The following is a 134,832-nucleotide window of genomic DNA, read 5'->3' on the forward strand; positions in this document are numbered from 1 at the left end:
CAAGAAATACCTTTCTACTGAGTTGTAGTCGTATGCTGCATGTAAAAGTAAGCAGTTGTACTGTTTTTGACTAATTTCACAACCAGTGTTGGGGACAGTAATGCATTACAATATTATGTTACTGCCTAAAGAAGTAACTAAGTACGTTACTTAGTTACTTTTTATGGAAAGTAGTGTTACGTTACTTTTGTTACTTTTTCTCACTTTGACAAATGTAAATGCACTTTCACACCAAAAGTGAAATGAATATGCCACAGTCTGAAGGAAATGCAAATTCACACATGTACAGAAGAACGGAATACTGAATCCGTATTACTGAATGCATGTTCACATTTAGTCGACTACAATAACCATCATGTTTAGACAGCACACACAACTCCTCTGTTCTTACTGCCGATTTCCCTCAACAGGGAGACAGGAGAGCTGTCAGTCAATAAATGGGAAAACAAAGTAATTTGTGTGACTTATTTGAAAAAGTAAATCAGATATTTTGTTGTAAATTTAAAAGTAATGTGTTACTTTACTAGTTACTTGAAAAGGTGATCTGATCTGATTACGTAACTTGCTTTACTTGTAATGCGTTACCCCCAACACTGATTCACAACCACTTATGCAGTCTGAACAATAGAAATTGTGGGCTGTAATGATAGATTTATGTTCAGTTAAAAGAATTAAACTACAACCCCCTAAATTAAATGATAATTTAATTAATCTGATTAATATAACAAGATTAGATTTAAATAAATGATCACATCTATTAATATAATATTTTCAGTTTACGCACTACTACTCTGGCTGGCAACTGAAGGATGTAAGTGCATTAAATGATCATGATCATAAAAAATAAAATAAAAAAACGGACTTCCATTTTCCACTTGCTTCTTGTTGCCAACTCCAAAACAGAAGACAAGAAAAAAAAAAGAACTGACTGAACTAACTCTTAAATGTAGGTCATGTAAAGGCCTGTTGACAAGATATATAGGTGAAATGAAATGACATGAAACTATAGGTGACTTCGACTCCCGAGTTTAGAGGTACCGTGGACGATTTAGCGAGTGACTGGGCTCTGATCTTCAGGCCTGACCTCCGTGCAGATGATGGATGGGTAAGAGCCAGCACTGATAGCTGCATATCCATCAAACAAAGGCTCCCTTGATGAATGAATATGTCCTCTATCAAACGTGCATCACCTCATGAGCTGTCATTTGTGGTGAAATGCGTTCTTCCTTTTAGCATGAGATTAATGAACTCAGGAAATGATTTAGTCAGCAGCTCACAGAAGGTCAAAAGGAGGTGAGGGTAGGTAAGTTTGGGAGCTGATAGCTAACCGTAACTTGATCAGGAAGAGCGATCACTGTCAGGGCAACTGCCACTGCGTCTAAGTGAGATTTTACATTTGGACATATTGCTTATGTTCTGAAGTCATTCAACTGAAACCGAAAGGAAATACCAGTGGTAAGTGTTGAAGTGCACGTGGCTTGTTGCTAGACAGGTGTTGTGCATATTTTTGTAGTTCACTAATAACAGTCCAGCTCACTTCTTTTTCTCATTTAGTGTTAACCCTAGAATGCCAGAACCCTAAAGTCCTGCCATTTAGTCAACGGTCTGGCCTCTGAAGACTAGGCGAAGAAAAATGTCCTCGAGTTTCCACAGGGAAAAAAACATTCTTGAGGGTGGCCATACGATGACAGAATTTTCCGTTTAAATTAAAGCAAATGATCTACAGAAGGTGCAACTTGGACTGTCACACCTTCCTCTCGCAGTCTGAATGGGCATGATGCTTCTGTTGCTAGGATACAGACCTGGGCAGTATATTAAGGTATATCAAAAAAATTACGTCAGTAGTGCTGTTTATGTGTTATGCATTTGAAACATCAAGGGGTCTGGGAAGAGGAAATGATGAGCTAGAGATTAAAGGCTCGGGGTTTCAGGAACACAATCATTATGTCTGAACTGTGGTTGGATTGGGATAGATGTTTAGAGGTGACAGGAAACAAATTGATTTTTGCTTCATGGAGGGGAATAAAGTCCTGCTATATCTATGGCGTAAGTCATAGTTTCTAAGATTCTTTCATTTAAACCTTGTGTACTGTTGCATTTATGCACATTTGTTGAAATAAAACCAAGGATGCTTATTACTTTGATTTTATAATAAGAACAGTATTTCTTCTAAGACTCTATCAGACACAGCTTTCGTATTGTCAGCTACAGGTTTATGTTTATAGCCCATGGGGAGACAGTCTGGGGTCCCAGTAGTTTCTCTCCAGCCGTGTCTGCCAATACTAATGTCTGTTATATATTTTTGTCCCGTGCATGAAAACAAACCTGGAATGAAATTGGTCTGTCTATGGTACCTGTTTTTCTTGTATGTGTGTGTGTGTGTGTGTGTGTGTGTGTGTGTGTGTGAATTGGGGGGTGGAGAGGGAAAATAAGAGGTTGATTTCAGATTATGGTGGTAAACAGAATGAAAGGTCTTTGTGGCGTAGCAGCCATAAGCTCAAGGCTGGTAAACGGATGGTTGCTGGTTCAAGCCCTGAAAGGAATAAGCAATGAACTTTCACCAGCTGTGTCCTTGAGCAAGCTCTTTCAGGTATTATCTTCGGCCCTTTTTTGCCATTACGCTGTAGTACTTTAATCAAATCATACATTCTCATTGATATTCTTTGAAATAAAAGACAAGATGCTCAAGGAAAAAATGTTGTGCTGTTATATACTAATATGTCAGAAGTCTCAGGTCTCAGAATTACATCTTATGGACATTACATATTTTAACTTTCTTTATTGTGTTATATTGCTGTTTGAGCATAAAAATGTCTGCCGAGTTAAAAAGAGCAAAGTCCACTGCAAAGAGTTATTATCTATATTAATAAGCACTGTTCAATGAAACACCTTGACAGTAGTCTTTCAGTTGTATTCTAGGAACATACACGTCACAATATTCATCATTTAAATAATTGCTGTCCAAGGCATATGTAAAATAAAGGGGGTAAGGCCTGGTTGAGTGTGTTAGCTTTAGTAGTTTGTTCTCGTCATTCCCACCCTGAATCTAACACGGTTATGCTAAATGGGCGTGACATTTCTCAAACATGCTCGAAGCGGTTGACCAATCACTACACACTGATTCAGCCAACCTATCAGAGCACATTGTGCTTCTCAGAAGGAGGGGCTTCAGAGACAAGAACTAAACAGAGTGTTACTGACAGACTGGGAAGAGAGGTGCTGCAACAATGTAAAATAATGTTTTTTGTACATTCAAGCATGAAAACATATTCAAGTAGACCCCAAAAACAAAATCAAGACTTTGTAAAAGGGCATTATGGTCCTCTTTAACAGATAATATGTCACCATTGTGAAGAAATTAACTTTATATTCTGAATGTAGTGTTTACAGGACAAATACATACTCAAAATATGACCAAATTCACACTGGGACACATAAGGACAAGGATCAGTTTTTACATTATAAAATCAGATTTGTGTCCCTTTTTCTGTAGAACCAAATCCAAGGAATTTATAAACAAATCTAATGTGTGTTTCATATTCATCAGATGGTTTACAGAATCTGAGGTCCTGATCTGAAAAATCGAAAAGTGCACAATATGCACTCTTCAATACTGTTCAAAACCTCCGTTTTGCAGGCACAAAAACACTCAGTTTTCACAATGCCACTGTAAACATGTATGATGTATGCTATGAGAGATGTGCACACACGCACAGTAGACAATGGGTGAGCTACTCTGATACAGAAAAGTGCTTCTCTTGTCACACAGTTTGCCACAGCAATGGCTTCAAGAGGGATTTCAAAGGATTAGGCAACACAGAGCTGTCAACAAAAGAGTACAAAAGAGAGAGTATGAAGACAGAATAAAGAGAGAGTTGAGCTCTGCATGTCAACATACAGAAAAGAGAAACTGGGCTATATTTGCAGGGGAGAGATTACTGACTTACTGGATGCAAATAAGTTACTGGTGTCCATTTATTTTGGATTTGAAAAAGATTTATTCATAACCAACTGTCAGGGTTTAGTTGGTTAGTGCGACCCATTTAGCCCCTGCTGGTAGGTGTTGTAACGACACCATTTGGAAACAAAAAACTCATAGTATTGTAGATAAGGGGTATCTTTTTTCTTTTTTTAGAAAGTTTAATTAACTTGCAGCCTTCAATTTTATAATATAACCATATCACGATTATCCTGCAGTGCCATTCATTTTTATTTGTATTTTGCATTGGGAAACCCTTTTGTAGTTTTTTTTTATTTACAAGACAGCTTTTTGAATTGCATATTTTAGCTGCATCAAGCTGCATCAAGCTGCTATTGGGACGAATATTGGAAATTGAAAAAAAATCCAAACAGTTTTTTCAAGGTATTATAGACCTCCTTGACCCAACTGAATATCCAGTTTTTGGAATGAGCTTTGAAGGTGGAAGTACAACAATGTTGTTGTTTTTTCTTTGGATTTGCAGTGCTTAAAGGGGTGGTATAATGCCCTTTTTACAAGATGTAAAATAAGTATTTGATGTCCCCAGAGTGTCTATGTGAAGTTTTACCTCAAAATATTTTTACATAGCATGTTACTTTTATAAAGGTGAGAAAAAACGCACTGTTTTTGTCTGTCCCTTTAAATGCAAATGAGCTGCTGTTCCCTTTTAAGAAGAGGGTGGAGCTACAACAGCTCATGTCCTTTTACCTCACACAGACATGCACTGAACATTTCAAAAACTTTTAGCCTTTTATGTTCAAACCGGAGTCAGACAATGATGGAGAGACTCAAGAAGAAGTGACAACATGTAGAAGCAACAGAACATTTCTGAACGGTTAGTTGATGAATTTATGTAGCTTATGTGTAGTTATCTTCTAGTCATTGATTAGCATATTCTGTCATGATAATCTATAAATCGCGTTCCCCGGTAAATTTTAGGTTAGTGATGTCACCAACCCGGGAGGAATGTGGTGTAGTCCCTACCAGCCATTTGTTGTAGTCCTTAAAAAACGATTTATTTAAAAGAAAATTTCTCCCTTTGCTTTGAACTTTGAGCGTTGTAACTTTGCAGATGTTGTTTATGCTCAAACTGCAACATTACACACTAACTAAAGTTAAAAAAAGTGAAATTATAATCAACCACCCCTTTAACCAGAATGCAAGGTCAGAGAGTTCTATGAGTGCTCGGAGGAACTAACTACAGGCAAGTGTATAGTAGAGCATGACTGTATTAACCAATTGAGTGTCAACAGGTTTATGCAGAGATGCCCAATTATTTAAGCAATAAAACTGCATAAGAATGGCAATGATTTACGTACTCAAAACAATGTTGCTAGAACCATGCCACTCACAGGGAAGATCTGTTTATCTCCAGAGGACAGATGACTTCAACCAAAGCCAGAAAGAAGGGCTGAAACGACCTCATAAGTGCAGCAACATTGTACTTAACTTTATGCTCTTAGCAACTTCCTTCCTCTATAATTCAGTAGCCACCTCCACTTTTGTATTGCCTGATTGATCTTTTATTTTTATTTTATTTTTTCTTTAAATGACCCGGGTCAAGCAGTATAATGGACTGGCCTCCTACGCAGAGTAATTTTCCCTCATGTATGACCATCTGTCTATTTTTACTTCACCCATCGCTCCTGGTGTTTCATAATCTCATCGCTCAGACACCATTTCCTCTCAAACATCAGGGGCAACTGGACCAAAAGTTTCATTTTCTAGCCACAAACCAAGTCGAAAACGAAATGTGTTAATGCAGTCATTATTGGCACCATATGAGTCAAAGGCGAGATGGCAATTGGCTGTTAACCACACGTTAAATTCACTTCACTTAAGCACACAGCAACTCTTAACATATCAGATAGAATATTTCATATGCAGACTTAATCTTTGATATTTAAAAATAAATACCATGTTTGTGTTGAGAAATCGCTCTAACTGACACAGGGTCATTGAGAACTTGAGACAAGCACTTTGAAAGGAGAACAAAAGAAGATCATATCTAATTAACAAGATTATCTGCTTCAGGCTATTGACAGTTGTGCCTTTGGATGCTCAAGGTTCCTCATAAATATACATTTAGATATGTGTGTCAAGATCAAGATGTGTCTCGTGACATTGGAGATGGTGAGATCATCAAGATCCATTACAGCAGGAGCAGAAGAAACGGCTTAATTTGTATTTATGCATGCAAATAAATGCTTTGTTTATCAATCTCATAAGAAAAAAGCTCAAGAGGGTTAAACATTTATCCAGTGGACACTTCAAATAATTCTTTTGCATTCAAACACCTAATTAAACCATTAGAATAAACGTATAAGATAATGCGGTTTCAGTTGTTGCAGAACATAAAAAGGATCTTAAGATATATAGGAAACCTCTGAAAAGCCCCTGGTACATCTAGATGCATTTAAACTGTTGTGTGGGAGTAGTGTTAATTATATAGGAAGTATAATGGTCTAGGAATCGACTGCCCTGTTAGTTTCTCCAACAGTGCTGAGATGACCAAAGTGGAAGAATACAATTTAAAACTTCTAGGAAAATGGCAAGTGGAGACAAAGGGTTAGAGAAAATGAACATGTACAACCCCAAATCAAGAAAAGTTGGGGCAGTTTATACTAATGTTTTCACTGAACAACTTGATTCTGATTTTGAAAATATAAAAAACACATTTTGATTGCTGCTACATTCCAAAAAAGTTAAATAAAAGTGAAAAGTTTATAGATGATCAAAGCTAAACACTTTTGAAACAGTCAGTCCACAATAGGTAGGTGAATTGGTAATAGGTGAGGGTATTGTGATTGAGTGTTAAAGGAGCATCTCAGTCTTCGCAAGCAAAGATGGGTCATGGCTCACCACTTTGTGCGAAATATCATGAGAGAATTGCTAAACAATTCAAAAATCACATTTCTCAATGCAAGATTGCGTTGTATTTGCATTGCATTAGGTCTTTCACCTTCTAACTTACATAATATTGTGAAAAGAATCAGGGAATCCAGATAAATCCCAGTACACGTAGGGCAAGGCAGGAAACCTCTGTTGAATGTATGACCTTTCAGCCCTCAGACGGCATTGCATGAGAAACCCTAATGCTACTGTGTTAAACATAGCCACATGTGCTCGGGAGTACAGTGGAAAACCATTGTCACGTAACACAGTCTGCTGCTGCTGCATTAAGGAATGCCACTTGAATCTCTTTTATTCAAGGAGAAACCTATACATCTGTTCAATGCAAAGAGTTCACAGGGCCCAAGCTCATCTCAGATGGTCTAAAGACAGTGGAAATGTGTTGACGAAAGGGACCATCCAGTCTTTCATCAGCGACACGTGCAAAAGCAAACATCTGTCATGGTATGGGGGCGCATCATTGCAAATGGCATGGGTGACTTGTATGTGTGTGAAGGGGGGTTATTTTGATTAAAGATTATGAGCACATAGGATTTTTTTTTTTTTTTTATAAAATGTGCACGGATAAAAAAAATGATTTATAATAAATACTGCAATATTCTGTTAAAATTTTTAATTCTGATTTAATGGTGATTTTAATAATGTAATCATAATCACACACATAATATTATTTTTTCACATTATGAATGGGGCATTTTTACATGAAAATACTATAATATTTAAAGTTTAGGATGGGGGCTGTCCCTTGCATTAGGATGATCACATGTGGGGGTCTGTGGCATCTAAAAGATTGAAAACCCCTGGCAATAAGGTACATAAGCCACAGACACATCTGGCATATTGGGTTGCATTTAAACTCTTATGTGAGTGCAACTTTAATTAGACAGAAGGTATTGTTTCAAAGTGACAAACAGAGTGTTTAAATAAAGCTGTGTGAATGATGTTGGATTTATACACATAATACTGTAAGCCAATCAATAAAGAATGCAAGTAAAAAGAGGATTACATCAAAATAAGCTTATTTCCAAGCACTAGTTGAATGCTGAATCTTTAAGCCTTGCCAGAATTAAATGAGATGGCTTTTGTTTGTTGATATCATGTATTACAATGTGTATTCATTGTCACTTTTTTAAAGAGTTGGATCTTTATCAATACCTTGTAGTTTCTGCACATCTTCATCATGTCGTGAATTATTTATGCGCTTAACTTCGTGTCACTAATGCTGTCTTCGTGTCTTCATGTGCTATCGGAATCATTGTAAATACAAGTTTCTTAGTTGGAAATCGGACACCCTCTAAAGTTGTATTGACCGCTGGGAAGCCCGGGAATAATTTTGATACCCAAGTTCCCTAGTGGGCGTGCCATAAACTTTAAATATGGCGGAGGACAGAACGATTGCTGCTGTCACTGGTATTCTTTATTAGTTTTTTTCCAACAACAGCTACATCTCGTTGTTGTAGTTGTGCATATTTACATAATCATTTGAAGCATAATATATGTATTATCAGCCTGTTCTCACGTAAATGCGTCTCTATAGCACGCATTGTGTATTATCGTGCAATTTATACGCGAAAATGAGTTTTTACGTGCCTATGATACGCAGTTTTCGCGTGCATTTGATACGCAGTTCATTTGCGTGTAATACACACGCACCCCACACCACTAATTCTACCCAAACGTACACTCACCTAAAGAATTATTAGGAACACCATACTAATACTGTGTTTGACCCCCTTTCGCCTTCAGAACTGCCTTAATTCTACGTGGCATTAATTCAACAAGGTGCTGAAAGCATTCTTTAGAAATGTTGGCCCATATTGATAGGATAGCATCTTGCAGTTGATGGAGATTTGTGGGATGAACATCCAGGGCACAAAGCTCCCGTTCCACCACATCCCAAAGATGCTCTATTGGGTTGAGATCTGGTGACTGTGGTGGCCATTTTAGTACAGTGAACTCATTGTCATGTTCAAGAAACTAATTTGAAATGATTCGAGCTTTGTGACATGGTGCATTATCCTGCTGGAAGTAGCCATCAGAGGATGGGTACATGGTGGCCATAAAGGGATGGACATGGTCAGAAACAATGCTCAGGTAGGCCGTGGCATTTAAACGATGCCCAATTGGCACTAAGGGGCCTAAAGTGTGCCAAGAAAACATCCCCCACACCATTACACCACCACCACCAGCCTGCACAGTGGTAACAAGGCATGATGGATCCATGTTCTCATTCTGTTTACGCCAAATTCTGACTCTACCATCTGAATGTCTCAACAGAAATCGAGACTCATCAGACCAGGCAACATTTTTCCAGTCTTCAACTGTCCAATTTTGGTGAGCTCTTGAATTGTAGCCTCTTTTTCCTATTTGTAGAGGAGATGAGTGGTACCCGGTGGGGTCTTCTGCTGTTGTAGCCCATCCGCCTCAAGGTTGTGCGTGTTGTGGCTTCACAAATGCTTTGCTGCATACCTCGGTTGTAACGAGTGGTTATTTCAGTCAAAGTTGCTCTTCTATCAGCTTGAATCAGTCGGCCCATTCTCCTCTGACCTCTAGCATCAACAAGGCATTTTCGCCCACAGGACTGCTGCATACTGGATGTTTTTCCCTTTTCACACCATTCTTTGTAAACCCTAGAAATGGTTGTGCGTGAAAATCCCAGTAACTGAGCAGATTGTGAAATACTCAGACCGGCCCGTCTGGCACCAACAACCATGCCACGCTCAAAATTGCTTAAATCACCTTTCTTTCCCATTCTGACATTCAGTTTGGAGTTCAGGAGATTGTCTTGACCAGGACCACACCCCTAAATGCATTGAAGCAACTGCCATGTGATTGGTTGATTAGATAATTGCATTAATGAGAAATTTAACAGGTGTTCCTAATAATCCTTTAGGTGAGTGTATAATACACACGCACCCCACACCACTACTAAACCTACCCTAACCAACTCATGCGTATCCTATGCACGTAAAAACTCATTTTCGCGTATAAATTACACGATAAACACAATGTGTGCTATAGAGACGCATTTAGTGTGATCGGGTTGGTATAATATACAGCGGAAATAGCCTGTATTAGACTGAAATTCCAGAATTGTCAGCATGCTGACTATAGATAGCACAATGAATGTTTATATGGTTGTCAATGAATGGGGCACTAAATATCATTTTGGCTTTAATAAGATTTTCCAAATAAATAAGCGAGAACAAACCTGGTGTCCTCCATGATTGCTGACATTTCTGATAGCACATGAAGACATCTTTTCTTAAAAAGACTGGTCATTATAGAGGGGGTGATAGAAGCCGGGCTGTTTTAGTCAAAATAAATAAATAAATCTCTCCGTGCCAAGTCTCCAAGACATCTCCAGCTATGGTCTAATTACAGATTTCTGATGCTTTGTTTACTAGACTTTTGACATGGCTTTAAAAGTGTTCATTTTTTGAAAGCCAGGAAAAACATCTTTGGAGTCAGGGGGACCAAACAGCTTTAGAGTTTAATCTTACAAGTTGAAGGCTCTAAGCCTCATGTTTTGTGTAATTATTTTTTTTTCAGGGTTTTGAAAAAACACAGGCCTACATATATTGCAGCAAATCTTCTGTAAATCTGTTCTTGAAGCCGCCAGTGAACGTAATTGGGACATGACGCTTTCTGGTGTTGCTTTGCTGTTATACATTTAAATTAATATTGAACAGAAGAAAATGCATTATTCAAAGCATCAGTGTTCCCAGGGATGTGACTGTAGTTAAGTGCAGAAAAAATACAATATATTCATATCATGGCTTTTTCTGACATTAATCTATGGCTTTAATCTGTGCCTGAGTTTTCTCTTCTTCTCTAATATTAATGCAGTAAATTAATGAATGTATTTGTTTCTATTGTACTCAGACACACAAGTTGAGAGGTGTGTGTGGTTTATATCCTATTAATGAGTTGTTATCTTTTATGTCATCATTTTACCAGTTGTTATTCCATAACTTTTCAGCTCCAAAATGAGATGTTTGAACCACGAAGGGAATATTCTATTTTGTTTGATTGCAGTTTAACGGTCTCTGACTAATTTATCATGGAAGTATGCTAAGAAATCATACAATATAAATTAACAACCTGATATAGGTTAGAAAACATGAAGACCCCAGAGAGAAGTTGCCACATCATCCTAAACTTTCAAGTGCTCCCTGCGGGCACATGATAAATTGATTGCGCTGTTTGGATTACGTTGGCACACAGAGGCATAAAACTGTACCAGTCACATCATCCAACCATAAACAATAACATTCAATTTTCCTTTTCCTTTTTGGAATATTAATCAAGCCGTACTGTCGTCCTAAGGAAGCGGCTCTGTCAAAACAGATATCGCTCACTCTCTCATGAGCGCGTTTCTCAACAGGATGCGAATCTGCCGCAAAGTCCGCCAACAAAGCTCAAAGAGAGTTCAGCGGTAATCATACTATCTGAAGAAAATGTCAGGCCTGACATTATCTCAAGCATAACAGCCGAGAGACTCCCTGAGTTAAACAGCATTTTAAAACCAAGACAAGCACTGAGGTCATGGCAGACATCCGTATGACCTTCAAAACAGGCAGAAGGAAATTAAGCCCACTGCTCGTCTCTGCCTGGACTGCAGCCGCCGCTGGAGAAATTCACCGTGTTTGGGTTTGTGAGCTGATTCATTATGCGAGAACTCAAAGGCCGATGCATGTAAATGAGGAGTATGAGCAGATATTATTGTGCTTCTCTTTTGATGTTATGGAGGTAAAACATCGCAAACAGACTGGTGCTAAATGTTAGCTGTATAACTTGCTGTGGAACCATAAACAGGGCTCATCACTCCTCCACCCCAACTCCTCACTATTGAATTTTCCTATCCTATCCAGGGATGGCCCGAACCAGAGTTCACACCTATCTGGGTTCAGGCCAAATTCCAAGCTCGGAGCCCTCATCTCGGACAGCACGGCAAATACGCATATTCTGTAATCTGTACTATCCCTGGTTTCAGACAAGTCCCAGACTAAAATGCATTTTTCAGCTGTTTTAACTGAAAGCAGTTTGTTTTTGTTTTGTCTCAAGATGGACACCAGTAATGTTTTTTTTGGGGGCATGTTTATTAAAGGTACTTAAATGTCCTAATTGAACTTAAGCTAAATCCTGGCCTTATCTAAGCCCTGTCTGGGAAACCAGGCCTATATCTGATTAGAGCGAATTTTACAGTATATTATAAAAGCACTACAGATAAATGTAAATTAAATCGAATTTAATAAACAATGAACCATTTAAAAAGTCAAATGGACCTGCAACTTAAAAAATACATGTATTGCAAGAAAAATGACAAGTACTGTTGATGCCTGAGAAGCTGGTGTTTTAGGCCATTTGAAGCCACATCACTGCTTCATTCAAACACATGCTAATATGCAAAGACTGCAGTGGCGTGATGGAATCTTCCAAAATGAGGTGAGAAGGTCACCAGAGCAACATTTTTAGTGGTGCATGGTTGCCTGGTAGCGAACCGAACAGCATTATTACTAACATAAAAGCATAACATCACTGATTTGGTACACTCTGTGGGGCGTATTTAACAGTGTGGACACCTACCAACCTCACAAAAGGAAACACCAACCCCAGACTGAAAAAAACAGTCAGAATCCAGTCTGCTGCTGAGATCAAAGTGTCAAAGTAAACATCCAACTCTCAAACAAGCAGTAAACACTGAGAGAAACTCTCTAGGAGAGACAGACAGAGCAAGAACAATAGAGATTTACCCACAACTTAATTCATTAAACTGACTGGATAAATCATGGTTAAAAAGAATTAGCATTTTAAAGAGTCTGAAAAAAAGCAGCAAATGCAAACATTAATTAGAACATTAATTTAGTTTCTGTCTCTATGAAGCCCCTCCTTCCTAAAAGCACAATGAGCTCTGATTGGTCAGTTGGACAAATGTGTTGTGAATGGTCCAGAGCTTTGAGTGTTTCGTAAATGTCGTGCCCCCTTACCATAACCGTGAAGGCAAAAGTATTCTTCACTTTTCATACTTTCGGCTTAAGTTTTAACACACTAACACAACTCAACCAGGTGTCGCACCTTTTGATGAGTTTTTAAATGAGGAATACTGTGACGTGAACATCCCTGTGCTCCACACTCCAGTCCAGTAGGTGGCGAAAGAGAGAGAAGAGAGTATGTTCCAGGAAGAAAACTCAAGTCTACTATCGAAGCGTTTCAGGGAGTTCAGAAATTGATATAAATAACTACCTTTGTACTGTAGTGGACTTTGTGCTTTGTAACTTTGCAGACCTTTTTCATGCTCAATCAGCAACATTACACACAAAAGAAAGTTGAAAATGTAAAAAAGCATAACAGGTCCTCTTTAAAAGCATCTCAGTGGATAGTAGTTCTCATTCACAATCATTCAGTCAACATAATGTTACCCCATGTGTAGCATTGGGTGGGTACAGTGAAAAACTTGTGAAATAGCGTCAAATTTTACAGTCGAAGACTAATTCTGAACGAATTGTGACTGAGAATAGGAAATTACCTTTCATTTTTGAGGCATGTAAGAGGCTTAATCTGTGCCCAGGAAATTTGTTCCCTGGTTGCTGCAATAAATGGAGAGGGACAACACTTGACAAGAACAAGCCAATTCAAAACAAAGAGGCAAAGTGCCAAAATGTTTTTGCAATTCTAATACCATGAACATGGTGTTCAAACCATGGACAATAATCACAATTATCCACTTACAAATCCACTTGTGGCAATCTTACAGCAAGACACATAATAGGAGAATTACAGCCGTTGATACAAAGCTCACAAGCGCACCGCTTAGAGAACAATTTAAATTCATATTAACTCAAAACATGACAAGAAAGGTTTGATTTATTCCTATGGCGAATGTCAAAAAATCTACCAGCCACTTAGCATGCTCTCATTTAGATCATTTACTTCAAATTGCAAACGTGATGGGTTTTTGTTTCTCTTAATTGAAATGAAAATAGATCATTCTAAAACCAAAGACAAACAGGAAAGACAATTCTAACACTACATTAAAAGATATTAGTAGAAATGAGTTAGGCATACAAAAAACAAAACAAATTTAAACCAACACTTTTGGGGAATATGTAGGAACAATATCCTCTATATTTGAATAAAAGACAAGACAGTGTAAGTGATGAAATATTGTAAACTGTTTAATGATAGATAGATAGATAGATGAGAAATTGTTAATAACAATTAAAGAAATAGGTCTATACACAGACAAATGTACCGAACAGCCTCAAGAATGGTAGTTCTTCATTATTATTATTTTTTTTTTCAATTTAATCTTCAACCTTTTGCATTTGAATAGAAATAATTCAACTGTACACTAAGCCTGTAAACAAAATGGGCATAAAGCTCTCTGAGAGTATGGGAATATGGACCTTAGCTAAAAAACAAAAAAAAAACAATGATACACTTCATCCATGGTCATGAAATTTAAAGTTGAATATGAAAATTAAGTGGTTGAGTTGAATTGAATACATATAAGCAAAATTGTGTATTTTTTAGAGATCATTTGTGATTATTAAAGAGAGGGTGAAATTAAAGACAGATACTAAACATCTATAGTTCAAGTAAACAATTCACAGATTTACCTGAGTCTCTAATTTTATTTTTCTAAATTGCAATATGTAGTTAAATGCTGCGATTCATCAATGTTTCTGACTCTTGCTTAATTGAGTTTGTTTTTCTGCCAGAATAATATTGCTCTAATTGTATAATGAAAAGTAAAACCTGATTATAATTGGATATTTAAACTGATTTTGCCCTTCAGTGTAATTAGCTACTTAGCTTATAATGTAATTATCTATTTTTAAAAGGTGTCTTGACTTTAGCTTAACTAACTCAAACTATTTGTATCTTTTCAAGCAATGGTTTCAAAAAAAAGTTTCCAGGAAATTTGCAGGAACATTTGTTATATATACAAAATCACATTTAGAATGATTGTAGACACATCTTTACAAATGAGTCTCCTGTCTGCTAATTCAGTCTGTGTTCACGAGTCGTGCTGACAGCCGAACGTAATGGTGAGCTCAAGAGGAATGACTGCTGCTAAGACCTGCCTGTGAGAAGAATTCGTAAATAACACACCTCACATCCATGGACCTCAGGGGTGACTACAAGTGTCCAACTTGATTAGCTCATACTCTCAGAAGGGGTCCAATCTGTTCATATGTTCCTCCAGCATAAACAGCATTTTAACATATCAAATCGAATCTACTGCTATAATGCACAAGCAAAACAATTACTCTAGAAGGCCTGCTGGTTTGTAGCAATTAAATGAAGGTTAATTAAACACACAAACAAATAAACGAGAAGGAGCAAATAAAAAAGTTGAATTTGATGATATATGGTTAGGTTTATTAAGTTCAATTCACATTACACACGTAAAATCTGTTGCTCATGCTCTGACTTGATCTGTCCGTGTGAAATAAAGGAAATCGAAGAGAGTCTGTCTTAGACCTGAATGATTGTGTTAGTGGAGACTGCGGACAGATGGCTCGGGACCCGAGTGTATCCGCTGGAATAAGTTGGTTTGAAAACTTATCACACAAGCAGACCTGACACGTCAACACCCCATCTCTCATATGGGAATTGAAAAGAAAACTGAAAAGGCCAGTTGCATCCCCAAAAGATTTAAAAAACAACTAGACGGCAAGAGGATAAAAACGAGGAAAAGCACCAAGCTTTTCCAAATACATTGTACAGAATGTATTGTGTAAATGGAAATGGATTCCGGAACAACTACTACTGTGTGGAGACATGCAGCCACTAATAGTCAAGTCAAGTCAAGTCATCTTCATTTATATAGCGCTTTTAACAATGGAGATTGTTTCAAAGCAGCTTTACAGAGATAAACATACAATTTACGGTAACAGAGATTGTTTTGGCTTTATAGCGATTTTTGAATAATGTTATTTCCAGCTAAAGTTGGTTTTGATTGATTCACTTCCCGCAAAATTATCATTTGTTATTACATTAGGGGCCACTAAGACGACGGCGTTCTCTCTAAACAGACTTTAAACGCGAACCTGTGACCTGATGGCGTTCACATGCGCATTCAAAATTGATTCTATAGTTAAATTCGTTTGAATATGTGCGCGCAGGTTTGTAATTTCCCAACAAACCATGCCTAAACAAACTACTTGTCTTGCCTATAAATTTGATAGAGAATTTTATTTTATCACTTCGAGGTACGCGAACCGGATTTCAACAACGCTTTATCTGTAGAGTGGGAAAGGGATCCTCCATAGGGAGAGGATAGTTGACACTTCAGCACTGCATTGTCATCGGGTCCAGGCGAATTTCCTTCGTCAGATCTGGATACGGCCTGGATCCGGCAGGCTGCAGGAAAACCTCGGGATAAACAAAGACACTAAAGTTAGCGTAGATGCCATTCTTCTTATGATGTAACGAGTACATCTGGATTTAAGGGAAGTGTTCCCAGTTCCTAATCTAGACCTAATCTATGCAGCCTAACATTGAATTATCGAAGTCTATAATGTATTATGTATATGCTAGGTCAAAGAGATGTGTTTTTAGTCTAGCTTTGAACTGACAGAGTGTGTCTGCTTCCCGGACAATGGTAGGAAGACTATTCCAAAGTTTTGGTGCTAAATAAGAAAAGGATCTACCGCCAGCAGTCGATTTTCATATTCTAGGTATTATCAACTGGCCGGAATTTTGAGATCGCAATAGACGTGAAGGACTATAATGTTTTAAAAGCTCACTCAAGTACTGCGGAGCTAAGCCATTTAGTACTTTGTAAGTAATCAACAATATTTTAAAATTTATACGATGTTTAATAGGCAGCCAATGCAGTGTTGACAGAACCGGGCTAATATGGTCATATTTCCTGGTTCTGGTAAGAACTCGAGCTGCTGCGTTTTGAACTAGCTGTAGTTTATTTATTAAGCGTGCAGGGCAACCACCCAGTAGAGCATTACAATAATCTAGCCTTGATGTCATGAACGCATGAACTAATTGTTCTGCATTTGTTAATGAGAGCATATGGCGTAATATAGATATGTTTTTAAGATGGAAAAATGCGGTTTTACAGATACTAGACACGTGACTTTCAAATGAGAGATTGGTATCAAAGAGCACACCCAGGTTCCTAACCGACGACGAAGACTTAACAGAGCAGCCATCAAGTGTTAGACAGTATTCTAGGTTATTACGTGTGGAAGTTTTTTGTCCAATAATTAGAATCTCTGTTTTTTTTAGAATTTAGTAGTAGGAAATTACTAGTCATCCAATTTTTTTATATCGGCTATGCATTCCGTTAATTTTGTGAATTGGTAAGTTTCGTCGGGACGTGAAGAAATATACAGCTGAGTATCATCGGCATAACAGTGAAAACTAATTCCATGTTCCCTAATGATATCTCCTAATGGTAGCATGTACAGAGTGAACAGCAACGGTCCTAGTACTGAGCCTTGTGGTACGCCATACTGAACTTGTGATCGATAAGACATATCTTCATTTACTGCTACAAACTGATAACTGTCAGATAAGTATGATTTAAACCATGCTAGTGCAACTCCACTAATGCCAACATAATTTTCGAGTCTATTTAAAAGAATGTTGTGGTCAATAGTATCAAATGCAGCACTAAGATCAAGTAACACTACTAGAGAGATACAACCACGATCGGATGATAAGAGCAAATCATTTGTGACTCTGATGAGAGCGGTCTCGGTACTATGGTACGGTCTGAATCCTGACTGAAAATCCTCGCAGATATCATTTCTTTCTAGAAAGGAGCACAGTTGTGAGGATACTGCTTTTTCTAATATCTTTGATAGAAAAGGCAGATTCGAGATCGGCCTGTAATTGACTAATTTTGTATGATCAAGTTGCGTTTTTTTAACAAGCGGTTTTATCATAGCCAGCTTAAAGGTTTTTGGTACGTTTCCTAGAGACAAAGACGAATTAATGATAATAAGAAGAGAATCTATGACCTCTGGAAGCATCTCTTTCAGTAGCTTAGTCGGTATAGGGTCTAACATACATGTTGTCGATTTAGATGATTTAACGAGTTTAGAAAATTCGTCCTCTCCTATGGCAACAAATGAATCAAATTTATTTCCTCAGGGACACTACAATGCACTCCCTGATGCGATACTGTGGTAGACGGTTGCATAGTTATAATTTTGTCCCTGATATTATCAATCTTATAAGTAAAGAAGTACATAAAGTCATCACTGCTGTGTTGCTTGGACACTTCTGGGGTTGAAGCTTTCTTTTTCGTTAGTTTAGCTACTGTTTCAAATAAATACCTAGGATTATATTTATTTTCTTCTAATAGGGTTGAAAAATAAGCAGATCTAGCAGCTTTTAAAGCCTCTCTGTAAGCAATCGAGCTCTCTTTCCATGAAATCCGAAATACCTCTAGTTAAGTTTTCTTCCAGTTGCGCTCCATTTTTCTGGCTGCTCTCTTAAGGGCCTGGGTGTGCTCGTTGTACCACGGTGTTGGACTATTTTCTTTAATCTTCTTTAAGCGCAATGGAGCAACTGCGTCTAAAGTGCTGGAAAAGAGAGAGTTAAAAGTTTCTGTTGCAATTTCGAGTTCTTCTAAGCTATCTGGGATGCTGAGATGATGAAACTGATTAGGAAGATTATTGATAAAGCAATCTTTAGTGGCAGAAGTTATAGGTCTAACGTATTTATAACACGGAGTCGTCTTTGCAGCCTTGGCTAAATGTAATTTATATGAGACTAGATAATGATCTGACATGTCATCGCTCTGCTGCAGAATTTCAACGGCATCAATATCTATTCCATGTGATAATATTAGATCTAGAGTATGATTACGACAATGAGTAGGTCCCGACACGTGTTGTCTAACTCCAATTGAGTTTACAATATCTTTAAATGCCAATCCCAATGCATCTTTTTCATTATCTACATGTATATTAAAATCACCAACAATTAGTACTTTATCTGCAGCCAATACTAATTCTGATAGAAAGTCCGCAAATTCTTTGATAAAATCTTTATGGTGCCCTGGTGGCCTGTACACAGTAGCCAGCAGAATTCTCAAATGTGATTTATCGTTTACACTATATATTTTTACATTAAGAACCAACACTTCAAAAGAAGTATATTTAAAACTAGATTTCTTAGTGGTTTTGAAAATATTACTATAAATTACAGCAACACCTCCCCCTTTGCCTTTCAGACGAGGTTCATGTTTATAACTGTAATCTTGTGGGGTTGACTCATTTAAAGTAATATAATCGTTTGGTTTTAGCCAGGTTTCTGTCAAACACAGCACATCTATATTATAATCTGAAATCATATCATTAACTATGAGTGATTTTGGAGTAAGGGATCGAATGTTCAGCAACCCAAGCTTTATCATTTGCTCATCTGTATTATATCTGTTTTTTATTTGTTGAACATCAATAACATTTTTAACCCGACGTTTTTTGGATTTCCAAATTCGGGGAACAGACACAGTCTCTATATGATGATATCTAGGTGAAAGAGGCTCTATGTGATGGGATTTATCTGACCTTGGTGACGTGAGGCCGCTAGCAGACGGTCGGTTTAGCCAGTCTGTCTGCTTCCTGACCTGAGCCCCAGATTGTCATGTTTTAGCTCTAAGACTATGAGCCAAATTACTAGAGAGAAGAGCAGCACCAGCCCAGGAGGGATGAATACCATCTCTTTTCAACAGGTCAGGCTTGCCCCAAAAACTTTTCCAATTGTCTATGAATTCTACATTATTTTGCGGACACCTCTCAGACAGATCCGTGACTAGAACGATATCTGACAGTCACCCATCTACCCTGCTGCACGGGCTCTACTTCAGCCGGAACCGTATCATGTAAAGAGTTCACTATGCTAGGCGCATCCAAAACACTATCTAAAGATCTAGCATTCTTACCATCCTCAATTAAAGTTTGGATGCGTGTCTCTAGTTCTGAAATCTTCTCCGTCAGCCTGACTGTCTCCTTGCATTTATCACATATAAATCCTATATTGCCATCGGAGAAGGCTATACTAAACATATGACATGTGACACAGGTGACAATAACAGGACAAGACATTACTCACCGTGTTTGTTGACTGATTCTTACTTACCTGGACTTATGAACTCAAAGGCGCGGGCGAATTCGTACGAATTCATACGAATTGGCCATTGTATCTCACGACCAATTCGTACGAATTCGTACGAGTGATTAAAAGGTGGCTAATTCGTACTAATTCATACAACCTCACTCGTACAAATTCGTACAATTTGTCTAAACCCACGTGATGGGTAGGTTTAGGGGCGGGGTCAGGGGTAGGTCATTCGTACGAATTCACACGAATTTGGTAACTCGTAAAATATGTACGAATTAGCAAAAATCGTACGAAGTTGTATGCGTGAGGTCGTATGAATTAGTACGAATTAGCCACCTCGTAAAATTCGTACGAATTGCCGTGAGATCGGGCTGGAATTGGGCAACTCGTAAAATATGTACGATTTAGCAAAAAACTTATGAGTTCGTACGAGTGAGGTCATATGAATTTGTACGAATTAGCCACCTCGTACGAATTAGCCACCTCGTACGAACTGCCGTGAGATCGGGTTGAATAATCACACTCCCTATCGAGTCTGCTTGTGACACGCGGCATTAAAGGGTTAGTTCACCCAAAAATGAAAATGCTGTCAGTATTTACTCACCCTCATGTTGTTCCAACCCCGTAAGACCTTCGTTCATCTTCGGAACACGAATTAAGATATTTTTGATGAAATCTGAGAGCTGGATCACTCATCCATACTAGTCCATAGGCTTCTTCAGGGATTGAACTTGCCGGCCTCGAAAAGTTATTAAAGACATCGTTAAAATAGTCCAAGTGACTACAGTGGCTCAATCTTAAGTTTATCTAGCGACGAGAATACTTTTTGTGCGCAAAAACAAACAAAAATAACGACTTTATTTCAACTATTCATGTCCTTCTCTTTGGGACTCTAGTCAGTTAACGTAATGTGATTCCGTAGAGCTACGTCACACGTAGGCTCACTATTGGCCGACGCTGGTCATGTGGGTGATGCGTGTGACGTACAACAACAGAAGCTTACGCTATTACACTAGTGAACTGACTCGAGGCCCAAGGAGATGGACATGAATAGTTGAAATAAAGTCGTTATTTTTGTTTGTTTTTGCGCACAAAAAGTATTCTCGTCGCTTGATAAACTTAAGATTGAGCCACTGTAGTAACTTGGACTATTTTAACAATGTCTTTAATAATTTTTCGAGGCCGGCAAGTTCAATCCCTGAAGAAGCCTATGGAGGAGTGATCCAGCTCTCAGATTTCATCAAAAATATCTTAATTCGTGTTCCGAAGATGAACGAAGGTCTTACGGGGTTGGAACAACATGAGGGTGAGTAATTACTGACAGAATTTTCATTTTTGGGTGAACTAACCCTTTAAGAATGTAGAACTTGTAATTACAACGTGTAAACTCATAATTTTCTGAGAGCTATGACTTGTACCATGTGACCGCAGTATCACCTGACCACTGCAGATTTACTGTGTGTTCGACTTGAAGCGGCACTGCGCATACCGATCGGTGTATGACATCAAAGTACAGCTAGAGTGATTCGAAAGAATACAGAGCTTTATTTACCGTAATAACAATATGGCATGAACGCAGCATTATATCCACCTTTTTCCTGAACGCGGAATTATCCTTTACATTTCCGGGCTCCGGTGTTATTAGTTAAATTAGCGTATGTTCGTATTTTAGTGTATATTAGTGTATTAGTTTTGTTCTCAAAATGATAAGAGTGCACATACCTTTTATGGGGAGTATTTTAGCTTAAGTGCTGCAAGCTATGCTTGTTTAACAGATATATGGACATTCTTTTCAGATTTGCTTGTGTTCAAAACACAGCAAACAACAGCACAACTTAACCCTGCACTCATTTTAGTTTTTATTACTGTTCAAAAAGTTTCTGTTCAATCGATTCAGACGCTCTTTTACCTTATTTTAACAATGGGTTCCCTATGGAGACTGGAGCAGGACAGCATCCAAACAGAAGTTAGAATCCAACATGGCGGAGCTCATCGTTTACTCAGGAAAAGGGTGGACATGTAGAAAGAAATGGGAGAATTTTGACTAGTGGTCTTAAACTTTTGGTCCTCACTATATGTGATTTAAATTATATTCACACTGTATTCATAATGTGTAAAAATTACCATAAAAATGTACATAATCCTACTTGTATGTCACCAGTGTGCACAAAATGTCTTCACTGTTACACAGAAGCTTGTTAACACACGATTAATCTGAGTATCTCTTATCGACACTTCATAACAAACAAGATATATATCTATATATGTTATGAAGTGTCGATAAGAGATACTCTGATGTTACCAAAGCTTGTTAACACACGATTAATCTGAGTATCTCTTATCGACACTTCATAACAAACAAGATATATATATCTATATATGTTATGAAGTGTCGATAAGAGATACTCAGATTAATCGTGTGTTAACAAGCTTTGGTAACATCAGTGTCACACTCATTCAATATTTTCCTGTCATTGCTTTGAAAACACTCGCCCATCCTATCGTTTGTGTCTTGAACTATTGGGAAAAGCAAACCTGCCTGAATGTGTGTAAGGTTAACAGCCTAGAAAATGCTCAGATTTTAAGAGCTGTTTATGAGCACGCTGACACACCACTCACAACAAAAACTCGTCCAATAGTTTAGCTCCTGTCTCTCCACAGAAATGATGAGTTTATTCATGTGTAAACTAAATCATAAGGACAGAGGTTATGATGTGTTTCAGTGTTTTCAATGGAAATAAATCCATGTCCTGTATACACATTGGCATGTGTAAATATACCAAGATTGTTTTTCATATAGGTATAATGTTATATTTTAACTTTTTTTTTTTTTAATTTTAACCACCACAGGGTTCTTGACAGAGAACTCACAAGTCATGCAGATCTTTTAGTGATTGCTCATCATAGGGTTAACACTCGTGCAATATTTATATAAAAAATATAAATGAAAATGTCACTACTCATTTAACTCCTATCTTAAATTAAGAAAATATTGAAGCATCCCAAAACATCCAAAAGGCCTTATGTGTAGATGCCAGACTAATTTGGAATGAAGTCTTGAGGGAAGCCTCTGCAATAAGAATGAATCTCATTTAAATTGCAGGAATTATGCTATGAATGAGAAATACGTTATGCATTATATCAGAGAAACATCATTCTGTTGATTAGCTTGAGGAAGAATTTGGATGAATTCTGACTGCAGGTTCTTCAATTGACATCCAGTTTAAAACTCAGCATGGTGTCAGCGGCCTTGTGCAAGAAGCAGAAAATGTGTAAATCTTATGTCTTGGTTTTTTTGCAGTAAAGTTATAATGTTCTAAAAGATTAGTATTTTCTCTAACTTTCTATTCATCGAAGAGTCTTGACATTTTTTTAGCACTTTTTCTCCCAAAATATGAAGCCGCACAATTGTTTTCAATATTGATAATAAGAAATGTTTCTTGAGCAGCAAATCAGCATATTAGGATGATTTCTGAAGGATCGTGTGACACTGAAGACTGGAGTAATGATGCTGAAAATGCGGCGTTGCCATTACATTTTAAAATATATTAAAATATGACAGTTATTTTAACAATGTATCATAATATTGTTGTTTTTACTGTACTTTTGATCAAATAATTGCAGCCTTTGTGAGTATAAAAGACAAAACACCTTACCAACCACAAACTTTTGAATGGTAGAATAGTTTGCAAATGTAATTTTGACATCACACCTAAGGCTGAAATTATCTTAAAGTTTGAATGGAGTCAGTATGTTCAGGTTATACTGAGAAACTGCAGGGGCATCTCAAGCTGCATATAAAAAGCATAATTATTATGCAACCTTGCATCTGTTTAGATCAATGAAACCGATGACTTTCTTTCTGTGCCTTTGTCTGAGTGTGTACGCTAGGGATCATGTATAAAGATGCACTAATGGTCTTTACAAAACACTGAATGTGAATATAGACATACAATCCAATTGTCATTGTGTAATCCTCTTTATCACTGATTGTACAATTCATTTTAGTGATTTATAAAGCAGTCTCGGGCCTAGAATTATGAAAATGAGTGTTGTGCACCTCTTTACCCATGAATTACAATCTCACCTTTGCCATCGAGTCAAGTGCATTTTAAACAAAACTCTAAATTATTGTTTCACAAAATAGCACAAAAAGAAAGACAGATTCGTGGACACTACAATGATTAATGACATCAATGCACCTTCTGTGGAAGGCTTATTTTCAAATGGCAATACGAGGGAAACTTACTCTTTTATTTGTTTAAGATTTTTTTTTTTTTTTTTTAACAACGACAGGGAGCCCTTTAGTTTCAAAGAGGGCAACGTTTTTATTACATAAGACAATAAGAAGCACTTATTGCATTGTGCCAATTGCACACTGAGGCCTGAAGGCTGAAGACATATTGCCATTTTAAGCAATCTATAAATCTCACAAGCACTTTTAATTCTGCGGGAATTGAATCATTCGAAGGTAAACCAATAAATACACAGACTCATATTAATTTAGCTCATATTGCAGGAACATGATATCTACACCTGGCTTTAGCTGATATTCCCATCATTAATGCCACGTCTGACATCGCCGCATGCATCTATAAATTAAATGACTCCCAAAAAGGCACTTTTTACTTATTCATTCTCGTCTGATGAGCAGCATATGTCGGTTGAATAATAAGTCCTTTGGCTCTGTTTACTCAGCCCTTTGTTTACATACTGTAGCTGGGCATGGGGTGATAATTTCATTAACTGCTCAGGATATCATTGATCTCCTTCAGCTATTACGAATTCATTATTTTCGTTGGCATTCTCATAACATCTCGAGGCCGAGGGGCCTCCAATTAGAGGTAGAGGGATGTCTCATTTCGATGAATTTCACAAATGATCTTAAACCTGACACTGCTAATACAAGATTTTTCATTCATTCTGCATATTTCAAGTGGTTGATGGAATAGCAATGAGATTATGCTAACTATTTTTATAAGACTGCATCAGAGGCAAGGGATTCATCTGAATTAAAAAGCCTATACCTCATTTTAAACTGTCAGAGGTAGACTAACTAACATGGTAACACTTTACAATAAGGTTAATTTGGTTATAATTATGTGTTAACTAACATGAAATAACCATGAGCAATACATTTGTTACTGTATTTGTTAATTTTTGTTAATGTTAGTTAATACAAATAAAGCTGTTCATTATTTGTTCATGTTAGTTCACAGTATATGGAACTAATGTTAACCAAATTTTAATAATGTATTAGTAAATGTTGAAATTCACATTAACAAAGACTAATAAATGCTGTGTAACTGCAGTTCATTATTAGTTCAGGCTAACTAATTCAGTTAACTAACGTTAACTAATTAACCCTATTGTAAAGTGTTACCACTGACATGCTGGGTATAAAACAGACAAACTTAAATAGCAAAGAAAAGCTCAATCACAAAGGGGTATGCAATATGTTGAGCAAGAAATGACTAGTTGAACAAAAGTAGCACCTGCTCATTATCAGTTGAATTATTTATATTCGTATGTGTTTAACTTGCATGTGCCTACCATACATCGTTAAAAACTAAAATTGCATCACATGCATGATTCATGAGTTCTCAGTAGCGATCAATGTTTATTTTACCTGCATCTCATGCTAAAATCTTTTCAATATCGATTTAAAAATAGAGAAATACACAGAGTTACATGCACATACAATTAATGAAAGAGTATTTTGTATCAGATAAGTTATAAGATATTCAACTCGTTCACATAAACAGATGGTCCTGGCCTTAAAGCAGCAGTATAGGCATACAACAACAAGACTGGTCATATTTATTTGGGAGACCAAATGTGCCGCTAGGCCCGCTCAGGAAACATGAGGGGTTTGCTAATGCACATTAGGACAGGAGTGCAATCCGACACCTGTCAGTCAATATTCCCACCAATCACCTGGCCTACAGCTGCTCTCTCCACCCCCATTTTAGAGAATAAATTAAATTACGCTCTCTTCGGGTTATAGCCACATTGCCTGATCAGGAAAGAGACGTTTGCTTAATACAATTGCTAGAGTTTCATTAAATTAACCTTTCACAATCCATTACTCACCTACGGCAGTCATAAAATGATCCCATGTGTTTATTTTAGGGCTGTCCAACCATATGGAACCAAGTCAATCCTCATTTGCGGCATGATACGAAGGCATATGGTTGTCAGGAGCTTGTAAAAAAAAGTCTGTAATATTTTGAAGAGAATTGAGACACATTAGACTACAGTCAATATTGTATTAAAAGTTTCTTAATTTGCCTTCCCAGGCAAGAGTGCAAGGGGTGAACTTTTTCTTTTAATCTATAACTTTGTTTTTGGCTGCACCTGGTCTCTAGCTGATTAAAGTACCCTCTAAACCCCTCCTTCATTTATTCGTTCAGCCATATTTCATTTGCCAGTTTTCTGTCCCTTTCTAATTACCATAATGCCCTGTTGGCTCTATAGCTTCTGAGTGAATGGAATGCAATTATGCATTGGTCACCATGCTGAGATTCACGCAAACGTTTTTAGCAAGGCACTGGGCAACTTAAATGGCAGAGAGTTTAAGAAGTGAGAAACACTCGAAAATTGGCAAAGGCAAGACTCATGAGGATCCTTCAGAATATTCCTGGAATGAGATGAAGCATCTTTTCTACTTTGAAACAACGTTTTTGCTCCTGAGGGCAAGGCTGTCTGAGTTATTTGATGTTTTAAAACTCCACTACATAGTCGTCTAGAAATGTTTTCAGAGGTTTTACTAATGAAATTGGCCCATAGGTAGCCGTGGCTTTGTATGATTGCGGGTGGCAAAATATCCAGGAGGTTCAAAAAGGTTTTGGCCTCCACTCAGCTAAATGAAATTATACAATATAGATTTAGCCATTCAAACAGATGACAGATATTATGCCAAAGTTATATTGCGCCAATCACTTAATAAAACATATACTTTATGATCCTTTGTTTTTCTTTGGCGGTAGCTTGTCCTGAGGGAAATTCAGCTTTAATCAGTCACCAAGTTAATATCAAGTGACTGCAAAGGTCACTGGATGGTTTTGAGAAAGGATGACAGGAAAGCAATGAAAGATGACATCTCAGATTACCAGACCCGTAGCATCTAATTGGGGGGTGAACAGGATCCAAGCTGACATGATTTCATATGAGCATGGAGGCAGCAATGACAAGGTTGTTGTTAAGACCACCTGACAGTCAGCGTAAAGAAAGACAAAGGTACATTAACAAACATTTAGTTTTGTTGGTGCAGCACTAAAGCTTTTGTAAGAAAAACTTCCCCTGAATTCATCTTAGTGGAGAATAATTTACATATTCATTCAAATACAAAAAGTGGGAATAGATCAGCAGAACTACTGCTCCGTTATTTTTCAGGGATATTACCCTGCTGGATGGCCTATAAGTGTGCAGGAAAACACATAGCACTGCACAACATTTGAGAAGGACAATAATTATCCAAGTGGGTGGTGAAGGTCGCTCGGGAGAAAAATGGGAGTGGAAAAGTAAAATGGTAAGAGTCAAGGAGTGTCGAAAGATGATCGTTTTAAAATGTCAACGTTTCACTGGGTAGTCAACAATTTCAGATTGTTGTACTGTATTTTATAACCGAGTTGCATCCCTGTCTCATTAAATTGTCATCCTAAGGAGAGGTTACATCAGTATATTCAGAATATAGATAATAGGTTGCTCTGTCACTTCATCAATCTGAGTTACAAGATCTCAACAACGACAATAAGAAGAATATCAATCCATGCATTATTGCATGCTCAGGGGATATGTTTTGCATACAGATATCTGTATTAATAGACAGGATCCTGACAAATAAAGAGTCCCTTATGTCGATTTATCATTTAAATTGCATCTAGTCAGACAAACCTCAAGTTGTAAAACCACCTGGGAGAAGAAAAGCTGAAAAATCTCTGACATTACTGCCTGTCTTTAGTTGAATTTGCTGAAAATTGACAGATGCATATTAAGGGGAGCTGAATGAACCTTTTCCATTTGCTGGATGTACTGTAGTAGCTCAAACACATACAGTCAAATTGATGGAATCAAATCTAAGTCTGACACCTGTATGTACAAATAGGAATAGGCAGGTAATCTTCATTAATGGAAAAACACAGCACAGCATATATCAATATCTGCTGTCGCCTGCCTGAGATTAGATTTCTACATGCACGTCAAGTCTCAATCTAAATTCACTATTGGGAAACTTCAGCATCGAGGTTGGAAAACCAAACATGCGTGTTATTAGCAACGCATCGACTGTCTGCATGTATTTACTAACAGAATTAAAAAATTTCACAGTTGGCTGCTAACAATAATTACTGGTTGTAGAATAAAATTAATTTGAAATTTCAATGTTCTTCAGGGGTGAAAAAAAATGTATTATTTAAAAATCTGTATATGTGAACTAATGTATTAATAGAAGCTGGTCTCGTTAGTTCACAGTTATTGAACTCTTATTACAGGCCTGTCTGCAAAAAGTCCCCTCAATCATTTTCCATAGTGTCATTCCAGATTTAAATCATCAGGTCTCATTTTTCTTTGTCTGTGGGAGGATTTCAGGCTATTGTATGTGCAATTGTTTTAATAGTAAACACTCAGTTTCAGTCAATCTCATGTTAATCTTGAGTACATATAGAGTAGTATTGCATCCTTCATATCTCCAAAAAGTCTTTAGTTTTACTATATTTATAAAAGAAAGATAGGCTGTACCGAGTCTTTCCGGAAAAAAACGAGTGGGTGGAGGCGTGCCGTGTGGGCGGAGCTAAATAATCACGAGCGCGTGAAGCTTTTGCGTTGAGAGCGTCTGGAAGCTGTGACATCCCAAAACAAACCATGGCTAACAATCAGATTCAGCCATAGATTTTTGATCCCGAATCAGATCCCGAGGCTGAAATTGAAGACGAGCAGCAGCAGCAATGACTACAGCAGGACGTCTCTATGTGGTGTGTACTGGAACTGTATAACTTATATTTGCTTAGCGGTTTTTGTAAATGACTAATTTTCACTTTATGTCGTCGTATTTTTTTTTTCTTTAAAGGTGTACATGTGGGAAATGTAGTTTGATGCCGAATGAGGCGGGAGTTTTTTAAAAGTAGAAATGATTTGAACTTGAGCGCAGTGTTTTTAGAACACCATGTCATGCGCGAGTTATAACTTACAACATTTGTGTGTGTTTTACTCGTGGTTTATGAGGACATGATTTGGTTTTACAATAAACAAACAGACACCTACAGTGGCCAGCTAAACAACTGTATTTAAATACATTCTTGAACAAATCCTATGCAGCGCTGCCGATGATTTCCTGTTGAAGCGCGTTGATGTGCGCGGTCTCGCTCTCCTCTGGTCGACGTGTGCGCTTTTCCGAGAGAAATGCTCATATAAGGAGTTCCACTCTAGTCTACGTCATTAGATCCACGATCGAAAAAAAACAGCCGAAACTTGTACCAACCCGGAAGTAAGATTTTCGGCACAGGAATTCTCCGTTATTCGTCCAAAATATTTTTTTTTAAATATGTTTAGCATGAGAATCCATCTCTTTAACACTGTAAACAACTCTGAATACATGAAACACCATTGTACCCCTCCCCCCCTTAATATGCAGAGACAAGGTATAGCCATTTAGCAACCTTGTCCAGCCAGGCATAGCAACACTGGCTCAACCAATACAAGAAAATGATGGGCAAGAAAATCAGTTTGGTCAGGGGGATTGACAAGTAAACTATGTGTATGTAGGGGTGGGCATATGGCAAAAATATCATATCACGATTTTTTTCAGGAAAATCACGATTAACGATTTTATCACGATTCCTTTTCATGTTGGTTTTACTATTTTGCAAGTGACTGAGCATTACAGCCAAACTAATGTCCCTTTTTTAAAAAAAAAAGCCTTATAGGTAACAAAAGAAAAAAGAATGGCAGACATTTAGGCCAAAGTGGCGAAGATAAAAATCTTTATCATTATTTTCTTTGTTATTAAGAATTAGGATCAAAGATACACATTAAGCATACACAACTTAATATACAAATGAAATAAACAGTGCTTTATTTTTTCAGCTACAGTAGGGGTATTTAACAGTAGCATTGAAGAAAGTAATTAGGCTAAATGAACAAATACGAAAATAAAACACAACATAGACTTCACTGTATAAATTATACATTGATTATTATTAAAGCTACTACTAAAGTTCTCAGTCAAGAGCAGTGAGGGATTTCCTCTTTGTGTTTTGTTGTTTTATTAACATTAAAGGGATAGTTCTCCCATACATTTTAATTGTCATCATTTACTCTCTCAAGTTGTTTTAAACCCGAAAAAGTTTCTTTCTTCTGTTGAAAATAAAAGTTATTTGGAAGAATGTGGCTAACCAAACAGTTGCTACTCCAGTGACTTCCATAGTATTTTCCTACTATGGAAGTCAATGGGGACCAGCAACTGTTTGGTTAGCCACATTCTTCCAAATAACTTTTATTTTCAACAGAAGAAAGAAATTAATACAGGTTTGGAACAACATTAGAGTGAGTAAATAATGACAGAATTTTTATTTTTGGGTGAACTATCTCTTTAAGGACAAGAGGCAGCTTGTTTACTAACTGGCTACTGTCGCTTTAAGAACTGCACGCGACGCGTCTAATATACACGCATTTGACAAGCAGATTTTCTCTCATTTTTTTTCTGTTTGCTTTCACTTTAGACATAACCAACTTTGTTTATGTAAACCTTGTGTGTATTTGACAATATTAGCGCAATAAGACTCGAAAGATAACTTATAACGTAGTCCAGTAAACAGACGCTGTTAGACAGGCTTTTAGTGCCCGTGTGCTTCGGGTGTAACGTTATGCGCTCAGAAAGCACACGTCAGAACAGCGCATCAGCACGTGAATTACATGTTTAACCAGCAAGGCTTTAAAGCACATGCAAATAATAAACTTCTGTTAACTGCAGTGTCCCGTTCCTCTGCGTTAACATTTGTTGTATGTTGAGACGGAGCTCGGCGCCAGAACTGCAACTGATAAAATGCACGATACTACGATATTTTTTTTAAAAGCAGATCGTGGAGACATTTTAATCGTCCACGATCAAAAACCGTGATATCGCACACCCCTATGTGTATGTCATTTAATGCCACATATTGTCTGTGTTTGGGTTATTTGGGTTCCATTTATTTAGCTGTGTTTTGTCCCTGTATCATTGGTTGCCATGGTTTCTTATTGGTTGATTGATCAGTCCCACATGTACCTTGTTTTATCCCTCATTATCTTGTTTATTTATATTCCCCTGTTAAGTTCTGTTCTTGTCTGTTTTTGCACCCACGCATGCACATCAATTCTTGTACATCTATCTTTGTGAGGACATTCATTGACACAATGTAATCTCTTGCTTCTTACCCTTACCCTACCCATCACAACTAAGTGCCTAACCCAAACCCCCTAAACCTACCCTTATCCTAGTAATAACCTTATCCCTAAAACTAAGTCTTGACCCTCAAACAGGCCTTTAAAGGGGTCTCAGAAAGTGACGACCAGCCAAAATGTCCTCTCTCTACTTTCTTTGTCCTCAACCTTGATGGTCTAAAACTAAAACCAGTCCTCACAAAGATAGTTGTACAAGTACACACACACACACACAACACTTGTTAACATACGTATAACACTTGTACACACCTTAAAATACATTTGCATTAAAAAATACAATTGTCACTTGTCACATTAACTCAATGCTGAAAAATGGTCCAAATTAATTTCCAAAGTATAGATGCATCAACTGTATGATAAAATATATGCCCTGTCAAAACTTCAGAACAAGCGATTTAAATTGAAGGATTCCACTGCAGACGGTAAGATCCTCAAAGATAAAAGGTCACCATAAAAATAAAATCCCACATAGGATCTCATCAAAAATCTGCGCTGATGAAACGCAAAAGCAGCCTGCTATAACATTCTCCTAAAATCAATTATTTTTACCTCCAAGACAAATGCTCATATGATCATTACAGGCAGAGATTATGGATGGGTGCTGATGATTTTAAATCATTCTGAATAGAGGGGGAAAAATGTGCCACTTCTGGTTTTGTTAAGTGCTTCCGTTTCTACAGCCTACAAGAGTGCGAGGAATGATTGGAAACGAGAGAAAAAGAGAGAGAACGACTGTGAAAAGCAGCCAGCCTAGCGTGACCCCCCTCATTCTCTGCTACACATAATTAGACTCCTAATCAAATTTCACTCATACAGTGGAGGACAAGCTGACCAGGCCCTCGGCCTCCAACTGAAAGAGCCTTCTCAGTATTCAATGCACATAATGATCAGCCAGAAGTTGATATGGGCTGAAAGACTCACTTACAGCCTTATGCATAATTACTAAACAAGAAGAACTTGCCAGAGTCGCAACCACTCATTGCATTGCTCCTTAATGATCGGAGAAAATGGCCGAGAGACATGAGTGCACAAATACATTACAGTACTTTTTGGAATTTCTGCCTTCATAATTTGCCTTCCTTAAAGTGATTCACACATGTTAAGAGGAGAAACAGCAGGTATTCACATCTTATCGGCCGGGAGTAGAGTATTTTTATAATGAGACCCAATTAAAGGTTATGGCAACGCGGTTTTGGCGAGAACGAGTGGTCATGCCTCGTGGCACCTGCATAATTAGGAGAGAAATACCAGAGGAAAGTACTGCACGAAAAGCCTAGACTGTGATCGAGAACCGGGGAATATTGTGACATGTTCACGGTCTCGGGAATCTCTGTGGGAAGTCGTGCTCCCTGGGGATGCCGGTGACTGTTGGCAGTAGCCTTAGTCTCAGAGGAAGCACAATCCTATATTCAGGCACAAAGATTCAGTTTAATAGATGTCTCTCTGCCCATCTTTCTCACCAGTGGGCAGACTAAATGGTCCCCGTTCTCCAACACCTCCCCTCCATCTCAAATAAGGATTGAGGTCATTCTCAAGCCTCTCAAGGATGAGCTTAACTGCAGGATCAATAACTTTGCGAACTTTTCTTTGGCGCTCCGGTGGCCTTGGCGCTTCCGAAAGGGTCATCTGTGATTGTTTGGCTCTTTTATTGGTCGGTGACTGTGTAAATGCATGGAGAATGTGAATGGCTGTAAAAAAAAACACAGTTGCAATTCATTCATATTTCCGGCACTCTACAAGTCGTGCTTCAACCTATACAAGATCTCGAGATACAGACGCGATGGTCACAGGAGAGCGTTGTGCCTTTCAGAAGATAAATACATTGGTAAATGTGGTATTTGAATCTCTAACCTCCTAACGCTCAAAGACATACTGTCGATTCAATCATGACAAGCTGTAAAAATGATATCTCTTTTGCAACGTATATGCTCAAGAGCATGATATTGATTTTACTTTAGCCATTTTTGAAGCAGTGTAAAGCATACTCATATGATTCAACTCTGTTCCATAGTGCTTTGAAACATGAGAGTGGGGTTAAACATCCCACTCTGTTAAATTGTCCTCATCCTCATACACTTGCACTCAGATCTATGAGTGGGTGCACCGAATAAGGTTTATTGAAAGAGAAAAACATTGCTTTTCCTTAAACTGAGGAGTACGCTGGCTCTTGAAAATGCATGTCTTCATATCGTGATTTCGGTGAGAGCATGAGTTTAGCTGGGCTGTACATAAAGGCACTGTGAAGGCAAAATAATAAATTGCTTCATCCTTAATGACCCCCCCTCCCCCCAATTTGGCTCATCTCTAAATTTAAACAAAAAATGAGCAACAATCAGCAGTTGCCATTAGCTTGTAATCGGTCAGCACCGAGCAAACCCATTCTCAACCTAATGTAATAAACCTAATATAATCAACAGGTCATTTTATTCTTATAATAAATCAAAGTCTTTATTATTCCCAATTCATATTTTTGTCCAACCCACGGAGCTGTGGAAAAGCAAGGATTAAAAGCTCTTTATAGCCAAAACATGGGAATAAACGTATAGGGTGAAAATGAATGGGAAAAACATATTGTAATTTTGATTGCTTTCAAACATCCTGGGTGGGTATGAGCCTCTGGCATGCCCCTCAAAACTATTTTGTGTTGCAAGTTATTTCGAAGTAAATGTATGAACATGCTGAAAAGATTAATGAATCCAGCAGAAGATTATCTCTGAATATCAAGTTGCTAATCATTTAGCACAAGCTTTTCATCTGAAACGTTTTGCAGTACGATGGCATAGTCTTAGTTGGGTGATGTGAGCATCTCTGTGACCCTCTCTTATCTCATCCCTGGAAATGTTCCCTTTTCCTTAAAATAATTCAGTCTTATTTGGGATAAGGGTAACGTCAATTTTCACAAATCATAGTTTAATTGCATTTGTTCTACACTATTGTTTTATCATGACTAATGCTCTGCTTGCAGAAAATCAAATGCAAGTCCTCAAAAGTCACTGAACACAGTTAACAACATAGATATTAACATACATTTTAATTTGAGCCTTATCTTTTTTTTCAAATGATTTTGTTTCCCTTCATTGTAAATTAAAAGATTTTTCTCAAACATTATGAAACTAACATTGTTTCAGTCAGACTAAAAAAACATTAAAAAAAACAATGCAATCCCAAATGTATGTCCCATCAAAACTACAAAAGGACAAATGCCAAGGTAAGAAAAAAAAAGCAACACATGGGGTCAAGGAGTCGAATCTAAGATATAGGCTAGTGTAAGTGTAAAGGGAAAGTCATAGGAAAAAAAAAGCTCTGCTGGGACAAACCTGAAATTAAAAAATGGCTCTTCCATTAAACTCCTCTGAACACTAGGATGCATTACTGAAGAACAGATGAACAGATGAAGGACAGTTCACAAAGCCTCTTGTTTGATTGATGAGAGGACTTGAGTCTTGGTATTATTGCAGGACAAAGATTAGACCTTTGAAAAGCACATTTCTTTTTTATGTACAAGTGTACTTCAGTTGCAAACCATCTTCATCATATATAGGTAGAAGGAAATAAAACGCTGTTGACATAATGCTTCATTTGTATTTCTTGATTGGCTGATTATCGCCCATATAGCAACAATACACCAATTATGCATATGCTTGTTTAGATGGTTTTACAGCACAACAATTACATTTACAATCTATGGTTACATGTTATTTTCAGGTGTCTGTTATTAACTACTACATGTACTTACTATAGGGTAAGGGTTAGTAGCATGTAATTATGCATTATTTATAGTTATTACTACAGTAACTCATGTTCAAGTTCTCATGACATTCCAAACCTGTTTGACCTTCCTTCATCTGAATGACACAAAAGAAGATGCTTTGACAAACAATACAATTGTATGAAGGTAAAAGAGTAGCAATACTCGAGCACGTAGATGTGAATTTGAGAACTTGTACAATAAATATTCGTACTTGTATGGGAACATTTACACTCACAGCTCCAATGTGAAAACCTGTAAAATAAAAATCTGAAGTTGAATGTTGAAATTTGCACTCGCAGACAATAGTCACAAACCTGTATTCTGAATCTGAAGCTGCAGACAAGCAGTCACAAATGTGTAAAATGCCATTCACAGAAATACAATGACAGTCACAAACATGTAAAATATATTTGCACTTCTTCTAACATTCAAATTTCGCAGTACAACCTCAAATTGGCACTTGCAACTTCTCAAATCTGTCACTGCAAGTTTAAATTTCGCGCCTTGACTTTTGCTACTCTTTTCGCGATATATGAGGTGCAAAACTGATTTGTGCACTTGTAACTCAGTAGTTGCGAGAGAGAAAAGGGGGCGGGAGCGGGGGTGTTCAAAGGAGCCGTTTTATTGGTTGTCGCCTAGCCAATGAAATGGGACTTCTATTGTACGCGATGTCACGAAACCCGGCTCCTCGTGGATGTTCTGAAACGCTAACATAAAAGAAACGAATGATATTATCAAATTTAGTAAACACAATAATTCATACTAAAGCAGATGAGCACAGAATATGAACGCAACACGTTAAATTAAGACAGGTATTAAAAGACCAAACTCAGGAAACACCATAAATAAAGCATACAGAAAAGCAATTGAGCAGAATATGAACGCAACTCATTTAATTGTACGTTAAGCCTTTTCCTCTCATAGAAAACGCTTAATGGACCAACAGTTATAAAAAAAAAAAAAAAAAAACACAATTCGTTATACATTATTAATAAAACACAGGCAGCTGGTTTATTTGCACTGAACACAAATTTGCTTTCTTTCGTCATATTCTGTGTTCATCTGCTTTTCTGTAGTATACATTATTAGTATGGTGTTTACTAAGTTTGATGATTTCATTTATGTCTTTTAAATCAGTCTAATGCAAGCCATGTTAGCGTTTCAGAACATCCACGAGGAGGCGGGTTTCGTGACATCATCGCGTACAATAGAAGTCCCATTTCATTGGCTAGGTGCCAACGAATAAAACGGCTCCTTTAAACACCCCCGCTCCCTTTTCTCTCTCGCCACTACTGAGTTACAAGTGCACAAATCAGTTTTGCACCTCATATATCGCGAAAAGAGTGGCAAAAGTCAAGGCGCGAAATTTGAACTTGCAGTGACAGATTTGAGAAGTTGCAAGTGCAAATTTGAGGTTGTACTGCGAAATTTGAATGCTAGAAGTGCAAATATATTTTACATGTTTGTGACTGTCATTGTATTTCTGTGAATGGCATTTTACACATTTGTGACTGCTTGTCTGCAGCTTCAAATTCAGAATACAGGTTTGTGACTATTGTCTGCGAGTGCAAATCTCAGCGTTCAAGTTCAGATTTTTATTTTACAGGTTTTCACATCGAAGCTGTGAGTGTAAATGTTTGCGTACACGTACGAATATTTATTGTACAAGTTCTCAAATTCACATCTACGTACTCTCGAGTTTTGCTACTAATTTACCTTCATACAATTGGACCCTGTTGGCTTCATTGTATGTGGAAAAAAACAGACTTGTTTAGAACGACTTGAGGGTGAGTAAATAACAGTATTTCACTTTTTGGTGAGCTATTCTTTTTGCTACGGATCTCTTAACATTGCCACCTAAATCCGACTTTAATTTTTCATTCTTCCATTCTGTCCATTATCATTGGAGCTTCAGAGCTGCACTTTATGTTGGCAGTGATTAAAACCCTTTAGAGAGGGGCACCTAGCCAATGTGACTTGATGCCAATGCAGCACAGACCATCTAAGACGCTCTCAGAAAAAAACAAATCATGCACAAGCCAAAGCTCTCTTAACCAACGGTTCCTTTCAAACTGCTCAAATATATGTTTCATTTCAAAAGTTCTCTATTGCAAACCACACACACACACACGAGATGAGACCACTCAGAATCTTATACTTTCTGTGCTGAACAAGGATTCAGAGCTTGTTTTCCAAGGCTCCATAAAGCCGCTTACATTTTAACACCTCGGGGTAGCATTTTGCTCTCTCCAGTCTAAAAACGACACATTTTTAGAGGAAGTCTGGAACTTTCTTTCAGAGGCTAACACGTATTACACTGTATTCCGCAGGGAAGGATGATGCAAACATTCTGAAGCTGTTCCATGCTGCTTCTCTGTTCTTATCATAAGAGAAAAATGGTAAAGCTTTTCATGGTTGTATGACTGTAGTTAAATACAGCAGATAAGACACTGATGTCCATGTAATCTCTGCTCTGAAGGAGTCACAATAAATATAGAGGTTCAAAAGGGAGAGCATTTGATACTGAATAGCTCTTTCGAATACCACACACTCCAAGTGAAATGTAAACCACTGTTAAGCACAAAATACTGAACATTAGACCTCCTCGCTAGCTCTGCAGCTTTGCAGAAATCTTTAAATCAGGTCAGGAAAAACAATACGAATGTGCATTATTTTACATTACTCTAGCCTGGGAGGTAAATCATTTCTTGCCTGTTGTGCAGTTAGAAAAATAATGATTGTTGGAAAATTGCCTATTTGTTCTCTGCATTAGGACACAGATATGGGATCTTTGTTATTAACAACGAACGGGTCTCTGCATGTTTGCCAGAAATTTAGAAAAAGAAAATGTGTTTTACATGAAGCATGTCTTAACATAAGCACAGCAACTTATCTGACACTATTTACCTCCTAATTAAAACTGGATGGATGGATGGCGTTAATGCATTAAATACAAAGAAATATGTTAGCGCAAGCTTTTCGCTATCCTTTAAAAGCACAGACGCTTCCAGCCTACTTCATTTGACCCCTGACACTCTTTATCTCCTAATTAAAACTGTTTTTACAACATCAACTGTTACAGGTGCTATGGCTCACATGGATATAAAGTGTCTTCTGTATTTCAAGTTTTATGCAAGGTTGATATCAGCTCTTCCCTCTCAATTTAGATTGCACATAATTACTGAATAAACTCAGTAATAAACTCCCACATCAAGTTGTATGACGTCTTGACAACACAGCTTTAAGCGCACTGCAAAGACAAACAGGTATATGTCAGTCTGACCATGTGGGGATACGGTTAATTGCGAGACAGGTTGTGTGCATATGTTGGGTTGAGTATTCTCAAGTTGTCGCAGAGGTGTATTCGAGCAAGCAAAGTCAGATCAATGCTAACTCATTTAGGAGTTTAAGCTCTTATCAACATAATTTCTGCTTTAAAAAGAAAAGAAAAAAACGTCCATCACATCTGTTGTGTCTTAAATTGTTTGTAAGAGCCATTTTAGGTCCTACATGTACAGCAGAGAAACAGCAGATGGGCATTGCAACTCTATTTCTCTCTCTCTCCTTCTCTGTAAGGTAATTGCGTTATACTGACAGTAATTTAAAGGTGCTTTACTCTTAGTGACAGGAACATCAGAAAGAGCTGGCGGAGAGTGGTGGAAACCACTGAAAATAACTTTTCAAGTAAGATGCCCACACGGCACACTCAATACAGTGGTTGCATTGAATTACTTTTCAGTTCCTTTTAACAGGATAAAAATCAATGCAAGATAAATTTACACCAGAACACGAGGCTCGTAATTGTTTTCAGTGGGATTTTTTTATTCTGGAACTCACACATCAAGGTTTCTCTGCTGAGATTTGCAAGGTAAAATATGAACTTGTGAAATTTTGGGTAATCCATCATAACAAACTGTATATTTCTTTTTAAATCACAATGGTTGGTGTGCAAGGTCAATCACCATCATATTGCAATTTGCTTTGCCCCACAGAATTAAAAAACTACAGAGCTTTGATCATAAAAGACATTACTCCTCACTAATTATTTTTACTTATTACATATTAGGAGATACAGAGTGACAATTGATATATATGCATTTTAAGTACATAGTCTGCTATACTGTTATAAAGATCTCATTGATTTCCATGCAAGCAATCAGAATTACAGCTTTTGGACAAAATAAACATCTGCACACAAGAAATTGCATATTTTTGCTCAGTTTGGGCCTCTGAATAAAATTGAGGTGTTTATTTTCTCTGAGTACGGGTTCCACATTCTCACTATATCATACTAGTTGAGCCATAAAACCTGATGCATCAAATATGATTCTGTTTTTTTTTTTACCTTTATTTTACCAGGAAATCTCATTGAGATCAAACATCTCTTTTAAAAGAGAGACCTGGCCAAGGTAGCAGCTATACATAAACACAACATATTGAAATGCTACATACAAGGTAGTAGCCATACATAAACACAACATAGTAAAAAATGCTAGATTCTGTCACGAACCTGCTCAGAGACACGACGGTTAAAGCTCCAGTCCGTAACTTTTTCAAGTTAAAAATAATCCAAAAGAATTATATTAAAAAAAACTTATTCTGCCAGTGGTCAAAACTATCTGCTTGCCATAGCTAGATTCAAAACGGTTAGCTTGTAATAATGATTTTAATTCCAGTGGTACTGGTGGGTTTCCGCAGGAAATTCGAGCATGTCTTTGCGTCATGACGTCACACCCGTACACATAAAGAAGGAGTTTCGGCTAGCCGGCTATACTGCGCGTGACGAGATGTTTAGATGTATAGGCTTTTCTCGCAGCACTTTACATAATTAAACTTATGGCATCCAGAAAGATCCAAACAACAATCATCAGTGTCAACTGGAGATTCAGCAGTTATAAAACCCAAAAGACTTCGTACTTCGGATTTAAGGTGGCTAGAGAAAGAGAAAGAAACCGTCTCATGCGAACACAAGGATTTAAACATCGGCGGGGCTTTTGAAAAGTGCGTGAACTCCTTGTTTTGAAGTGGTTCAAAACGGAAGAAGAGACGGCCTTTTTCTGCTGAACAAGTAAGACATTTCAATAGTTCAATCGTGTAACAGTACGTTTTCTTAATTCAGACAGTTATGGAGTTTCCTTTGTTGTGCCTTTCTCGTTTTGCTATTATGGAGAATATGAATTCTGAACTACACAGGTAACCATAAAACACATTAAATTTAACATTAGTCACGCAATGCTGATGTTGTTAACATGAACAATTTGAGAACAAAGTAGGCTATAATTTGCACTGTTGCTGTAAATCGCGTTGATTAAATCTAACGAAGCTTATCATGTCGAATGCTTTTTCCCCCTTAGTTGGTCAGAACAAAAATGGATTTTACTTACTTGTTCAGAAGACATTTTCTTATGAAAATTCTTATGTTGGTCAAACTTTCAAAAAGTGAATCTGTGATTCTGTATGACAGTATCCACACAGCGCGGTGACTGACAGCAGCACTCGCCTCAAAGCACTGTGTTCATCCGCGCTGTTTCATGCCGATTTACAACCCACGTAAAGATAATAATTCCGCAAATCACTGCAGTTACAGATTTCGAACAGAGAGATGGCGACAAAGAGGAAAAGATACGGACTGCAGCTTTAAGATCCAAATGCAGCTTTAATAAGGACAATCCAGACACGTAATCCAATAAACAGCAGGTAGGCAGTCCAAACAGACAAAACAGGCAAAATGGGCAGGGGTCAGAGGCAGAAGAATAATCCAAGGAACAGGAAAGACACCCAAAAACCAGGAGACAGGACACCAGTGAGAAACGCTTGGGAATGCAGTGTAACAACATACAAAACTTCACAGTGAGTGAATGAGTGAACATGGTATAAATAGGCTGAGACTAACAGGGTAATGAGACACAGGTGAATGCAATCAGTGATGATGAGTCCGGGTAGTGAGTTATGGGAAATGTAGTTTGTGATGGAGTGGTAAAAGTCTGGTGTGGAGTGCCCTCTGGTGGCTCTCAAGGGCACTCCAGCTGGTGACCAGCTGGAGTGCCCTACACTCAGTGCTATACACATACATACATACACTCACCTAAAGGATTATTAGGAACACCTGTTCAATTTCTCATTAATACAATTATCTAATCAAGCAATCACATGGCAGTTGCTTCAATGCATTTAGGGGTGTGGTCCTGGTCAAGACAATCTCCTGAACTCCAAACTGAATGTCAGAATGGGAAAGAAAGGTGATTTAAGCAATTTTGAGCGTGGCATGGTTGTTGGTGCCAGACGGGCCGGTCTGAGTTTTTCACAATCTGCTCAGTTACTGGGATTTTCACGCACAACCATTTCTAGGGTTTACAAAGAATGGTGTGAAAAGGGAAAAACATCCAGTATGCGGCAGTCCTGTGGGCGAAAATGCCTTGTTGATGCTAGAGGTCAGAGGAGAATGGGCCGACTGATTCAAGCTGATAGAAGAGCAACTTTGACTGAAATAACCACTCGTTACAACCGAGGTATGCAGCAAAGCATTTGTGAAGCCACAACACGCAAAACCTTGAGGCAGATGGGCTACAACAGCAGAAGACCCCACCGGGTACCACTCATCTCCACTACAAATTGGAAAAAGAGGCTACAATTTGCAAGAGCTCACCAAAATTGGACAGTTGAAGACTGGAAAAATGTTGCCTGGTCTGACGAGTCTCGATTTCTGTTGAGACATTCAGATGGTAGAGTCAGAATTTGGCGTAAACAGAATGAGAACATGGATCCATCATGCCTTGTTACCACTGTGCAGGCTGGTGGTGGTGGTGTAATGGTGTGGGGGATGTTTTCTTGGCACACTTTAGGCCCCTTAGTGCCAATTGGGCATCGTTTAAATGCCACGGCCTACCTGAGCATTGTTTCTGACCATGTCCATCCCTTTATGGCCACCATGTACCCATCCTCTGATGGCTACTTCCAGCAGGATAATGCACCATGTCACAAAGCTCGAATCATTTCAAATCAGTTTCTTGAACATGACAATGAGTTCACTGTACTAAAATGGCCCCCACAGTCACCAGATCTCAACCCAATAGAGCATCTTTGGGATGTGGTGGAACGGGAGCTTCGTGCCCTGGATGTGCATCCCACAAATCTCCATCAACTGCAAGATGCTATCCTATCAATATGGGCCAACATTTCTAAAGAAGGCTTTCAGCACCTTGTTGAATCAATGTCACGTAGAATTAAGGCAGTTCTGAAGGCGAAAGGGGGTCAAACACAGTTTTAGTATGGTGTTCCTAATAATCCTTTAGGTGAGTGTACATACATACAATCATACAATAATCATTTAAACACAATGGCCTCTCAAGAAAAACAAGCACGTGTCTCCTTTACCACATTTTTTATGATGCTCTTAAATTGATCAATTGATATATGTGACCACCCAGAATATTTGGGTCTCGAAATATTTAAGTATTTGTATATATTTTATTTTGTATTTATATATGTCTATTTCAATTTATTTACAGTATACTTTAATTATATGAGTTTGCACTGAACAGTCCAGTTGCATTTTCTAAATTCTGAGTGACAGTTGGGAGTTGAGTGTTGCCATGACGACTGTGGCGCATCCTCAAACAACACAGAGAGGACCACTGGAATAAAACACAGTTTTGTCTCTCTTACTCTCATTTATCACTAAAGGTTAGTAAAAATGATCAAATTTAAGAAAACAATAGTTATTCAGATGCGTCTACTATATTAGTTCAATTGGGTGTTTGTTTCATGAATGATTTTGGTATAGTTATAATAGAAAAGTCTGTTAGTGTATCATCTGTGTGAAACAACTGTGAGAGAGTCTGAACTATTGTATTATTATTATTATAGTTGTTGTTTGATAGTGTGTATATTTGTTTACTTATTTATTGAGAGTTCATGGTATTGAAAACTATGATTAAATAAAACAACACAGAGAGGACCACTGGAATAAAACACAGTTTTGTCTCTCTTACTCTCATTTATCACTAAAGGGAGTACTACATATACACGTTTCTAGTTTAAGATCTTTTGCAAATTATTCCATGCCCAGGGTGCATAGTATGAAAATGCAGTTTTCCCCAGATCTGTCTGTCAAAACCCTGGGTACATTAAAAAGCAACCACTTGGAGGAAGGTAGCTGATAACTAGCAGAATTGAGACAGAGGAGGGTACAGAGGTAAGCTGGAATTTTACCTAGCACGGCTTTATATATAAAAATATACCAGTGCTGTTTTCTGCGGGTGGTCAGTGCTGTCCAACCCACCAGATCATAAAGAATGCAATGGTGAGTGAGGGACTTTGCATTTGTAATAAAGCGTAGAGACGCATGATATACTGAATCAAGGCTCCATAAGATGGAGGAGGCTGCGTGCATATATAATATGTCACCATAATCAATCACAGACAGAAAAGTAGCTTCCATAAGTTTTGGCATTGCAAGTAAAGCTAGATTTATTTCTAAAATAAAAGCCAATCTTCCCTTTGAGCTTCCTAACTAGATTAGCAATATGTACATTAAATAAAAGTTTGTCGTCCATCCATATACCCAAGTACTTGTATGTGGGTACCCTTTCAATGGATTTTCCATCAGACGTAAAAATGCTAAGATCATCTAGCAACTGTAGGCGAGCTTTTGAAAAGACCATGAACTTCATTTTCTGAGGATTTAAAACCAATTTTAAATTGAGCAGAGCAGTTTGTAATGACTGAAATGCAGTCTGAAGCTCTTTCTCTTCTTATTTGTCACCACCAGGGTGCGCAGTTAAAACGCACCACCAGCCTAATGTGTGTAATTGTGCTTGTTCTATCTGCCACCGTGGCAGCTGGCCCTTCACATATTGGTATTTGACAAGAGATGTTCTTGTTTAGAAGCAATACGCACTCTAGTGGAAGTCACATTTGATTAGTGCTTGAAGAACATGTGAAAAATAACAGCTGATGAGGTGTGACTCTTATTGGATGTTTGTTTGGATCTTGAGTGCTGAGCACAGACACACATGCAAGGTTCAAAATGGCATATATGTGAAAGCTCCAAATGAACTTGTCAACTCATTCTCCACATATGTGCATTTTTTTTTTTTGTGATATTGTTTGTAATATACAGTGTATATAATATTATAATATTTTATGGGTACTCAGTTCTAAAAACAGTATGAGTGTGTAAGGATGTCAATCCTGAAGCCAATTCTTTAGAGAACCCAAGTGATGTTTATTTACAAAACGTGATCAAACATAAAAAAAAGGCATGACCTCAAAACATGGGCATGGGCACTTACCGACAGTGGTACCACAAACAATAGTTGACCAGGACACATGGCAAACATGAGGGCTTAAATACAGAAGGACTATAGTATTATAGGACCCTATAGTCCCTCTGTAGAGAAGGGACACCTGTGAACAATGAAATAATGAACCAATGACAACATGACACATCAGACAAGGGAACACGTGGCAGGATCACATGGCTATAACAGGGATTAGGGATAGGGATATTTCCTTTTTTATGATTATATGACAACAGGAAACATGACAAACATGACCAAAACAGTAGGCTACGTGACAGAGTGAAAAGAGGACTTGAATGAAAAGAGATGTGAGTTCACTTTCAAAGAAAAAAAAATTAAACAACTAGTTGCAAAAATGAATTTGTGCTGCTCTAAATACAATATAAATTATCAGGAAATGATATAAAAGGATAAACAAAAAAAAACATGGAATTAAAATCACACATACAAAAGCAAGCATTTCAATTCATTAGGATATTTTTTTAAAGGCCAGGTAAAATTTGAACCAAACAGGTTTGTTTGCTCTCGCTTTGTTTGGGTAAATTATCAATGCATGAATGTGAATGAAAAGCAGAATAAACTGGGATTACAGACAGACAGAAGGGCTTTTCACACGGCGCTTAACCCCGCGTTATATCGTTCTAAACAAACCCCTTTTAACTCCGGGTAAAGGAGCGTTTCACACTTGCACCGCTTTTGTGCCAAAATTGCACAGTGTGAAACAATGCGGCGTTATAATGTTATAACTAGTTGCTTAGCAACTGACAACCAATCGCGTGCCATTTACTCGTGCGCTTTGGGCAGTCACGGAAACACACACAGTGTTTATAAACAGTCGTTTCTGAGTAAGATAGGATAAATGTCAAACAGTGATGGAACACGCGAGAGTACCGTTTCATTCTTACCTTTATAGTTAAAAAATTTCACTCAGAAAAAAATTACAGTCAGCGGTGTAATATGAGGGCATGCATGCCATGTAAACAGGTCATGTGCTGCGTTTGTCCAGTCAGTAACACTGACACCGCAAATATGCAAATAAGAACTAACAGTGGTGTGATGTAATGAAGTAGGCTAATAATCTTTAATAATGTTTTTGCGTGCATGTTCAAACAAGTGCTGGCACAACCGCGGTTGCGTCTGTTGCTGGAGCGGTGCGCTGGCATTAAACAGTATGAGAGCGGCCTCTAGAGGTGAAATAAAACCATCACCTCGTGGAGTTTGTTTTGACACGTGACAGAGGCCGCTCTCATACTGTATAATGCATACTGTATAATGTTCACTTTTATGCACTCGTTATCCATCGAAGTTTCATATTTAAACTGAATCCTCATGCAGCCTATACAGAAACATAACAAATCAGAAATGCATTAGATTTCATTTTTTTTATCACATATTTTAACACATATTTTGATTAAATAATCAAGTGTTAATCAAGTGTTCTAAAATAGAAGCAAATAACATGTGAAAGTATACATACAGTATAGCCTAATATAGGCCTACAAATGTTTCTAATGTTGATGCCTTTGTGTGTAAAGATGGCCATATAAGCATGACTGTTTGCATTTATTTGAAATGGTAACACTTTACAATAAGAGTCAATTTGTAACATAAGGTTAATAATACTGTTCATTGTTAATTTCAACATTTACTAATAAATTTTAACATTTTGAAGTTGTCTCTTACATTAGTTAATGCACTATGAATTAAAATGAATGATCAAGGTATAATTCATATATTATTTTTTATATATATATATATATATATATATATATATATATATATATATATATATATTTAAAACTTACAACAAACATTTTGCCATTTTTTTAACTCAAGGAAAATAAAATAGAAGAAACAGAGTTAAAACTGAACACAATTCTCAAATGCTCAAACTGTATATAATATTTTTTTATATTTTATAATATTTTTTTTGTATTTTGCATTTACTTGCACTTTTACTTTCAATACTTGAGTATGTTTAATATTAAGAAACAATACTTTTCATACTTAAGTACAATAAATATCAAATCCTTAAAAAAAATAGTCACGTAATATTCTAAACAATTAAACTTTAACTTCTACCAAAGTCTTTTTCAATCTGGTAAGATATCTATACTTTTACTCAAGTGTGGCTTTCAAGTACTTTATTAACCACTGGACTTTAAACCGGGGTTTAGGAATGTGCAGTGTGAAAAGCCCTAAAGATAACCCAGGATTCCATTTATCCAGGGTTTACAATGACCCAGGGTTATTTATTGGATGGATGGATGGATGGATATGGATATGCAGATATGCATAAAATGTAGTGATGCTATTATAATTAAATTGCTAGGGAATACCATTAGAAATGGAAAAGGTACCTATTTTAAGGTTGTCATGATCTGTCCACCTTAAGAAAGAGACCCATGGAAGGACAAACCAAAGTAAGAAGGCAGAAAAATAGAGCGAGAAAAGAGCACAAGGTTATTTCCTTCTTTTATCCACTATTTGACCATGTGACCTAGTAAATCCCAAGACATTTAGTTTGATCACCAGCAGGCCACAGTTTATTCCCAGTGCACTAAAGATGTTAAGACTGAGCAGACCACCAATGTACAAATATCTCATCCAGCAGACTTCGCTTTATTGTGTTTTCTGCTGTTTTACAAATTTAACAAAACAAACAAACAAAGGTTTTCAGATTATGGTATCTACGTAAAACTGTCATGATTATATTTGATGATGGCAACTTTGATAATTAGTCAAAAGCTTTTAAGAGATAAATCATAATTTTCCACAGCATCATCAGCTAACATTTCTGTCAATCTTATATTGATGGTCTGAGCACTTATGCATCAGTCCATCAGCTGTCATCTTTATATCAGTAAAGACATGAAAGTAAGATCTGTAATATGATTGGTCTGGCTTATATAAGAGCTGTTGTGTCATTAAATCCTTTATGTACAGCTGTTGTTTTGTAACTGACTCGATTGGGGTTTAAAACAGTGTAACATAGTGTCTATATTCATCAAATAATCCTGTTTCCACAAAAATATTAATCAGTATGACTGTTTTCAACATTGATAATAATACAAAATGTTACTTGAGCACCAACTCAGCAAATTAGAATGATTTCTGAAAGATCTCGTGACACTGACGACTGGCGTAATGGCTGCTAAATGTTCATCTTATGTTCTTAGATTTTTATTTTCATATATTTTTTTAATTGAGGATATTCACTGTGGTCTCTTTTGGAGCCCACTGTATATAATAGAATATAATGTAATAATATAATATAATATATATATATATATATATATCATATTACAGACCATCTGTGGGGGTGGTTGGCATTAGCAGAAAGGAAGCTAGGCATCCAAAGTCATACATACTTCACTTGAGCTGTAAGAGTTTCTGAGGAGTGTGTAATAAACAACACTGATTATCCACCAAGACCTCTTTTTTTTAATATGATTAAAGAAGAGACATATGCAAAAGAAAGAGAGACTCACGAGAGAAGCTGAGGTGAAGTGGTGCAGGAAGAATGTGAGAGAGCAGAAATGTAAATCTGACCTTTCTTCATTTTTCTATGCTGATCTGAGGTCAGTGCTTTATCTCTTGTAACATTTATCTGCATTCAGTAATGACCTTCCCATCGTGCTCGACTGGAATACTGATGGGACTTAAACTTCACTAGCTGTCAGAGGCCATTAATACTTGCACTTAACATGATGATGTCCTGCAGTCTTTAAAGTTGTAGGAATGATAATAAAAGTTCCTCTCAAAACAGGTGCTCTGTTCTAAAACCATTCTAAGTTTTCAGGCATCACAAGCGTAGCCTGTTTCAAAAGGTCGCTAGCAACATGATGCTACTTTCTAAGATGCATTATTTTGGCAAAATATCAAGATGGTGGTTATGATTCCCATATAAGTTCAATTCAATTCAAATTTATATGTATAGCGCTTTTCATATACATATACGTGCATTTGTTTTAATTCTTCTAAAGGCTTCTTTAAACACCAGAGTTAATGCTGCTCTGTGCCTGTTCAAAATTCTTTGTAAAGACATAATGCTGCATAAAAGCCAGACCAAATTATGCCTGACCCACTTCAGACCCTAGTATACAAAGTATACAGTTGAAATTGCTGTGTATGCCACCTCTAAGCAGCATTAAAAAGTGTGTAAAGACACCTAAATGCCAGCTCAGAAACACTTACACCAGTGTGAATTTGGCATTAGACTAGAAGAACTTGGGTTCAAAAAGTAGACCAGTTTACCCCACTCTCCTCTATATAACTAGACTAGGATTTATGAAAGGACACAACTTTATTTTTCCACCACCCCAATTTACCATTTCATTATAATTTATTTATTCTCTTGCTACTTTTTGATTGAAATGCTAATGATTGAGATAACAGATTAAATATAATTAATTTAGAAATGTATTGATACAGGAATTATAAATGGAATATTCCTTAATCTCAGCCAAAGTTAATTGATAGTTAATTGATGCAGAGCGAAAGGCTGAACCTAATCTAATTAAGCCTCATTAATACCAGTGCTTCAGATGATTCCACATCGGTATGCAAATTACACTGTGACCATGATGAACGTCTCTTAAATGACAGGTATGAAAAAAAAAGAAATTCAGATAAACAAATTTTCAAGGTCCCAAATATGTCCTGAAAGATAATAATTTCTGTCAATCAAAAGTTCAGCCAATCAATACAATGATCAGTGTAGTAATTATACGAAAAGCCCTCAGTCACCTCTCAAAAGAAATGTCACTTTGTTCTTTGTAGTCTATCAATCCTTTCACTCTTTCTCTCTCTCATGCAATTGCAGAACGTGTGGTTTTCCACATTGCCATGTTAGATCCGACAACTTCCATGACGGATGTGTCACCAGTCGGCTGCGTCACTTTCCCGAGGCTGGTTAAACTGTCAGTGATCCGCTCTGTCACAGCAAACTAATGGTGGTTGACAGACTCAACGAGGATGGATTTTGTTTTGTCTGGCTTTGCTTTACAATGACGGATGTCTGTCAGAGCAATCCCTGACTATCATCAGACTTCAGACTGACTCTGAACTTCAGAAGCAATGGATGATGTGAAATGAAGCCTGGATTTTAAGCCGCATAGTAAATTACAGCAGTTTTCACTTGAGCAATTTAGTGACAATGTATGAAAATATAATATGCTTCTTTTCTTTTCTTTCTTTATTTTTTCTTTAGAGCTGAGACAGAAAAATAACCAGGAATTATTAGAAATTTCATGACTTTGCTGTCAACTTTTGCTGCCAACTTTTCAGATGACCATGACTTTTCCAAGCCTGGAAATGTATCTATCAATCCCATTCATATCAATAGCAGATGCTCAGCTGGTTCAGGACAACACAGACACACACACACACTTTTTTTATATCTTTAAGTAGACTTTCTGTAGACATAATGGTTTTTATACTGTACAAACTGTATATTCTATCCCCTTACATTAACTAACCCTACTCCTAAACCATCACAGAAAACTTTCTGCATTTTTACATTTCAAAAAACATCACTTGGTATGTTTTATAAGCTTTTTCCCCAACCAAATGGCCCCAAAATGTCAAAACATTGGGGTAGTGTATCACAAACTCTTGTTATCATCTTCACCTTTTCTTATGCACTGTTCCTATGTGGCAGACTGCAAAACAAGTTATTTCTGGCCACAACCCCCTCTGAAGTGAACCTTTGTGGTGATTAACAGCATCTGGAAAATATTCATCAAATAACATTATAAAAAATGAATCAAACATGTTAAATATTTATCAATCCCTACAGAAAGTTGTTAACTAGAATGTTAGAAATTCAAATGTCTTCAATAGAATGGGAGCTGCCTCATTGGTGTGGTGAATGGTTATGGTGAAGAGCGAAAGGTTCCTTCCTGTGAACAGAAAACTTCAGGTTCTAATCTTCCTTGGAAAATTGCCTTTAACCACTGCTCATGTGCCCATCTGTCTGCTCCAGGGATGTCCTACTTTGGTCCCTTCTCTCTGTTTCTGTGTCAAGTGAGAGTCGGATGTACTCACTGTCCCTCTGTGTGTGTTTTTTTTAAAACACCTGAAATCCACTGCAATCTGCAGAATACGGCTGAAATACTGTCTTCTGGGATTAATCAACATATTTAGGGTACAACACTGTTTAGGTTAACCCCAAACAGAAAAAAATAAATAATGAATGACTGAAACATTGACTATTGATAACTTATCTGGATATTGGGGGATATGCATTCCTCATAATAGTGATTACAAGCTCAGTTGGGACTTTTTTAAATCAGCAATCTGAGTTTCTATGGAAACATGGATTTTTGGTTCCATCTTCCAAGCATACGATACAAATATTCCTATGCTGGTCTAGTTAATTAGACAGTCGAGACTAATTTACAGTTGAGGTGTGTGGCGGCCCCTTTCAGTCATTGTCCTCATGTGAATGTGAATTGACAGCTGAAGGAAGGTTGAAATGAAACACGCCTCACCGCCGCTGACGGTGCTGGAGATGAGAGGTGAGGAGCTCAGAGAAACACGCAGAGACACCAGAGCGCCATTCATTATTCCAGCAGCGCTTGTCCTAATGTTTCTTCTGCAAAACTTGAGGAGAGCAGACATTAGTCAGGCATAATCTCCATGAGAAGGCCTGATTCTCTCCCTGTAACTGACAGCCAGAGTGATTAAGAGTCTCTCTGACTCTTACTGAATATGTGGACACACTACATCCAACAATGAGAATGTCAGTAAAAGTGAAAAGGATCATGTCGTTCCAGCTGATAGCTTTGTGTGAGAACAGAGAAACTGACGTTTTTATTCAATGATAACCTTTTGTGTTTGTGAAAGTCATTGGTTCCCATGCATATTGTTATTAAACCAGTGTTGCTATTTTTAACTAAAACTACAACTATTAAACATAATTTTCATTAATTAAAATAAAGCTAAAATAATATAATATAATATATGCAGAATTAGAAAATAGAAATATTGGCAACTAACTGAAATAAAATAAGATTACGTTGAAGTACAGAAATTAATAAAATGACAAAAGCACATGACAAAATCACTGCAACATAAAATAATTTAAAAACCTAAAATATAAAAAGCTAATTCAAAAAGTTAATAAATATGAATACGACGGATGGAGAATGTGATCTGTGTCATTTGTCATTTTTGAAGCTTGACAATATGAAATTAATGAACAAATGAGGGCGAGTCAATACACCAAAACTCATTTTAAGGTGAACTGCTGTTTAAGATGTTTCAGTCCGAAGTGGATAAATCAAGACTGTGAGAAGAAAGCAGTTTTCTGAGCTTAGATTCAGTCATTATTAAAAAGCAACAAACACCAAAGACGTTGAGCTTGGTCCCAGAGACCTCTCAAACTAGAGTCCCTCCACATGGTCCACGCACACTGTGTCATAAACCTCAAAACATTTGATTTTACATCAGAGTAATCCAGAGCTCATTCCCATTTCCACAACCCCCTTGGAGCAGTTCACAGTCCGAGAAGCATCTGTTGAGTTAGCCCAAAAAAACTCTCACAGCCGCCAACAAAGATGGAGGGTGTGCTTTAGGGCCTATTGCCATGCCAACCAGGGCTTTCCAAGGATAAGCTTAGCATCTGGACTGGTCTGTGATCAGTCTTAAGCTTATATTGCTCTGAAGCCAACAATTCCCTCTGCTAAACTACCAAAAGTATTGAAGAACAAAACCTCATTCACCAAGGAACGGTGTAATTAGACTAGGCTAAATAAAGCACAGCTATTATAAGAATGGGGTGATGAATCACTCCAGAAAATAATTGTTCGGATAAATGTTTGTAATTGATATAAAACAAGTACATCTTTATGGATCCAATGCCTATAGAGGCCATATTTAAAATGACAATTCTATATGCTATGCTCTCTGTATTTTCATAAACCATTGCCTCTCAACGAAAAGTGTAGCATAGTCTGACATATGCCTGCCCACTCTTGCCTTGCATGTCTTCTTGCTTGCTTCAATTGTCAGAGCAGACAGAACAAAAACCAGTAGCCGTCAGTTTATGACACAATGCAAAGAAAACACGAAAGAGGAGGAGGATGAGAGGGAGCAGAAAAGAAGTACGACTGCCAGCGAAGAGCAGGGTATATGTGCAGCCTTAATGGGAGAGTCAGGCTAGTCAGCCGTGTCACATCAGAGAGAGATGAAGAACCAGAAGAGAACGTCACCTATGTTCTGTAAGCTGGAAAAGAGACAGCTGATTTTGAATGACAACTTTTCTGTCGCACAAAGACAAGTGAGAGTCGACGAGCACGCATCCAACTGTGAGTGTCCATATCAGGACGTCCGGTTCTGCAAACTGAGAGGTCACATCAAAGAAGACACTGAGAAAAGCAAGTTGTAGCATTAGGACTGATATTGCATGATTTTTAGGCATTTGAAATACGGTTTAAGGGTACTTTCACATCTGTAGTTCGGTTCATTTAGTCCGGAACAAGGGCGAAAAATTATACTTGGTAGCATACTTTTGGTTCCTTTTCACACCACACTGATTGCTCTGGTCCGAATCGGTTGATGAGTTGATGAAACGAACCAAAATGCAGTCATGTGACAACATCCACATCACTTGTTGGCCAGATGTGTCTTGAACGTATTTCCATAACTGCACTTCGATTGGTCAGGATTAACGTGCGGGAAAATTCCACAGATCTATGTAACCCCATTTCCCTGAACTGTTTGCTAAACAAAGCGAAGATATCGCTGTTCTTCGAGTTTTTGAAAGTTGGGACCTAATATGGTCATCAGAGCAAATTTCAATGAGGCTCCGCACCTCCTCACAACTCCCAAGTTTGTCCGTGCAAACTGTCAACAAACAATAGTCCTCATCCCATAATGCACAGCGCAGCTGACTACGGCAGCTGGTTTAGTCCAAAAATGCGCAGTTCTTTGGCAGCTGGGTCTGTTCGAGGTCGGATCACGTTCTCACCACTAACGAACCGCTCCACAGGTCGTTTGAAAGTGGAACGAGCGCTTGTTTGGTTCGCTTTTGGTGCGCACCCGAGTGTGATAGCTGCATTCACACAAGCCCAAACGAACCGCACCAAGGGGGACAACAAACTCTAGTGCGATTCAACCGGACTAAATGAGGCAGGTGTGAAAGCTTACACTTTAAACAAGCAACCAATACTGTTTTATATTTGTATGTTTATACTATACTGTGGTAACACTTTACAATAAGGTGAAATGGTGAAGGTGAAACAAATAAATGATCATTAATGTAATATTGTTTAAAGGTTTGGGGTCAGTACAATTTGTTCTTTACTCTATTTATCAAATAATCCTGAAAAAATATCATTTTCCACAAAAATTAAACAATTTTCAACATTGTTAATAAATCTATTGAGCACCAGCATATAATTCACATTGAACAATAGCAAAAGGCAATAACAAATTACATTTTAAAATATTTTACAATAAAAAACAATGCAAAACAAAACGTTTCAAAAAAATTAATGTTGTAGCATTTTGTGTATTATATTTACCTTACTGCCAAGATGTTAATCCACGTCATTCCATGTTGACAAAATAAGTTTTAATGCCCGTAACAGTTCTGGAGGGAAAAATGTTGCATATAAATTGCATCATAAACATGAACGAGTGCTCTATGGCATTGCGGCCATAGATGAACAAAAAAAGTTGTTTACACATGCAACATACAATCTCAGAAATGTATTGTCCCCACATGATCAGAGTCATCATATAACATCTGGAAAGTGTACTGCATAGATTAACTTTGACTATAGAGTAAGTTTTGTTTTGCCCCCTCAGAGAAAACGTCCCTGATTTTGTGTCTTTGAATCAACAGAGATGCAGAGACAGTTTTGCCAAACAACAGAGATGCAGAGACAGTTCATTCAAAAATGGTTGCATCTGAACTAGGATGGTTAAATACAGCAGCACATGCCATTATTTCATGAATCATTAAAGCATCATTAACTTGGATTTCTGTTTATGACACTGTTTCCTAGATAATTCTGCTCTCCGGAGGAGACAAGTACAGGTAATGTCCTACTGGTCTCCATGATATTAGTTTTTGCTATTTTAATGAGTTCTGCGCAGATCACATTTCTGAGCCAGTGATATCAATGTATGTCACAATCATTTAAATCAAACATGCCACAAAGTCAGCATTTCATTATAGAGAATATGCAGATGGAAAATCCACATAGACACATGAATGAATGGCCGGGCCAAAAGTAATCAGCAAATGTCTGTGCATGTCTGTGAGCGCGTGTGTGTACATCTGTGACACGATGACTTCTCCCGCTCATTCTTCCACAGAACATTTAATTATCTTTCATAAATCAGTTCTCCTTCTTATATTCGTAGAGGACATCATCTGTGATGAGACTGTTTCAATGTTCCAGCATCTCTGATTCCTGGCTGAATAGTTGAGGTAAACAACAAAAAGAAAAACTGAACTCATAGCTGAACTTTTGTGTGTGTTCATTATCCGTGTTAACAACTCGGTAACATCATATGTTAAAATCTCCAAAGCTTTACTGAGTTGCAGACTAACAGGATTTTGTAGAATCACAGGCGCTTGTTATTAATCTTTCTCTCCCCCTCTCTTTTTCTCTCTCATGGCTGGTTAATGGCCCTTGTCCTCTGTTTGATTAGTTCATCTCTTTGGCCTTTAAATAATAATTCACCCAGTTCAGGCTTTGGCAGGCTATTCAAGCTGCATATATGCATGTAACGTACGGAATATGTATGGAATAGTTCACTGAGAAAATAAAATTCTGTTATCATCTACTCACCAAATCTTCCCTTTCCTGTATGATTTTTATTGGTATTATTTTCTGGAGCTCAAAAGTAGATGTTAGGCAGAATGCATGAGCCGTTTTTTTTTTTTGCCCCATGTAATGAAAGTGAATGTTAACAAGGAGCTTTCAGGCTCAAAAAAGGACAAATAGCAACATAAAAGTAGTTCATACATCTCTTGTGCTTAATAGAAAGCATGCACTGACCAATTCGGAACATTTCCATTTAGTCAATAATTATTTTCATGTTATGGCTGAAAACTGATAAATAAAGCACACTAAAAACTAAAGCAACTCTTAAAGATAAAGCACTCTTCACAAAGTATAGTGTTCTTAAATCTTTGCTATAATCTATTGCTATCTCTTTAGTGTTAGATAATGATCCACAAACTATATTTGCAGTTCTTGCGTATATAAACATGATACATCAATGTAACGCATTGATGGGACAATAACAATAAATGACAGCAAATCGGATTTTCACATGCACATTCAATTTGCATGAATTAGATTTTGAAAGTGCAAGAGAAATATAACAGTAAACAACAGTTAACCGTTTCTTTAAAACAACAATATAACATACAGTATGGCTTAAGAGAAAATACAGCCGATGAGTCATAATGGACTTTTGTGTTATTTTATGGCCATCATTCACTTTCATTGTATGGAAAAGAGCAGCATGAACATCCTGCCTAACCTCTCCTTTTGTGGTCTGTATTCAGTATTCCGTTAAAGCACTGACAATGTTTACACATTCATATGAGGAAACGGGATGCATGAATGTAATTATATTCTGAAAGCCTTGGCGAGCGTTTGGGCATCAGTGTGCCAGACACTGTACCAAAGAGCAAATGCTGGGATCGTTGGCATCATATTACATGTGATTCTGTGTCAAAAGAACAACATGCTCGTTGCTCCTAATAACATTTTCCTAATAGAGTGAGGTACACCTCACATTTTAAAAATGCAAAAATCATAATGCATAATAAATGAAAGTGTTTCATCTTTATAGTTAGCTAATTAGGACGCATTACTCAAAGTAATGGAACCACAGATGGAATAATATCTGCTGTTGAAAAATGTATGTAGGAGAAGGTGTGGTTTGATGATAATTCATGTTAGAGTAACAAACCTTGAAACGTCAAGGAAGTGGAGTCTCAAAGAAACCATCATGACCCTTTTATATCCCTCAGACTTGTGTCATTGCAGACAAAGGAGCTGCATCACAGGGTGGATCTTTTGAATAACACTGTTCACAAATCAATTTCAATTTCATCCCCAGCTTGACGAGGTGAGAAGCATATCGATCATGTTAGACAAACATGATTCTTTCAGCGCCAGAGACACACACACACACACACAGTTACACACTGCACCATTAAGATACAAATGTCTGCTCTGCAGAGAACTGAGAAAATTATGCTGATACAAATGTAACTCCCAGCCTTTAAGTGAGTCCAGACTCAGCACACAAGTGTTTGCATGCAGTGCCATCTAATGTTCATTGCTCAGAATGCAGTTTAAAGATGCAGATATATTGGGGACTGTCAGTCTGTCGTCACAGAAACAAACAATTAGCCAAAAGGTAAATTGAAATCAATAAAGATTCACACAGACCTACGGCACTAGACACCTTGACTTGTTCTGCAGCCCAAATATCTGTGGGGTAGGACATGGCCTAGTGAGCATTAAGGAATTAAACAAAAATGAGTAAAACAAGAAAACAGAGCATAAACTAAGATTATTAAAAGCTGAATATTAATCACTATTGGAAACACTGAAATTATTGTAACTTACTTTGAAACTAAGTATCTCGGTGAAAGCTCAGCCAGGATAATGCCACCAAAGCTCAAGAGTTAGAAATGGCCAAAACTTTTCAAGGTATTTGGTAAATCTATCAACTACTTTATACCAATGGTCTCAACAGTCTATTTAGGTTTATGGTGGGAAGAGCGGCCCAGGAGCGGATTGCATAAAATGCTTAGACTAATCTTACGTTTTAGTCTTCTAATTTTTTTCTTCAAGTCTGGTCATAACTCTTTTTAAAGTCAGCTACATTAAAAGCTATAGGTTCGCCTAGTTTGAATCTGAAAAATAAGATTGATTAATTAGCAAGCGAGCCGTTGTTTAAAGTGGACAGTATAGCCGATTGCGTCACCGGGGCGCGACGAAAGTTGTCCCAATGCAAAGGTCCTTCAAAATGTGGCCTGCAAATGCGTTCTTTTCCCATGAATGCGGGATACATCCATAGACAGTAAAAGAAATGGACAGAGCGATCTCATTGGAACTCAGTTGAGACAGTTGAAGCCCACTTTTAGCGATTTTTGAGCACTTCCGTTCCTGACGCGCAGACTCAAACCGACTCAAACTAAGCTTGATGACGTGAGCAACCTGTCTGACAGACGTTAATCTTCTAGTAGCTGTGCGTGAAAATTGCCAACGTTAATCTTGCAGAGACGGGGAACTTGAGCAAAGAGTCCTTTATCGTGAGTGAGCAGGAGTAAGTATTCCGTTGCTTTTATGGACTCATTATCTATGGGCTTCTCCCTTGACGGGACGTCCCCCCGATTGCCTGCGAGCTTCTCCTCCTGTCTGTACGGTAATTTCGCGACAGAGAGTCGAGTGGTTATGACGCAATCGTTAGCCTATTTTTACTAAAACTGTTTCTACGGGGCCATAATGTAACATAGAAGGTAATGGAGCCATTTATACATTGTCGTGTTTCTTTAGAAATAAATAATGGACAAATGGAGTCTTTAAACGCCTCAGATGTAAAGTTATTCGCTGTCAAAGTGACGCCAAAATGAATGGTAGTCAATGGAAATGCTAACGCAAGTGAAGTTCTGCTACAAGATGGCGGTACCCGGCCGGCTTCAACTTCCGGTCGATGGATTACCCCCTTGGATACATCAGAAGGATCCTTCGCAGCCTTGCCTACCCCAGAATTCATTGCGAAATTGCCAGATTACACTTTTAAATGTATAGCCTAAGTATTGGGTTTCAATTTAATCGACTAATCTAATGTATCTAATGATAAAAATTTAATAAATACAAGGTTCAAATGTTGACTTGTTACCAGTATGTGATTTTACATAGGCTATTTATACTCTTTAGACTTTATTCTGTACAACATAAATTGACCATGGTGAACATATATATATAAAAGTTTTATATATAAAGTTCAGTACAAATGTTACTGTCGCTCGTCACAACGGCTGTCACAGTTGCTAGGCGACAAAACCAGACCGTCCCATTGAACACCTCCCGGGACGCAGCTAGCAACAATTCGTTAATGTGACAATACATTTTTGGAAGTTTCATTTTCCATAACCAGTGGTGGAATGACATACATTTACTCTGGATTAAATACTTTTTAAGTAGGCCTACTTTAGATTGTTATTCAACTCCACTTCATCTCAGAGGCAAATATTGTACTTTTTTATGACACATTTTTATATTAGATATTATGCATTATGCTGCCCTCCAGAGTTTAGCTCATAGAATGGTTTTTCATGTTAAAATGGTTTGATTGTTGAGTATGTGAGTTAATTTCATTTAGGCTATTCTTCCCTCTTTCTGTGAACATCTCACAGCCCTGCAAACCTGTTAGTGGACAGTGGAAATATGCACTGATCCCAGATGATGTCCCACTGTGACTGGCAGAGGCCTTACCAGGGTCTCTATTGTGCAGCCCATCCAGATCCAGCAGCAGCACCAGAATCTCCCGCTCAGCTCAATACAAGTCTACAGAAAAATGTTTTCTTCCAATCTGTTTTATGTATACTGTTAATTTAACAATTGTTGTTTTTCTTATCTTAAACGTAACTTATCTTGTAGTTGTAAAAAATACTGTAAGTACAAATGTATAGAACAATTTATTTTGTATCATGTACAAATTAATTGACATGAGATAATCTGTCCATTCTCTCCGTGCTCACCTCTGTTTCTCATGTCCTCCTTGTCCTTCATGTCTTCTCTTGGCTGCTGGTTCCTCGTTCTATTCTTCGTGGCCCGGAAAAGAAGGACGGTACACTGAAAAAAAAAGTGTGTTGGATTTACATGATTTGATAGTGTACATCGGTCCCACATGAACCAATTAAGTTACACAAACATAATTTATTCATGTAACTTCAACATCATGGAATTAAGTCATTTTAAGTTAACCAATTAAGTGGTTTCAAAGTGAATTTTAAAATGCTCCCTGATTGGGTGATTCAGGTATTCAAATTCTTATTCATTTATCCAATGAAGATTTAATGTATTTTAGCGTCACACAACTCACTTTCTAGTATATAGCAAGCATTTAGCTACTTATAGTACTTATTAGCATCCTGAATGCTAAGGTGTACATGCACCTTCAGCAACAGCAGTTGCTATAAGAATAGTTGAATCGGTCCACAGCCTAACCAAATGCTCCACTCTTCTCCACAATGGTAACCCACTGTAATTTAAATGGTTCTAATAATTCCAATGTAATTGAACATTAAACACAATTACACACTAACTTTTTCTCATTTTCTCAAAAAAATATAAAATAACACTTCATTTCAACATTTATTCTCTCGTAATTCAGACATATGCAAAGCATGCTGGGAATTAACATGCACCGCCCAGTTTCAGTTAATGCAACACAAATCATTCATGTAATCCAACACAAATGGATTAAGTAAACTTAAATTGTACATATATTTAAGCAGATTGGACACAATCAAATTAAGTTTGGACAAAATGTAAAGCAATTGTGTTGCTTAAGCTAATTTTAATTAAGCAATTTGAACAAGCAGCAAAAATCATTTTTTTCAGTGTAGGTCTGTGCAACAAAAGTATCCCAAAAAGCCCATCGGCTTTTCTCCATCAGGCGGCCGAATTCTCCACTGGATTTGAGCGTCTGAGGGATGTTTTTGGGGGCGTTGGAGCTCCGAAATCGTACTTACGGGGGTGGAAATCAACCCGCGGAAAAAAAATGTTTGTCCGCGGCAACAAATAAAAAGTAGTCAAATTCGGCGGGAAAACCTCGGACTTGGCAACAGCACAGCAACACTGACGGTAAGGGACACAGGTCCTACAGTCTTAAGCTTAGCGGTAATCTTTATGCAACTGGCCCCAGATCAATATTAAAGGAATAGTTCACCCAAAAATGAAAATGTTGTCATCACTGACTCACCCTCAAGTTATGATACTTTAAAATATCGTCTTTTGTGTTCAACAGGAGAAAGAAACTCAGAGGTTTGGAACAACATGAGGGTGAGTAAATTATGACAACATTTTCATTTTTGAGTGAACTATCTATCCATTTAACTCAAATTCGAAATAATTTGATAATTCCAAAAGAATCTATCCCACAGAATCATTCTAGAATCGACATTGTTTCGATTCTACACGACCTTTATCGCTGAAAATTGTCAAGACAAATGTAACGTAGAGTTTCACAATTTAATTAATAAAATAGCTTTGTTAATGAATGATTTAAAAACAGCCTAACACCTAATGAGAAAAATAAACACCTTAGAGTAACCTACCTCTAATGAGAAATGTAAACATGCTTATGTGGTGATGCGATCAACCATTAAGTGATTAGGGGCGGATATGGTACGTTCGGTGGATATAAAAGGAGATGAGACTAGGCTTATTTGAGATGAGCAAAATCTGCGCAGAACCGATCACCGGTGACCAGCGCGAGATGCATGCCGGTTAGCGGTTAGAAATGTGCTAGTGCGGTCCGCCTTGCTCTGCTGTTATGCTGACGTATGTCAAGGGAGCTCTCCATCGACTGCGCTGATCAAAAGCACGATGGGAAACGCATCACAGCTTAATTCTCATTGGTTTAAAGAACCATGATGTATTGTTCTCTTTTAAAATTTTTGATTTTAAAACTCTGATATCATGTTTTATGTGTAGCCTACAAATGTTATGTGTGAATAAACTTTTTGACAGTGCGATTTGAGTTATGTGATGTCATTTTTATTAAAACAGTAGGCCTATATATAAAAAGTTAAACACGTCTGTATTAAAGAAAAATGATTGATAAACACGTATTTGGAATGTAATTAAATAACAAGTACTTTGGGTGTCTTCGTTATATTTATTTTCATATAAAAGCAACAGAACTTAAATTACATCCAGTTTATAGCAACAGTGTGTACGAGCGTGAATCCCGCGATATCAGTCTTAATCTCACAGGTGTCAGATCCACTGCGAGAAGAGAGATCTGTCCGTCTTGCCTGCACTTTTTTCACTCCTCCCTTCACTTCAGCTCTCGCATACATTTCAGGCGAGGCAAGCGAAATGGACACAGCGACCCCGTTGATTTCAACGGAGAGAGTTGAAGCCCAACATGGGAACTCACTTTCTGATAGCCAAGCGTTCTGCGCAGGCTCAAACTGAGCTTGACGACGTAGTTGTCACGTGAGCAACCGTTCTGACCTTCTAGTAGCTGTGCCGGGACAAATCTGAATTGAAATCTGAAACAAATCTGTTGTTGAAATATTTTGTCCCGTTGCTTTTATGAACTCTATATCTATGGGCTTCTCCCTTGACTTTATGCCTCCATGTCCACCCGATTGCCTCATAGACAGTAAACGATTGCCGACGAGCTTCTACTTCTGTCTGTACGGTAATTTCTCTACTGTGCGACAGAGCGTCCCGTGGTTATGACGCAATCGTTAGCCTATTTTTACAAGAATGGCTTCTACGGGGCCATAACGTAAGATACAAAGTAATGGAGCCTTTTATACATTGTCGTGTTTCTTTAGAAATAAATAATGGAAAAATGGAGTCTTTGGACGCCTCAGATGTAAAGTTATTCGCTGTCAAAGTGACGCCAAAATGAATGGGAGTCAATGGGATGCTAACAGCAGGTGATAGCCAGCTACAATGGCGGCCCCCGGAGGCAGCTTCAACTTACGGCTGATGGATTACCCCATAGACATAATAAATACATAGACGCCCTATTGGCCGCTTTGGAACGTTGCTGCGATACGTCCAAGGTCCGCCATTTTGCGGAGGGCAAGACTGCGCTGTGAACAAATGTAAGTAAACGGGGGAGCTGCGTTTTTTCTGGATAAAAACAAACTGTTTTTACATTTATCAACCGATTTCAGTGGTTCCAAAAAGTTCCATCTCTAGTTATTTAAAATCTCGATAGTTAGACTTGTAAAATATATTTTTTAATAAAGAATGGTCAATATAAGCTCAGGCTTGTCATGTATCTGGCTTTTTATTCTTGGATAAGAATGGTGAAGACCCCCATACTGAGATATAATTTAAGTTTTATTATTGTGGAAAAAGCATTTTCTGTGATTGACCAGATTTTAGCAATAACAAAGATAACTGATGGATCCTTTATAATAATACGTTATGGTACAACTACAGTGCAATGCAAAATATAACATAAAGTGAGAAGTAATAGTAAATAGTTTAGTCAATAAAATAAACAAATAGTATACAGCAAATAAAATAGTAATGATTAGTATAATTATGTATTATCATAAGTACAATAATACAATCAAAAAAATATTGATAATAGCATAGTTTATTAATAATACTATAATAATAGCAATAGAATAAGAAATATCAATTACAGAATATACACAATAAAAAATAAGTTAAATAGTGACTTTAATATTTAACTCTTTTTGTTAAATTTCAGTTTTATTGATCAGTATAACAGAAGTAGCTTCAGTCAAACATACAGCAGGATACAACGTTAAAATAGCCTAAATATAAAGTTATGAAACTTCACTTTGCCCTCAGCCAAAACGATTTACCAGGGAACCATTTATAGATTAATGAGACCAAAGATCGCCCGTTAGATATACACAAGACGAATTATATCTCATGTTTAACCACTAGACTACAGACATCCGAGTCAGCGGCAAAACTTCAGAAGCACTGGCCGAGGTACGGCTGTTCCAGGCGGGGTAGACGAGCGCTGAGCGTATCTTACAACTCCGAAAACGTCAGATCAAATTTTGAAATAGGCGCTATCTTTATAAACAAACCACATATTTGAGCTTTAAACAACTACATTCTCGACTGAAAAACTATTTAAACTACATTTCGTGACACAATAACAGTACACTGTAAATGATTTCTGTTGTTTTCACAGGATTATACTGTTTTTCTCAACAGTTTCTTACTGTATAACCTATGTACAGTAAGTTACAGTAGATTTAGATGTTGTCACAGTATTATGTTGTATTTTCAACAGTTATGTACTGTGCACACAGTTGACAGTATGTTACTGTTGATTTTCAATGCATTCTGGGAAATTATCAGTTACTGTAAATCTAAATACAGCAGTGCAAATTGACCGCGAAAAAACCCACACAAAATTCCGCAGGAAAAATTGGTATAGCAACGTTATTTTTAGGCTACATAAAACATTTTCAGGATGGGGTGACCATGACAGTATTCATTTCTGTCAGTGGGGGGTGCATGAGAGCGCATTTGAGTTTGAACGAGTTTTTCTTCTGTGACTGTCATGTCAGTGCATCGATCGTGTCTGTTTCTGCCGACCTGAGGAACTTCGTCATCTGGTAAGTAATAAATCTTATTATTTGTATGCATACATGGATTCTAGCTAATTATTAACTTTACAGTTATTAGCTGACCACGTATACGGTCAGAATGATCTAAACATTTTGTTATTTACCATTTTAAGTCGGTGGAAGCGCCTGCGGGTAACGTAGCCTACATTTTCATAGGGTTGGGAATTGAAAATCGAGAAATGTATCCTGAAATCGGATACCCAAGGTTAGGATTCGGATTATTGTTATAAAAATTAACATTACTATTCCTCTTATCGATTTATTCGCGCTTATTTTCGTGTAAATCACTATTTTCTTTTACTCGTCTGTGAGGACCTGACGATCAGCCAGTAAACCTTGTGCAGTTGCGCGCTCATATTTACCTCAGTCTATCTGATGGAAGGGCTCAAAAGTGTGCATTTTTGTCCAAAGACAAAGCTAGGTATGTCATTTACAGTATTGTCAGCTATAATATCGTAATTGTTGTTTTAACTATGTGCAAACTGACTACTCATTTGAAGAAAAAAAAACGACGCCTTGAGAGTCAAGCAGTTCACTTCAAAATGAAAATTCTGTCATCATATACTCACCCTCAAGTTGTTTCAAACCTGTATACATTTCTTTCTTCTGCTGAACACAAAGGGAGATATTTTCATAACCAAACAGTTAACTGGATACATTGACTTCCATCGTAGGATAAAGAAAATACTAAGTCAATGGGCCCAGTTAACTGTTTGGTTACTGACATTCTTAAAAATATCTTCCTTTGTGTTCAGCAGAAGAAAGAAATGTATACAGGTTTGAAACAACTGGAGGGTGAGTATATGATGACAGAATTTTCACTTTGAAGTGAACTATCCATTTAAACTGCGCGATGAAGCCTATTAGAATGCAGTTAGAATGACTATATTTAAAGAAATGGTCCGTAAGAGTTGTTGTTTTTTATTCAGTTGGAAAATATTTTTTTATTTATTTACAGGTTTCAGGATAAATCCTGAAAATTCAAAATGCACATCACAGTTCCAGGGGAGCAGAAAGAGTGGGAAGGTTGTTCGGAGGAAGAACATGTCTTTGAATTCACACATCTTTCATCAGGGACTTTGCAGAATATGACTGGCAAAATCATTAAGGTAAGATATATTAGGGATGTGCAGCGGAGCCCATATCGGTAGAAATTATTTGTGTCTGAATCTGTATTTAGAAAAATCCAAAAAGGGCGGAAATGACTTAAACCATACATTTTCTATTCGATTCAAATAGATTCTTGGGGTCACGATTTGATTCAAAAATCAATTCTCTTTTGAATCAAATTAAAATTTGATATATGCATAGATTTATATTTGATCATAGATTTTAAATATATTCTATGCATATATCAAATTTAAATTTGATTCAAAATCAAACAGCAGCTACTGTTATTCCCAATCGAGTGGGAGTTATTTAGTTTAAATTATACACACCTCATATCTGCGTTAATTTAATCTAGCCCGCTGCCGCTCAGCGTTCATACACGCATCTTTTTCGTAATTCAAATTAGTGAGCATCAAGTCAACAGACATATCTATGAAAGGAACTGACTATCATCAGGATCTGGGTTGCGTTTACCAAAAGCATCGTAAGCCTAAATTGATTGTAGACCATTGGTGGTAATTGTTCTATAATTAATTTAAGGTTACAATGCTTTGGGGAAACGCAGCCCTCATCAGTGGCCGATTGTTTGGAGTCAGAGATATAGAATAAGGCCCATTGCATTCTCAATATTTATTACTTTAGCCTCTGATACAGGACATGTTCATGCTCTTTTATAGGCGGTATTTGTTCGTTGCCACAGAAAACCGTTTGCGTGTCCATGTTGAACGTGTTTCTTGTATGTAAAAACTAAAGTAGCCTACCTGTACATGGAAAGATCGCAAGAAAAGCCTGAAGTGTGCTCGACTAACTAAACATTATTTAAGACTATTTTCTATTTGTTAAGATATTGATATGAACTTCTGTAGTCAAGTATAAGCTTCATTCATAATGCTTCCTCTGTTTCAAGCTTGTGCACTCTCTAAACTGTCCTTCTTTGAAACAACATCATCACATTATTAAACATTTAGATCGATTTTTGAAATGTGTGAATCGGTTTGAATCCGCAGAAGATGGAATCGTAATTCATATGTGAATCGATTTTTCCCCCACCCCTAATATAGTCGATATATGTATATCCATGTATGCCACACAACATGCAAGCAGTATATCCACCTTATTTTTCAACTTCAAAAGTGAAGTAAGCTATTTTCTGTGAATGTGCGAGACTTCCGGTTCATTAGCCGCTATAAGGAAATAAGAGATGAATAACAAATGCTGTAAATGATAAAAATATTTGTGCCTCAAACTAGTGTTTACAATTATGACAAATTCAATACATTAAAATAATAGGGTAAGGAATAGCAGTTTGCAATATCAAGAAGCATAACAAGCTTTTGTGTACAGTTAGAAATAACTAAGCGTATGAAACCGGCCCACTCTTCTGTGAAAAATAAGTGGATACCATAGGCAAAAAAAATCCCCTTAAAAGGTGTTGATAATGTGATTTAGTTTTTTTTATTTATTAGTTGAATGTTTAGCCTCTGATTGATTTGTGCTTATCATTTCTTGCAGGATTATCAGAAGTGCTGTCGCTGCTCTTCCACTTTTTTCCGCACCTGGCCTTCATCCTCACCTGTTCTGCTTTCAAGTTTCTATTTTACCTCTTCAGGATAATTTTTGCATGAATTGAAATATATGAATTGTTCACTGATTTTAATTATTAATGATAAATTGTTCTTTAGTCTTTTTTTAAAACAGATTTTTATTGTTGTATTATATTACATTATTATTACTAATGTATTGTTTGAATATACACAATAAACCTGGTTGTGCAGTTAAATCTTCAATTGTTCTTTTTTCTATTTCCCAGTAACAGTTAAAATAATATTTCTACGGATTTTCTACATATTCTACAGTTTACACAGTAGCACTATAAAAGAAATAAAATAACATTTCATAACTGTATAATACTATACAGTATTATTAAAAATTAACGGTGTAATACTGTAGTTCAACATGATAAAAAAATTACGGTAAAATAATGTATTTAATTTTACAGTATGCTTAACACTACTGTAGTTAGTGTTACAGTAATTTTACTGTTGAATGAAATACAGCAACTACTGGATAATTGTTGCCAGTAAGTTACTGTTAATTTGACAAGAAATTTTTTACAGTGTAGTATTTTTAAATGTATCCTCTGAACGTTACTATTACTAATTAAATCATGACCAAATACAACCAAAAACAAACGTTCAGTCTTGCTTGCGAAAGGTAATTCCTCGAAAGCTGTTTTCAATTGTGTGGCGATGTGTACAGCCCCAAACAGCGCACAAAACAGGCATTTTTCTCAATTCCCGGTATGAGAGCATATAGACAGTATAAGAAATGGACAGAGCCATCTCATTGGAACTCAGTTGAGACAGTTGAAGCCCATTTTTAGCGATTTTTGAGCACTTCCGTTCCTGACGCGCAGACTCAAACCGACTCAAACTAAGCTTGATGACGTGAGCAACCTGTCTGACAGATGTGAATCTTCTAGTAGCTGTGCGTGAAAATTGCCAACGTCAATCTTGCAGAGACGGGGAACTTGAGCAAAGAGTCCTTTATCGTGAGTGAGCAGGAGTAAGTATTCCGTTGCTTTTATGGACTCATTATCTATGGGCTTCTCCCTTGACGGGACATCCCCCCGATTGCCTGCGAGCTTCTCCTCCTGTCTGTACGGTAATTTCTGTACAGCGCGACAGAGAGTCAAGTGGTTATGACGCAATCGTTAGCCTATTTTTACTAAAACTGTTTCTACGGGGCCATAATGTAACATAGAAGGTAATGGAGCCCTTTATACATTGTCGTGTTTCTTTAGAAATAAATAATGGACAAATGGAGTCTTTAAACGCCTCAGATGTAAAGTTATTCGCTGTCAAAGTGACGCCAAAATGAATGGGAGTCAATGGAAATGCTAACGCAAGTGAAGTTCTGCTACAAGATGGCGGTAGCCGGCCGGCTTCAACTTCCGGTTGATGGATTACCCCCTTGTATGAGAGGTATGGGAAAGTTGCCATCCCCAACATGGCGGCGCCGTTGACGTACGCTCCAGCGACCAATAGGGCGTCTATGTATTTATTATGTCTATGGATTACCCCCTAGCTTGGAGGCAAGGCGCATCTCAAACAAGCCTAATGACTAAGCGCGTCATTCTGACGTCATTTCTGACGCGCCGTGTTTATGTCAAGGAGGTAAGAGCTACTGGTGGCAGTCTCATTATGAACGTTTTGTTTTAGGAAGGGTAATTTAAGTCACATATATTAGTTATTCACATTAAATGACACATGCATGTTTAATGTTTGAAATATGAGATATAGCCTAAATCAATAGGTATACTTATTATTGGCTCATGAATGAAAACAAAGATTTTGAACTGACACGTTAATCACCAAAACAATTCAAAAATCAGTTTGCTTATTGTTATTTATTTTTAAAATATTATTTTGAATATTCAATCCCATGAGTGAAAAGACTAGTTACATTTATCAAAATAAAATCAGTTCAACAATGTCTGCAAATTTGTATTTTTTAACATAAGGAGATATGGTACAGTCATATGGTAAAGAAAAAAAGAGATTAATGAAATCATTAATCAAACAGAGATTGCAGGGAGAATCTCTAAAACGATTCTTAGTGGAAATAGTCTAAAAGGATATCAGGACACATCATAGAAATGAGTAAAACCATCAGAGAAGCACACAGACTCGGAGCCCTGGACACCTGCACTTGGAAAACTGGGAGCTGCTCACCTATGAAGAGTCAATGTAAAGTATAGCGTGTGATTTGTGATAAATTGCAAACATGAACTGTCAGATATGCATGAACAATATAAATGAGTCCCTTTTTTAATTCCATAAATCACCTTTGTTACTGTCAGACATCATAAATGGACCCATGGATATGGAAGTGCTGTCATGGAAGTCCACAGATCTGCCCTCTCTCACACCTTGTTCAGAGTCACAGTGCTAAAAGTAACAAAGACCGGACATTTAGGCGGTATGTCAATTTATGTCATCAAATAATTATCTTCTTAGTCACAAACATCAACAACAGAAGACAACCACAAGTATCCATTATGTGTGTAATGTATGAACTGTTAATTCGTTTTAAGGGACTGTGCTGACTGTGTTGTTCTGATTTGTGATCACCAGGGGGCACAAAGCCAGAGAATTTGGTGCTCCACAACATTTAGGTATGCACGCTCTCGCATACATATGGCACATGTGTGATGTTTCTCTTGACGCACACACAAGCTGTATAGAACTAAAATGTTGTCCTTCTTCTGGGCGGGCAAAAACTAAACATGTCAATATCAAATCAGGCACACCTTAAAGTCCCCCTGTAGTCAATAATTGTATCCCCTAAAACTTCAAACATCGTTTTTGAGACTGTCTTTGGTTCACTGCCGTTTTAAGGAGAAAATACTCAGCAATGGTGTATCATAAAAGTGGTTTATTTAGTTTAAAAACGGTATAAATGTATGAGGTGGCAAGGTGGGGCCTTTTATCCCAAACAGGGTTAAAGGCTCACCAGCATGGGGAAAATACTTTAGCTATGTTTTATATATATATATATATATATATATATATATATATATATATATATATATATATATATATATATATATATATATATATATATATATATGTGTATAATGTCTAAGTTAATACTTGTTCAAAACAAATATTTTAGCAAAGTTTGTAGCCTACTATCTATTTGTTTATTTTTTTATAAATAAAAGATTTAATTTTTGTTCAATAAATATACTGTCATTAAAATATGTTAATATAAAATATATATTTTAAAAATAAAGAAACCAATCGAATCAAATGCGCCTTTTACCTCGGTGTGCCTTTAACCCTGCTGTACCCTACTATGGAAAATACTGTGCCTTTTCAACAACTTCATATGTGAGACATTATGTTGCTACAGGATTTGTAAACTCACCACTGAGCAGTGATTGTCTGTCTGAAGGCAAAGGTGAATAGCGCAGTGCAGGTAAACCTTGGTGAAGTATGTCGTGAACATAAACATGCTGAAGGAGAAACGGCTGGATGTGGAAACACCATTCTGCAGAAGCTCCACTATGTCATTTGGACTGGGACACCTAGGCATATTGAAAATGATAATGATCAACAAATTGAAAAAAAAGAAAGAAAGAAAATGGAATTGATGGAATAGGGATGCACCGATGTATCGGAAAGTCGCTAAAAAAAGCGACAAAGGCGCTAAGTTGGCAACACTGCACACACACACGCACACAAGCTCTTGAAGCTCCGCCCTCTGTGCCGGGAGCAGCACCTCATTTGCATTTAAAGGGACACAAAACGACTCGTTTTTACTGACCCTCAAAAAGGGACGATTTTAACTTGCTGTAAAAAATTATCTGTGGGGTATTTTCAGCTAAAACTTCACATACACACTCTGGGGACAACAGAGACTTATTTTACATATTGTAAAAAGGGGCATTATACCACCCCTTTAAAACAGTCGATGATCAGAGACGATACATGGCAATCAAAAGGGCAATCAACTCATACTACTGTGTGTGAAGAAAATGTTAATGCAACAATAACACATTAACAGTTTAAAAATAGTGACTTTTTGACTTCAAGCAGGCTCTATTTGACCCTATGCACCTAGGATGGCTTGAGGAGGAGTAAACTATGGGATCATTTTCATTTTTTAATTGAACTATTCTTTTAAAGCTGAGGAGGTCTAAGGCCTCCGAAGGACTGGACTAGGAAGGACGAATTCAATTATTCATATATGTGTGTGTGTGTGTGTGTGTGTGTGTGTGTGTGTGTGTGTGTGTGTGTGTGTGTGTGTGTGTGTGTGTGTGTGTGTGTGTGTGTGTGTGTGTGTGTGTGTGTGTGTGTGTGTGTGTGTGTGTGTGTGTGTGTGCGTGTGTGTGTGTGTGTGTGTATTTGGCAATTGATTGATTGATTAACTGAGTGTGCTCCTCTTGTGTAAATTTAGGTTAATTATCTGAACGTGCTCCTCCCGAACTTTGTTAATAAAACAACATTATGTGCAACTGAGTTGTATACAAACATTGTGAGAGGGTTCCCTGTATTGTTTACAGCATTAATTGGGAGATATATTTCCTAAAGAGTCAAATATTGGTATAGATATGGCCAGATATCATTCTGAATAATCGGTATTTGTGGAAAAATGTTGTATCGGTGCTCTATCTCTACTTGGTACATTTCCTTCTGCTGTGCAGTAAAAAAAAATTTATCTAAAGCAAATTCAAAATTATCAATCCAAAATTATAATTTTTTATGGACAAAATAAGTTCTTAATGAAAATTAATTAATGTATTAATTCATAAAGAGTTGCATCTCATTCATCAGGTTTGTGCCTGATGAAGACCTGACTGGTCGAAACTTGCAAGGTTTTATTAATAAACTTTGTGGAGCTGTAATTTTGGTGTGCAGATAGCTATCCCTTTTTGTCAAAAGAATTAATGTCCAGTAAATAAAAGATTTCAAAATATATCCCAAATGCACCAAGATCAAAGTATTTATTTAACCCTTTAACTGCCTGCTCGATCAAATGGTTGAGCACATTTTGAGTCACTATATTTTATTGAGTACTATTCCTTTGAGTACCTAACTCAAACTGATTGAGCCATCTCTACCATCTGTTTGAGGTATGTTATGCCAAAAATATCCACTAGATGTCACAGTGTCAATCAACAGCACTTGTCACAACACTTCTTCGAACATGGATGTCAGAAACAAATAAATCACTCCTGCCATGTGAACTGTTTTTGGTGAAATTTTGCAAGGTAAGCTTTTTTTTTGACATATTACACTGTAAGTGTAATACAAAATGATGTTACTTGGTGCCATGAAAAAGTATGTTTTTAAAAAAAAAATCAAAAACATGCTCAAACGGTTGATTTGGCACATAACGGTTAACTGTGGACATGGACATTACAATGCACTATTAAAACTTGGTTGTAATTCAAGAATGCTTTGGAATATAGACCTAAGTTTGGTCTTGTTTTAAAGAAAACACTCAGCAGATTATTGCTGAAGTAAAAGCACTTTTAAGTATGAAAAAGTTATGGAAATTTACATTAAATCAAATATACTGTACTTAATATTTTTTATTTTATATAAAATATATATTTTACAAAATATTTTTTACTATAAAATTACTATAAAATCAAAGCCATATTATCTAACCAAGTTGTGTTCCACATTTGAAGTTGATCTCACAAAAATTGAAGATTTTGTTTAGGCGTAATACCAAAAAATAGCCCCAGGCTGACATACATTCCATTGAATTTAATTGTATGCATTCTGCCGTAACAAATTAATACATTTCTGTCCAAATATCACTTCTATCACAAAATATGGAACCTTGAGACTCAGACCTTTCTGACAATATGTGTTTTGTCAAGATTAGAAAAAATTTTGATCATAAATTATGATGGGCAAAGAAAAAAACAAACATTTTTGGTAAAAATGTCCTGTGTTAAAATGAAAACCTGAAATATTTAATGACATTCAATAAATAAAGAAGATTCAATATACAAAAATATTTAATTTTGATTATGTTTTTAAATAAATTAGTATTTCTGATTTTCATATGTGTATGAATTCCGGTACTTTTTTTTTTTTTTTTTTACCTTTAAGTGACATATCAACCATTTGGTAGAGGTTGATATTTAAAAAATTATGGGATGTGTTGAAAAAAAAAATACATTGAGTGTGGTTACTAGTAGCGACATAACGAGATAAGAAATGCAAAAAAAAAAAAAAATCCATCACTTTTTTCTTGGTGAGGACTTTAAAGGTTAAAAAATGATATTAAAATAACACATGGCTTACATGTCAACGATGAGGTCCCAGCGGACAGAGTAATGAGGATCATTCACAGGTGTAGCCCAACATTTGTCAATCACTGAGGCAAACTGACGGCTGTCAACTCCATCAACACGAACTTCCACAAAAATACGGCTGTCCAGCTCCGCGTTCACACTATCAGTGAAGGGATGGGTGAATTCAGCATCCTGATAGGGAATCATCCTGACCCGATATGTCCCTTGACCAGCAGGAAGGATCCTGTGCACAATGCTGTTCAAAATTAAATAAACAAATCATTTTAAAGCAATTGAGAGACTCTTGGTTTTATGTATGTATTTATAATTTATGTATTCTTATGTGAGTCCCACCTCTCCAGACGGTTGAAGTCCATGGAGAGGGATTGGGTTTGTTGTGAGTACACACAGCTGAAGTGGATCCTCAGATTTTTTCCCCTCCTGATGATATGCCCAGATCCAGAATCCCCCAAAATAAAGTTATCATAGATGAAGTGGGTGCCATTGGCCTGTTGGGACATTTTGTTTGAATTTTGTACTTTAAATAATAGCTAAGAATTATATTCATATACAAAAATTTGATTTGTTGTTCTTTTGATCATTTGAGCATGTATGCAATGATTCCTACCACAAGACTTGTCCCACAGATGTGGTCATTGTTGTCAAAATAGAACTCCACTCTGCCATTCCGGACTGTTCCTCTGCACTTGGGGTCATTGAGGTGTAAGATGTCAGAAGGAAAACCAGCCTCAAAAAGCTGACAGCGAGACAGAGACATGGAGCCAGAGCTGCTTTCACAGGTTTCAGAGAAATCTGAGAGAGAGAATAGTCAAGAGAATGTCAACAGTGATAAAAAAACAAAAATATAATCAATGATGAACATAGACAGCCTGCCCCCAACCACCAAAAAAAAAAAACACTGTTTGGATTTATGAGTGAAAATGACTGTTGGGAATTTCATTTTCACACATGATTTGGCACCTCTGAGTCCAGACCTTAAATTAATTGAAAGTCTTTGGGATGTGCTGGAGTAGATTTTCAATACAAGATCTTTACCAAAAATTAATGCACCCCCTGATGGAAACAACATTTCCATCAGGAAACAACATTTCCATCAAGACGTGCATCAACTTTTGGTAAATATCTTGTATTGACAATGCAAAAATCAAGTACTCTGTAAAGTCTCCTCCACCACATCCCAAAGACTTTCAATGAACTCAGAGGAGCCATAATGATTATTCATGCTCCCTCCCAATCATTCTTTCACAATTTGAGCCTGATGCATCTTGACATTGTCATCCTGGAATATGACCATGATGTGTCTTCCTACATGGTTGTTTAAGAAATGAAAAGCTACACACTCCATTAATTAGGGTTAAAAGAACTGTTGCCAAACATATAACATGTTAGAAACATAAAAATCACTGCAATAATGATCCAATCATTGACTCTTAAGCCTCTGCCTATTTAAAGGGATAGTTCACCCCAAAATGAAAATTCAATCTGTAATTACTCACCCTCATGTTGTTCCAACCCCGTAAGCCTTTGTTCATCTTCGGAAAACAAAATAAGATTTTTTTATTAAATCTGAGAGCTGGATCACTCCTCCATAGGCTACAGTGGCTCAATCTTAAGTTTATCAAGTGACGAGAATACTTTTTGTGCGCAAAAAAAAATAAAAAAAATAACGACTTTATTCAACTATTCATTTCCTTCTCTATGGGCCGTGAGATTTCATGTAGTGAAACTGCGCAAAGCTTCTGTGTTGTACGTCACGATTGGCCGACGCTGGTCATGTGTGTGATGCGTGTGACGTACAACCTAGAAGCTTTGCGCAGTTTCACTACGTGAAATCTCACGGCCCACAGAGAAGGAAATGAATAGTTGAATAAAGTCGTTATTTATGTTTGTTTTTTGCGCACAAAAAGTATTCTCGACGCTTGATAAACTTAAGATTGAGCCACTGTAGTCACTTTGACTATTTCAACGATGTCTTTAATAACTTTTGGGCCGGTCAGTTTCGATCTCTTAAGAAGCCTAGGAGGAGTGATCCAGCTCTCAGATTTAATCAAAAATATCTTAATTTGTGTTCCGAAGATGAACGAAAGTCTTACGGGGTTGGAACAACATGAGGGTGAGTAATTACTGACAGAATTATCATTTTGGGGTGAACAAACCCTTTAAATCCAAACAGCGACATATTTTTTTATTTTTTGGCTGGGCAGTGTATATTTGAAATGAGTCCAACCAAAGGATCCACGCTGAGAACTGTGATGGTTGTCCTTGCAGAAACAGCCATAAACACCATGTTCCTCTTCGCAGCGTTCATCCTCAGTGCAGCTGAGCTCAGAACAGCGGTCTCCTTCACCTTAGAGGAGAACCACAGGATTAATGACAATAGCTGGGTTTAAGCTGGTTTTAGTAATATTAATGACATGACCCCATATTTAGACATTAGTTTCACAATCCCTTACAGCTGGAATAAATGCAAACTGGGTATTTCAATTATATTAATTTGATCATTAATTTAAGTCCTTGGTTAATGATGGGATTAGCAAGGAATTAAATTAATTAACTTTTGTGATTTTTTAAAATTATTAGTATTTCACTTAATTTTATTTCAAGTAATGAAAATGTTTTTGATGGTTTGAGTTTGAGTTTTCGATAATAACCCTGATATACTTGTGTTTGTGACGTGATACAAGGAAAATGTACATACTGATGTCAATAAATTACAAAAAAGTAAAAAACAAAAACAAAAACAAAAAAAACATAAAAGAACACATTTAAAGAATATAAACTTTGAGTCAACCTGCAAAAGTGGCATGACAAACTTTAATCTCTAATGAAAATACTTTACCACTGGTTTCTGTGACTGGTACTGTCAATGTTGTTGTGTGCATTGTTGTCGGGTTTGTGACTTCTGAAATGGGAAGTATTTATACATTAATGTTAATAATTTTCAGAATTATTAATAAATTATATATTAAAAAGAACACAATGTGTTTACCTGCACAGTAAGCTGCACAGTATATTGGCCTGACAAACTCATACACATAATAGTTTCCTGGACAAGCTTTGACTTGTATGGGATGAGACTTGTAACCACAGCAGTCGTTCCATGTGGAACTGCAGACTTTCCTGGTGACCACTCCATCTTCTAGCTGTGGGTGAGGGCCGTTGAGCCACAGTGGGTGATAAGTGCCACACATGCCATAACCAACACATGACTCTGGCATCTGGGCACTCTGACCATTGTAGAGCAACCTGTACCAACCATTCCAGTTGACATTATAATCACATCTGGAACTGGAGAGATCACCAGTCGAAGTGTTATCTGCTCTCCAAGGCTCATCCAGACTGTTATAACTGTAGCAGGGGTCAACACTAGGTGGACTGGCGACAACAACTGTTGAAGAAAATTAAAGAGAGAACTTAGTTATTTGATTTCTACTCAAGTTGCTAATTGCAATATTTTCTCTAGCAGTGATGTTTTATATTGTTTTTTTTAAACACCACTTTGTACACAAGAAATGTTACATGCCTATGAAAAAACAACTGCATGTGCATAAGAAAACTAGATCATATACATAAACTGAACACAATAATATGTGAGCACAGTATTTGTTTGGTTTTAATTTGTTTAAGTTTTAATGTGCACTAATGTTTATGTGCGAAAGCGGAATTTTACGTGTGCGCTTTATGTCACTTTAGTGGCTCCATAATTTTAAATGTAACTTCACAAACAACTTGATAACAACATACACTTCATAAACAACAATAAGTATTGGTCAAAATTGTTTCGGATATTTTATACTTAGTTTCATGAATTGTTGGGTTTTTCATAATTTATTTTATAATTTATCATTTTTATAATAACCTATAATAGCCTTTTTTTATTTATTGGCAAGTTCCTGAAGTTCCATATTGTGACCTGGGTGTGAAACACAAAAACAAATCCTTTCCATGGTGAATGGCTGTACCTGCACAATAAGCAGGGGCTGGGATCAATGGCTTTGGCCTTGTAAATTTGTAGACATAGTAATTTCCAGGACAGGCTTTGACTTGGATTGGGTCAGATCTGTAGTAACTGCACTGGTCATTAACAGAGCCGTAGACGTCACGAGTAACAACTCCATCTTCCAGCTGAGGATGAGAGCCATCAAGCCACAGAGAACTATAACCTCCACATGACATATAACTGAAACACCACTCAGGCATCTGAGCACTCGATCCATTAATGAAGAGCCGATACCAGCCATGCCATTCAATACGAGTGTCATCATATCCATATATATGATTATTAACAGCAAAGAAATCATCTGGGCTTCTATTTTGTTCATCAAGAATGGTGTAGTCATAGCATGGGTCATCATCTGTGTTGGTTGCAGTTGCTGAGATCAAACAAAAGAAACAATGACAAAATCAATGAGGGGTTTGACGTTCTGGAGCAGTCAAAGCCAGACTAAATCCATACATATTCCAAATATTCCAGATTCCAGATACCAAGTCCATGCATATTCCATATGACTGTTACATGCATAAAACACTTGTGACTCTTTGGGCATTCTAATATTGACGCTTAAAGGGTACCATGTGCGTCGGCATGTTGACGCATGGTCAAAAGTGTCAGTTAGATGACGCCTTGGGATGAGAATGTGTTGCCTTTAGCGTCAATATGAGACGCAGAACCCAAGGCGTCATACAGGTGACGCTCGTCTAAATCCGACACACATGGCATCCTTTAGCGTCAATATGAGACGCAGATCCCAAGGCGTCATAACCGCACCCTACCCCAGAACAAAACCTACCCATAACAGTGCGTGTTATATTGACGCTAAAGGATGCCATGTGCGTAAGATTTCAATGAAATGTCATATGGCGTCACCTATATGACGCCAAAGGATGAGAATGTGTTGGTTTTTAGCGACACCAGTGGTTGTTAATTAAACTGCTGCTCAAGGACCGGATTTACTCACGTCGAAGATCTTTTTCGTTCTCCCCTTAAAAGTAAAAAGTGGAAATAGGCTACCTTTGCAGCGAACATCCAGACACTGTCCATGCTGCTGAGAGCGACGGTGCAAATGTGCTGCACGGTTTCTACTTAATAACAAAATAAACACAACAAAAATCACAGCGTGGAGAAAGCGGCAGTTAAGAAATCATCTAATCATATTGTGGATATGTTTGCATCAGCTCTGCGATTCACCCGGCATCATGTCAACATGAGGTAATTAAAACATGAGATAGTTTGATTATAAAGTATATTTGAGACTACGGACTAAAGATCTGGCTATAGTGAGACTATAGTTTGAAATAATCCATTTTCTTTGCATGACATGTTGACAGTACAGAATGGCTCTTTTGGCATGAAATATTGTATGAGCAGTTATTTCATGTCATTGAGCGGAAGAGAGGTTCTCTGGAGCGCGCGTAACCGTCACATCCTTTGGAGTTCCTTTACATAAAAATCAGTCTACAGGTTTTCATACAACCTAGAGGTATCGTTTTTTAAAAGTATTGTTACAAGCTGTTCACACATTGGCAATACAAAAGCGATTATTTTTTTACAGATGGCCTCTTGAAAGTTAATTTGACTGTCCGTCAACCTACACAAAGTCATGTCGAATGCAGAAACTGGTGCTGGAGTTGTAATGGAAGCTGTCGGTGATATAGTGCTGACATCTGAAAGGAAGAAATTTGAAGACATGATTTAAAGAATAAAGAAATAATTTAAAGACTAGAAAAAATGGGGTAAAACAGTGTACCTATACAGTAACTTGCACACCAAGATTGTTTTACAAATTCATACACATAGTAATTTCCTGGACAGGCTTTGACCCTGATGGGTAAAGAAATGTGATCACAGCAGCCTGACTCAACCCCACAGACCTCCCTGGTCACCACTCCATCCTCTATCTGTGGGTGAGGACCATTGAGCCACAGACTGCGGACTGTGTTACAGCTGTATGCTCTAACACAGCTCTCTGGCATTCGGATGTTCATTCCATTGTAGAAAAGCCGGTACCAGCCTTTCCAGGAGAAAGAGTCATCACAAATGTATAATCCACTTTCATTAGTGGCTCTCCAGGGACGATCCAGAGATTCATAGTTGGAACAAGGATCATTGCTGATGCTGTCGAAAGCAACTGTTAAGGATGAAAAAAGAAATCTTAATTCTTCATCAAAACTGAATCGAGCACGGTGACAGCTATATGTGCATTGTTTCATCACCGGATGCACTAAAGAAATGATGATGCATGGTGCAGCACTATTTCAGCACATTTAGCGCATGGTTAAATTGGATTTCATGTGCTTGTATAAGAAACATGGGTTTTACATTGAAATACCACATGCTAAAATGATGCGAATGTTAGTGAAGTTTTTCGGAGTAACTGTGACATTATTGTAAGCCTGTCTTAAATGCAAAATGATGTAGCGTTACTACTTTTAGCATGTCAAGTCTAAATGGCTAAAAATAGGCACATTTCTTAATAATGTTAAAAGGATATAATAGAAACTAATATCAACTTTCGAAACAGAGAGAATAAATATGTCAGATACACAAAAGTCCAACCCAGGCTCATTTGGAAAAACATGCCCTTTGTTGACATTTCTGCAAAATTATATTACCTTGGCAATTTTGGCTTGAAGTGGGTTACTCATATATGGGGACTATCGGGTATATAGTTAACCGAGACTGTGAAATGACGGCTATTGCTTGCTGGGTAGCAGGGACGTGCACAGGAATTTTGTGGGGCAGTTGCTCCAACCTGAAAAAAGGGCACTACCCCCAAAACTCACGGGCTATATGAAGGAATATATTCAGTTGAATTTTGCCCATTCAAATTGCCTTATCTGATCGTGTTTATGTCCAAACGCAATGCCTCATATTATGGTCTTATTATTATTTATAAAGATTGCAAACGTCAAAGATGACAGGTTTATGATATACAACTTTGTAAACAGTATACAAAATGTATTAACAATATGTTAAATGTCACCAAAATACAAATGAGAAAAAGAGTTCCTCATATTATTGTTTATTTTTTTTTTATTTTTTTTTTTATTTTTATTTTTTTATAAATAATCTGGATTGAATTGACAGATGGGGGAAAATTCACTTCTAATAAAAATAAAAAAAACGCTTAGATTTCGGAAAAAATACAATCCTTTTTAACCTTTTGGCTTCCCATACATTCAATTGTGCTCTTTACTCATCTGGGCAACTACGCATGATTTGTAGTATGATTGTGTAAAGGGAACAGGAATTCCGGTAAGGAACAGAATCGACTGCTACACCCAGTGCCGATCCTGACCTCCCCCTGGGGCCCTAAGCAAAATTCTGCTAAGGGGCCTCTACCTGACCTGTGATGTCATGAGCTATGTAAACCATTTGCCATTGCCACACAGTCACACCTGACACTTCAGCGCTCCCATACAATCCTCCCTCCTTTAAACAAAACAGTCAAATAATAAGTACAACAATATAGAACAGAATGAGGTTCAAACACACAATATTTATTGAATAGAGTATTTTCTATAGAATGTTAAGATAATAAGTGAATATTATTAAGTAAGTGAATATTAACGTAAACATAAATAAGAAGAAAATAATAAATTATAACCCTGAGCTTTGGCTTTTGGGATTAACTTTGGTTCTTTCTACAGCCTGGGCATTTTCGACATCAGTATGATTTTTTTATTTTTTATTATGCATGTTGAAGCAATTCTTGATTTATGGTTATTATTTACTGAGGGATGTGCATCCATATTGACCAGTATGTCCAGCTAATCAACATTTTTAATTCAATATAGCCTATAAATCAATAGTCAATCAATGTCAAATTGTCAATAGATTGCTTTCTATCTTGCATAATTAGTGCAGTTGTTTAGAGTTTTTAACTACACTGAGACTAGATAATCAGTGTCTTGTTTTAAAAGTATAATGTGTACTTTGATTGGGAGTGGCATCATTCACGTGCATGTATTGTACAGTATGTCTGGTCTCCACATATTTCTGCTTGAAAAATGCGAGTTTCATTTCGGCAACGCGCATATGAACGCACGATAACACACGCGACGCGGTTATGTTTTCCGAGCTGCAGTAAACAAACACCGTTGCACTTTGTCGTTTATCAAAATCAAACGTAATAAATAATTGTATTTTACTCTCACTTTTGTCAGCCACAAAGTGATGCAAGAGATGCACTGCCTGCCCAGTTAGCAAGACCGAAAAACATCAAACTTTGCTGACATCAAACTTAGAGAGGAGAGAACACAAGTTTACCTGATTGTTGTTCCCGCAATTCACTCTCATGGTTTTTTTCTTCTTCCTCTTTTCGTGACCAGAAGGATAGTTTCGCTTCATTTTGTCGTGGATGTTGTAGCTACACATTTGACGGCGCGCTATGACTATGACACGAGATGGAGGCGTGGCCTTAAGTAATTTGCGTGGCCCTACGCCGGTCGCGTGCAGTCTATGGTCGCGTGCAGCGTTTGCCCTTCATACTGACTTTCACTTTCGGTGACCGAATGGAAGTGAATGAGGCTTTGCGATTTTTAAAAAAAAATCTAGGCCTACGTGAAATTCTGCATCCATTGTACGATTTTTTTTTTTCTCGGAAGGGCAACTTGAGTGAGAAGGGCAACTTGAGTGAGAAGGGCATATGGGCAGTTGCCCAGGCAACCTGAGCAACCCCCCTGTGCACGTCCCTGCTGGGTAGCCACAGCCCCTGTCACAATCATTGGTCGGTCGGATTGGCATCTGTCCCGTTATAGTGCCCCTGCAAAACCCTACCCTAAACCTAATCGATAGTGTTAACAATAGCAAACTTGAGATAAAAACGCATTTGCTGAAGCAACCGTGCCATTTTTGCTTGCTTGTCCAAGTCTTTGAGCTCTTTTAATGTGACTTGTGTTTCAAGGGACTCTTACCCGAGCGCTCTGCATCACAAATGCAACCCTGTTCTATGTGAGCTACCGTACAAGATCACTATGTAAAAGCCATACATTTGGAGCTGGCTATGTGATGCAAATGTCAAACTGTAGCTATTAGTGTACGATATGGTAAAAGTTTTTTGAAGTGCAAGGAACCACACGAAAATAAGTATTTAATCAATAATCTGTAGTCTGAAATGGAATAAAAGCCTATACTGTTTGTTTCAGCTGGAACCTGCAGTGAATTAAATTGCATAGGTACTGAATGTTTTTGGATTGTTGAGTGCAAAAATGTAGACAGAGGCGCCTTTTTCTAATGACCCTGGGTTGGAAGTCTTTAACAGAGCAGAATGTGAATGTGTAATGCCACACCTGCGCAGTATGAAGGCCTGTGGACTGACTCATCAGGTCTGACAAGTTTATAGACATAATAATCTCCTGCACAGGCTTTAATTTGGATGGGGGTGGATCTGAATTCATCACACTGACCCATTAGATGATATCCCAAGATTTCACGGGTCACCACCCCGTCTTCAAGTTGTGGATGAGAACCATTGAGATACAGTCCAGTACCACCACCACATCTTCTGTCCCTCACACACCACTCAGACATCTGAGCATTTTCTCCATTCAAATACAGCCGATACCAGCCATTCCATTCAACAAGGGTGTCATCATCATGGTTGTCTTGATCACCACGTATGTCTCTCCATAAGTTATCCAGCGCTGTATATTCAAAGCATGGATCAGTGCCCAAAGTTGTGGCTTCTAAGAGAATAGTGTCAAAAGAGACAAAAGATGACAGTTAATAGAGAGGCACAAATATAACAAACTGTATAAATAAAATTGCTTTTCTGAACTGACACTTTGTTTGCAGTGTTTTTTGTTTTGTTTTTTTACCAATGAATGAAGGACTTCTGAACTATTTCTATTTGATATTTCCAAAATTACTAAGTATCTTGACTTCGACAAGAACGTTTGGTCCAGGTGCCTCAATACAACCACTGACGGATTTTGTTGATTCGAGTGTTGAGTGCATTAAAAGTATTGCAGATTAAAAACATCCACAAAACTATAAATGAATGTTTAAAAAAAGACTACAAAAATGATTATACAGTAGGTTACTTTTGAAGCATTTTGTCAGTCCAGAACATCTTGACTAGTTATAGTAATTCTTTTTTGAAATAATATATTTTAAAGGATTGGAAGGGAAATAATTGAAGGGTTTTAGTTCATGACAAACCACCCAATTAGAAGAATGATTACCTGATGTTTGTCCATCGATCCTTTCAACTGTTAAATACAAAAAGATTTCAGTCAGTTCTATTGACTTTCAGTCACACATCTTGCCAGTGTGTCATTCTTAAATCACAGATTATTGGCCACAGGTTGGCAATTTTATAGGTGTAAAACTCACCATTATTCAGCAGCTGTAGTGTCATGCACAATGAGATTAGAAACCTCATTGTTGGTTGCTACTTCACTTTAAATTATTCAAAGTAACAGAATTCGCTGAACAAATCAATGAAATGTAGTATTCAAGGACCCATAGACAAAAAAGGGGAAAAAATAGTGCAAAATAATTGTTGTGTAATAATCTAAATCAAAAGCAACTGACTGAAAGATAAGAGCAGAGTCAGATGAGATGAACTTTACCTGAGCTGAAATGTGGCATTAGAAGTTGTCTCTTCAACAGTTCAAACGGAATACAATAATGTTGAACTGCAAGTTTCCGATTCTTATAATTCTTAAATGGTAGGCGGACCTAGGAGTTATTTCACAGTTAAACCAGTTTTTCATTACATACTGTCGTGTGAGGAGATCTATGGTATGTCTGTTATGATGTGCCTTTAGTTGACTTTTTAAAGTAAAAAAAAACATCCCTCATAGAAACATTTTTATTTTATTTTTTTTGCCGTTGACATTTTGTATGCCAAAGCACACTTTTGCTGCCTTACATTTACATTTATTCATTGAACTTACCCAGATTCACTATGGTAAGCCTATTATAAGTGTTTATATTTTAGAAATGAGGGGATGGTTTTTGCGGGAAATTGCGCATCACTCGCCTGTACGTGTCTCGTCATATCCATAAATAGAGAAAAGTTGCTACAGCTTTTACATGTATGGTGTGGGAGTGGCATAGCTTGATCACAACTCAAAGGAGTCTTCTGGCAAAAAGAGAACGCGACAGATCTGGTAGTAAAACAAGAATCAACATTAGCTTGGCTTTTCGGAGATGGCAAGAACTTTTAAAGCGATTTGAAATGTTGTAAAAGCGACGCGGAGATGGTGTTTTTATTTCTCAACATGTGAGTAAGGGATTATATTGACCAGATCAATTGCCATATGTAGCTATCTGAGTTCACTGTAAAGCATTGTGTATTGTGAAGGGTCATTTGATTATGGTTGCAGCAGTGGGATAACCATATTCATCCGCACATCACACAGAGCGAAGCACAACCAAAACGATTTTCTTCAGCAAAGTGCATGTTCGTTTTTTTAACCGCTAGACTAGAGGGACAAAAGTTACAGTGTACCTTTAATAAATAATTGTGCAAAATGATTTATTATTTATGCTGTATGATGCATTAAAAATGTATCAATTTGATTGATGTGGTGAAATCATGTTTGTATCAGTGAAGAATGAAGAGAAATTAGTCAAACTCCAAGTTATTTACAGAAGTAACATATATGCAAGAAAAGAACATTATGTTTCTGTTATTGACTGCTGCAGAGAAAAATGCTGCAAAACAGCTTGTGACGTTTAAAATGTCTGTATAAATATTCCGTTGTTGATTGACATCAACCTAAACTTTAAAACAAGATGCAAACATGAGGATCCCATATGCTTAAAGACTGTATGTCAAATGTGTACACACACACACACAATGGGTTTCCATGATTTATGAGTACTTTTCAAAGAATCTCTGTAAAGCTGCTTTGAAACAATCTGAATATACCGGTAACTCCCAAAGAGTTGCCACAGTTATGGATGCTATTCCATCTGTCATACTCATGCTTTTCAAAAATAATGCTCCCTCTTTGGGTTCGCTATATTTGCCTATCAACACTGAACCTATCAACACTCATATTGGTGAGATATGTTTCACTGAAAAAAAAGGAAGGAATTATAAAGAAAGGGTTCTATTCCTTGAGAACATTATTTCTGCCCCTCCTGCAATCTCATATTGGAATGGACTTTTTGATCATTTAAATTGGCAAAAAAATATGGATGCGTTGATACAACAAAGGTTTCTCCTCATAAACAAAGTAAAAGAAATATCCTTTAAATTAATTCATAATATTTACCCAGTTAAAAATTTCCTTAGGAAAAAATTCAGATCTGATTTTGACACTACTTGCTCTTTCTGTCAGAATGACACTGAAACTCTTCTTCACTTGTTTTGGTCACGCAATTTTACTCGGCAACTTTGGAAAGATGTTAGTGGGTTTATCTCAAGCATTATCTTGCAGAATTTCTCCATGAATCTCAAAACTGTTATTTTTGGATTTTTTTTTTAAAGCTGATTCAAATGCCTGCTTTATAATAAATCTAATTATTTTCCTATGTAGATTTTATATTCACAAATGTAAGTTTTCAAATTGTAAACCATTTTTTTTGGTGTTCTTACATGAGATAAAACATTACTTGATTACAATTTCATCCTCTCTTAACCCAAAAGCACTCAGAACATGCAAAATTTGCAAGACCTACAAACTTTTTACTTTATTAAATGTTTAGATTTCTTTTCATTTAAGTAATGCCCTCTTTTTTCTTTTTCTTTTTTTCTCTTTTTTCCCCATTCTTGTTTACATCACTGTAAAAAAAATTTGTTTTGTTTTCTGCTATGCTGTTGTTGTGTTATTATTATGTTGTTTCACACTGTAAACTGAATGTTTAAATAAAGCACACATTTTTTTTAATCTGTATTGTAAAAGTGCTATATAAATAAATATAACTTGACATAATGATTTTTATACTGTACAAACTGTATATTATATCCCCCTAATCCACCCCTAAACCTATCCATCACAGAAAACTTTCTGTTTTACATTTTCAAAAAACATTATTCTATATGATGTTTTAGCTGTTTACCTCATGGGGACCAAAAAATGTCATAACGTATGGCTTTACCTGGACTGACCACCCCCACCACACACACACACACACACACACACACACACACAGTAAATTACAAATATGTAACTAAAACCAAAGAGCAAAATACATGGACAGTTTATCACATTGTTATATACTTTATTCAAACAATAGCAATTAGACTCAATTTATAAAATGATTTGATTTATAAAATGATTATTCTGTCAGATTAAAAGTCTTATCAGCAGTGTCTCATTAATTGAAAAAGAGATTTAGACTAGACTAGTATAGATTAGATAAAATTATGATGATTCTTAGTGGAAATATTCTAGAAGAATATCAGGACACTCATCAGAGAAATAAGTGATATAGTCAGAGAACCACACAGCCATGGAGCCTTGGACACTTGCACTTGGCGTGGCACCTGTGTATCTGTGAACAGAGAATATACACAGCAGTCAGTTGATTGGGCAAGCAGTGGTTCAATAGTGCTGATGTTTCAGTTAACAGCACTGAGAGATGTTTTACTGTTTGTATCATTCCTCTGCATCCACTGTGTTCCAGACCAGTGCAGAACTACAACACACTTGCTCATTTGATATTCAAATATGAACAAAATTTTTTTTTTCTTGTTTTATAAGTCACCTTTGTTACTGTCAGACCACATCAATGGACCCATAGATATGGAAGCACTGTCATGGAAGTCCACAGATCTGCCCTCTCTATGGTGGTGTTCAGAGTCACAGTGCTAAAATACAGATGAAAATACAACCAAGTTGTGTCAACCAAGGGGTCAAGGTTTTGCTGGTTAGCATGGCCCCATAAGGCCCTCTACTGGTAGATGGTGTAACTACTGTATTCAATTGGCATTTTTCTCCATTGACTGGAGCTCAAATGTCTGCTTTTCTGTGTATTGACCTTTTACTTAAAGAAACTTGATAGATGTACAAATACCAACAACTATATCCATGTTCATAAGAAACATCTAAAAATACTTATGAATTTATAAACTCACCACTGAGCAGTGATTGTCTGTCTGAAGGCAAAGGTGAATAGCGCAGTGCAGGTAAACCTTTGTGGAGTTTGCAGTGAAGATAAACATCTCAAAGGAGAAACGACTGGATGTGGAAACACCATTCTGCAGCAAGTCCACTGTATTGTCATCTGGATTGGGACACCTGAGCATTTTGGGACAGTAGAATAACGATATTAAAAAGATAATAAAAAAAATGGCTAGGTTTGATAAGGTTTGGAATGACTAGAGGGTAAGTAAATAATAAAAATGTCATTGGTTTTGATCCCAAGTATTTTTAAGAGTAATGAATGTCATTTTTTTCTGGCAAAATACAAAGTGCTAAGGAAGATAAACGATCAAACAAACAAACTGACTTACATGCCAACGATGAGGTCCCAGCGGACAGAGTAATGAGGATCATTCACAGGTGTAGCCCAACATGTGTCAATCACTGAGGCAAACTGACGGCTGTCAACTCCATCAACACGAACTTCCACAAAAATACGGCTGTCCAGCTCCGCGTTCACACTACCAGTGAAGGGATGGGTGAATTCAGCATCCTGATAGGGAATCATCCTGACCTGATATGTCCCTTGACCAGCAGGAAGGATCCTGTGCACAATGCTGTTGGAATAATTTTACAAGAGATGTGTCAACTACAAATAAGAATATTTTAAATAGTTAGTCAGTAAGTTGGCTGAATTTAGTGCATACCTCTCCAGAGGGTTGATGTCCATGGAGAGTGTTTGGGTTTGTAAGTACACACAGCTGAAAGAAAGCTTCAGAATTCTCTTCCTGCTGATGAGATGTCCAACTGTGTCTGGCTCTCCCACAATAAAGTTCTCATAGATGAAGTGGGTGCCATTGGCCTGTAGGCACATATTATTTGAACATTTGTACATTAAAGGACTTTTTAAAGAATTATAAAAGAATTGCAAAAAGGATTTGTTGTTCTTTTGATCATTTGAGCATGTATGCAATACCACAAGACTTGTCCCACAGATGTGGTCATTGTTGTCAAAATAGAACTCCACTCTGCCATTCCGGACTGTTCCTCTGCACTTGGGGTCATTGAGGTGTAAGATGTCAGAAGGAAAACCAGCCTCAAAAAGCTGACAGCGAGACAGAGACATGGAGCCAGAGCTGCGTTCACAGGTTTCAGAGAAATCTGAGAGAGAAAAATATTCAAGAGAATGTCAACAATGATAAAAAACAAAAATGTGATCAATGATGAACGTATATTTGAAATGCTGAATGAGTCCAACCAAAGGATCCACGCTGAGAACTGTGATGGTTGTCCTTGCAGAAACAGCCATAAACACCATGTTTCTCTTCACAGCGTTCATCCTCAGTGCAGCTGAGCTCAGAACAGCGGTCTGACAAACAGAGGAGAACCACAAGATGTATGACAATAACTGGGACATATATAAAACACATTTTGATTACATAACATCTTCCTTTATTAAAAATAGTAATATTTGCAATAAAACATTCAACATTCATTTTTTTTTTTTACTGGTCTAACTGTAAAGATAAAACACACACACACACACAGACCTAGAATTAGATGAAAAAAAAAAGGAAATCAAATCACTGATATCAGTTCACATGACATCATCTTTGCATTCATTGTTTCTTTTCCCAAAATGTTCCAAATATACCTGAGGGAAGGCTTGATCCGGTGGTGGTCATGTGTGTGGTGCTCTCTTCTGTAAAAGGAAGACAAAGCAATGCCTTTAGTGCACAATAGTGACCATCCACTTGTTCAGCAGCCTTAGTTCTCAAAGTACTTTTCCTATTAATTATATCCATTGAAAATGGTTTTGAAAAAGATCTCCAATAGACCAAGATCTTCCAGAAAATACCGGAGGGAAGGTATGTGGAAGATCTGGATGTGGTCATGTGTGTGGTGCTCTCTTCTGTGCAGAGAATTTTTTTTTTTATCTTTGTCATATTACATATTTGTCAGGTATGGGTGTGATGAAAGTAGCAAGGACTCGGGTGCAGAGTTGATGGGCTTATTAATGATAATAAAATCAAACAAAACAGACAACAAAAACTGTGTTTTAGTGTAAAACACAAGCTGTGTGCTACTCAGCACAAGACAAAACGTGACATGAAAGCACGCGGCCGATGTAAACACGAACTGCGTGCTACACAGGAAATGACATAACACACGCAAACAGAGCGGCCCGATCGAACTCGAAACCGCACGCTCTTGTGACAAGACAGAGCGCATGAGAACGAGCGAAAGCTCATCCTGTGCGCTCACACAACAGAATACAAACATGCGGAGCATGAATGTCCGAATCCCGAAACAGAACCGAAACCAAACTTGACTGACGTGCCGGGGTCCAAACACCACGCCCCGCACATGTAACAAGGCATACAGACAAGAGAGCGCACGGCTCGGACAAGGACAAGAGAAAACAGGAGTGTCAGTAGCCTGGTTAAAATCAGACCATTCTCAGTTTTAACTGAGTTCTGGCAAAGCGTCATAGACAAATCATTTCCAGAGGGGCGTCACCAACGGACGTCGCGGATAGACCTAAACCCAATCAGAGCGATGAAGGAGATGACGTATGCAGAGCGGCGGAGAAACAAAGTGTTGTTCTTTGCTTGGTTTTTAACAAAAAGGAAACGTTCAAATCGCTTAAAACAGACGCGATAGCTGATTCGAACGAGTGATGTTCGACGGCGGCATCCATCTTTGTAATGTAGGCTACAAAATCTGCTTCAAAATCCCAGCGCTGTCGTCATCGTGTAAAGCCCGCCCCAACCTTTCTGATTGGTGCCTCAATTTCGACGGATTGGAAATGGGCTTGAATGAGCTCTTTGACAGACTAACTTTCAGAGCAAATCTCATTTTGGCTTTCCCAGGCTTTTCCCAGGCTAGAGTGTCAGGGCTCTGTCACAAAATTATGTTTTACAAGACAAAGTTCGGGAGGAGCACGTTCAAATAATAAATCCAATTAACTTGTCATCAACAATCATCATGAATATCCCATCAGCATGAGAGGAAGCATATAGGCACTCAGTCGACTCACCTATATTCCTTGAAAGTTTTTCAGCATCCCTCCACCCCCCCGACACCTCACTCTCGACTTGTTCCTTCCACAGCCAGGAATACGGGGAAGTCAAAATACCGAACCCGGAGCCCTCTCCTCAGAGAGCACGCCAAATATGCATACCATTTATTCTATCTGACTTATTTGTAAGTGTGAACTCGTGAAACCAAGAAATAAAGACAGAAGTGACAGAACCCTGACAGTATTTTTACCAGCTCTGAAATGCCTATTAAAAAGTGATCATCCACTGTTTCAGTGGCCTTGGTCCTTAAAGTGTACCATTAACTATTAAATGTTTCTAAAAAAAAAAAAATCCATAATGACAAAAACAACACTAGCAGAAAACTAATTGTATAGATTATAAAAATAAATGCAAAGATAAAGCAAATCAGAAAAGTTAATATGAGCGATATCACAGATGTGCACTGACCATAGCAGCCCCGACGTCCACCTCTGACTGTACACTCCATAGTCGATTGGCAAGATGAAGCAGAGCAGCGCATATCATTTGGAGCAAAACACTCACAGAGTTGAGAACATTCTAGATCCCAGAATTTCTCGCCCACCTATGAAATCATACCACACAAGTTCGAACTTTACATTTCTAGACCAGACGACATGAGTATGTTTGAGGAGTTGTTTGTCTCTTTGTCAAAAAAAGAGTTTCAATCCTCACATTAAAGTAGAATCCGTCATGAAGGCAGCCACATTGCTCCACCGGTACACAGCGTCCTCCACTCCTCACCAATCCATCATCACAGAAGCATCCCTCTGAGCATGTGTGCTCACAACTAGCATCAATGCTGCTGGCGCAAGTGTGACCACAGTCTGTGCCACACAACTCATAGTGGCTGTTCTCTGAGCAGGTCATGGCTGGTAATGTAACAAACAAAATAATTAGATGTCAAGCATGTCATATAAATGTTTACCATTTGTTCACAATAGAAACTAATGACACACTAAAGGAAATAACCTAAAATGATATCACTCACCACAGGATGTACTCTCTCTCCAGGGGTAGATTACAGCATTGTTAGATTGACAGGCACTCACATAGGTTTGGATCGAGCGACATAGGACATCATTCCGGTTACCAGAAAGGCACACATCAAACACACAGTCATTAAAGTAGGCTTCAGGATCTACATACACATGGCAGAAGCTAAATGGGCCCTCACTGGACCTGATGATGTCGCACAGGGAACGGGAAGTTGTCTCATCCTGACACAAAGGGCAATTGTTTCCACACCCATCATTGCATGGCAGCTCATCCTCAACCTTCCAACTTGCCCCAAACTGGTCTGCTGAGCGTACCAGAGCCCCAGAAGGCATCATGAAGTCATCGTTCATCTGGCCGTTGAAGTTGCCACAGAGGCCACACGTAACCCCACTGTACTCTGCTGGTACAATGAGGTTCACTGCCCAGGAGCCATAACTCACGCTGAAACCAAAGTCAGTTGATACAAATGTGTACTGTGCACTGGAATAGACTGACACCCGACCAGAGTCAAGCAGTATGGGAAGGTTTCTGGTCTCTCCATCAACCTGTTTGAAAAGAGAATAAAACCAATAGCTTATTTAAAAGCCAAGCAGGCAATATTGCTTATAACTAAATACATTAAGGCTAGAATAGAAGCGCACTTCTGGGTGTGTTCTAGATATAATACAAGGCAGAGGAAAGTCTTTTGTGTTTTAAGAAAATCTCTGTTGTGAATCATTGCAATTATGTTTTTATCTATCACCAATAAATAAAGGAAAATTACAGTGAGTGATGCTTGATTACCTCAACGGTAGAATGGCCGTTCATGTCCTGTGACATGTGCACAAGATGCCCAGACACGTTGACAAAAACTTCAACAGTAATTGCCACCCGGAGTCCATGCCAAGCCTCGTTCCTTGCATCCACCTGGAAATGCGGAAGCCCAATAGTGTCATTACATACTGTTGCTAGCACATAGCGGCATGTGCCCTGGAAGTCAAAGACGGATCCATCAAATGACATGTAGTGGGGGTCACCCGAAGCAGAGCAACGAGCATGTGGATGAGGATGGCAGCCATACTCGCCATCCAACACATGGCAGACCTCTTCTTCGCTGCAAGACGATGGTGTGCAATGAACATTTCCAGTGATTCCATCACAAACACACAAGAACTGGCACTCTTCACCATGCCAGAACCTCTCTCCAGCCTGCCGATAACGCCCAGAGTAGTGGCAACCACAACCCGTGGGGGGCACACAGCGATCTCCATTTAACACATTTCCATCATTACACTGGCATCCTTCCTGACACTGCAAGGCACACTGAAATGGAAATGAGAGGCTGGGGCAGGAAGCAGGACAGGACGTGCCACACACTTCATAATGGGTATTTGCCGGACAGGTGGATTCTGAAATTACAAAAGCATAAAAACAATGACAGAAGCATATTGGAGCTTAATGAGAGTTTAAGGTGAATGAATGAATGAATGAGGCATTTATATAGCGCTTTCATATGTAGGTGAGCAGATGCTTACCGCAGTGGATGAAACTTCTCCACTCTTCAACTGCAATGCCATTCTGTTGGCAAAGCAGCGTGTAACCTCGCAGGGCCTCACATAGGGCCTTTCTGGAACCTTGAGTCTGCTCCAGCAATTTAATGCAATCTGCTATCCGCTGCTGAGGATCTAGTGTTCTGCTGCACTCAGCAAATGGTCCATCGTCCATAGCCATGATACCACATTGTTCATTGAACTGGCTACTGTTCTGATAATGTCCTGGTTCCCAGATGTCAGGTGGGTCCTCACAGTGGGCTGATAGGGATCCATCACGCCAGCTGTCCGCAAACAGCTGCGTGTCATTCAAAAGGACAGCGTCTGGAGTGTAAAACTCATCAGCAATGTCTCCATTCAAGTTCCCACACAGACCCCCAAGTGTACCGTTGTATGTGCTTGGTGCTGTGACTCGGACAATGTGTGGCCAGTCGGCTCTCACGGTCACCCCAAAGTTTGTTTCCAAAACAAAACCCCTCACACTACTGTGATAGATGCGGATTTGACCAGAGCCAACAGTGACAGGCAGACCAACCATCTGTCCATCCACCTGAAGAGAATGATACACAGATAAACTTTTCCATTTAGCATATGAATTTGAAAAATAATGCAATTATGCTCTTTTACTAAATAAAAGTTTAGTGACTTGATATTTTTGCCTAACCTTTACATTGCTGCCCTCTCCCATTTCAATGGCGACCTGGATTCCTTCTGTCTCAAACTTCAGGAACCTGGCAAAGTCATGAAGGCCCCTGGGTACTTTCTCCACTGTCAATACAAAGTGTGGTAGGGGGGATGGCCCCATCACTCTAACAAGGGTCAATCCGCAAGCTCCGTGGTATCTGAAACTTTGTCCATCAAAGGTATGATATGACCCTAGGTTTTCAACCGAACAGGTAGCATAACCGATGGGTCTGCAGCCTCTCACACCATCATGGACTCCACACATCTCTGCTGGACCACACTGTTGACGATGACAGATCATTGACATGCTGCTGCATACACACCGTCTCCCACAGTCACCGTCCAACACCACTGACTGTCCTTCAGTGTAATAGAAGCCCTCGAAGGTGCAGCCACAGTTTGCTTCAGGCACACACTCTCCAGCACTGAGAATGTATCCAGGATCACATATACAGCTCTCCTGATTGGGCAAGGGACAGTTCAGTGGGGCAGATGGATTACTGCACGTTGCAGGGCAGCCTGTTCCTTGAGGCTCAAAATGACTGTGTTGAGGGCATTGAATCTCTGGGAATGGCGGAAGAAAATAAAGAATACTAATCAGTCCCTGTAATCTTTTAGTTAGACAAATCATTCATCTCAACAAGATACCTACCACAAAAGCCCTGCTGTCTCCACTGCCCAAGGTGTACACCCTGCTGTTGACACTGAGTAGCATACACATTGAGAGCCTGACACAGAATGGGCTGGTACCCTCCTCCCAAGCAAACATCATAGACACAGTTCTCTATAAAGGTCTGTGGCACATGCACAGGGTGGCAAGAGGCGAATGGGCCGGCAACATCTCCTAAGATTCCACAGTGGTTGGTGTCACTGTAAACACTAATTTCATCAGTGGTACAAACAGCACAAGCCAGACCCGTGCACCTGACATTATGGCATTCAGGATCTATGTCACTTTGCACTATCCAACTGTTGGCAAAGTCCACATCTGAGCTCAAGATCTCCCCACTGGGTGAACGGAAGTCATCTTCAGGCCGCAGATTAAAGTTTCCACACAGACCGCAGGTGGCGTTAAGGTAGTCATAAGGTACAGAGATGCTGACGTAGCTGTATGCATCATATGTAACAACCAGACCAAAGTCTGTGCTAATGGTCAAAGAAAAACCTGACTGATAGACCTGAATGGAGCCATTGCGGAGGGCAAAGGGGGTTGCTGCAAAGCTTCCATTAACCTGGACAATGTTGGAAAAAAAAGGAAATTAGGAATTTGTACAGAAGGCTGCATTCAAATGAGAATTAAAGCAGAATTGTCATACTAACCCTTGCGTCATTATAGTGATCTTTGACCAGTTCAATTACTTCGTCATAGACAAACACTCTGACCATCCGTGTCCATGACACATGTGTGCTGCCCCGATGCTCATTTTTGCCTTCAATGCGATAGTATGGCAAACCGTTGCCACAAGCCTAAATAATTCAAGGATTAATGAGTTGTTTCATACCTTTTATACTATAAACAGAAAGCCATATAGAGAAAGACTAACCTCAGACAGAACATAAGTGCAGGTCCCTTGGAAGTGAAAAACTTGATAATCAAAGGTATAGTAGTGAGGGTCACCGGAGATGGTACAAGTTTGCCGTTGAATGTTCTGGCAAGAGTATTGGAAGGCAGCTGGACGGCAGGCTTGGGAATAAGTGCAGGGCTCATGGCTACACTGGAGGCCGCTGCTGGTACAGGTGCATCTCTGCTGACAGGTGGCATCACTCCAGAAAGAGTCCCCAAGTTGCACTGGAATACCTACAGCATAACAGTTTTACATGGCTATTAACTCAAAATTACTGGATGTTTAGGGAATAAATATCTAAAAACATTTCTAAGACTTCTTGATTCACCAGTAATGTACAATACTGTTTAAATTGGCAACTGAATGCCAAATGATTTATTCAGTCTAGGATCACATCAATGGGAGAAAAAAAAAAAAAAATACCATTAAATTGACAACCCCGTGATCCATGATCTGTTCTGAATGCCCATCTGCCTGACACATTGACATTACTGCTGTATGTTAAGTATGTGATGTTACTGGAGAATGATCCAGGAAATGAGAAATGGTATCTGGAGTTGATGGTGTCATAACCAGCCTGTGAAAAATTAGGACAAGGCTTTCAGCATCTTATTTATATAGTCTCATAGATCTATATTTTTTTTATTTCCCATGTTGTGCACACCTGTACATATCGTTGAGTTGGCGCAATTGTTCCATAATTAATTAAAACAAATGAGAAATGGCCATCTGAAATCAAAACCACTTGAAAAGATGTTTCCTGAAAAAAGACAACAATAAAAATAAAGTGCTGACCAACGAAAGTTTTCTGAATGTCACAAAAAATTTACCCAGTAATGTGTAGCAACTTTGCTTCATGATGTTCAATCATTTTATTACATTTTTCATTCAACAAGAACAGAAAGAATTTATAAAATTGGTTTCTTACTGTTCCTAATAGAGGGAAATATGCAACTCTGTCCCATGTTGCAACAAAGACCCACGTAGCAGAAAAGCTCAGGTCAGGGATGTATTGGTTAATGTCCTGTGTGGCCTCTGTAAGGACACTGCCAGAGGTGTACTGACGATACGAAATTACACCATTACCACGATTATCAATATCTGTCCAGAATGGAGCGATGATGTCTCTTCCACCATAACTTGGAAACTGGTATGGAGTCCAGCTGCTAAATGGCCCATCAAAAGTCAGGTGTCCATTGTTGTTGACCTGAAAGAGATAAAGATTTCTTATCATACACCCTTTCTGGTAACACTTTAGAATACTGTTCCTTCATTAATGAATAACAACACAGGAACAAATAAGTAACACACTATTAGTAACTACTAACTAACAAGAAACTCTAAGTAACAAATTAGTAAGTAATAGCGCTCAGTTGAACTATAGTAACTATGGCCCAGGCAAAGTAGCGTTTTTCGACAGACTAATTGTAAAATAATTTTTTGCAGCTTAGATCATTTCGAGGTGTCCAGAACAACATACTAAAAGTCCTAAGAAATCCTAGTTGAGGAAATATGTTAAATTCTCATCAATCCGAGATGTATGCCAATAAGGCCAGGCAACAATACACCCTAATGAGGCTATTTTTTTCCTTTACTCCTATCAAAATGAAACTTTACACAATGAAAGTACCCATGAAAAGTAAATATTTTTGTATTACAAGTTTCTTTGAAAATGAATTTTAATATGCAAATGAGCTATACACTAATCGAATATGCCCAAAATACACCCAAATAGTTTTTTTTCCCCTTTACTCCTACCACAATAAAACTTTACAAAGTAAAAGTATACATGAAAAGTAACGTTTTTTGTATTACAAGTTTCTTTTGAAATAAATCTGAATATGCACATGAGCTCCACACTTATTGAATATGTCCTAATGTGCAGTGGCAGAAACACCATTCATATGTATGACAAATCAGCCCAATCTTCATCCAATCATCCTACTGCCAATGGGTGATGGCAATGCTGCTTTTAGACTGGCCTCTAACCTGAAAACTGCCTGGCTTGGTAGTACCTGCCAGGGGTATAACCCCCGCCGGTATAGTCTTCAGGGGTCACGGAGGCACCCCTTTATGTTGGTCGCTGGTCTCATATGAGACATCCGTGAAGGACTGCATAGCATTGTTGATGTTTGTTTGCACATGCTGGCAATGAGAGGACCCACACCAAACATTGAGCCTCTGTAAATCCTTTTCCTCTTGTTAAGCCTCCATGTGTTTTTACACTTCTCATGAGCATGCTCAATAATGAGATCAGTGGACAGTCCAGCTTAAAACCTGTTGCTCCGCCTCACTACGTAAAATCCCTCCTCAAATTTCTTGTGGACATCTGGATGTGTTTAAGGTAGGGCTGTCATCATTTGCAGGTATACATAGGCTGACTTTGCATATAGTCTGTGTCCAGAAGCGGCAAAGTAGGGTAGCATATCATGAACACACTGAAGGTGCAATCTCCAGTTGCCTGTCCTCTCAGCTTTGATAAAGTTTCTCAGAATATCAATCATGTCCATGTACTGCAGCCAAAGCTGTGCTGTCCTCATATGTATTGTTTCCTTCTTGTTGTTGAGTGCACTCTGGACACTCTCCAAAACTTCAGCAGAACAAAGTTCTTCCATCGGCATATTAGAGGACATGACTTGGTCATATAGCTCACTTGCAATACTCAAGTCAGTTGTGACTGTTTCTTGGGTATCGGGAAATGGAAGCTTTAGCGTTAAGTTCTGCCAGGAAGACTTAATTGCTACATCACTTATTACCTTCTCATCTATCCAATCATGTCTAGTACTTGCGGTATAAAAGACCAGTACTTGCACATGTTTGAGTTCGCAGATGCTGACGCTTTCATTCACCTCCATCCTCCCCACCACCACCAAGATGGTTCCTTCCCCTCCATCCTCCCCACCACCACCAGGATGGTCCCTTCCTATACAGGGTTCTACGCTAAGGTTTTTCCCAAGGAGCACATGTGCTCCTAAATGAAAAAATGTAGGAGCACACAAAGAAATTTTGGAGCGCAGTGAAAAACAGTAACAAGTAATAACAAACTATTTATTATATATACACTATGTGTGTGCTCCTTCTCTTTGTGTTCAACTATAGTGTGAAACCGTCGATTTGATGCAGAAGTATAAATCACACTTTACAATCACTTTAGTAAAACAGAACAAGGGGAACGTGTTGCTCTCAGGAGGAGGCTAGGAGCACATTGGCACACCTGTGCAGTGGACATCTGCATCTTTCCACTGCAGAGGCTCTTTCCACAACATGGAGGAGAAACTAGTTTAGAGTGGCCTTAGTCTGGCACACATCTCGCATTGATGAGAATTTAACATATTTCCTCAACTAGGATTTTTTAGGACTTTTATGTTGTTGTGGACACCTTATAGAAATTATCTATGCTGAAAAAAATTATTTTACAATTAGTTCTATTTTTAGCTCCAAAATGAGTTACTTTTCCTGGACTACTACCTCACTGAGGAATACTAAGAACTACTATATACAGGTTCATAATTAATATTAATAATGCATAAAGTATAATATAAGGTAATGGTAAACCATTAGCAATTAATCAAGTGTTACTACATCCTTCTAAAGGAACTACGCATAATTTGGATCAGTGTTACCAAGTGAAAAGCTTGATAACTACCTAATATCGACTGAAGTCATTGTAAGCTTTTGGATAGTAATGACTCAAGTGTTACTACATCTTTCTAAAGGAACCACTAATTATTTGGATCAGTGTTACCAAATCTAAAGTGGTACCAAAAGGGATAATACATACAATTAAATAAATAAATAAAATTGAGTTTTCAGAAGTCATTAGTAACAGAAAGAAAAAATGCAATGAATGGTTATTTCCTCACAGGTGACCTCCATATTGAGACCATAATCACAAATGAAAAAAGCTGGCATATTACACTGACTTACATATATTCGGCTATATGTTTGTCCAAAAAATATGAACTGTTGCAGAAGGTAGATCACAGATGAACTCCCATCATCAGAGCGATCATTCTCTGTGTCACCAGCTCCAAATGGATAAAACACAGCTGTGGGAATTTATGGGGGGGTATCAAAACTGATATCAGTTCAAATGACTTCACCTTTGCATTAACTGTCTTTTTTCTACAAATTCTTTCAAAAATACCTGGGGGAATGCTTGAGCTGGTGGTGGTTATGTATGTGGTGCTCTGTTCTGTAGAGAGAAAAAGATTTTTTACCACATTAAATGCCAACTCTGACATCTCTATAGAGCACAACAATGAATGTCATTTGCACCCTCTCTCCCCAAAATATTTTTCTATTTAATTTATCCATAAGGATTTGAAAGAGTTCTTCAATAAAGAGTTCTGAACAAAGTCAAACTCCTCGGAGACAAATCACAACATTACAAACTTTGACTGAAAAAAGGTATGTGAGAATCTGGGAAAGACGAGAGCACAAGAATGTGCACTATACAGTACATCTTTCATGATGAAATTTACTACAGTCCCATAAAGCATTGCAAATGACAATTATATAACTATTTAAGTAACATCAGCGGTTATAAGTATAAAAACAATGAATTTTAAATAGATTGAAAATTAATAATATACACAAATATATAAAAAGTTGGAAAAAGCAAGTACTCGATTTCACAATGGATTTTTCTTTTAAGGATTATGGGCAGTGTAGTTCTTTATCTGGAATTAACACTAAATAGGAATTGACAATCTAGCAACTTATGGCTTTATAAGTAGCATTTACTCTACCACTGATTGAAAAAAAAACCCCTCAAAAGCTCATGGTGTACCTGTCTTGAAAGATTTATACAGATTTTTTTTAATAATAAATCAAAAATCAAGCTCCAAATGGATCAAATAGACCTGTGAGAATGAGTAAAAAAAACTCAAATATCATCACTGATATCACATATTACATAACTTATTTTAATATTTGTGTATTATTTTTTTCTAAATTGTTACAAAATTACCTGAGGGAAGACTTGACCTGGTGGTGGTCATATGTGTGGTGCTCTCTTCTGTAAAGAGGAGTTTCCATGAAAAAGATGGTGATCATCTACCCAAAAGCAAATGCTGATGTAATTAACAAAAGTTAATATAAACGATATCACAGATGTGCACTGACCATAGCAGCCCCGACGTCCACCTCTGACTGTACACTCCATAGTCGGTTGGCAAGATGAAGCAGAGCAGCGCATATCATTTGGAGCAAAACACTCACAGAGTTGAGAACATTCTAGATCCCAGAACTGCTCGCCAACCTATGCAATCATACCACAAAAGGTCGAACGTTACATTTCCAGAACAGAGGACATGAGTATGTTTGAGGAGTTGTTTGTCTCTTTCTCAAAAGAGAGTTTCAATCCTCACATTAAAGTAGAATCCATCATGAAGGCAGCCACATTGCTCCACTGGTACACAGCGTCCTCCACTCCTCACCAATCCATCATCACAGAAGCATCCCTCTGAGCATGTGTGCTCACAACTAGCATCAATGCTGCTGGCGCAAGTGTGACCACAGTCTGTGCCACACAACTCATAGTGGCTGTTCTCTGAGCAGGTCATGGCTGGTAATGTAACAAACAAAATAATTAGATGTCAAGCATGTCATATAAATGTTTACCATTTGTTCACAATAGAAACTAATGACACACTAAAGGAAATAACCTAAAATGATATCACTCACCACAGGATGTACTCTCTCTCCAGGGGTAGATTACAGCATTGTTAGATTGACAGGCACTCACATAGGTTTGGATCGAGCGACATAGGACATCATTCCGGTTACCAGAAAGGCACACATCAAACACACAGTCATTAAAGTAGGCTTCAGGATCTACATACACATGGCAGAAGCTAAATGGGCCCTCACTGGACCTGATGATGTCGCACAGGGAACGGGAAGTTGTCTCATCCTGACACAAAGGGCAATTGTTTCCACACCCATCATTGCATGGCAGCTCATCCTCAACCTTCCAACTTGCCCCAAACTGGTCTGCTGAGCGTACCAGAGCCCCAGAAGGCATCATGAAGTCATCGTTCATCTGGCCGTTGAAATTGCCACAGAGGCCACACGTAACCCCACTGTACTCTGCTGGTACAATGATGTTCACTGCCCAGGAGCCATAACTCACGCTGAAACCAATGTCAGTTGATACAAATGTGTACTGTGCACTGGAATAGACTGACACCCGACCAGAGTCAAGCAGTATGGGAAGGTTTCTGGTCTCTCCATCAACCTGTTTGAAAAGAGAATAAAACCAATAGCTTATTTAAAAGCAAAGGGAATATTGCTTATAACTAAATACTAAATACATTAAGGCTAGAATAGGAACGCACTTCTGGGTGTGTTCTAGATATAATACAAGGCAGAAGAAAGTCTTTTGTGTTTTAAGAAAATCTCTTGTGGATCATTGCAATTATGTTTTTATCTATCACCAATAAATAAAGGAAAATTACAGTGAGTGATGCTTGATTACCTCAACGGTAGAATGACCGTTCATGTCCTGTGACATGTGCACAAGATGCCCAGACGCATTGACAAAAACTTCAACAGTAATTGCCACCCGGAGTCCATGCCACGCCTCGTTCCTTGCATCCACCTGGAAATGCGGAAGCCCAATAGTGTCATTACATACTGTTGCTAGCACATAGCGGCATGTGCCCTGGAAGTCAAAGACGGATCCATCAAATGATATGTAGTGGGGGTCACCCGAAGCAGAGCAACGAGCATGTGGATGAGGATGGCAGCCATACTCGCCATCCAACACATGGCAGACCTCTTCTTCGCTGCAAGACGATGGTGTGCAATGAACGTTTCCAGTGATTCCATCACAAACACACAAGAACTGACACTCTTCACCATGCCAGAACCTCTCTCCAGCCTGCCGATAACGCCCAGAGTAGTGGCAACCACAACCCGTGGGGGGCACACAGCGATCTCCATTTAACACATTTCCATCATTACACTGGCATCCTTCCTGACACTGCAAGGCACACTGAAATGGAAATGAGAGGCTGGGGCAGGAAGCAGGACAGGACGTGCCACACACTTCATAATGGGTATTTGCCGGACAGGTGGATTCTGAAATTACAAAAGCATAAAAACAATGACAGAAGCATATTGGAGCTTAATGAGAGTTTAAGGTGAATGAATGAATGAATGAGGCATTTATATAGCGCTTTCATATGTAGGTGAGCAGATGCTTACCGCAGTGGATGAAACTTCTCCACTCTTCAACTGCAATGCCATTCTGTTGGCAAAGCAGCGTGTAACCTCGCAGGGCCTCACATAGGGCCTTTCTGGAACCTTGAGTCTGCTCCAGCAATTTAATGCAATCTGCTATCCGCTGCTGAGGATCTAGTGTTCTGCTGCACTCAGCAAATGGTCCATCGTCCATAGCCATGATACCACATTGTTCATTGAACTGGCTACTGTTCTGATAATGTCCTGGTTCCCAGATGTCAGGTGGGTCCTCACAGTGGGCTGATAGGGATCCATCACGCCAGCTGTCCGCAAACAGCTGCGTGTCATTCAAAAGGACAGCGTCTGGAGTGTAAAACTCATCAGCAATGTCTCCATTCAAGTTCCCACACAGACCCCCAAGTGTACCGTTGTATGTGCTTGGTGCTGTGACTCGGACAATGTGTGGCCAGTCGGCTCTCACGGTCACCCCAAAGTTTGTTTCCAAAACAAAACCCCTCACACTACTGTGATAGATGCGGATTTGACCAGAGCCAACAGTGACAGGCAGACCAACCATCTGTCCATCCACCTGAAGAGAATGATACACAGATAAACTTTTCCATTTAGCATATGAATTTGAAAAATAATGCAATTATGCTCTTTTACTAAATAAAAGTTTAGTGACTTGATATTTTTGCCTAACCTTTACATTGCTGCCCTCTCCCATTTCAATGGCGACCTGGATTCCTTCTGTCTCAAACTTCAGGAACCTGGCAAAGTCATGAAGGCCCCTGGGTACTTTCTCCACTGTCAATACAAAGTGTGGTAGGGGGGATGGCCCCATCACTCTAACAAGGGTCAATCCGCAAGCTCCGTGGTATCTGAAACTTTGTCCATCAAAGGTATGATATGACCCTAGGTTTTCAACCGAACAGGTAGCATAACCGATGGGTCTGCAGCCTCTCACACCATCATGGACTCCACACATCTCTGCTGGACCACACTGTTGACGATGACAGATCATTGACATGCTGCTGCATACACACCGTCTCCCACAGTCACCGTCCAACACCACTGACTGTCCTTCAGTGTAATAGAAGCCCTCGAAGGTGCAGCCACAGTTTGCTTCAGGCACACACTCTCCAGCACTGAGAATGTATCCAGGATCACATATACAGCTCTCCTGATTGGGCAAGGGACAGTTCAGTGGGGCAGATGGATTACTGCACGTTGCAGGGCAGCCTGTTCCTTGAGGCTCAAAATGACTGTGTTGAGGGCATTGAATCTCTGGGAATGGCAGAAGAAAATAAAGATTACTAATCAGTCCCTGTAATCTTTTAGTTAGACAAATCATTCATCTCAACAAGATGCCTACCACAAAAGCCCTGCTGTCTCCACTGCCCAAGGTGTACACCCTGCTGTTGACACTGAGTAGCATACACATTGAGAGCCTGGCACAGAATGGGCTGGTACCCTCCTCCCAAGCAAACATCATAGACACAGTTCTCTATAAAGGTCTGTGGCACATGCACAGGGTGGCAAGAGGCGAATGGGCCGGCAACATCTCCTAAGATTCCACAGTGGTTGGTGTCACTGTAAACACTAATTTCATCAGTGGTACAAACAGCACAAGCCAGACCCGTGCACCTGACATTATGGCATTCAGGATCTATGTCACTTTGCACTATCCAACTGTTGGCAAAGTCCACATCTGAGCTCAAGATCTCCCCACTGGGTGAACGGAAGTCATCTTCAGGGCGCAGATTAAAGTTTCCACACAGACCGCAGGTGGCGTTAAGGTAGTCATAAGGTACAGAGATGCTGACGTAGCTGTATGCATCATATGTAACAACCAGACCAAAGTCTGTGCTAATGGTCAAAGAAAAACCTGACTGATAGACCTGAATGGAGCCATTGCGGAGGGCAAAGGGGGTTGCTGCAAAGCTTCCATTAACCTGGACAATGTTGGAAAAAAAAGGAAATTAGGAATTAGTACAGAAGGCTGCATTCAAATGAGAATTAAAGCAGAATTGTCATACTAACCCTTGCGTCATTATAGTGATCTTTGACCAGTTCAATTACTTCGTCATAGACAAACACTCTGACCATCCGTGTCCATGACACATGTGTGCTGCCCCGATGCTCATTTTTGCCCTCAATGCGATAGTATGGCAAACCGTTGCCACAAGCCTAAGTAATTCAAGGATTACTGAGTTGTTTCATACCTTTTATACTATAAACAGAAAGCCATATAGAGAAAGACTAACCTCAGACAGAACATAAGTGCAGGTCCCTTGGAAGTGAAAAACTTGATAATCAAAGGTATAGTAGTGAGGGTCACCAGAGATGGTACAGGTTTGCCGTTGAATGTTCTGGCAAGAGAATTGGAAGGCAGCTGGACGGCAGGCTTGGGAATAACTGCAGGGCTCATGGCTACACTGGAGGCCTCTGCTGGTACAGGTGCATCTCTGCTGACAGGTGGCATCACTCCAGAAAGAGTCCCCAAGTTGCACTGGAATCCCTACAATAGTTTCACACAAAACTTCTTTTTCTCACAAGATTTTTTTTTTTTTTTTTACAAATAAGCCACACTGTAATGGAAAGTGGCCACTGCAATGGTCACAGCAAATAGAAAGTAATTTAATTAAAGAGAAATAATGACATTACCATTAAATTGACAACCCCGTAGTCCATTATCTGTTCTGAATGCCCATCTGCCTGACACATTGACATTACTGCTGTATGTTAAGCTTGTGATGTTACTCTGTAGCGATCCAGTAATTGAGAAATGGTATCTAGAGCTGATGGTGTCATAACCAGCCTATAATAATTAATCAAAAGAAAAAATTATCAAACAAAATCTTTTTAAGTTAGTCAACTGGAATAATTTCAACTTGTTATGTTATGCACACCTGTACATATCGTTGAGTTGGCACAATTGTTCCATAATTCATCAAAACAAATGATAAATGACCACCTGAAATTAAAACCACTTGGAAAGATGTTTCCTGAAAATGACAAATTGAAAAAATCACATTTTGGCCAACATTTGTTTTCCAAATGTAACAAAAACAGTAATCATACAATGCACAATTCATTTTGATTTCTCAAATATGCTATAAAAAAGAACAAGAAGATTTTACAAAACCAGATTGGGTTACTTACGGTTCCAGAATATGGGTAATATGCTACTCTGTCCCACGTTGCAACAAAGACCCACGTAGCAGAAAAGCTCAGGTCAGGGAAGTATTGGTTAATGTCCTGTGTGGCGTCTGTAAGGACACTTCCAGAGGTGTACTGATTATACGAAATGACACCATTGCCACGATTATCAATGTCTGTCCAGAATGGAGCAATGATGTCTCTCCCACCATAACCTGGGAATTGGTATGGAATGTAGCTGTACCACGGCCAATCAAATGTCAAGTATCCATTGTTGTTGATCTGAAATAAGGATAATGTTTCCATGGACACAATACTTTTACCATGCTTATCCAGACAAGCAGAAACAGAGCCATCATTTACTACAAACTATAATTTTTTCTTTTATTAAGTTATACATGTAAAGTAAGAGTTAGAAATAGACTAAAATGAGAGTGTTAAAGTTTGCAATATTGATGAGTAAGCGGAAGAGAAGGGAAAGAAATGCTGCGTCATGGCATTGATGCTCTGGGAATGGCTTCAGCGTGCGCTGGTGTCTGAAGCATGTGTGAAATCAGGTGAGGTGACTAAGAGTATAGCGTATGGCATCCCCCTTGTTGAAAACATTTTCAAAAAGCATCCTCTCTGTAACCCCCCACCCCACTATCCCCATAAGATTAACAGTGTTGTGTATTACGTAACATTTATGTTAATTACATTTTAAAATTCATTATAGAAAAATTAACGAACTATAAATAACAGCGTTTGAACAATCAGAACTCAATATTGTAACTTGTTGTGCACACTCAAACAAGCTTTCGTAATTTTTTGCTCTTGTTCAAAATGTAAAAAAAAAAAAAAAAAAAAAAACTATGTTCATACTACACTGAAAGGAAGGGACGTGCAATCAGGATGTACAATTTAGACAAAAAAAAATTACACTGAAACAGACATGCAGCCTCTGAAGCTGGGTATTCCCTGACGTAGGTGGCCTTTTATGGTCTTGTTGATGCGGTACTCTTTGTCACCAATAGGATTGGCGTGATTTAACATGTGCTTTAGACTCCGGGCACACTGAAGAGTTCCCATAGCGTCAACATGACACAACGTTCCCTTGAAATGGAACTATTACGAAAATCATTTATAACTCACTGTGAATGCCAAGGTTAAATAAAATCAGATTTTCTTACATATACTTGGTTGTATGCCTGTCCAAAAAATATGAACTGTTGCTGAAGGAAGATCACTGGTGAAATTCCATCATCAGAACGATCATTCTCTGTGTCTTCAGGTCCAAATGGATAAAATGTTCCAGGAACTGTGGTATAGTCAGAAACATGTGGTATTGTTGGGCAATAAAGCTCACACAGCAGATCACATTTATTATTGAGATAATTAGTAGACAATTTAGCTATTTATTTATTTTACCATGTGATGTCACATTATGTTTTATTTTATTGTGTTAAAATACCTGAAGAATTACTTGATCTTGTAGTATTTGTGGTGCTAATTTCTGTAAACATAAAAAAAATGCATACTGTAATATTTATATTGGTCCAATGACCATCATATTTTTAAAGCATACACAAAAATTAATGAGGATATTTACCACTAGTACTTCTACTATTACTGCTGCTGCTACTAATAATAATGATTTTTATGAAAAATGTATGTGGCTGAGCAATGGTAAGTAACTTTCCAGTTTCCAGTATCATAATTATCAGAAAATGAAAGAGCAGATTTATATATATATATATATATATATATATATATATATATATATATATATACTCTTTAGCCACAGTGGAAAAACATTCTTAAAAATGAGACATGCTTTAAACCCCAAAATACCTGCACAATAAGCAGAGCAGAAGAGTGGCCTGACAAACTCATACACATAATAGTTTCCTGGACAAGCTTTGACTTGTATGGGATGAGACTTGTAACCACAGCAGTCGTTCCATGTGGAACTGCAGACTTTCCTGGTGACCTCTCCATCTTCTAGCTGTGGGTGAGGGCCGTTGAGCCACAGTGGGTGATAAGTGCCACACATGCCATAACCAACACATGACTCTGGCATCTGGGCACTCTGACCATTGTAGAGCAACCTGTACCAACCATTCCAGTTGGCATTATAATCACATATTCCATAGTGATTATATTTATTGTCGTATGGGCTGGTGGTGGCTCTCCAGGGTTCATCCAGACTGTTATAGTTGTAGCAAGGGTCAGCACTTGGAGTGGTGAAAACAACTGTTTAAGGAACAGTAAAAAATTTGCTAAGATTTTCTTCAAAAACAAACACAAATCCTTTCCACAGCAAATACAATAATCTTTAGGTCTATAAATGCAGTATTTATATCAAAGCTCACAATTTAACTCATAATAAGTAAGTAAAACACATAGGAGAATGGCTGTACCTGCACAATAAGCAGGGGCTGGGATCAATGGCTTTGGCCTTGTAAATTTGTAGACATAGTAATTTCCAGGACAGGCTTTGACTTGGATTGGGTCAGATCTGTAGGAATTGCACTGGTCATTAACAGAGCCGTAGACGTCACGAGTAACAACTCCATCTTCCAGCTGAGGATGAGAGCCATCAAGCCACAGAGAACTATAACCTCCACATGACATATAACTGAAACACCACTCAGGCATCTGAGCACTCGATCCATTAATGAAAAGACGATACCAGCCATGCCATTCAACTAAAGTGTCATCATATCCATATTGAGACCAATAATTAAATGTGCTTCTCCAGTTGTTGTCAAGAATGTTGTAGGTGTAACATGGGTCATGATCTGTGTTGATAGCATCTGATGAGACAGAAATGGATGAAATGTAATGTGTAAAATGTACCTTAATCCTTTCATTTCACAATAATGGGAGATATTTAAGCCATGGATACACCATGTGACTGTACTAGCATTGCTAAAATTCATAAAAAGCGTCATGAAATATTTAAGAAAGGAACAGTGAAAACTGAGACTGTCACTAGGCTTTCCTGATTTGACATTAGGTTTCATCTAAGCTACATTTAATGTGTCAGTTAGTGACACTGGCCATTTAGCTAATACTCTTGCTTGTCCTGTTTAGTACAGACATTGCATTAGGAGAGGGGAAGCAGGAAAGCAGGAGCATTCGCAGGGACTGCTTATTTGAATAGCCACTTTGAAAAAGCGAGCTGTGATTGGCAACATTAACAACAGTCAAAATATATGTGAGACTACCTTGTACTGAACGCGATAAGCTCATTATTAATTCCTCCTAACATTTGATTTAAGGAATGCTATAATTTTCATTAATGTCTACAGTGACTGGGAGGGAACATGTTCGGTTCACTTAGTTTTGTTGTGTCCACAGCCTATTAATTCATGGGAACGTGATAATATGTCCTGGCCACAAGATCATTTTTGTCGAGATAACGACATCCTTATGTGATGGCCACGCGATGTGAAGTCGTGACCTTAAGATCCTCTGTCATAGACAGTCATAGACTTGCCATAGACAGCATTCGAATAACAGTCTGTTATTAGCAATACATGTTAAAAGAATAGAACATAAAATAATATAGACCTACAAGAAAATAGTTTTATATATCCCATCCCAGTCTTTTAAATCACTGATCTTTTTTATATATATTTTTATTTTACATTGTTATTATTATTATTGGTTATATTTATTATGAATTATGTGTTTGTTTTTTCCCCCTTTATTTCATGTATGCCTTTTACCTAATTAATGTTCCTATATTATGTTTACTTAAAGTATATATTTTGTAAATACTGTAAATGATCATGAAAATAAAGTTTTTCCTTTATGCCTGTATTTCTGTAGGCTACGCCAGTATGTGACGATACATTAGCGTCTGTTTTCATTTACAAATGTATAGATAAGCTGGTGCTCGTAAGAACATTTGAATGAAGTTTGGATAGTTTGTTGTTATTACTAGGCTAATGTTAAAAAATAATATTTAAGCTGCAATATATATAAACATATATATTGTTCCAACATCTTCTGCCATTGATGGCTTCCAGTGTCCCTCCGACTCCTCAATGGAGTTGAGTTATCACCAACCATCTGCCTCCGATGGCTTTCGGTAAGACACCAGCCTGCATCCAAGGACCTAGTGTCCCATACTCACGCCTGAGTGTGTGCCTAAACTCACCGTCTCAATTCCCAATTCTCTCAACTCCTCAAACCAGACAGCCTAACCAAAAATAAATAAAATCTTACAACCTGAATCACTAAATTCAGGGCGCCCCTGTCTGAATGGAAGAGTCAGAGACACAGGATGATGTTACCTCAACAAAATGATCTCATGGCCAGGACATATTATCACGTTCCCACAAATTAATATCTCGTGGGCAGGACCTGTTATCACGTTCCCACAAGTTAATATGTCATGGCCACGACAAAACTAAGTAAACCGAACATGTCCCCTCCCGGTCACCGTACATTTCACTTAATGCATTAAAGACAAAAAAAGATGTTATGTTTAGTGATCTTTGAACAAAAGAAAAAATACTTTGAAAAACCTACTCATGCTGGATCCAATAATTGTAGCTGGACTTGTAGAGGTAAAATCCCTTGATATAGTGCTGTCATCTGAAACCAGGGAATTTTAAGAGATTAGTGAAATAATATAAATATTGTGAATAATTCAAAAAAGTAATACAGAATAATAGTACCTGTGCAGTAGCCTGAACAAAAGTGTGAAGGTGCCCTTACAAATTCATAGACATAGTAATCTTCCGGACAAGCTTTGACTCTGATGGGTATTGATTTGAAATTGCAGCAGCCATTCCATGTGCTTCCACAGACCTCCCTGGTCACCACTCCATCTTCTATCTGAGGGTGAGGACCATTGAGCCACAGACTTTTATCTGTGTTACAGCTGTATGCTCTAACACAGCTCTCTGGCATGCGGATGTTCATTCCATTGTAGAAAAGCCTGTACCAGCCGCTCCAGGAGAAGTTTTCATCACAAATCCACAATCCACTTTCATTCGTGGCTCTCCAGGGACGATCCAGAGATTTATAGTTGGAACAAGGATCATTGCTGATGTTGTTGAAAGCAACTGTTAAAGAGAAAAAGGCTGTTAATAATCATGGTTTATGGTATTTATATTATAAAATAATATTATTTTGAAAAGTGCATAATGGTGATATCTATTTAACTGGTTAAAACATCCATGATCAATAAAAAGGTTCAACATTCAACTTCCAATACATTTGTATATGTACAGGGAGTAAAGTTAAGCAGTACCAAAGTATTAATCTTTCATATAGGGAATAATAAATGTAATCTATACAAAACACACAAGTTAAAAATGCACCTGCACAGTACGTAGGCCGAGGGATTGACACATCGGGTTTGGTGAGTTTATAGACGTAATAATCTCCTGCACATGCTTTGACTTGGATGGAGGTGGATGTATAGTAGCCACATTGAAAGGAGTTCCACCGCCACCACCACCACGATCCTAACGACAAAGTTCCCGAGACTTCACGGGTCACCACCCCATCCTCAAGACGGGGATGAGAACCATTGAGATACAGTCCAGTATCACCACCACATCCTGTGGTACTCACACACCACTCAGACATCTGAGCAGTTTTTCCATTCAAATACAGTCGATACCAGCCATTCCATTCAACAAGAGTGTCATCATGGCCATAGTAATTGTAGGTCTGATGCAAGTCTCTCCACTGATCATCAAGAATATTATAACCAGAGCATGGGTCAGAGCTGGGAGTTGTTGCTTTTAGGAGAAGAGTGTCAAGAGAAAAAAAGAGACAGCAAAGGGAGGTATTTTTACTTTACAGATACTGTCACAAATGTCGTATTAATTGTAATTGCTTTTCTATACTGCTAAGTTTCTCGCATTTCTTAAATAAAAATGACTGCAAAGAACACTGATTATTTGATTACTTTTGTTGTTATGATTTCCTTAATAAAGTTTATTTTTAATGGTCTTTAAATGTGTACTGTAGATGGTGGTTTGCACATTTCACTTTTTTATATCTATCAATTTTACCAACAGACACAGCCACTGTTGCATTATACAGATCTGCCTATGCATTCAACCAAAAAAAAAATAGTTCAAACAGGACACACAATGAAGTACAGTCATTTTTGATGCTCTGTGGCATGATGAACACTGGTTAATTAACAAAGACACACAGTACACAGATACACTGTAAACTTATACATAGGGAAATGCAGATATGTTTACCTGCACAGTAGACCCCATGGCAGAAATTTGGTCTAACAAACTTATAAACTCAAAACTTTACCTCGGCTTGTAATGGATTCTATGGGTGTTAGTGTCACTGTTGTTTCAGATGTTGTTGTAGATTCAGATGGCGACCTTGTAACTTCTGTTATAAAGTAAAAATAATAATTAAATGTCAATCATTTTAAAACACAACCTAAAATACAAATGACCAAAGCATATTAGGAAATCTACCTGCACAGTAAGATAAGGTTTGTAGATACACATGTAGTAAGTACAAACTTGATACACTTTATTTTACCTAGCTTATACCTGTGTAATATTCTGTAAATTTAATGTAATTAAGAAGCTACTGCATATATTTAAGCTGTGAACTAGTGGGTTAATTCAGATGGATAAGGTAGATACACATGAAGTGCACTTAAGTACAACTTTGATACACTTTATTTTATATTACATCCGTGTAACAGCCTACAGAAGGTACAAAATGAACATGTGTAACTGCAGGCTTTTTTCACACTGTAGTAACATATTTAAGTACTTGTTACATTGAGTAGTACAAGTACTTTCTTATATAATTACATTGTACCAAGTCGGTAACACGAATGTAACCGACTCGGCCTGTTGCATATGTGTAGCAGTAGCTGCCTATTGCATGTGTGTAATTACAATCTGTAAGTACAGGCTGTTCCATAACTTAATTATATGTTAATTACATTTTGTTACATGTTATTACAACGTCTACTACTAAGCAATTAATTACGTAATTACTCTGTATCACGGACACCGTAAAATAAAGTGTTACCGATTTCGGTTACGTCCTTTGCTGTTTTATTAATTTAAAAAAAGTTGCATAGTGTAGCTTTAATTATTAATATTGTTACTATTTATTAACAATTACTCAAATTTCCTTTTCCTGTTAAGTATGTTAAATTCAAGATTGTACATTCCATTCTGATATGTCAGAATGGTAACCCAGAGACACAAATACACTTGTTCCTCGTTTTCCAATTATACAGATCTTTACGGTGGCCGAGAAAGCTCAACGCGCTGCAACTGAAGAAAACACATGCAAATAGAAGAAAACGCATGCAAATAAAAATAAAAAAAACACATGCAAATAGAAAAAAACGCATGCAAATAGAAAACACCCCCGCAAATTAAGAAAACATCTTCATCAATTTCACAACACACATGAGCTCCAAATACTCACAACACCACCCAAATACAGAAACGCGCTGCAAATAACACGGACCACAACGGAAATGTTTCCAGGGGAACCAAATAAGTGACGAACCTGGCTGGGACGTGCTGGAATCATAGACAGTATAAGAAGTGGACAGAGCCATCTCATTGGAACTCAGTTGAGACAGTTGAAGCCCATTTTTAGCGATTTTTGAGCACTTCCGTTCCTGACGCGCAGACTCAAACCGACTCAAACTAAGCTTGATGACGTGAGCAACCTGTCTGACAGACGTTAATCTTCTAGTAGCTGTGCGTGAAAATTGCCAACGTTAATCTTGCAGAGACGGGGAACTTGAGTAAAGAGTTATTTGGCGTGAGTGAGCAGGAGTCAGTATTCCGTTGCTTTTATGGACTCATTATCTATGGGCTTCTCCCTTGACGGGACGTCCCCCCGATTGCCTGCGAGCTTCTCCTCCTGTCTGTACGGTAATTTCGCGACAGAGAGTCGAGTGGTTATGACGCAATCGTTAGCCTATTTTTACTAAAACTGTTTCTACGGGGCCATAATGTAACACAGAAGGTAATGGAGCCATTTATACATTGTCGTGTTTCTTTAGAAATAAATAATGGACAAATGGAGTCTTTAAACGCCTCAGATGTAAAGTTATTCGCTGTCAAAGTGACGCCAAAATGAATGGGAGTCAATGGAAATGCTAACGCAAGTGAAGTTCTGCTACAAGATGGCGGCACCCGGCCGGCTTCAACTTCCGGTCGATGGATTACCCCCTTGGCTGGAATAGATATCCATAAATCTATGCGTGCTGGTGCTATACAGCTTAAAATTCTACTTTATGTATTTATTTATTTTTGCAAAACATACAGAGATTACATTATGACATACACCTTGTATACAATATACAAAATGTATTAACAATATGTTCAATGTCATCAGAATACAAATGAGAAAAGAACAATGAGCTGAAAACTAAAATAAATAAGTAAAAAAGATAGAGAGGAAGAACATGAAGAAAAGATATTTATCTTTCATCAGTTACACTGTACAAATTGTTTCATGTTATGTTTAAATTTTCATAAAGAAAAGTTTCATAAGAAATGTAAGGTAATGTAGGGTCCAAAGTTTTAAAGTTGAGACACACATACATGCATATTTTAAAAGCTTTTTTGTAAAGTAAACATAAAAATGTATTTGCAACCGTTATGTTAACAGCATTATATTTCTGTGGTATAAGAACAGCTCTTCAGCTGATGGACACCGTGCTGCGTTGTCATGGGAACATCCCAAGTGAAAATAATGGGGAATTACGTTGTCTTTCATTGCTCTTTCATCAAGTGCGTTCCACATGGCTATAATGGCACACTAGAGCCCTGCTCACTCCAAAGGCCCACTTTAAGGGCTCTGCCGTCTGCCCTTCGAAGGGAGTATGGCATAGGGAAGCTCACGAGCAATAAGCACGTCCCAGCCAGGTTCGTCACTTATTTGGTTCCCCTGGAAACATTTTTTGTTGTGGTCTGTTATTTGCAGCGCGTTTCTGTATTTGGAGCGTATTCTGTATTTTGTTGTGAAACTGATGATGATGTTTTTTTTAATTTGCAGGTGGTTTTTTTTCTATTTGCACGCGGTTTTTTCTACTTGCATGTGTTTTTTTTCTATTTGCACGCGTATTTTTCTATTTGCATGTGTTTGCTTCAGTTGCAGCGCACTGAGCTCTCTCGGCCACCGTAGATCTTCCTAAAGTTAGACAAAAAAAAAGTGTCTACGAAGGACAAAGAAGATTACATTACCAGTTGGGGTGGTCTGTGGCGTGACAGTTGTACTGATGATGGTATTATTCCTCACAACATCTGAAAAATTTTAGATGAATATTAGTCACATACCACAACAACAACAACAACAACAAAAAACACTACATATGCAAGGGTGAATGTAAATATATTTACCTGCACAGTATGCCACAAAGCAGAACACTGGGTTGATGAACTCATATACATAATAATTGCCAGGGCAGGCTTTCACTTTCATTGGATTAAATTCATAATTGCAGCAGTCATTGTTCCAGTGGCCGCAGACATGTCGGGTGACAACCCCGTCCTCAACTCTTGGGTGTTGACCATTAAGCCACAGTGGAGCAACAGTGCCACAGCTGAACTGATCAGCACATGTTTCTGGCATCTGAGCATTTTGACCCTCAATGAGGAGACGATACCAGCCAACAAAATTAACATTAGCATCACAATTGTATGAATAGTGATAGTTGGTTGCTCTCCAAGGCTCATCTAGGGCTGTGTAGTTGTAGCAGGGATCAATGCGGACAGCCTCTGTTACGAAAAAAAAACAAAGAATAAGAATGAATTTATTATTCATTATAATTTACTTATTTCATTTTACTCTATTAACTCCTATATTGACATTTGGACAAATTGTAAAAAATAAATTCGAAGCTGTACAAAATCTTTACACTTAAACTTATGAAATTATACATACACACACAAGCAACTAGTTCCTGTGCAGACTTTCATGTCCAACTACACATAATATTTACATATTCATATTTAATTTTACTGTATGACAAATTTGGCATGAAATCATCTGAAAATTTCAAACACTATTTTATCTACAGTCTTTATACTGACACAACCACACCCACATCAAAACATTAACAGTCAGTAGAGGTCATTACCAGCCAAGGTTGTCTCTGGAGTGACAGTAGGATTGTTGATGCTAATGTTCCTGACTTCTGCAAAACATTTAATAAATATTAACATTTAATTTATATATTAGATACAAATATCAATTACATATGTACAAAAGGCATGTTAATGTATTTACCTCCACAGTATGCCAAAAACAGACAGATTGTCTAACAAACTCACAAATGTAATACAATACACAAACAAATACATTGGTGAATGCAAATTATGCTTACCTGCACAATAGGCCAAATAGCAGAAATTTGGTCTAACAAGCTCATAGACGTAGTAATTTCCTGGGCAGGCTTTAACATTAATAGGATTGGATTGGAAATAGCAGCAGTCATTGCTCCAGTGACCGCAGACACCTCGAGAGACCACTCCATCCTCGACTCGTGGATGAGGACCATTTATCCACAGTGGAGCATGAGTGCCACAGCTTAGCCGATCAACACATGTGTCTGGCATCTGAACACTCTGGCCCTGAATGAAGAGACGATACCAGCCGACCCAGTTGACATAAGCGTCACACATCAAATTGAAAGTATATCGATTGTCTGTTGCTCTCCAAGGATTGTCCACTGTGGTGTAGCTATTGCAGGGGTCAAAGGGGAGGGCTGTGAGAAAAAAGGTAAAAATTAATAATTAAAATTACTAGACTACATATTTTACACTTGTGGCTTTGGAATCTACCAAGTGGAGTAAAAAAAAGGGTTTTTTTCAGACTCACTTACATGAGTTTTAAAGGGATAGTTCACATCAAAATGAAAATTTCTGTATGAATTTCCTTCTTCTGCTGAACACAAAGGAAGATATTTTGAAGAATGTCAGTAACCAAACAGTTAACTGGACCCATTGACTTCCATAGGAAAAAAGAAATACTATGGAAGTCAATGGGTCCAGTTAACTGTTTGGTTACTGACATTCTTCAAAATATCTTCCTTTGTGTTCAGCAGAATAAAGAAATTCATGCAGGTTTGAAACAACTTGAGGGTGAGCATATGATGACAGAATTTTCATTTTGAAGTGAACTATCCCTTTAAGTTATACACAGAGAATTGTAGAGCATCTCTTTATTTAGAAATGACAAACCAGTCGAGCAGCCAACGAATCTACAAACAAGTTTTGCGTGATGGTGGCAATGATGTAACTCCAACTGGAGTTTGTATTTCACTGTACCTCAGCACCGTACCGCAGGCTATATTTTACGTATATTTTGAAGGATGCTAAACTATTTCACAACAAAAGAGACAAAAGTTATATGATTCTTGTGTGATCAAAAGTCGGATTCAATACATTCATCTGATTTTTATAATGCATTTTGGCTGCAAATCCCATAGTGGTAGGTAGTAGTAGTGATCTTCATGTTACATAATAAAAATGCCGTATTACAATAATGCAAGTCATTGTTGTATGTTCAGGGAATAGTTTGAGATTATGAAAAATAAAAGATAACGAAGAAAAATCCCTGCAGAGGTTGGGAAAGAAGATTAGATTATGGTTTTGAAAATTAAACCTATAAAACATAAATAAAAATAATTAGGCCGTACATAATACATACAACCCCCCCTCCCCCTCCCACTCCCAATTGCAATGTTCTAGGAAAACTGTTTCTTTTTTTTCATTAGGAAAAGTGCAATACCTCACCTGGGTCACTGACAGGCTCAGTAATAGATTGTAGGGGTGGGATTGCCACTGCTGTTGTAGATGATGTTGTAGACGCAGATGGGATATTAAGGCTTGTGACATCTGGTACCAGGGAATTTTTTTACATTAAAGACCATCATTTTTAAACAAATCATAAAAAAATGATGAAAATATGTTTACCTGCACAGTAAGATGCACACAATATTGGCCTGAGAAACTCATACACATAATAATTTCCTGGACAGGCTTTGACTTGTATGGGATGAGACGTGTAACCACAGCAGTCGTTCCCTGTGGAACTGCAGACTTTCCTGGTGACCACTCCATCTTCTAGCTGTGGGTGAGGGCCGTCGAGCCATAGTGGGTTCTCTGAGCCACACCACGCATAACCAACACAGGACTCTGGCATCTGGACACTCTGACCATTGTAGAGCAGCCTGTACCAGCCATTCCAGTTGACATTATAATCACACATAGCACTGAATAAATAATTGTCAGTGGCTCGCCAAGGCTCATCCAGACTGGTGTAGTTGTGGCAGGGATCAGTATTTGGAGTGTTGAATGTAACTATAGTGAAATTATAAAGGGTGCATTATATGTATTGTGAAATAAATAATTCCAAGACTACTCGATTAATACCATTTTAGCATTAACAAGTCTGTAAATGCAGTTGTCATATGAAAGGTGATAATAGAATAACTGTACCTGCACAATATACAGGCACTGGGATTGATGGCTTTGGCCTTATAAATTTGTAGACATAGTAATTTCCAGTACAGGCTTTGACTTGGATTGGGTCAGATCTGTAGTAACTGCACTGGTCATTAACAGAGCCGTAGACGTCACGAGTAACAACTCCATCTTCCAGCTGAGGATGAGAGCCATCAAGCCACAGAGAACTAAAACCTCCACATGACAGATAACTGAAACACCACTCAGGCATCTGAGCACTCAATCCATTAATGAAGAGCCGATACCAGCCATGCCATTCAATACGAGTGTCATCATATCCAGATATGTATCCATACATATCCCAGTAATTGAGTGTGCTTCTCCAGTAGTTATCGAGAATGCTGTAGTTGTAGCATGGATCATAATCAGTGTTGATGGCAGCTGATGAGACCAAACAAAATAAGTTACGTCATTTCAAATCCTGACAGTTTGGTACCAGTGAGGTTCTTACACATATATAGGCTAAACTACTCCAGATGTAGTGTCTATTCACGGACAGCAAGGAAAAGCAATGCTAAATACAAATCAAATCCAACTTTGCATCATTGTGGTGCAAATTCATGTCACTTGAAGCTGAAAAACCACTGCACTACCCTGTGGTTACAAGGTTTTGTCATTTTCATGACTCTAAGGCCCATTCAAACCAAGAACAATCACTATAAGAATGATAAATAGGCTATATTAATGTCTATACTGATGGACTATAATGTATTTACTTTAAAGCAACTACAAAACTAAAACACTGCTGCAAACCTATCCACAGCGCACACATGAATGGATTGTGATCAGCTGTCAGTGTCCATCAGCTGGGTGGAGAAACAATTGTTACAGTATGAAAGTGGACCCAACCCACATTCCTCTGTCATTATAATATGATAGGTGTGGTATGGTCTCCTCTAATCTATTAGAGTTAGAATGATTTTCTCTTAGAATTAATTGACATGTTTTCTGTGGAACATAAAAGAAGATATTTTCAGAAACATCTAAGTGTTTTTTTCCATGCAATGCAAGTTGGTGGTTATCAAAACTGTTTGGTTACAAACATTCTTCAAGATATCTTCTTCTGTGTTACATAGAAGAAAGAAATGAATACCGAATACGAATGTTTTTAGGTAAACTATCCTTTGAAGGTAGAACATTAGTAGAAAAGAAAAAGTGTCTAATTTCAATGTGCACGATTGATTATTTGATAGTATTTAGCAACCTACACATGGTAAGGCTGGATTCAGTAATCATAGCTGGACTTGCAGTGGAAGCTGTCTGGGATAGTGTGCTGATATCTAAAAAGAGGGTATAAATGAAGACATTAGTGAAAATGAAAGTTCACATAACATACACTATAAAAAGCTGGAAAAAACACAGTACCAGTGCAGTATGCTGAACACCCATATTGTGGCTTCACAAGTTCATAGACATAGAAATCGCCTGGGCAAGCTTTGATTCTGATGGGGGAGAATCGATCATCACAGCAGCCATTCAAAAGACTCGCCCCACAAATCTCCCTGGTCACCACTCCGTCCTGTATCTGAGGATGGGAACCGTTGAGCCACAGACTGATGGCCGTGTTACAGCTGTCTCCACTAACACAGCTCTCTGGCATTCGGATGTCCATCTCATTGTAGAAAAATCGGTACCAGCCGCTCCAGGAGAAAGAGCCATCACAAATCCACAATCCAGTTTCATTCGTGGCTCTCCAGGGACGATCCAGAGATTCATAGCTGGAACAAGGATCTACACTGATGCTGCTGAAAACAACTGTCATGAAGGAAAGGGTTAGTGAAAGGAGCAACATGTGTGAGAGCAGTGTCCATTCTACACTGAGATAGAGTTTTTTCTGTGTTGAACGTTCATTTAGAAATTTTAATATTGTATCCTTAATATACTTAATATTGTTTTTAATACTTCATTTCAACATTTAGTGATTCAGCCCTATGCAAAGAATGGTGGAAACCAAAGAAAATGAATTGCCTATTAATTCTATGGTGTTAGAATAGTTGCATTATTCCAAATAAATAGACTGAGATATTCACAAAAATTAATTACATTTACAAAAAGATTAAGATCCACAAATACATGTAAAGAATTTAAAAAAAAATGAATGAAATTCACAAATAAATAAATTGTGTTTTTAATTTTTTGTACAAATGTGTTTTGTCACGAACAACTCTGCCTCTCAAAACTGGAGACCCCGCTCAAATTGTCGGCTTGCTGCGCCATTCCCCACCTATGGACTGGATACGGGCACCATTTATGCTCCAGGTGAGTTCCCCATCTAGGCGAACCCTGTTGAATTCCTCCACACCCTCCGGCAGTCGGATGTGGCAGAGCGTCTGAAACCAGGCCTAACACTCATATGCATTGGTAAAACCTGTGCTAGGCTGGGTCCCATATGTTGTGATCCCTATGGCGACCCCATATGTGTTTTCTTCTGTGGTATGGCTCCCTGCCTGTGTCTTTCCCATGGCAGAGCCCGCTCTGCCGTCACTGAGCGGTGTTGTCTCCCCCCTACATAGGCCAGAGATACTTCAGTGACATTCGATATGTTGTCCTGCCCTGAACGGCCAGTCCATATGTGTAACTTCCACATTATACCTCCCTACGGGTAGAATGTGGCTTCCGCGCTGGAAGGTGGCAGCAATAGGTGGCGTGTTACTTGGGATCCCAATACTTCGGCACGTTGACGTGAGTAAAGCGTGACCGACTTATAGGGAATGTCTTGGTTATGTATGTAACCCTCGTTCCCTGAAGGAGGGAATGAAGACGTACTTCCTGTCACCACCATTGTTGGACCACCGCTGACGCCGGGCTCCTCAGCAAAAAACCACAACACGAGACATAACTTACAGATAATACAATACACATTTATTGTTGACCTTATGGTGTCTGCGTGTGTTTATCGAGGGATATGGGGGAAGGATGCAGTAATGGTGGGGATATGTGTGCGTTATGTATGCAACTAGAGCATTAACCTGACCGTTGTGTGCAGCCGAGTGTAGGGAAAACAAGAAAACGGGTGGATAGTGGTGCAAGGGGTGCAAAATGAATCTGTTCCCGCCCCGAGTGTAATGCAAAACATGATTGGTCAGTGTGGCCGGTATCTGATTGGCTTGAGTAAACGGTGGGTGGAGTCAACTTTATTTGTGGATTTGTCTACACGTCTTGATGCTAGAAGTTTTTCACAATCCACAAATACGTGCTGTGATCTACAAATGCACTAAAAGCCATCCACAAATGCACAGGAAGTGATTCACAAATGAATGCCATGTATAACACATTGTGACGTAACAGATTTGTAAAAAAAGGCTATTTGTGAATTGTATTCCTATTTTTAACCCTTTGTTTATTTGTGAATATTAATTTTTTTTTTTTTTTGGAATAATGCAACAATTCTACCCATCTATAATTCAGTTGAATAATCCATTTGTGTTCGGAATACATGAATCAAGTAAACTCAGTTTTACATAATGAACAGAATGAAATTAAGTTATGACAAAATGTTCTACAATTGTGTTGCTATAGCTCATTTACTAAGTAAATTGAACAATCAGAATTTTTTCTAGATTGAAAAAAAAAACACTGGTGGAAAAATACATTCACAAACTAATTAAGTAATTGTATTATTGAAAGAATCAATCTGATCACATTATACTGGCAGGAAATGAATGCCACGTATAATTCATTGTTTTTATTTTTTAGATGATGAGTGACATGTCAGCATTAATTCTTTCTGGATGAAGAGATATTGTGGGGGCCACAAGACTAATGCTATTTTATAATTTTCTTGAAGTGTGCAGCCTACTAAGCTTGACATACACATTTTTGTTTGCAGTGCAAATGTGAAAAAAGCTAAAAATGCAGTAAATTGTGTTCAAGTGTTGGAAACACAATTTTACTTTGTTTACAAGTAAAGGATTAAAAGAGCAAAAATGAAGGATAATTCATGACGAAGTGCATTGTTATAAAACTCTTACCATTAATCAACAGGAGAAGTGACACACACAATGAGATTAGAAATCTCATTGTGGCAGACTGCTCCCGAAGATGTCAAAGTGATCTGTAAAATGAACAAAGTTTATTCACACACACACACACTCTGACTTATACACTATATAGTGATCTCACATTTGGACACTTAACACAATTGAAAATGTGTAAACGTCTTTGCATTTTATAACAAAATATCAGTATTCTGATATTTTGTTATAAAATGCAAAGACGTTTACACATTTTCAATTGTGTTAAGTGTCCAAATGTGAGATAAGTGCCTCTTTTTAAAGAAAGCATTAGCACACATTTCAATGAAAAAAATTGTACAAAATAAAATTTGGTAGGGTTATGATACAATACATATTTTATTCAAAATAAGGGCAAAAAGTCAAAATTATAGGACACGTTCATAGTTATATATATGAACCACAATTCTGGTTACTCTGGCCTGTGTGAACTTGAGGGGAACTGACTTGATATTCACAAAAAGTTATCAAGACCAATTAGTAATTATAATAATAACTAATAATAACAGATAAAGTAACTCAGAACGGTGAAATTAGTTATGAGGAAAATTTCGACTTTAGCAGCAACAGTATTTAAACATAAATTTTCCATAAATGCATGATATTTCCATTAAACTATTGCCACTATAGAGCAATAGTTGTTTTGTTTTGCTGTGCTATATTTGCACTCCTCAAAGAACTATTAATATAAAATATTTTTAAATTACATTCTAAGTTGTTAATTTTCCGTTTAGAAGATGCTTTTGAAAATGCTTTGTGTACATTTATAAAAACTGCAACTACTGTATTTCACAATTCCAGAACAAGTGACTAAAATGTTAATGGGTAGACATAATAAGCTAGAATCACAAAACAATTGATATGTAAAACAAAAGCAGTTGAAAGAGTGAGTAGATGTGATGAATGAAGAAGTAATTTCACCTGATGATGAAATGCTGCTTCAGAGTAAATCAGGGTGATTCTCTCTTCGCCAGTTCAACCAGGACACAATGATGCTGAAAACTGCACATCTCAATCATATGTAGGCTATATGGATAAATGTGGGAGGACTGTGACGGGAATCCAAAAGTACTTTTTCAAAAATAACCTTAAACCAGTTTTTCTTTTATTGAAAGGTATGTAGTTGGTCATGGTGTGTCTGCCATTTAAAGTGTTTACTTCCTTGTATTGATGTATACCTTTACTTTAGAAAGACTGTGTATTACAGTATGTCTTTATATGAATGTTCAAATTAAGAATTGCATTCAAGCGAAAACACAAAAAAACTACGCACAATTACTATTGATGTGCTACCAGCTTTGCATAAAGAATGTTAAATAGAAATAGAAAGCTTAATTTTTTTTTTTTTACACTTGCCCTAGCCTATAGCCCTGCCCTTGTGTGTCAATTAAAAAAAGTTGCACATACTGTACCTGTAGGTCCGTACACTCTTGGCAAAACAAGATCGTGCACTCCTTTTTCACACTTACATTTAAACACGATTTTGAGAAAGAGTGAGGATTTTGTTTATTGTTCAAATTAGACTAAAATAAAAAAATATGCACAAGCATGTTGTCTGTTTTTTTTTTATTCTGCAAAATAAACATAAATCAACTTACCGCGCAACCACTAATAACTGCAAATTCAAATTCTGTTGCATATTATACCCTATTATATAATAAATGCATGTACCGATTACCGAATATTAAACCACAATTTAGCTCAAATTAGGAGATTTCTGGGAGAAACAGGATCATTTCCGGGTGCCACTTCTAAATTGGGCCGGCAGTACCACTTTGACATAAAGGCAGTTTCACACACGACACGGAAAGCCTGGTGGAGTGGTTATACTAGAATGATGGAAAGTTAATTTAGATTTAGAATAACTAATGAGGTCATAACTTGTCTAAAAAAATCTAATCTCTCTTGCTGCCCTGAAGGCTTAGTTTGCCTAGAGGTATGTGGCAGCCCTGGATAGAAGAGAGATAAAAAAATAAAGAGAGAGAGAGAGAGAGAGAGAGAGAGAGAGAGAGAGAGAGAGAGAGAGAGAGAGAGAGAGAGAGAGAGAGAGAGAGAGAGAGAGAGAGAGAGAGAGAGAGAGAGAGAGAGAGAGAGAGAGAGATCATCTCGTTATGCTGGTTTAATCACTATTGATGTCAGCTAATGTTCACATGGTGTACTTTTACTTTTACAGTGGGTTCCCAACCCCCCTCAGTATTTTTAGATTATTATTTTTTCACATTTCCAAGGTATACTTGAAAATGATGAGAAGCATTTATTATGTTTTAAAGGCTTTTATTGGCACAAACATTCAATACATGAAAAGAGTCAATATTTACAGTGTTGACCCTTCTTCATAACGTTTTCAATTCGCTCTTTCATGCTGGATATCAGCTTCTTGGCCCAATCCTGACTGATGCCTATCCATTCTTGCCTTTTGAAGATTGACCACAGGTTCTCTAGCCTGGCCACAGATCCAAACTGTCAATGCAATGATCTCAGAGTCACTTTATTATCACTCTTGTCTTGTGATGTGGTGCTCCATCATTCTGGACATTCTGCACAGTTTGCACGACACAGGACTCATGGTTGTGTTCACTTTTTCAATCCATTTTTTGACCTGACTAGTACTTGTTCACACTTGTGCTGATGATATGATTAGTGAAATTACATGAGCTGCTCATTTTGTGCCAGGGCCAAAAAAACTGTGAAATTTGGGTTTTTGTGATACATTTCTTTTTTTCTTTTTTTGCAATTATTTAAAATATATCTGATCACTCTGCACAATAATCTAGAAACAACTTGTGAATCAACACCACAACAACTGAAGCAAACTTGTGAAATACAAAATGTATGTCACTGCCAATACATTTGGCCATGGCTGTGAAAGAAAAAATAAAGAAAGGTAAGGGTTTACTTGTGGTTCCAGTCAGTCCTGCTCCATTTATCACTAGTAAGATTTTGAGATAAGACAAAAAGATTTTTCCTTGACAAGAAACCAATTCATAGTTTCATAAACGCAGACACAGACACATAAGGTCAGTAATATTTTTTGAAAGAAGCCCCTAATGTTCACCAAGGCTGCATTAATTTGATCAAAATTTGACCTAAAAACAGTAATATTGTGAATACAGCCATTTTCTATTTTTATACATTTTAAAATGTAATTTATTCCTGCAACAGTGAAGCTGAATTTTCAGTATCAATAATAGTTAACAGTGTCACATGATCCTTCAGAAATCATTCAATATACTGATTTGATTCTGAATATACAGAAAATGATGATGAGACTGAAATTTTTGCAGCATTTTAAATATTTAATAATGTTAGTTAATAAAAATGCACTTGCTGGTTGTTAATTTTGACTAATGCTAACAAATAAACCTTATTTAAAGTGTCACCATAATGGACTCCTGCAACGAGTTGAACTGTGGTAAGAATGGTGCCACTTTTTCAGTTTACTCTGCTTTTCATGGTGATCCTTTGTCTTGCTCACATTTCGTGAAACCTCTTAAAGCATCTTCCTATTGTCAGACAGGTAAGGCTGGTTTTTCCTGCTGACATCGTACACCTCAAACGACCCAGTTGAACAGGAAGTTTTGACTGGCAAAATGAAATTATTTGCAACACATACAGCAAAGAAATGTGATATTCATTCTGTACATTTCTCATGAAGCTCCATGCCGGAGGCGTATTGTTTTTAGAGAAAGACGTGATCAACGAAAAATTAAGTCTCACTTTCTTTCCAGTCACCTGCTTCACTTTGCGTGTCGGAATGTTTGAACCACCACTACAGGTTTTTGGAAGTTTAAGTCCATTTAGCCTACTAACATTTTTTTTTTAATTATTATTATAAATAAGCCAATACATATTCTGACACATAAACAGCATATAAACCATAAAATAATTAGACCAACATTTACTTGCATCAAGCAGCTCTGTTGGTATTTTTATAATTAGTATTAATATAATTGTTACATTTAATTTATTGCCACACTTTAAAGCTGCTGTAGGTAACTTTTGTAAAAAATATTTTTTACATATTTGTTAAAACTGTCATTATGTCCTGACAGTAGAATATGAGACAGATAATCTGTGAAAAAAAATCAAGCTCTTCTGGCTCCTTCCAGTGGTCCTATTGCCATTTGCAGGAATACACGCTCCCGGCCAGAAACAACCAATCAGAGCCAGGAGGAATGTCTTCGCAGTGTCAATCATGCTCGTGTACGCGCTGATCACACCCCTCTCTTGCACAGCGCGAGGCGTCGTTCAAACTTCAAGATTGCCGGCGTGCTGCAGCTGTGCTTATGACGGAGAAACAACCTAAACTGCCAATAGGCTATATGCACGTATAAGTTCCGCATTTGACGCAAGGCTGCTCTTCAGTTTCCGGTTGGGGAGATTTAAAGCGGAGGAAAACCGAGGAAAACGGGAGTATGGCAGAGTCTTCAAAATGTACTGTCTTCTCGTCTTTGAAACGAAACTTTAATACGTTTAGATGTAATTTTATATATAGTTATGTTTATTTAATATAATAAACAAAGAAGCATAAACAAAATGAGGGGTGTCTGTTTTGTCTGTTTTTGTGACTAACGTTTCTTTAGTATAGCAATAGAGTATAAAAAAACAATATAAATTCTCGGTATAGCATTGGACTCTACGATCGGCGGAAGTAATCCAGCATCCTTAGACCTTCACCGGAAATACCGCCGTGCATAGAGCCCATTCTCGAGTGACACCTGCTCATAAAACAAAGAGGTAAAAGGAAAAAGACTGATGACGATAAACAAGCGAAAAAGAAAGAATTACACAGAGCCCATTGACTCGATGTCAAAACTCTAGCCGCATAACATGTAGATAAAATGTCACGCACTCTGCTAAGCAACAATTGAAACCTGCTAATTCACTGGCTTGTCATGTTGCTGAAATAATGTACTAGCACACCTTATCTAGCATTATATATAGCTAGAATAATTACTTACTGTAACGTTAGTTACCGTTATATTAACGTTATCTTACTAGCTATTTATAAATTATAGAAAGAGTGCAACGTTATAAAGTTACATGTAGGCTATTGCAAAATACATAATGATTTGAGGACCAAGTTTGTAGTCAAAGTATGGGCAGGCCATAGTCAATGTAAAGCATATTGTTGACGTTTAGTCCCTATTAGTGAATGTGCCATTTAACTTTTTATCCGCCGTCATCGGTGGCCCTGTTCACTAGCCTGCGCGTTCACGGCAGGCTCCGCTGTGGAGGACGAGCTGTGGAGGGAGGGCTGTAGCGCAGCAGAGAGCAAGGGGCTGGGACCTGTAAGTTGTGCTTGTTCAAATTTTCAGGCTAAGTCAACGTTTTCTCAAAACTCCCTACTGCAGCTTTAATATGTGAATTATATTATCAGAAAACTGGATAAAACAATGGTGCTGCGCACTCAGCTGCTCATAAACATGGCTGCTATACATTTGACCTGCCACAAAATGCACAAGATTCGACACTCTTGATGCTTCGAATCTTTTCCCGAAACATTCAGGGGAAAGCCTCAGTGCTTCATGAGGCTTCATTTGCCCATCCCTAATAGGAACATGGGACAATCACGACGTTACTGGAACATTCAATACTCGACAAAGACACAGAGTAAACATGAGGGCTAAATACACAAAAGACAAATGACTAGACAAGGGACACCTGTGAGACAACAGACAAGGGAACACATGGCAGGATCACAGACACAAGAACAAGGAACAAGAAACAAAACCCACAACGTGACAGTTGTGATGTGATGTCTGTTTTTGTTTGAAGTTTAATAATCTGACAATGACATGTAATGATAGAATGTTCCAAAATGTAACCAACAGAGTTCTTGGTCTTGTTGCATGTTGTAAATTCTTGATTTATGACAAAGCTGCCCTGGGGTGCGTTCCCCGAAAGCATCGTTATCCAACTATGGTCGCAAGTTCTGTCGTTACCAGTTTAACGAGTCGGTGTTTCCTGACAGCTCTCGACCTGTGGTTAGCATAGTTTCTAGACATGTGGATTTAATAAATCCATATCTTGAGCAAAATAAGCAAGCTGACATTCCAACCTGTGTCTTTTATTTAGAATACATACAAATGTGTTTTACATCTTTGAGTTTGTCAAGATTTTAAAGCACCGTTTTTGAAGACTGCGCATGTGCGAACTATGTAAGAAGGAGCCAAATAATTTCCAGCTTATTGAATCTGGAAATAAAGCGAAATAACAGAGAAATATGAGAAATAGTCCTCAGAAGCCATGTCTGTAATTTATATCAAAACATCTAGTATTAATTCGATCTCAAACAGTTTCATTAAAAGAAGTTGTTACTCCACCACGTGCGTGACGTTATAAACCAACGAGGTTGAACGACCACTTTGCGACAACGTGGTTTCGGGAAACAGTCGTGACTAGCTAGTTGATTTCTTCAACGATGCATCGTACTATGGTAGTTCTGTCAGGTCCATTAAGTCAAGAACACACATGACAATAAATGATTAGGAAATTGTATTGAATAAATTGCAATTCAAGTTGGTATTAACATTTGGCGGTATGGCTCTGTTCAGGGAGTCCTCTGACCTTTCATGATCACCATGAAATAGCAGAGAGTCAGAGGACAGCAGCGGCATTAGGGAACGCTCACAGTTTAGTACTGGGAGAGCAAAACTATTCCCCCATATGAACAGGGCAGCAACGATGACAGAAAAGCAAATGCCGCGTTATACACGACAAGGAGGAGCAGGGGAGGAGGTGGGTTGCAGAGAGCGAGCAGCGAGCAGTTAGGAGCGAACTGAATCTGCTTAGATAGGGTGCCCTGATTTGAGCGTAGTCATTAGCAGCGAGGGGAGATGAACAGCAGATGCTGATGAGACCATGTTGTCGGCCGATAGCGTTAGCAGCATCTTGACTACTTGGACTGCCAGAACTGACGCTGACGCTCAATTTACGCAGCGAGTTATGTCGTTGTACGGGAAACGCACCCCAGATTTGCACAGAACTGAATTTAAAACTTAAGATGACCTAAACACTAAAACAAATATGTGGATACTAAATATTTGCAGATCTTTTGTTCTGGTCTGGGTATTTAAAGGAACACGCCGACTTTTTGGGACTTTAGCTTATTTACCGTATCCCCCAGAGTTAGATAAGTCCATACATACCTTTTTCATCTCCGTGCGTGCTGTAACTCTGTCTGACGCACCCACCGCTAGCCTAGCTTAGCACAAAGACTGGATGTAAATGGCTCCTGTTAGCATACCGGTACTAATCCCAATAAGTGACAAAATAACGCAAACATTTTCCTATTTACATGTTGTGATTTGCATAGTCACAGATTGTACAAATAACAAGGTCATATGAGACACAGCCATCTTTTAACCATATAAATATTAGGAACTATTCTCAGAAGGCGAAGCACTGCTACTTGGGCGGAGTGATTACCGCAGCACCTGAGACGCACCGTGGTGAGGAGCAGAAAGTTTGTTCAGAGTTGGAGTAATAGAGTCAGCAATTACTAGATAGTAAAAGCATAGTTTACAATCATGGGTGTTCGCTGTTTTGTAAAGAGGTGCGACAATAAACAGGGGAGACCAGGTAATACCATGATGTTTCATAGAATTCCAACCAAAAACGCTGACCTGATGAATCAATGGCTAAGTTACTTGCTCTGGATATAACGTTAGATCCAAACACACCTGAAGAGATCATCAAGGAGCATCGTGTTTGCTCAGTACATTTCACTGAGGACGACTATTTTGAAAAAATGGAATTTGCCACACGGACCATGAAACGTGTGCTGAAGAATACGGCCAACCCATCGATAGCACAGGCAGGACAAAGTGGATCACCTGCGGCTGCGGTAAGTGTTCCGTTATGTTTTTAGATGACTAGCCTACTGTAACAGTGCCATTGGCCAGATCTAATGTAACGTTAGTGACACTATTATATGAATAGGGTGGCACTACTATTGCAGTTGTTCCCGGAGATTCCCTGTGTAGGGAATCTCGGGATTAGCTCTATTACAGGGAATATCATTTTAATAACTAATCATGAAACATGATCGGGAATCACCTACAAATTATAAAATTACCCGCAAGGGAATAAGTTGCCAATGTTCTGTATGAACGATTGAATGCAACGAACAATTGTACTATCAATAATCCATCACAAGAATTATAATTAAATATTAATTAATAATATGTCAATTGTCTAAAATAGATCAATTGTCAGGATAATCTTTAAGGGAATTAATTTATGATTGAATCATCTGCTTGTCCAGCAAACCTGATCATTCGATCTCCATCAAACCTCACAAAATTATCCTCCTTTATAGACTTTCAAGAGACGCTATTCATCTGGCCACGAGGATTAACTTTCCTGTTCTATACCAATACCTTTTTAAGTATCAATAAATTTGTAAAGCACGTAGCTTTGAGCGCAACTTTAAAGGGACTTTGAAATGTGCACGAGACAGTCAATCCAATGAATATAATGTATTTAATAAAAGGAAAACTACGTATACATGGAATAAATGTATATACAAACAATAAAACAGCAAAAAGACACTGAAAGAAACTGAAAGTGAAAGAAACAGGGAGAGAGTGAGAGAGAGATCCCGACGGAGAGTGGCAAAATACAGACCGTAAACCCTTGAGACAGAGAGACACCAAGATATTGAATCATAAACGCATTAAAGCTCGATAACACTTGCATATGGTTCTTTGTGGTGCTGACTCGAGAAAGAGCAATGTGTGGTGTGTCGTTCCGTCGGAGCGTCATGTGGTCTGCGGATTGTCCGGAGCGTGCACTTTCAACGAAGGGTTAAAGGTCCTCGACGTAAAGTTACAAAAGAAACAATTCAGGCTAAGTTCATTACTCGTCTGTGGAAATGAACAAAGTAGAATACGAAAAGGAAAAACAAAACAAAATAAAGCAAAAGACTAAGACTAAGAAGAAAATGACAAACTGGAGACGTCCAACACCGGAAGAAGCCGAAGAAGAGAGGTCTGAACAAGAGAGAGCGAGCAGTTGCTTGGACCTTCACCTTTAAGGAAAACAGTCCACACCTCTTTCGGAGCAACCTGCCCAATGACATTCAACAAAACCTTGGCGGGAAGGATTCCTTTGTCTCTTTCTGACCACCTAATTTGCATGTTTTATGACAGTGACAGAAACGTGTTCAGTCTCACTCCAGAGATGGTAAAACATAGTAAAATACATTTTATCACAATCTACTACATAGATTCAGCTAAGACAAACCGAGGGGTTTACATAGATACCAAAAAAAGATGTGATTGGCACATACAACAACAGAGATGTATTCCTATAGCTTGAATATAGGCGTTTAGAGTTCAACTAACGCAACTAGAAAGTATTATACCAAAATGAAAACACAACACATTGGTATACAAGGATGTATTGTACCTTTTCCAGAATTGTTACTTTATAGATTTCAATGGAGGAATGTCTGTTTGTGTGTGTGCGTTTTTGGAGTGAGCTTTCCTTGGCCACCTGGCATGGCTCTGAGGAGATACTGAGGAGATACCATGGCTGTGTGTAAACCTTTGCATGCCATAAAGGTGTCAATGAACGCAATTAGGAACAGACTTTCTGGCGCTCGCTGGTGAATTACTAGACGTGAGTCAAATGTTAAAAGCTTTTTTACATGTAGAATTGAATGAGTCCCAACTGACACAGTCCAGGTACCCTACACCTGTCACCATTCACATATAGCGCCTAAAACGCGTAGAAAATGCTAGGCGCGCCGCATTCTCCCTTTTCCAAAGAGCGGTTGCGCTCCAGTTGGTTCTTGTTACGTGACCTACGGTGCGCTTGCGGCATTCTGAAAAGTTGAGATGTTTTTATCTTGATGCGGCGCGGACGCGCTTGGAAAAAACGAGCGCGTTGCTTCCATTATGAGCACGCATACCGCGCGCCTACATTTGAAATAACGAACTTGAGTGCGCAAAAGACGCGATATGTGAGCAGGCCCTAATGTTAGTATTATTTTGTCACGAACGCGCTCTATCGCCCCAGTAACAAATGAGCGGAGCTAAAGGTAACCTCAGGACTGTACCCTTCACCTTGCTAATGAATCGGATTTTCTGAGAGACAGTGACCTTGTCCAGTACGGGTAGGCTACTGTCTGTGGGTTCATTTTGCAAAAACAAAAGCTAGCTGGAGCCATTTACATCCAGTCTTTGTGCTAAGCTAGGCTAGCGGTGAGTGCGTCAGATAGATTTACAGCACCCACTGAGATGAAAAAGGTATGTATGGACTTATCTAACTCTGGGGGATACGGTGAATAAGCTAAAGTCCCAAAAAGTCGGCGTGTTCCTTTAAGGGAAACTGGCAAAAGAGTCATTTTAGATTGTGTAACCAGAAAAACTCTTCACAGTCTTGTGCGAGTGTCCTGAGTCCTGCACCCAGAACAGTTGCACACTGCTGTGTGTCTCTCTGCTGTCAGGTACGTCTCGTCTCTGCTCTCACTCTTAGATTCATCTTTTATCAATTGTGAATTGGCTTCTTGTTTAACTATGTAATTGGCATTTTTACCTCAAGAACAAAATTTTATATCTGATTGATCCTGTATTCTTCTGAAATCGTTATAGTAGATCAAGAGGAGTCTGGTGTTACCGCAAATCTGTCATGGTGAGGTCAAACTGGAGGCTCACGAATGAATGGAGCATGTGGTACATCATCCGAGATCTCTTGATTTTGGGTTTATCCCTGTCTTAGCAAGTTCTTTGAACGTGACTTAGAAAACTATAGTTTCTGTTAATCCTGCATCTTCTGACTAAGATCAGAACTGGCGAGTTTGTGACCGCAAGATCCCGACCGAGCGGTGTGAGACTCTGTGGTCCCTAATGAATGAATAATTGAAGAGTAAGAGCAGGGCCGGCCCGAGGCATAAGCGAACTAAGCGGCTGCTTGGGGCCCCTTGGCCACCAGGGGGCCCCCCAATCGAGTCGAAAAATCGAAAAATATTTTTTTAGATAACTTAAACAAGTGACATAAATGAATGAATGAATGAATGAATGAATGAATGAATGAATGAATGAATGAATGAATGAATAATTAAAGACAAGAAAATTCTGATTTCATGATCAATATACCTCCCTACAACTGCTGCTGCGTCTGCCAGCGTTTAAGTCATGCGCATAATCTAGACACCTCGCGCGTGCATAGACAATTCGTGCGCAACTGCGCATAGTCGCGGACTCGCGGTAATGTTAAGCCATGTCACAAAAAAGGACGTATCCCTCTGGTGCCAAAAATAGAACTTAGAAAATGACACAGGAGGAGAAAAAAAGAGCAAGATAAAAGTATGTTTGCATGATTACTTACGGTATGTTTTGTGCAGCAATTGAACCATTCCTATCTACGGCAAGCCCCGAGGGGAAAAATACATTGCATGCACATACAACGGGCGCCAGTACATCATTACCGGTATTATAGTAACAGACTTTGTTGGATTCTGTCATGTACAATCTAACAAAGTCTGTTACAATAATAATAATAAAAAAAAAAAAATTGTGGACAGTTACACTGTATTTAGACAGTTGAGAAATAATAATATTTTTACAGTTTTCAACAATAATTGTCATTGTTGAACCCTTGCTCTTATTATGTTTTTGATTTCTCAGTTGTCATTATTTAGGCTTTGAGACAGTTTGTTTTAAGAAGTTTCAAAGAGTTAGTAAAAGAGTGAAGTAAAAGTAAAAAAAAAAAATAAGTAGGCTATCTATTTTTTTATTAAGTATTTATTTTGTATTTATACATAACCTCACTGTATTAATTCATAATGTATCATTATTGCGTGATATTTGTGTCAATAATCGTCAAGCACAGGTGACTCCGCGTAGTGGGAGGGGCCCCCAAATCAAATTCTGCTTAGGGCCCCCAAAAGGCTCGGGCCGGCTCTGAGTAAGAGAATACTAGAATAATCAAATGTCCAAATTAAAACAGAACCAAGTTAATAATGATCTCAGGCTAAATTTAAAAAAGTTCTTTAAAGTTTCACATTGGAGTCAGATTAAGCATGAATCAAATTGAAACTAAATTCTAATAGATTTAGTGAACTTTAAAGAAGCGCAAGTAAAAGACCTACATGGTATGGTCTGGTGCACATGATTTCACCAAGTATCATGTTCCTGGATCAAAGTCTTTGTTGATCCTGGAACAACATTCCAATCAACCAATCAGATTTGAGGGACAAGTTTACAGTTTATGTCATGTAAACATAAGGCTTACATCCAGGGCTAGGTGCTTCTACATCAGTGTTATTCACCTATCATTAATTTCCCTCTGATTTTAGGGATAATGTATGGGTAGGTTTAGGTTTTGGGGTAGGGTTAGGACAAAATTTTCAGACAGAAATGTGGTTCCGGGTTCAACGAAATATGTTGATCAAGGAACTTGTCTTACTTGGAAAAATCACGGCGACCCACGCGGTATACCTTTGCCTGTGTCATTGGATTGCGTCATTGGGCTAATGGTTGATTCTTACAGATAAAATTACCACAGTATAATAAACAATTTACTGTTTGCAAAGACCTGCCCCCCTAGGTTACTGTTGCTCTGTTATCACAGACAACGTGCCGATGGACAAGACAGAACAGATTACTTTTGGTATGAAACAAAGTCTCAGCTTTTAAATTTTGTCATTTTTTAAAAAAAATTCTAACCTTTTTCGTGGCTCTTTAATGTGTCATGAGTCATGACAAAGTTCAAACGGCACGTGAACCGATCATCTCTTCCTACTAGTTAAAACACAAAATAAACATGAATGAACATCAGAGTGTATGTTGTTTCAACTGTGGAAAGATGTCAATACTTTTCAAGTTCAAGTCCACCAATGTTAATCTACTGACTCTTCTGTCTAGTTCGTTTGTCGGACAAAATGGCGGATTTGGCATTATGATTGGTCAGATCACCTGTCATTCAAAGTCCCGGCGAAGGGTGAATTGTACAACAAATCACACACACAAAGCAAATGACAAATATGTAACCGAAACCAAAGTACATGAATAATCAGTTTATTATCTCATTATTATATTACATCTGCTAGGGAAGACATAATAAATAAAAGAAAATAACTAAATGACTCATAACGTAACAAAATGCTTTATCTTCACAATAGTAATTGTTTGATTGATTGACTGATTGAAAAGTTTATTAATCCGGATTGGGAAACTGGTTTGCCACCAACCATACAGCCATCAAACACGATACACAACTAACAGACAGATAAATAATTCTGCATTAGGAGACTAATAAACCCTGATTAGGAGACACAATTGTGTAGACTG

At 38.0% G+C, this 134,832-nt stretch overlaps 4 protein-coding genes across 4 annotated transcripts; all 4 read right to left on the reverse strand.

The window, feature by feature from the left end:
• Positions 1–68,570: 68,570 nt before the first annotated feature.
• Positions 68,571–83,156, reverse strand: LOC130080163 (uromodulin). Its single transcript, XM_056245460.1, has 13 exons — positions 83,132–83,156; positions 82,087–82,482; positions 78,543–78,923; positions 78,388–78,459; positions 76,758–77,150; positions 75,785–76,183; positions 75,023–75,142; positions 73,403–73,587; positions 73,129–73,283; positions 72,785–73,030; positions 69,888–70,047; positions 68,803–68,905; positions 68,571–68,689 (listed from the first exon to the last, which is right to left on the reverse strand). Exons 1-13 carry the CDS (start codon positions 83,154–83,156, stop codon positions 68,571–68,573), a joined length of 2,754 nt encoding a protein of 917 aa, XP_056101435.1.
• A 2,988-nt stretch (positions 83,157–86,144) lies between these two features.
• On the reverse strand, positions 86,145–104,867 carry LOC130080164 (alpha-tectorin). The gene is made up of 35 exons (XM_056245461.1): positions 104,778–104,867; positions 104,533–104,686; positions 104,133–104,386; positions 103,909–104,055; positions 103,241–103,820; positions 102,569–103,152; positions 101,890–102,454; positions 101,159–101,763; positions 100,366–100,918; positions 100,050–100,246; positions 99,805–99,940; positions 99,650–99,697; positions 98,825–98,872; positions 98,605–98,726; positions 95,606–95,884; positions 95,342–95,437; positions 95,101–95,254; positions 94,657–94,910; positions 94,433–94,579; positions 93,765–94,344; positions 93,093–93,676; positions 92,414–92,978; positions 91,683–92,287; positions 90,892–91,444; positions 90,576–90,772; positions 90,330–90,465; positions 88,697–88,750; positions 88,493–88,540; positions 88,097–88,207; positions 87,815–87,999; positions 87,546–87,700; positions 87,210–87,455; positions 86,832–86,994; positions 86,462–86,564; positions 86,145–86,248 (listed from the first exon to the last, which is right to left on the reverse strand). Exons 1-35 carry the CDS (start codon positions 104,817–104,819, stop codon positions 86,145–86,147), a joined length of 9,354 nt encoding a protein of 3,117 aa, XP_056101436.1. The 5' UTR covers positions 104,820–104,867.
• Positions 104,868–104,972: 105 nt separating this feature from the next.
• si:ch73-181m17.1 (uncharacterized) lies at positions 104,973–115,214 on the reverse strand. Its single transcript, XM_056245462.1, has 12 exons — positions 115,130–115,214; positions 114,390–114,767; positions 114,234–114,293; positions 110,346–110,771; positions 109,698–110,087; positions 109,549–109,614; positions 107,427–107,822; positions 106,858–107,259; positions 106,478–106,519; positions 106,197–106,324; positions 105,031–105,309; positions 104,973–104,981 (listed from the first exon to the last, which is right to left on the reverse strand). The coding sequence occupies exons 1-12, from the start codon at positions 115,212–115,214 to the stop codon at positions 104,973–104,975; spliced, it is 2,661 nt and encodes an 886-aa protein (XP_056101437.1).
• A 1,723-nt stretch (positions 115,215–116,937) lies between these two features.
• Positions 116,938–118,793, reverse strand: LOC130080166 (uromodulin). The gene is made up of 3 exons (XM_056245463.1): positions 118,727–118,793; positions 117,492–117,899; positions 116,938–117,353 (listed from the first exon to the last, which is right to left on the reverse strand). The coding sequence occupies exons 1-3, from the start codon at positions 118,752–118,754 to the stop codon at positions 116,938–116,940; spliced, it is 852 nt and encodes a 283-aa protein (XP_056101438.1). The 5' UTR covers positions 118,755–118,793.
• Positions 118,794–134,832: the final 16,039 nt, after the last annotated feature.

Source organism: Rhinichthys klamathensis, unplaced genomic scaffold (assembly GCF_029890125.1).
Source record: "Rhinichthys klamathensis goyatoka isolate OS25496 unplaced genomic scaffold, OSU_Roscu_1.1 h1tg000030l_1, whole genome shotgun sequence".
NCBI lineage: Eukaryota > Metazoa > Chordata > Actinopteri > Cypriniformes > Leuciscidae > Rhinichthys > Rhinichthys klamathensis.

Coding starts and splice junctions, on each gene's coding strand:
- LOC130080163 (XM_056245460.1), bottom strand. CDS start 83,156: ATGACACTACAGCTGCTGAATAATG. Junction 78,460..78,542: donor GTGTGCAAGTTACTGTATAG/GTACACTGTTTT, acceptor TCTTCCTTTCAG/ATGTCAGCACTATATCACCG. Junction 73,031..73,128: donor GACTTCAACCGTCTGGAGAG/GTGGGACTCACA, acceptor AATTTTGAACAG/CATTGTGCACAGGATCCTTC.
- LOC130080166 (XM_056245463.1), bottom strand. CDS start 118,754: ATGATTACTGAATCCAGCCTTACCATGT. Junction 117,900..118,726: donor TGAATCCAGCCTTACCATGT/GTAGGTTGCTAA, acceptor TGGTCTCATCAG/CTGCCATCAACACTGATTAT. Junction 117,354..117,491: donor AGTGCCTGTATATTGTGCAG/GTACAGTTATTC, acceptor ATTTCACTATAG/TTACATTCAACACTCCAAAT.
- si:ch73-181m17.1 (XM_056245462.1), bottom strand. CDS start 115,214: ATGTTAATATTTATTAAATGTTTTGCAGAAGTCAGGAACATTAGCATC. Junction 114,294..114,389: donor CTTTGTGGCATACTGTGCAG/GTAAATATATTT, acceptor AAAATTTTTCAG/ATGTTGTGAGGAATAATACC. Junction 109,615..109,697: donor TTGTTCAGGCTACTGCACAG/GTACTATTATTC, acceptor CCCTGGTTTCAG/ATGACAGCACTATATCAAGG.
- LOC130080164 (XM_056245461.1), bottom strand. CDS start 104,819: ATGAATTATGGAACAATTGTGCCAACTCAACGATATGTACAG. Junction 104,687..104,777: donor CAACTCAACGATATGTACAG/GTGTGCATAACA, acceptor TAATTATTATAG/GCTGGTTATGACACCATCAG. Junction 88,751..90,329: donor TGGACGTCGGGGCTGCTATG/GTCAGTGCACAT, acceptor TTCTCTGCACAG/AAGAGAGCACCACACACATG.